General features: G+C 38.0%; 1 protein-coding gene across 7 annotated transcripts; it reads left to right on the forward strand.

Annotated features, from left to right (window-relative positions):
• Positions 1-6516: 6516 nt before the first annotated feature.
• On the forward strand, positions 6517-100022 carry SLC4A7 (solute carrier family 4 member 7). Of its 7 annotated transcripts, none has more exons than XM_084222913.1 (27): positions 6517-6716; positions 42262-42343; positions 53391-53534; positions 55714-55849; positions 56888-57048; positions 59262-59450; positions 62183-62545; positions 67895-68010; positions 68759-68818; positions 69416-69573; positions 71511-71598; positions 73133-73279; positions 74641-74744; positions 76251-76425; positions 78906-79039; positions 79606-79851; positions 82162-82267; positions 84106-84267; positions 85207-85320; positions 85767-85928; positions 86172-86423; positions 88621-88689; positions 89129-89302; positions 89659-89790; positions 90558-90649; positions 92376-92483; positions 95615-100022. In XM_084222913.1, the coding sequence occupies exons 1-27, from the start codon at positions 6669-6671 to the stop codon at positions 95694-95696; spliced, it is 3804 nt and encodes a 1267-aa protein (XP_084079039.1). In that variant the 5' UTR covers positions 6517-6668; the 3' UTR covers positions 95697-100022. The 7 variants fall into 7 exon arrangements, with proteins under 7 accessions (XP_084079039.1, XP_084079043.1, XP_084079044.1 ...); XM_084222917.1 differs by lacking the exon at positions 92376-92483 and adding an exon at positions 90874-90925 and having other exon boundaries at positions 95615-95720; XM_084222918.1 differs by lacking the exon at positions 95615-100022 and adding an exon at positions 90874-90925 and having other exon boundaries at positions 92376-92460.
• The last annotated feature ends 5468 nt before the right edge of the window (positions 100023-105490 follow it).

The raw sequence follows: 105490 nt of genomic DNA on the forward strand, positions 1-105490 counted from the left end.
AGGTTAAACTCATGACTTTAGGCTAAGTAGGGCTATAATAAAGGGTGCTGATTGTTTTGGTGATGTGAAGACCTGCTTGGGTGAGGTTAAAATATTACACTGAGAGCCTGTGTAGAAAACAAGGAACAAGTGCAGCTGTGAAATGTGTGAGACCACATGATTGGAAAGAACTTCTTGGAATCTTTTCTTGGAAGAGTCTTCTACTGCAGGCATTTACATGCTGAAGTCCTTAATTACTACTTCAAGGTCTATCTTGACCTAAGTAGTTTATAGCTTTCTCAAGGTTGCCCTAAACCTCCTGAAAGGGTTCTCAAGATTTCATTCTTCTGATATCTAAAAACCTTTTTCAACCTAAATTGTGCCAGTGTTGTCTTTTATGTTAGACAATTATTCCTTTCTTTGTCCTGGGGAAAAAGTAAATATGATGGCTACCATAGGGCCAAACCATGTGAAGGTAAAATGTCAGGAAGGTGTCTCCTCCTACAAAGCTGGCCATGGTGATGCTAAATTCACACTGAAATGCAGTGAGCATTAAACAGATAGTCACGTCTGAGGATGGATTTCACTGCTTTTCTACACAAGGGTACATTTTATATAATGCACGCAAGCTGGATGGGGTAAGAAATATAAACTGGTGTTAAAAATCAGCTGCATATAATTGTGACTTGTATGGATATTTAACTGAAAATTTCTTTGAAGTCTGCTACTGCTACTGTTGATGGTCAAATTTGTTATTTGTGTTAGTGTTAGTTGGACAAGGTAGGTATCATGTATGATTAAGGGATGGATAAATAGCAATAGAGGGACACACAGTCAAGACGCTTGTTAGTGTAGAGTCCTTTCATACTATCTCACCATGCCTTCTAAAATGGCCAAGTTCTATACACTGAAATTAAATATTTTCCTTCTGTCAGAGGTCTGTACCAGAAAATTATGAAGCAGCAGATTTTTCTTTTCTTTTTTTTTTTTAAAGACAAGGTGAGATAAATTTCCCTAGACTAAAACTTGTTTTTGAACTATGTAACAGCTCAAACACACATCTGATTTAAAATGTGTATTCTTTCTCTTTGTGTGGAAGAAAAAAAGAAACAACAGGACAATTGATCTTTTAAAAGGAGAATTGAGGAGAGAAAATGAAGTGGAAGTGATTTTATTCATTAAGTAGCCTGTCTTGACTTGCTATATGCCTTTCAAATCTACTTTACTCATCTGAACCTGTACTTGTTGAAGCTAGTGACTGTAATGATGGTGACATCATCGTTTTGTTTATACTGAAACCTCTTTTGAGTACAATCACAAAAGAGATAGTTTTAGGAGATTGATTACTCCTCAACTTTGGAATTTGGTAATTTTGGTATACCTCAAACATGCTGCACTTGTCCTCAAGTCTACTTTTCTTAGCTTTAGATTATGAACTCATCAGGCCTTTGATTATTTCTTCATAAGCATTTAAAAACCACATAGTACACTAAATCTCCTGGAAAGAAACACGAATAACTTTGATCCTTGACCATGTGAATTTACAATAAATATTTAGTCACAATTTTGCATTTTATATTACACCCATAAACTGTGCAGAGATGAGCACTCAACATTTGTAAATCTTAATTAAGGATCTGCTAGAATGTGCAGGTTATTCTTAGTTTTGATTTGACCCTGTTGTTCATGTGCCTTATAAGATGGTTTTCATTTACACAATTGCTTCAGGTTTTTTTGGGGTTTATTATTTATTATTTTTTTACAAGATCACTCATACTGCCTTCATCACAGAAATTATGACAGCATTTAATCAACAGCTTCTAGGAGTTTTATTTTAATTGGGCAGACTTAGGATTTATTTATTATTTGCTCCACTGGAGTGATGCTATTGTTTCTCTTTTTTGCTTTTTACTAACATTGAAGTTTATACATCTGTTTTTTTCATAAGCACTGACTTTCATTATAGCTTTCACAAGCATGGGAAGGGGGATTTATTTTTTTTTTACAGATAGCTAGCCAAACAATGTCAAGTTTCAACTGATCTTCAGTATTCAGTTTTAGATACCTGAACTGGTAATTTTTTTATGTGCTAAGTATTGTATGACACATGTCGTCAAAACACAACATCATCTGGCTTTCTTTGCAAATGTCTGTTTGCTTTCAGTCTGAATCTGGCAAACAGGTACTCAGAGTATAAAGAACACACCATTTAGTTAAGCACATAGGAAAAGGTTTAATTTTTAAAGTGTGATATAGAAATTACATTGGCAGGGGTCCTGAGACCCTTCACTTTTCTCCTATACTCCTCCTAGCAGAGAATCTTCCTTCCCTAGACTGTTTTTTAAGAGCATTAGGTCAGAACACCTCTTTCTCCTTTTGCAGCTGTAGTTTGTGTGTTTGTTTCCTCGCCCCTTCTTTCCCTCACACCCCATTTAACATCTGATACTTACCTTTCTGATCCCTGAGAAATCAGGTTTACTTTCTCCCCAGGTTTACTCCACTTTTTTGCTTGGAGCCAGTTTTCTCAACCTACCCAGGTGTTTCTCTTGCCTGTCTCCTTCTGTACATGTGATTGTTTGCACTAGTATTTGTGTCTTTTTGCCCTTACTCCTTTTGTTTGACTTTTGTTCCTCCTATTTGAATGTTCTTTGTCCTAGGGGAGCTGTAGGAACTGGTTGTTTTCATACTGCTTCCCTCTCCCCCTCACACTGTTTCTTTAATATTGTTTGCTCCTGCCAGCATCAGATGCTCTGATGAGAAAGAGGGGGCAGTTCCCTTATCTTCATTTCCCCTCAGCTCCTTCTTTTATTTTTGAATTGACGGCTCCTCAGTATGAAACTCTGTCCTAGCCATGGAAATTATGTCTTGAAAGAAAAGGTTACAGGGACTATGGAATACTGACTCCTGGCATTTTCCTCCTTCCCCATTCTTATGGGTGCTGCTGCTGCTAAAATAACCCCCTGTTGTGATTACCTGTACCAGGTACTCAGTTTCATTAAAGTTGACAATGTTTTTGTTAGTAATATTGGGTCAGCCTGTAAGAACAGCCAGTATTAATAGATAAAAGCCTTGAGAAAGAATCTAGTTTGGTAGAAGTAAAGGCTGTTCCAGTTATCCCATCAAACATCATCTTTCCATCCTTTTTGTGAAGTCTGTGGTGACTTCCTGTCAGAGGTCCTACTTGCCAGAGCAGCTGATGACTGGAGTGGATCTGATGCTGGTGTCAGGCTGGGTGGAAGGTGCTTTTATCAGCCTCTGACTTCCTTTCTTTGAGTCCTTTAAGCGCCTGGCAGTTGGCAAGAAATTAAACAGCAGGAGAATAAAGTGCAAAGCTGACTCTTATGGCACTGCCCTAAGGAGACAGGAGACAGGCAATTTCCTAATCAGAGGTCTGGCTTATCCAGCAATTTCTGCCGCTTCCATCTATGTCCAAGAATGTGTTTGGGGAAGGAAAGGGAGGAAGAGGAGTGGAGGAAAAGCACCATCAGGCCACTCGTAGTGGACCAGGTACAGTATCTTACTAAAGATACTGATGGTCCACCTCTTCAGTGCCACACAAGCCCTACCCACCTCCTTTCATACGTCACCTGGTGTGTCAGGGACAGTTGCACTCATATTCATACACACAAAGCTGGTCTGCTTCTATTTTGATAATGACTTGTGGGAGGTTTGGTAAGTTTTGAGTGTTTTGACGGTCTGGTCAACTTGCTGTAAACAGTGGCATCAGTTTCTTTTCACTCAGGCTGCATGGCATGGGGAAGCTAGGTTGGCCTTTTCTGCTATAGTTATACATATGGTGACCAGATGGAATGCAATGAGCAAACAAGTTTTTCAGCTCAGCACATGACTGTGTGTTCACCTGGAGATGTTGTTCTCCGCAGAGTGCCGAAGGAAGTAAAGTGGATGAATGCTAGGCCCTACTGAACCTTGATTTGTCCATTGGGCATTCTCTGATGGCAGTGAAAAAAGTGCTAGAGCATCTTGTCAGAGGTCCCTTCTCAGAGATCAAGGGGAAAGGAACATCATTTTATGCCAAACCTAACTGACATTCATGTCAGTAGGCTCCTTTTTGAAGGATCAAACATTTTTATCACTCTAACACTTCATCTGCTGTTCCCTGAGAAATCTCACTAAATACTGAAGTTCACTGCATATTATGGGAAGTCCTGTTTTAGCTATTACTGTTCTCTGGACTGAATCCCCAGAGAATGGAGAAGTTCAGTGCTTGTAAAGATGGGTTGTGTTCATCCCAATATCAATGGAGGACCACTGCAATCTGCCCCCCAAGATATATTTAGCGCCAATTACATGGGACACAAAGTTGCAATCCTTCCCTTTTTATAGCCATGCTGTTTTGTACAAGACCATTTTCAATGGTTTAACTGGGCAGAAACTCTGCCAGTACTGTTCCTGGAAAAGGAAAGGACAGAATAGGTCACAGTTATACTGCAGGCGTATTAAGGCCCTTAACATCAAGGTTATTATCTTTCTGGTGGTTGTGCTCAGTGCTTTATTATCCATTAAAACTCTGGGTCATAATCTTTGATTGAAGAATGTGTTTAGACTGCTCCCTATTCAGTCAGTTCTGCACAGCTTGTCTTACTTCATCTCAGTACAACTAGGCAGGTGTAGTTTACACTAATGATGCATTTCTCAAAGTGCAGGTTTTAGTGACCTGGTCTAGGTGCATGCCAAATCTTTAATTTAAAACCTCTCGCCAGGTTGTATGGGTCAGGAGCTCTGGCTAGAATTGCAAGGATTGCAGCTGTGCCCAGTGCCATCCAACGGTGTGTGCACCTGCTATTCCCTCCAAGGCATTTGCTTCTGTTCAGAGAAATGGTGAACTAATTTTGTTTGCAGACTGATCTGGCTCTGCCAGCACCTTTCCTGAAAAGCATAGAGGGTTACTGGTCACCAATCAGCTCTTCCTCCCAGGCTCAGGCAAACATCAGGAGCCTTTCCCTCTCCTGTGGCCAGCTGATGTTTGAGGCTGTGCTAAGCCTCCTGCTGGTAGGCAGTGCCAGAGGCCTGCTTTGCCTCCACAGCCAGGTTTATATTTTTGTCCACAGGCTCTGCAGAGCCTCCTTTTATAGTGTTCTTAGTTCAGCACGGTATTTGTTGATGCACGCATTCCTTTCATTTGCTGCTTCCAGAACGGCTGATAAGACCAGAAGCTCCTCTGTCTCCATTTGAGAGGGTTTGTTTGAGACCCAGTCCAGCTGAGATCCCCTTGCCTTGGTCTGTCTTGACTGTGCTGTAACTGCCTCAGCTTGCCTGCCTTCACTCTTATGCTGCATCTCCTGTGATCCCTGCCTGATGCTGAAACCTCTGTGCCTCTCATCAAGTGACTCTAGAATTTTTGCTTCTTTCTGAAGTCAAGCTGCAACCAGCCCTGTTGCAGTGAAGTCACTGCTATTTTCTTCCTGACACTTCCCAGCCATTCAGAGTTCTGACACTGTCTGTAACAAATGCTAAGCCCAGAGCATCCCAAAAGTGATCCAGGGAACTGGCTATATTGCTCATGATGTGGAGCTTTGTGGCCTCTCTGCCCTCCTGGTACCTACCATGTGTTAATGTTAGAGCTTCAGTGACAGCTCAGCCCAGAAGCTGAGGGCAAATAAAGACTCTGCAGAGTGTCAGGGTGGAAAAAGGAGCCACAGTATACAGTCCCCCTAAAGTGTAGTGGGAGTAGGTGTAAGGAGGAGCCCCAGGGCACGGTGAGCCTGTAGTCAAGAACAGAAAGCTCGAAATGTTGGTTCACCTGCTGTGTGTGGATGTTCAGCCCCATCAGCACAAGGTGTTTCACAACTGAATGAGCCTAAGGAGGATGTAATTTTTACAGAGGCAAAGTTATCTCTACTAGACAAGTGGTAACAGCTGTTTCTAAAAACTTTCACTGGAGCAAAGCTTTACAGGGGCAGCCAGAAGTATAACCTTGATACTGCTCCCTCCCAGCCCCCCAGCCTTTTGAATAAAGGATTGTTGGACTATTTATGCAAGGGCAAATAACATTAGTTTTGGAAATGACTGAATTATTTTCATTACTTTTTTTCCAAAAGAAAAAAAAAAAATCAGCCCGAGGCAGACACCTGGCATGGAAAATTTTAGCTTGCGTGGTAAAAGGCTGGCAGAAGTTACCGGGAAGTGCGAAGGGTGTTAAAAAAAAAAGGAAAAAGAATAAGGAAAAAAAAAAAGGAAAAGAAAGAAAGGCAAGCATTAAGCAGGCTTAGTCACCGGCATTGCTGGGAGCTCGCTGCCCTCCTGGCTCCCGGTCCCGCCGGGATCTGATCCCTTGTGTCCGGCGGTGTTCCCAGCCCGGGCAGAGGCGGCGGCGGGAGCCGGGCCCGCCACGCGGCTCCGCGTGGGACCGAGCGCGCCGCCCCCGCGCCCCGCGCCGCTCCAGCCCCGGCGGCGGCGGGCGGCGGGGGCGGGGCCGCGGCCGCGCTGCGCTGCCTGCCATTGGCCCGGCCGGCGGCGCGGGGCGGGGGCAGCGGGCGCGCCGCCGAGGCGGTCCGGGCTCAGCCCCCGGTGCGGCGGAGCAGTCGCGGCCGCCCCGTCCTGAGGGCACCGGCGCCGCCCGCCTCCGCGAGGCAGCGCAGCCCCCGCGTCCGGTTCCAGCTCGCCGTTCGTCTGCCGCTCCGCGCCCTTTTCTCTCGCTCTGTCTCCCGGGCGATCTCGGCGGGGCCGCGATGGAAGAGGAGCGGGCGGGCGAGCAGATGAGACCGTTGCTCACCACGGTAACGGGGGGTGCGGTGCGGTGGGGGGCGCACAAAGGGGCCGGCACGGGGCATCGCTGCCCCGCGTCCTGCCCGGGGGTCGTGCCGTTGCCCTCCTGCCGGGCCACGGGGGACGCCGCGGGGCAGCCCCCCTGCCGTGGCTGCCCAGCCCTCAGCGGCGGGACCCTCGGCCGGGGGTCCTGGCCCCTCTCGTCCGGTGTCCCCGCGTGCCGGCCGCGTGCGCGCGGCCGTGTCTCCCCCCCGCCCCTTGCCATCCCCGGGGGGCGGCGGCGGGGCCGGAGCCTTTTGTTCGGCCGCGGGCTCCGTGTGCTCGGCGGCCGCGGCTGCCCCGTCCACCCCCCCGTTCCTTTGTGAGAGCCCCGCAGGGCTTGTGCCGGCGGCGGTGGGCGGCGCGGCCGCCCCTGGCCTCGCCTTTCTCCCTGCCCCGCTGGCTGACGAGTTCCTGGGCGAGGGAGAAGTGCGCACACATGGCAAGCGGCGAGCTTCCCCTTGTCCTCGTGTTGCACGCCGGCGGGGTCGGCTCGGGTGGTGGGCACGCTTCTCCGGCGGGTTTCTGGTCCTGGGGAGTGGAAGTGTTGGTGAGGGGGAGATGGGTAGAACTACGGAGCTTGGGTTCATTTCCTTCTCGGGCCGGGTGGCTCAGTGAAGCAGGCATGTGTTGCCTTCCTGTGCTGGTGAAAAATACATGTGGTTCCACGCTTGTAATTTCCCCTCCCTTCAGATGACTCAAGGTCTGGATTTTGTTAATGAGCCTCTGAGCTCTTACTCTGATGTTCTCCTTCAGGGCCTTTTCCAAAAAGGTGTCGCACAGGGATTTGTCTTCGGTGCCTGAAGAGGAGGGATGTGTAGTTTGTAACACAAAGAATGCTGTGATGGACGGAGAAATAACACTGAAAACACATGAGTTTTCATCATCTTTCCGTTACTCCTCAAGGAGGGACTTGAGTCACATTTGATAAAATTGGCAGTCTAATGAAGTGCTCGCTTCCTGTGACATCAGTATGTTCAGTGTGTTTTTCCTTTGTTGTAACAGGAGCCTTGATAACTTAGTGGTTCAAAGGGCCATGAATTTTGCAAATGTTACAATCTTTGTATGTTGGCTTCAGAAGTTAATGCTTGTGCTCACATTGAAAGGTTTTGCAGATGTGTTCTAGACCGTTTCTCTGTCTTGTCACTGCTGCAAAATAGGTATATTCCCAATTCATGTTAACTTCTCCACAGTACATTCTGTGTAAGAGCAGACTGCATAATAGGTTTAATTCATGATAAAGCTACCTTGCCCCTCTGTGTGAGGTATCTCTTCCTAGCTGGGAGGAGAATACTCCCTCTATATAGCAAAGAGATGCTAAACTGTGTGGAGGGAGTTGAAAAGCTTTGAGCTTTAAGTGTGGGGTTGCAGTAGAAGATGGTAATGGTTACCATCTCAGGTAATTCTACAGGTGAATCCAAATGAAAAGAGTATTGCTGATGTCATGAAAGTCAGTGTGCCCTGAGCACATTAGTCGTGTCTGGCAGCAGTCGTTTAGGTTCTGTTGTAAGAGAAATTAATTTTTTTGGGATGAACTCCTCCTGTATTATTGCGTGGTCATTTTTGATTGCAGCTGTTATGAACAGAGGTTCTCAGTGGAGTGGTCCAGATTGGTTTCCTTGCAACAGCAATACCTGGTCTTGGTGCCAAAGTGTATTTGGGAGGTAATTCCAGCTGAGTTGAAACGGATAGAAAAGTGAGAGGGCAGGTTAGAAAAGTGAGAGGGCAGAAGAGTTGGTAGGAACTGAAAAAAGGAATTTCTGGGGAAAACACATTAGTTAAATGGCTTACAGAAAGACAGGATGTGCCCATCTTTTGGCAATTGCATAGTATAACAGTATTGGATTTGTTATGGGTTTCATATGCAAGAGGTGTGATTTTATATACAAGAGAGCTACTTAATCCAAAAGATGAGTATTTTTGACAATAGAGCTTGATGTAATTTTTCTAATCCTGTGTTTCTTGACACTACAGGCTACCTTCCTGCTAGCACTGCTTGCTGAAACTGCTTACATGTGCATAACTTTTTCAGAAATAAACATGTCAATAAAATGGAAGGACTTTGTAAAAAAGTGTAGATCAAATCTGAGAGCTTCATTGCTGTGGCTTAAAAATACAGAAGTGTAATCAAACAGAGGAGTCTGTAAAGTTCCTTTTCTTGCTTCCTCCTGTGTTGTTTCTGTGTTCATAGAATATCAGATATGTAATGAGTTAAGATCTGGTGGCTCTCTTATGGCGGAGCACTTCTATCAGTCACATGCTGCCCCCTCCCCCTCCCATTTAGTTAATCAAAAAAACAAAAATGTCATTTAACCTTGCTTGTTTTATACTTTGGGTCCAGTCTTACAGAAGAGAATGAATATGTGTTTGGAACTTTTGGTGCTTTGAAGAACCTGATTGGTGGCAAGATGTACTTGAAAGTGGGAAGGGCGAGGTGAAACGAATGCCTGATAGTTATTACAACCAGAGAGCAACTGATGAACAGAGCATCTGGGATGACTAGAAAATACAATAGGAAAAAGATACATAACTGCATAAGTCCATGGTTCTTTCATACCTTACATACTCTTAGATGTTCTGCCCCCCGTCTTAGAAAAGATGCATTATTATTGGAAAATGTTCACTGAATAACAAGAGGATATGAATTTAGTTCAAAGATGATAAAGGATTCAACAGTCTAGAACTTGTCAGCCTAGTAGAGATGATGGAACAGTGATATGGTAAGGCTCTGTAAAACTCCTGTGGAGAAAGTAGGTGAGCATGGGAGAGGAGGCACACAGTGACATCAGACTTGGGTGCTCAGTTCAAAACAAACAAAAGAAACTCAGTGTAGGGATTCACAGGTGTATTTGCTATACAGTGTATACAGTGTGAACTTAAGGGGAGTTTGGACAAACGTTGGAAGACAAGATACATTGAGGTTAGTAAATGGATGAGCAACAGCCCCAGGAAATCTGATTTGAAAACAGCTGGAGGTTGTGTGTGTAAGGAGGAGGAGTTGTATGCTTGTCTTGTTTTTCCTCTTCCCTCAACAGCTACTTATGGTAATTCTTGTTGGGGTTTTCAAATAGGGGTGGGACGTGGTAGTTTGTTTTCTATACAGTGGTGAGTTTGACAGTTACAGTTACGGTATTAAAAATACTTGATACTGCATATGAGTGATCTTAGTTCTATCTTCTAGCTTTTGTCATTATGGTGTTCATTACTGTAATGTTTGGTGGGCTTCTTTGCAACAGCTGTAAGTAGCATTTAAAGGAATGTGTAGTGCAGTTCTGTCTGTAGATGTTTTGCAGGTAATATTTTCAAAATACTTTGTTTTCTTAAAGTAGATGGAAACTTTTTTTCTGTTAATGTTTGATACTACTGCATGTATATGAAAATATTCACAAGATTGTAGACCATGCAGTATAGTTAAGTAATGGGTTTGTTTGTGTCTTCCTTCAATGAAACACATCTGTTTTTATCATTAATTCTACTGTAGATGATAATAGAACTGAAAGTGGCTCTGTTGGAGAAGGGCATGTTTCCAGGGATCTCCTTCTGGCTTTCCTAATCAAACCAGAAAAATACTGTGGTCTGCCTTATCTCACTGAAGAGGGCATTAGTGTCACAGTGCTTTTTCTGAAGTGGCTATGTGGTTGGCTACAGCTTTTTAAAATTTTTTTAACAGATGTGCTTGCATGTTATCAGGTGCGTTGCAGTCACTGTCCTCTGCTGTCATCTTACTCAGCATGGGCCTTCTGTGATGTGAAGTCAAACGACAGGTCTCTGCATACAAATTTTTTTTCCTACTAACATAGGGAGCTCAGACTGGTGCTTTGTCTTTATGGCTGGACAAGGGTAACCGAGGGTATGTTTGTACTGCATAATTGAGGACTGGGCAGGAAACTCTCCTCCCCCACAAGTTTGTGGCATCTGGCTTAACAAATGCTCTGCACAAGTTCAAGCAATAGAGTTATAACTGTGTGGCAGTGTCCTAGCTAAATAGCCCTGATCAGAGAGAATTGTAGTGGCTTGCCAGCCTTGCAGACTTGAAGCCATGACTGTGGAGAGACAAGCTGCTTTTCTCTCTTGTGCTGTTTGGGTACGGTGTGTACCTCGTACCACAACAGCTGTGTTGTGGGCCTCTGTAAGCTTTTAAGTGTATGTCTGGCAGTCTGAGTTCTTGAAAAGTTACCATGGCTGTCAAAAACTTGTTGGTTACTTGAGAGCTTTCATTACACTTCATTGTAGTGGTTCTATTTTCTGTCCAGGATAAGCTGGGGAGGTACCAAATTGATTGTGTTTTGGTTTATATCCATGTCATTTATCTGCCTCTGCAGGTGACTTTTGACATGTCACCAAATTTGTTGTGGGCCTTTGAATATTGATGCCCCTTACACAAGGGTATCTGTTGCACAGGGCCTTTCGTGGCCCTGGAGCAGTAGTAATACTTGGTAAATAGAACTGCTCTATAACTAGTGTTAGATAAAAAACAGCATATAAGTGTACTTTGAGTATACTCAAACTTAGCTGTAGAAGGTCTGCAATGAATATTGTCATGTTTTTGGTATAGCACATTCTGGAATAGTAAAGTTTAGGGATACGTCAGATTTTTTTGCTAAAATGAAGATAGATGTCCAGCTAATGTTTTGAAGTAGTGCTATGAATAGTGAAATTCAACTGAGTGTTTTGTAAGTAAGGACACAGAGATGAGCACCAACTATCAGTTGTGTAGATCAGAAATTATCTGAATGGTAAAATGAGAATTTTGATTATTTTACAGATCATCTAGCAATATTCCTAAATATTTGCATTTCTAAATTTACATTTGCAAAATTACCAGTAGATGAAAGTATTACATTATTTTTAAAAAAGACCAACATGTGTTAAAGTGGTCCAAATCTCAAATCTACCTTGCTGGCATATCTCAACAGCTATTAGAAGGGATTATCTGTCTGAGAGTCTCGTGTTTGTGCATGGCACCCTCAGAGTTCCTTGTTTCACTGGGAATTAAATTCTCTAACTAGGGTGTCATAACTTATAAAATGCACATTTTAACCAGTAGATGGAGCCATTTTAGTTGTGTATCAGCCTGTCTATTTACCTAAGTTTGGAAAACTTTGTTTCATAAAGTGTTTTCATTCATTTTGTCTTTAGAGGATGGCTTACAATTTTTTATTCATTCCTTTACCTACAGAGAAGACTAAATGTTTTACTGTTCCAGTAACAGTGCCAGGACTGTACAGCAGGAAGGCTATTCCGTTTTCATAAATGTGGGGGAAAAAAGTGAATGCTTGTTCTTTGTAGGAATTACAGTTGTCTCTGTAAATCGTCCAGTGTCACATGAATATAACTTTATAGCCTTTGTACACCTTGTGTTGTGTGAAGTAGCTTTTTGGAATATTGATCCAAAGTGGTGTTAGATATCTGACAGTCTGGATGCTCTTGTGACTTCTGCCCACGAAAGGCTGCTAGCTCAAAATTTTTTGAGCTTTTTGAGCTTTTGTTTTTCCTTCTCCAGTCCCTTGAACTAAAATGAGTCAAACCCATGTAATGAAATTGTTGTTCTGTTTGGATATACTGGCGTCAGTTGTCTTGTTTCAGCAATGCTGGAGTGCTTCATAACCTTGAAATACCCCTGGCTTATTAGTTCTAGCAAGTCCCATTTTAGCAGAAGCATTCCCAGTGCTGTACTCATTGTATTATCTTATATCTTCCTTTAGAAGAAATAAGATCCACTTTTCTAAAAGTTTTTTCTGAGTTTGACTCTGCCCCTGCATTATATCCTTAGTAATGTACCACCTAGACCTTCCCTTTCCCCCTCTCTTCTGTCTTCTGCTTTGAACATGAGTTTAGATTAACACATTGCCAACTTGAAGAGTAGAGCCTTATTCAAGTCTTCATTTGAACTCTCACTACATGATACTTTGTGAAGTATAGGTGAGTCATCTTCTTTCCCAGAATCCTACTGTGAGAGATTTTGAGATTTTTTGTGGCCCAGGGTTTTTGTAGTTGTTGGTTGGTTGGATTTTTTAATATTAAAACTAATTGGAAGTTTAAATTTTCTACAGTTTTTACAGAATGAGTACTGATATTTTTCATATGATGTAGTTGTGTTCTAAGGCATCTAGACTTACGTTCTGGCAGTAGTGCTAAGATAGTATCCTGAAATATCAGAATATTTTTAAACTTGAAAACAGACTTGAAGGTTTTTTTAAACTTAAGTAGATGCTTCCAGATTGGGCACCTGTTGTCAGACTGTTGCCCCAGTTTAACAGAATGTCTGGAGTCTGCCTCCAAACAAATTGGAGCTTCCTGTGAATGAGGCATGTGGGTGGAAACTGTGGAGAGGAAGTGGGAATTACAGAGAAGCATCCCCTGCGTGTTGGAATTGTGCTGTTTGACCTACTCTGCCCTCTGCTACTGTTGCTTTTACAGTGCAGCTATAGTTCTGAGGATCTGATTGCTGAGATCTGCTTGCAGGTGGGGTGAACTGAGGACTTGCATGAAAACCTGGCTGTTTTTTTCAGTTACTGTTTTTACTATGAGGGCATGTATTTAGAGTGTGTATGTGGAAATACTGTCTTTAAAAACTCTGCTTTCCTAAAATGTAAAGTGAAGATTTCTTTTTTCCCTTACTCATTTTGTACTAGGTTGATTCCTTTTCATTTTCCATGACTAATGTCTACTAAGTATATGCTGGCTGTGTCTTGACTGGGATCTATTTTGGGATGAAGAAAAAGGCAGCTAAGTTATTGTGAATACCTAGGTTATGGCAGGGGTAGTGATGCCAGTAATTCCTTACTAGAAAAAGTTAAGAATTTGCTTCCACAAAAAATGCTGCTGCTGAACATCGTGAACACACCGATTGTTTCACTGGCATATTATAATCAGAAGACTAGAGAATCTTTAATCAGCCTGCTTTGCATGTATGTCTTGGTTACCAAAGAACAGAAAGAGGTTAAAGCAAATCTGTTCACAGAGCTGTTTTAATAGAATCTTGTTTGGTGTCCATTTCTCAACTGTGACTGCTTCTCAGTGGAAAGAGATTCAGGCTGCTGTTTCCTGGATCTCAAAAATCATGCTAAGTGGAAGCATGTGTGATTTCTTTCTTTTAGATAGGGTTATGAATAAGCTAATACAGCTAGTAAATCACATTTATTGCTAACTGATCAGATTTCCAATTTGCATTTAGAAGCCCTAATTCTTCAGATTTTCTCTTTTTTAAGTAAAGGGTGGCTAGAAGATGCTGGTGTGAATAACCAACAGCTGCTAGCCTGTTGTACGAAGATTTATTTTCTGTTTCTGCTGTATAACTTCACTGTTGGATGAAAAAATTAAAAGTGTGTTTTTTCCCTTTTGTAGTGCCTTTTGCCTCCATTATTATTTTCAACCACTGCAGAGCTCTGGTTTATCTTAACTCCACCCCTGCACAATTAGATAATGTCTGTATATTCCTCCCACTCCTGCTTCCACCTTTCATGTGTTCTGTTTTTGAGCTCAGCCACAGGTTCCCTTTTCTTTCACACTGGTCCACTGGTCCATTGTCAGGCCTGCTTGAAGTCCTGCGTGTTGTGATTTGAGGATGTTGTCCTTAAAGGTCAGCCAGTACTCACAGGCTTTGCCTTCACCCTCCAGTGTGGTCTCCTGGCAGATTCTTCGAGCAGATCAGTGGGCAAGGTGAAATCTGCTCTCTTGAAGTGCCATGTTGTAACTATGTATTGGGTTGTGCACTGTATTCTGTAGTATTTGTCTTTTCTCCCTCTCTCAGGACTTTATGATTTCATGATTGCTACAGCCAAGGTTGCTCTTGGCTTTCACATCACCATCTGCTTCTTACTTGTTTGTGAATAACAGGTCCAGCAGAGCATATTCACTAGCTAGGTCATCGATGACTTGCACCAAGAAGTAATTTTCAACAAATTCAAGAAAATTCCTGGAGTGCTTGTGTTTGCCTATACTCTACCAGCAGATACTAGTTGTTTTCGGCCCTGGAGTATCTGCAGTCATGAAGTTTCCCTAAGCTTTCAAATGAAGCCTTTTGCTACAGCCTCTTCTTAATCGGGAGGTCTGTAGCAGGCACCTAATACAAAGTTGCCCATGTTGGACTGTTCTGTGAGCCTTACCTATGAGGTCTTCAATGCCTTGTCACTTGGTCCAAGCAAAGCAGGAATCCCTTTGCATAGATTGAAATCCATGTTCCTTACCTTTCCAGACTGTTTTTCCTAAAGCATCTCTGACCTTCCATTGTAGTACCTCAACCATGTGAGCTGTCCCACCATCACTCTCTTAATTCCCAAGAGGTTATAGCTCTGCAGTGGTGCATGGACTGAATCCTGTTACTTCCCATACTGTGTAGAATCACTTGAGATGTGCTCACAGACAGGTCACTTCCACAAGGGAAGTGTGTGAGCCTCCAGACTTGTGTTCCCACATCTTCACTTCTCCAACCTTTCTCCAGCATGCCTAGTTTAAAGCCATACTCACAGACTTATTGTGCCTGGTGACAAATACACTCCTGCCACGCTTTGTCTGATGGATCCTTTTTCCTGGAAGATGTTTCTGTGGTCATAGCGCAAAAGTTCTGCTAACAGCCCTGCACTGACCCTCTGGAAGCATCTAATTGCCCTAAGCCTTTTGCTTCTCACTGGAGAGACTGAGAAACACTACATGGGCTTCCTTGCCCACAGTGCTCAGTAGTCACTCTTGATTTGCTCAGTAGTTGCATTTTGGAGGTGTCACTGGTGTCCATATGGATAAGCAGGAAAGTCCAGTAGTTTGAGGATTGGATGAGCCTGATTTATTCTTTGTTTGGCAAACAGCAGACCTCCCAGGACCTCCTGCTTATCTTATCTTCCCTGTTGTGCCATATGTTGATCTCCTGCAGCTCTTTTACCCGGCCTGCTCAGCAGCTCAAAGACTGCACACCTCCCATAGGGTGAGGGAGGCCACTGTGATTCACTGCAGTGAGCCAGGGAGGAGCAGCACAGGCTTCCTGCAGGATGGCATCTGGATGGTGACATCCTCCCTGTACAGTTCTTGGAATTGGGATGTACCTGTTCCTTGGGCTGGTGTTGGAGACTTCACCTTGTAACATTGCATAAACTTGGAAGGTATTTTGGCCTTTTGTAACTTTGGCTGTGAGCTGCTGTGCCATCTGTTGCCTGAACCTCAGGAGATCGATGTGCTGCACCCAGGTTTATATTGTGAAACTATTACACTGCCATCCACTTCTGTTCACAATATAGATTTAAAATACGTATCTTCATGTGAATGCTTTGGTCTACCTGCAGCTGGTTTTTGATGGGCATGTCATGTCAATATTACTTTAATAATTTCAGTGCTGTAAACTTATTTCTTCAAGGCAAATATTCAGTAACAGTAATCATTGAAGTTTTTTGTTGGCTGGTGCTGTTGCATTGGCTGATGTTGCATAACTTCTTGGCTTCTCAGCTTGGAGGGACCAAACACAACAGATTTTCATATTCATCTTTTGCCAGATCATGTGCCTGTAATAATAGGTATCTCTTTCCCTTACCTGGAAATATTTAGCAGCATTTAATAAATGCCTCATTATGTAGAGCAGAGACAGTTCTGCCATGCTGGAGATGCTTCAGTTTTTTGAAAACCTAAGGTTTTTTTCCTTTTTGTTTGTGATATCTGTAAACTTTGTTATAGGTGGAAACACTGTGGCTTCAGTCTATGTTCTAGGAATTTCTTAATCTCTGTCTCTTTTTTAGAGAGATTTTAACTGAATAATGCTACTGGTGCTTACAAGGGTGAGTACAAAACTAGAGGATCTTCTTTCCTAGTTGCTCACCAGAATGTTTAAAAGAAGGTATGCTGTAAGTTCTCTGACTAAATCGTGAAGTCAAAGGACTGATTGCAAACTCTTAAGTGATCTAAGCAACAAGGTAGGATTCTTTAGACTGTCAGATTTTTTGCTTCTTTGTTTCTATTAAAGAAAAAAAAAGCTATTGGAAAGATTGTATTTAACCTTACTGCTTGTTTTAGGCTACTGATTTTTGGAATTTTTTTTTCCTTTGGCTTGTACAGCACTATTGTGAAGATATACTCTTATGTAAGCACATACATTTCTTTAACATGTCAAACATATTTCCAAACAGACTTTGTGTACAAAAAAGGAAATGAGAAACTTCATACTGAATAGCCACAGTTGGTGTTCCTGTTAGTGGTAAATTCTTCTCTTTTTTTTGTCAAATGGCTACACCCTACCAGCCATGAATTTTAAAACTGTTTATATAAAAACAAACAGATAGCATCTGATGATTGTTATGACTCATTTAAGGAAGTGATAAAACCCAAGAGTAGCAGGGATCCTTTCCTTTTTCAGCTTTTTTTTTTTTTTTGTTAACTTTGCTGTGCTTGTGTGTGATTGAGAGATATCAAAAAGGAAATTAATTAAGCAGATACTTCTAATTAATATTTGAATTTGAATTGCAGATACATAATGTTTCTGCTTATAAATTAAGTTTACAAAACCAGCTTTAATTTTAGATTGCAATTACAAGCAATTTGATTAAAGCTATTGTAACTGATTTTTATGGAAATCCCTGAGTTTTTCAAACTGCTGATATATGTCAGAAAAAAACAACTTTTTTTTTTTTGCTTGTTGGCATTAGTGTTACCATCCATTACCTGCATTAACTGCTATTGCTACATGAAATGCTTCCAATTGCTTTATATGTTTTTAGAAACATAACCAGAGGGCTTTTTCAGCATATTGTGCAGTGTATTTTGCTAAATCAACTTTGACTGCTTTTACTGAAATATGTAAATTACATGGTTCTATGTGTTGTAAGAATAAACATTTTTGGGCCTTGTTTTATACACAGATGCTTTAGGTAGAGCTTTAGCTGGAAAAGATCAGTTTATTGAGAAGTTGAGAGTCTTTTTCCTGAAAGTCAATTGAATGAAGATTTATTTTTTAGCCAAGTAAAATTATAGATTTGAGACCTTAGAGGAGGACACACAAAGGTTAAAAAATCTTATCACCAGGATAGAGAAAAAAATAAATAAGGGTAGGATGCTAACTTTTTTAAATGAAACAGCTGTCCACCAAGTTATTTTGACATGATAGGAAACCTTATTTATCAAACAACGTTTTGTTTGATGTGATTAAATGTAGTGTAGTTAGTCCACTTATGGACACAAATAAATTCCACTTATGGACACAAATAAATTCCAATTCTTTCCAACTTTTGCATAGTGCAGATGGGCTTGGTAGGCAGCCTGTTGGCTTATATTTGAGGAAGAAGATGGCCATATTCTGCTGAGTGAAGCCAAATAATGTTAGTGTGAGGCTTTAATTCTTGATCATGAGTGAGTTGCCTTTGCTATAAAGATATAAATGAAGGGGAAAATAGAAATAGGGATCTGAAGAAATTTGATATGCTCAAGGTCAAAGAACGAACTTGTATTCTGTGCTTTGCATTGACAGAAGGTTTTGAAAAGCCAGGCAAACAAGAAAGTTCAGTGTGCTTTTCTCATCGGAGACAGGGACAACTTACTGTAAGCCATTTGGAATATGTGATTTTAGCTAGTCCTAATACAGAAATAACTTGAAATATGCTGCTTTGTTAAATAAGACAATTAATTTCTCCCTGTCACATTCGGTGATTTGGTATATGACTGGATATTTACTGTATTTGCATTTATGGTAGGCCAGGCTGATGATTATAAACTGGATGATTATACGTCCTGGAGGCAATGTAAAGGTGAGCATTTGCATGTGAAAACAGTAGTCCTCAAACCAGGTCTGCTTCCTAGTCCGCAGATATCAACTCTATAGCTGGGTTTCTCTGGGGGAGGGGTGGAAAAGTAGGTCTGGCTTTGAAAACCATGTTGGGGTTGATTTATTAACAAATAATTACCTTCAGCTTTCTGAAGAAGGGCATATTTTGTCTTTGGCTGTTCTTGGAAGAAATACGTAATGCTTGATGACCATTGCTTAGATAATAACTTTTCAAACAGCTAAAGCTGTAGTCTTGTTGCCCTGAGAGGTTGCTGCAAAATACTTTTGAGTTGAAATTGCCACTGCTGCATATTCTGAGTAATGTCACAAGTGTCCACTTCCAGGTGCTGGAGAAGGTTGTAGACAGATGACAAATTTGGTGGCACTGAGAGCACCAGGGACCCAGGAAAATGTGTATCTGTTTTCAGAAATGGTGTGTAGAGAATGGTGGCAGTATTTCCAAATAAACAGAGATTTAAGTTTGTTTTAGAGGCTGCAGAGGTGGCAAGAGCTGGGGATAGGCATGGGCAGTGGCAGTACAGGTGTCAGGTGCTGTGGAAGCTGTTGAGAGCCCAGGGGGGCTGTGGCTGAGGAACTGAGTCCTTTTAGCTCCCCAGCTGAGTATTTGTATACATGCTTGTTTCTGGAAATGAAGTACAAGTGTACAATGTGCTTGAATTTCTAGTGAAGAGTAAAGAAATACATCCCTCCAAGATGGCATGTTTGCTTCTGTCTTGTCGTTTGCATTACTGCTGCAGTCAAGCTCAGAGGATCAATTGCAAGTAAGACTGTAAACAGTTTTATGTATTATGGCCACTTTATGATATGGAGAACCTGTTTCTAGCTTCAGTTGTACTGTGGTATAAAACAGGCTCTTGGGTGAATGAAGATAAAAAAATATTTCCTTCCTGTCTTGAGGGCTGCTAAAAAAATCCAAGTACCATGAATGTATACAATATGCTGTACAATTTAATAAAAGCTGAACAATGGCTCTTTGGTGGTGAACAGATTGTTTGTGTGTGTATATATTTATCTCTGAGGTGTACTAAATTTAAATGGAAGAAGTTATGTATTGTTAGAGAAAAGAATGGACGTGACCTTAATTTGGAGAACTTGCCTCCTGTAGAGCTCTACATCAAAATACTTTAGTACAAATCTAGCATGTCACTAAGAAATCCTTAGTAAACATTTTTAAGTCCAATGTTATTCCTGAAGTCAAGTATCAGATGGAAAAGAGGAGAATAATCTGGGAACTGCTTTAAATGTCTTCTTGCTTACATAGGAATCACTAAGATAAGGTAATGGTCAAGAAAGTGGCTTATTGTGAGAGGTGAAACGGGGCAGAGCAGAGCTTGGTGGTGTCCTTCTGTAAGTTCTGTTGTTAAGGTAATTCTTGAGAGTTCCATTGAAAATTACTGTGTAACAGCAAGCAGGAGAGACGTGTTTTAGGTGTTTTGACAAGGCTGTAGTTCTCCCTTACCCCCTTTATTGTGGTTTATTATTTGGTATCCAGTGCTTTTCATTGTTAGAGTGAGGTTTGCTTGACTTCCATCCTTAACCTCACCTGTTTATGTTTGGTCAAAGGTTGGTCTCTATATCTTGGAGGCTTCTTCCAACTTAATTGATTCTGTATTGGCAGATGGCCTCAAAGGAGCTGGGTTTGTCACTGAGTCTCTTGTTCTGTGTGAGCAGTGAGTCTCTGATGTTGAAGGATTCCCACAGGATGTTTTCTGTAAAGAAATGTGCTTTGTGACTGAAAAATTGGTGTGCTTACTGTACATACCTGCAAAATTTACAGCGACTTACACTGCAGCATAGGGAGAAGTTTTCTTGGTGGCTGTAGGCCAGTGCTTCTCTGTTAAAGTGGGAAGGAGCATTTGCAACTCAGCAGCCTTTCTGTTTCATATACTGCTTCAGGTATAACTGAAAACTGACTTCCTTTTAAGTAGTAAAACATTGCCCTTCCTTGTGTTACCGGGCTACTGTCTCTCAACTTTGGCCTGAGTTGCTAAGCTCCAAGCGAAGTGTGTTCTAGGCAGAGACCCACAGCAGCTTTCCAGTATATTAATTCTAGGCAGATAGTAATGTAATAAAAGCTGAAATGTAAATGTGCCCTGTATGTGACAGCATTTCTTTTGTTGGTTCTCTCTGCCATGTGCTGTTCATATTACTGAAGAAATTGCTTCTAAGCCCCCTAAGCTCTGAGAAGGCAGCTTTGTAAGAAGTACCAGAAATTGAAGAACCTATAAACATAACCCTATTTTTCCATAGTGATCATGCTCTGGGACAAGTGTGAGCAGTGATCTCCTAATTTTACACCACCGGTGGGGACAAAAAGTTTCGAAACAAGTTACATGCTTTATATTCTATATGACAAAAAGGTCAATAATCCTATATCAATCCAAATCGTAGAAAATCCAAACCTGAAAACTGTTGGTTACAAGTGAAGCAACAAGACTCTGAGCCCATGTAAAAGAAGCAGAGCTTTTGTTGCAGTTGATGAGTGATGAGGAAGCTGATCTTTCTTAAGTGAACTCCACTAATTATGTAAGTTAATGTGTTTAAACTTACTTGTTGCAGGTAGTTTAACAGAAGTCTTATTAATGAGAACAGTGGTTTTTATCAAAGTTGTTCAGAGACTGAACAACAGTAATGAAATGTCATGTGCTGTAATGAAACAGCTGGAATTACCTGGCTTAAACTGGTTAGTTGGATGTGGTCCTGTTATGGTATTCTGAGACCCTCACCTGAGAGCAATCAAGTCTTCTTTTCATCCTAGAAAGTGCTATAGCATACACCTGCAGCACAACAGAGAAGCTGAGGATTGAGCAATTTGTCTTCCTTGGCAGCCGAGGGCTAAGTGAGGTTTCTGGTTTTAAATACTGACTTTTTTTGTGTGCATCTCTGTTATTGTAATAGAGAATGTGTCTAATTCAAGGCCTGCTCCCTTTGCAAAGAAGTGGTGCCTGATTGTCAAGATAGTGTAGTATGGGTGAATTATATTCATGCCTTCTTAGATCATGTATTAGTAATCACCTTTTGTAAGTGGCCCCTTCAGTGGCTTCCTAATTTACAAGAGTTAAAATTTTCCTCTGTGGTGTCATAAATTTCCTGTAAAAGCAACTTAAGCAGAGGATTTTTTGTGTTGTGACTTTATTGCTGTTTGTTCATAAAATCTTGGTGAAGAGGTTAGTGTTAGAAAGATTGTGTTTCAGTTGATACTTCAGAATTAATACAAAATATTCAGGATGTTCCACTTCAGTAGTGTAAGTTCTGATGTCTCTCCTTTAGAATAATTGAACTCATAGACTCTTTTAGGTTGGAAAGACCTTTAAGGTCTTCGAGTCCAACTGTAAGTGTTTGTGCTTTATTAAATGCATTAGCAGTTCTATTGGTAACATTAGTAGAAAAGAATTCAGTCAAGTTAGTTTGTAATACCTGGAAAATACGCGAATGGTTAACTGAAAGAATATGGGAGTTTTTGGAAAAGCTTAGTTATGGAATGTAATATTGCTTTAAAGTATCAATAAGTACATAGAGGTAAAAAAAAATTATTAAAAAAAAAAAAGAAAATGGGTAATTTTAGGAAATCCTTAGTGAACGCTCTTCTATCACCCTCTTACTCCATCCTCCTTATAAACTGTTAGCCTGTGAATGTGGCTAATGGCATCTCTCAAAACTGCATGCCTATCTTTGTCTCTTAATGCTTCCAAAAGGATTTGTAGAAGTGTGGGGTTAGCTTGCATATTCAAATTAACGCTCAGAGCAGAAGTGAAACCTGCTGACACAGTGGTTCCAAAAGTCTGACTTGTGGTGTAGTTCCCTGTTGTGCAATGTGCCCAGGGTGCTTCTGTTTAAGAGAGCAGGCATGTTTATGAATGTGTGTAAGTTGTTAATAACATTTTATCAGGTGTTACCACAAATCCAAAAGTTGCATCCATTTTGGAATGAGTCAAAAGTAGAAACAAGCTTCAAATATGTAGAGCAAAAAGGCTGCTTTATTTCCTAAACAGTAAGGGTAAAGAAGCATTGCAGCCTTTTCAACTGCTTTTTGTTTGACATAATTTTCTTGGTATTTGAGTATGCAGCTTCACAATTTTCTTCAATAAAAAAGACTGGAAGAACTGCAAGAATGGAGAGAATGAAGGATGGTCTCGGTACTACTGTACAATAGCTTCCTGTCTGAGGCTGTCAGAATGCCATGGTTTTTTCCCAGTGTATGACTACATTTCAAATGTTTAAGCATTATGACCTCAGTTGTCTGCAAAAGGTTTTCTTCCCTTGTATATCTAAATCATTTATTCATGAATGAAAATTCAGTCAATGGCAGGATCAGAGTGTGCAAGAGATTTTTGAAGCAGACTGCTTTCAGGTTCCCCCTAGTGTCCTGGTATGGATGTTGTAATTCTAAAGTGAACTACAGTTTTTCTTAAGTGGAAGATCTTCCTCTTGGCACAGTTGTTCTGTTCCAGTGAGAAAAGGGCATCTTACGCTTTCTTTGAGTTCCTGTCAATGCACAGGGCCCTCAGACAGCATAAAAAGTTTTTAATGGACAGTTGGCCTGATTATACGTATTTTAAAATAGCGATTTATTTGTCTCATTGTGCTTGAATAATTCTGCTTTATACACTTAAAAAAACCCACCAAAACCCCGCAAAACAATGCTTCTGCTAGTGTTGATTTTGATAACCAGTGATGAAAGTGTTGCAAATTGAAGAGTCAGGTCATTTTAGAAACCTCAGTTTTTAAATCTGTAAAATGTTGTTAAAATCTGATATGAAATTATTACTTCTATTTAAATAAATTGCATCTCAGACAAAAGTTCTGAAATTTATGTTAAGATAAAAAAAACCTATGATGTTTTGCTGCCCCAAATATTAAAGAGTATGCAAATGTCAATTAGCAGGTACCATTTTCTGCCAACGTTGAATGTCTTATTGTCATTCAGATGCAATCTCATTTGATGAAGGTTAGAGTGCAGTAGAAGCCAGTTTGATTCTGTATGTTTTTTACAGGGGAAATTTTTACTTGCTGTTGGTGATAGTTTTCCGACCTGGTTTACAGGCAGTTGATTTTCTTCTGTAGAGTCAGTTCTGTGAAGAAATGTGAGAATAAATGCAAATTATTTGGTGGATAGGTTGATTTCTTTGTGTGTGCCCAGACTTAAGTGAAGTAACACTGGAAAAAGGAACTTCATCATTAGAAAGATGGGCAGTTCCTACAGGACAAGTATGTTCAAATTTTTCTGATTTAAATATTTCTTTACATGTCGCTTTTGGGAGTAAGTGAGACAGTTCTAATAAAGCTGCTCTTAACTGTTGTTTCTCATGTATCTCATATTTATTTTTTCAAAGTCTCTTCTGTACTAGTTTGAGGTGGAACAGTCTTTTGGAATTGTGGAATGATGAAAGCTGTGCTTGGATGAAAGCTGTGTTTGATTGCCAAAAGCCACCATGTAAAGATGTTCTTCCTTCCCAGAAAAAACCCAGCTGAACATTTAAAGTTGTATAAATGCATATGTAATTAAGATATCTGATTGCAAAAATTTATTTGATATCATAACACATCCCCAGGGCTGTTAGCTGTGTTGTTCATATTTTATATGCCACAGTAAAAGGAAGTATTGGATTTTGTGTAGGTGGTTTCTCTACAAATTTGATAATATTGGAAAGAAATACTTGTTCTGGAGGCTTGGTTTCTAAATATTGAGAAACATAATGCACTTTTCTTTACTTTCTCTTTTTCCTCCTTATCTCGTATGTGTAGAAAATTAATTTGGTTGCCAGATACAATTGCCATTGACTAGAATAACTCTTGCATTCTTTTCAGCATTTGAAAATTCCCTGCTCGCTGTGAAATCCTGAATTTAAAATGTTAAGATAAAGTTCTTGTAGCCACTGGGTGTAGCATATTTGATTCATGTTGCTGGAAGGTCTTTTGCTTAGCTCTCCAGTCTGTATGATGTATTTTATGTATTTGACTTAATGTTCTGTTCACTGTCCATTTGGCTTGGCATTTTATTTTTATCTGTTAATGGTATCAATTATGTTTGTAAGGACGTCTTAAAGTTGTTTCAAGTTCAGGCGGGAGTTCAGAAGGAGACTATGTGTCTAGGGCAATGACTTTGATTTATTGATGCCAGTTTTAGAGTTCTAGGGCTGGTCAGAACTGCTATGGTTGCATCGCAAGAAGTATGGCTGGGGTAGGTTTACGCTGCATGTTCAAATTTGCCTCACAATAAAATCATGGCAGCAGAATTTTTATGGATAGACTTTATGCAAGGCTAGATAATTGTGTGTCTTCCAGAAGTCAGTGTGAAAGCCAGAAGCCTAAGTTCTTTGCTGTACATGCTCCAATTTTGCTTAAAATCATTGTCTCAAATAAATTGTCTTTCCTTGAACATGTATTTGTGCTAGTGGATGGTAGTGTACAGATTAAGGTGCATGAAAATGTGGTCTGTGGCTTTATTAGAAAGATGGGTAACTTCTGTTGTTAATTTTAAAATAATGAAAAATGCCTTTTCAGAGAGCACCCTTTTTAATAGTTCTTGGCCTGTTAGAACTCCCATGCAAACCATGCTAATGCTCTCTCAAGTAGAGAATTCTAATCTGATCTGCCTGCCAGGTGTTGGATGCTGTCAACTTTTCTTACTAAGTAGCCCCTCAAGTAATAAATTTACAATAGGAGTCCTACAGCTATTTTTTTTCTCTTTGCAAGAGAAATGGGTGTCATTCTTAAAAGTCCTGTGTTGTCTTTTACATGGTTATTCACAAAAGAAAAACTAATAAAATAATAAAAACTGTGTCAGTCGTAGTTCTAGAGACAAAAAATGGAATGGCTGCAAAAGAGTTAGGCTTTTTTTTTTTGCTAATTTTAGATCTCTAGCTCAGTTTCCCTTTGCATTTTGTCAGCTGAACTTTCCTGTAAAATAAGCACCATGTACAGTGGCATGTATGAGTCAGTTGTGCCAGAATCGACACCTTACTTTTAAACTGACTTCTCACAAAACCTGCTAGTAGGACATAGTGAAAGCATTACCCTTAATACATCAGAAAATCGACTGCTTGCTTTTTTAAAACAGAGCTTGTTTGTATAGCTTTACAAGATATTAGGCAAGACAAATAAGAAACAGAAGTGGATCTCGTTTTAAATGTCCCATCAGTGGCCCTTCTGAAGGACCTTGGACTGACTCCTAGAAATGTCAAGTTCTGAGAGTTTTTATCTCAGGCTTTACTATTTCTTTATTTCAGGCTTTTCAGACTTTTAAGATTGTTGTGCTTTAGAAATGCAAGAGGAAAATGGAAGAAATTTTGGCAAGAAAGTATGTCTCGTAAAATATGGCTTCATGGTAAGGGTGAGCTGCAACTAACTAGGTCCTGATTTCTGGAAGGGAAGAATGTCATTTCCACTACATCCTTTCCCATAAGCTGATTGAACTTCTGAAGCCATTGAAAAACTCAAACAAAACCTTAATAAACACTATAAGCTCAAAAAAGACTTGTCAGTTTTAGTTTCCCGAAGTGAATGTTAAGTGAGTTACATGTTCATTCTGCAGTCAGAATCATTGAATCAAAAAATGGTCTGGGTTGGAAGGTACAGTCTTTCTAGTTCCAGCACCCCTAGTGTGGAAAGAGACATTCTCAACTAGACCACCTTGCTCAGAGCTCCATCCAACTGGCCTTAAACACTTTCAGGGGTGGACAGCCACAGCTTCTCTGGCCAGCTTATTCCAGTGCCTTACCACCCAACAGCAAGAATTTTTTCCTGGTATCTAATGTGAGCGTACTCTCTTTCCGTTTCAAGTGCAAGAGACTTTCTTTCTTTCAGCCTTTCCTCCAGGGAAATGTGCCCCATCCCTCTAATTATCTTGGTGGGTCTCCTATGGACTCTCTCCAGCAAGTCCATGTCCTACCTGTGTTTGGAACCAGGTGGGGTCTTAGTAGAGTGGAGTCATGGAATCACCTCCCTATACATACTGACTGCTGTTGCCAGGAATCGAACCCTGGCCTCCTGTGCGGCAGGCGAGAATTCTACCACTGAACCACCAATGCTGGCAATTATTTTTTTTCCCTGCCTCATTTTACACATTGTCTTTATTAAAAAAGAATTAAACAAAAACTTGTATTCCACAAACACACAGGCACCACCAACTTCTTTGATTTTTCCCCTCTACTCTTCTTCTGAAAACTTTGCTTTTGCAACTGGGAGTTGCTTGTGCAGCTTCCCCTTGCCCAGCACTTTGCAGTAGCCTGAGTGCATAGTATCAGTGACTGCAGCCAGTCCAGCCTCATTTTTCATGGAATTGAACATTTTCTATTCTCTCATGGGTGTCCACAGTTTCCAAGCTGACAGTAGGACAGAATTTTTGGTTTCTTTTAAGTGACTGCATGTCATGCCTGCTTTTCTGAAGTAACCAGAGTGATGCTTGCCAAAGTTCATCCTGTGATGCTGAATACCACCAGCATTACCATGTCCTCAGGGATGTTTCCTCTGTGTGTGCATATGGCTGTGGCTGATGTGCCCTCTCAGCTTCTGGGTGTCTCTTAGTCAGGAAGGCATCTTATCACTGTGTGCAAGGGCAGGGAAAGAGCTTTATGCCTGTGAGAGTGAGAAAGGGCAAAGGGGGCAGAAGTGGGACAGCATCAGATCCAATGTAAGGCAAAGATGTTGCATTGTCTAAATATTATGAGAAGAGTAGAAGATGATGTGACTGGTACCTTGCCGTCTCTCCAAGCTGAGATGTGAAGCTACAGCAGTGGAAGTGGGTGGCTCCACTACAGTCTGAGTCAGACTTTGCTGGAGTTGCCCCATGGTCCTGCTCTACCTCCTCTGGGCTCAGCAGTCTCCCCTGCCTGTGCCTCATCGGTACTGAGTGGCATACGAATTGAAGTGGCAAAATACCGTCAGTGCAATTTTACTGCTGGCTCAGTTCCCTGATCTGATATGTTGCAGCTTTGCATTATGGCCAGCACTAGCACAAAACAGGAATTGCAGCTTTCTAGTACTGTCTGCCTTAATAAAATATATGTGGATTGCTTAAACTTTTTTTTTTTTTTGGTAGCTGTGAATTTGTTGCGGTAGAGGCATGCTAGTACACTGGGGGCTGGTTGATATTCAGCGTGATAATAATCTGACTGGCATTCATGCTACAAGGATTTCAAATACCTTAAAGTTCCTCAGCATAACTTTGGAGATGTGACTTGTGGACGTTTTGTTTTGTTGGGTTTTGTTTTGTGTTTGGGTTTTTTGGTTGTTTTCCTTTGGTTTTGAAAAATTATTTAATTAAAATAATCTGCAGATGACTGCACCTGAATCCTGTATGTTACAGCACTTAGCTAAAAATTTATGATGAAATGCTGCTGTAGTTCAGATTGTATGAGCAGACTGTATTTCCACCCTGCCTGCCTTCTTATTAAAAAGAAATGTTGTGGGCCAACAGAGTGCTGATTCCTCCTCCTGTATCAGTTACCTATAGATATTGGAAATATGGCATTACCCTCCCACTGTAACGTAATGAGTTTTGATTTGTAGGTAGTAATTTTTGTTCACTGTAAGAGTAAACATGTTATTAGTAAGTTATTATACAGACACTTGATTTGAGTGGGATGCAGTTATATGAATAGAGAATCTGAGACACAGGGAAAGCTGAAGGTGAAGAATTAAGCCTTGAATTCATGTGAATTTGTGAGATTCAGTCTTTAGCTTTTCTGTGGAACGGCATGTAGGTGAATAATCATTCAAAAATTGCACCATTCATGGGAAGAATTCTTTTATTTATTTGCTGCTGATGGTTGATGGTCTTGTCAAAGAGATGTTCTCTTCGGGTGTAGTTTGAGCAATTGTCCTAACTCAGTAATTGGATGGTTTGACTTTTTAAAATTTATTTGTTTTTTCTTCTGCTGTTTACCTTGTGAGGATGTGCTGTCAGGGAAAGCAGATCTTCTAGTGCAAACACTTTAAATAATGTCAATAAAAACAAGATAAAATTATCTGTCTCTTAATAAGCTGTTTCATATCTGGACTCATCAGCTGTTCACAATGATGCCATCTATTCTAGGGAATTAATCTAGAGGATAAGTGTTTAATATTTGGACATTGACCTGTTGGAGTGAATCCAGAGGAGGGCCACCAAGTTGATCAGAGGGATGGAACCATGTATGAGGAAAGGTTGAGAGACTTGTTCAGCCTGGGAAAAGGAAGGCTTTGGACTGATCTAACCATGGCCTTCCAGTACCAGAAAGGAGCCTACAGGAAAGATGGACAAGACTATTTAAGAGAGGATGTAGTGACAGGACAAGGGGGAATAAGATCAAGTGGAAAGAGAGTAGCTTTAAATTAGATGTGAGAGAGAACTGTTTACTGTGACAGTGGTGAGGCACTGTATTAGGGTTACCAGAGAAGTTGTGGATGCTCCATTCCTGGAAGTGTTCAAGGCCAGGTTGGAGCTCTGAGCAACTCTGAGGAAGATGTTCCTGCCCACGGAAAGGAGATTGGAACTTGATGGTCTTCAGAGTCCTCTTCCAGCCCAAATCACTCCATAATTTAGAATATTTGTATAAATAGTTGTGGAATAGTTAGACATATGGCCTTGCTTAGGCAGCCTTAATAGCCCTGGTTTATAATTCTTGTGAACTTGCACAGCAATCTAAGACTATTTTGGGACCAAGAAAAACTAGAATATCTCTCAAAAATGCTGCCAAAATGCCTGGAGATGAATTTAGCTAAAGACAGTATGTTACAGTTTTAAAGTGAGCAGCTTTGAATTCCTCTGTGTCTCCCTACCATCCCTTCTTCTCCTCCCCCCCCCAAAAAAAACCCCAAAACAACAGAAAACCAAAAACATCCCCGAAGTTTAAAACCCAACCTCCTGAAAACCCCAACAAATTGAATCACCCAACCCTCCCTAGCCTAGCTCAGTGGCATTTGCATGCTGACCACACGCTCATACATGCTGCTGTAAGATCTTGGTGGGGTTCTGTTGGAACGTGGTGAATTTCACCCATCTATACTAAGGGACGGTTTTGAGTCCTGGAACATGTCCTGGAAAACTTTACACACATCTTTTGTTTTTCTACATCATCAGTGTATTTAGATCAGAATGTGGTGTGATTAATCAAGTAGTACATAGTACACTAGAGAACATAGTAATCTTGCTGTTAATGAGGGTTCAGGTTATAAATTTCAGTAGGATCTCTAGAGACTAAGTATTCAGCTGTCCAAATGATGTGCAATTGTGTAATGTCGGGAGGGCTTAAACTAGTGATCTGCCTCATGTTTGCTCTTAGCATCCTCGTGGCTTCTGACACCTGTCCTGCAATGTGCTGGGAAACCCAAGACTCCACTACTGGGGCAATACACCAGGGAATATCTGTACAGGATACATCTATCTTTTTTCTTCCCTTCTTTTTTTTGAAAAACCTAGTTCCATGTGTACATGCCGATGCAAGCTGAAGCATGCTGTGCAGGTGTATGTCTTGGGAACTAGATGTTACATAGAAATTGTATTTTGAAAAATACTTGTAGGCAGTAAGACTTTTGGATTTTATGGCTAGTTCATTAAATGATGAGCCACTGCTGGCTAAGGTTTCTGTGTTCCCTTTGCTAAGGCAGTAATGTGTCTTTGGAGAAATACCCTATATTTAATTTCTCTGTAAAAAGAAACTCCTAGGAAGTTTTTTTAATATGACTTAGTAGGTTCCCCTTTGATAAGAAGCTGAACAAAACCCTCTGTAGAGGTGTTTGACACATGAACTTTAGACTGTGTTGTACAACTTGCCCCCTTCATCATCTTAATTCCCTAGCACCTTCCTGAATCCCTCCTGAATCCCCCCATGGCCTGGGCCACCCTCACCCTCTCAAAAATAAAGCCTCATTTAGAAGTATTGTCATGCTGTCTCATAATTATTTCTTGCCTTTTTTTTTATTTCCTAAAGAGAGATGCTTTGAGCTTGGTAGATGCTGTCCTTTCAGCTGCATGAAGGGTGGCACTGGGTTGGTTTTTTGGGGCTGCAATGTTAGAAAAGAGAGTCATAGTATCATAGACTGATTTGAGTTGGAATGAAATATAGGGAATCATCAACTCTCAACTCCCTGATCTAATTTGCTCATAAAAGGAAGGGTTGATTTTGGACTGTGGATGCAACTCTTAGCAGTCCACCTCCCTACCCCCCCCAAACCAGGATTTTAAAGTATCAATAGATACAGAGTTTACAGGGCTGCATGTGGGGGTATGTAGGTTTGCTTGCTCTGCAAGCAAGCAAGTATTCAGTTTTCTTGTGCTCATATCTGACTGTGTCAGATAGCAGCTGGGCTGGAGCTCGTGTGGTAAATCCTGCTGAGAGCTCAGTCCTGCTTACTGCAGCTACTTTAAATGTCCTGCCATTTCGGAATGGCAGATTAAGCACAGCTCTGCCTGCTAGACACTCTGCAGACCCTGCAGTAAAGCAGTTCACTGCCACTTCATAATGGACTGGGATCAGAATTGCATATCACTTGGGAAAATAAGAAAAGTTTTTCAAAGAAGTAAGAGCTCAGATGAATTTTTTTTTGTCTAGATAAGTGGTACATACTCTTTTGGACCCATCTTTCAAAAATGTACTTTTATAGACTGAGATAAGGTCAAATAATTTTTAGAATTTGAAGGGGTATAAAAATGAAAAAGAAGGAAAGATTGAAGGAAAAAGTGTATGTTTCATGATAGGTTTCTTTTATTAAAATGAATGTCCTCATACACTTCATAGAGATATTTTTGCAGCATCTAACATATGGTTAAAATATTGCTCCAGCACAAATAGTTCTGCTCTGAGTTCTCACAGTGTTGTCACTGAACATGTTGGAGGATGTGATAATTTTGAATATATTTGCCTACAGTTTGTTTTAGAATACTTCTGTAGTTAAACATGTTGAGACAATTGCAGTTTGAAGTTGATCTGCTGTTCTCCATTTTATGGGAAGCTTTTTCCTGGTATTTACTCTAAGGGAAGAGCAGACGTTTATCCACAAAGTGTTTTGGTACCGGACTTAAAAGACAAAAACTTCCATCTGTTTGAAAAAAAATGTGCTTGTCTTGCTTCTGAGTGGTTTTTTTTTGTTTGTTTTGTTCCAAGACTGAGTGACTGTTAACAAGGAATTGGCTGACTACAGACTGTAAAGAAAATTCAATAAGCTGCTTCAGAAAGGTTTTTTTTTTTTCATTAAGTATTCAAACCAAGCAAGTACTTTTTCCCAAACTTTAAAAAAAGTGATTCCCACCCCTCTCATTCTATCCCTAAGGGATAAACAGCCTCTTTTCCCTTCACACACCCACTCCCAACCTAAACAACATATTTCTTACTTGTAACAATTGAATTACTTCTAGTATGGATTTATGCTAAGGAACAGTTCATTGAAGTATGGGAGAGCCACTAGGACACAGTTCAGCATAGCTGTTTCAGTATTCATCTGAGCAGCTGAAGAGCTGTGTGAATCTATGCTCTGCATTAGAGAAAGAATAGGTGTGATTTAGGATGCCCAGTTTAGAAGAGATCACCAAGAGTTAGGGTATTTGATATTTATGTTTAACTCTGTACTTCCTGTATGAATCATTTTGTTTATAACCATTTACATATGGCAGCAGAGAGTCCTTCAATAGCTTGGAAGTTAAAAGATGCATATGTGTGTTAAAGTGAACTTCTATTTACAGAGTGGAAACAAACTACTTTTAAACTCTCTTGTCAGCACTGTCTGAGAATACTTTGATTAGCCTATGGTTGGAGAATTTTCTGGACTCGGGCAGTGAGAAGAACCGAATGTGGCCTTCTGATTTCTCTACAGCTAGGTGATAAATACCATCTTCATAGTTGCACAGTGTATTTGCACCAAGTTCATGGACAGTATGTTACTTGTTCTATTTTGTCCAAGTTGTTTGTTGGTTGGGGTGGCATCAGTCCAGCATCAAACAAGACGTAGGAGTAGAAGAAGGAAAAGGAACAAGCATGGCAGTGGCATGTCTTAAAGGTTAAGTTATAGATAACTCCTTAAAGAGCCAGTTTTCCTATGCATTTGGTGATGGGACAAGGAGATTCGGGTATGTTAGTGATGAAGAGGGAAAGAGTAAGATGAAGGTCTGAATTTGATCTGCTTGAGCAGAGGTTGCATTTTTCAAAGGTTGGCTTAAGGAAGGAAAAAACAGAGTTACTCACCTGAATAGTAATACTCACCAGTAATACCTGAAACCAAGACAGCTTACTCTGGGAGGACACATGAGATTAATTGCAGCTAACATCAATGCTTTTTTACCCTTTCAAGGTAGGAGAGGAGAGGGAAAAATTTTTTTTTTTTCTTTTTAGGAAGCCTTGGTTTATTTTGCTGAACAAGAATATATAGCTTATGTTAAAAAAGAAAACAACCAAACACCTGCATTGGAATGAGTATTCGGTGAAAAGTTGATAGTACAGCTATAAACACACTTAGCAGATGTTTGACTTCTGAGTTGTTCTGTTCTGGACCCGTGGTACAAATGCATTTTGCAGTGCTAGTGAAGTCTTGGATCAGAGCAAAAATATTACCTTGGAGCTGTTCTTAGCAGCTGTTGATGCAGAAAATGTGAAGTGTGGAACTCAGTTTCAGTTCCTTTTTTGGTATTCCCTGAGCTGGAATTGAAGGCATGCTGTCTTGCCCATTCTGCTGCTGTGTGACCCTGCAGTAGCCGTAATCAGTGGCCTGGGAGATGAGCGAGTGGAGCGGGAGCGATTGGCTGGGGAGCAATTTCCCGGAGTACATCTGTGTCAGGCACAGCCAGCTAAAGCAGTCATGTATGCGCAGGCTCTAATCTCTGGGGAGGTTCATTACAGGGTCTTGTACAAGGGCATTCTCTGCTTCTGCACATCAGCATGGAAGAAGCTCGTCAAGGGAAGAAAATGCAACCTGTATGTAAATAGCAGCTGTGTAACGTAATAATGGCTTGAATGTGATTTGATGCAAGTGATATTTAGCAGCTGTGGCTCAGAATTGTGTGCTACCTTAGACTCGCTAGTTGTGGAAGAAATTTTTGAAAGATCTGGTGATAGAAGTAGTAGTTTGAGTAGGGAAGATATTTGCTGTGTTGTTAGAATTGCTTAATCATAGTAACTAGCTTAATTCAGAAAGAAGATGTGCTCTTACAATTGTGATAGTATACTACCAGACTTTGAGATTGGCTGAGTGTTGTGGATTGGGTTATTTTTTCTTTTGCACTATTTTGAGCCAGCCTTTCTTAATTTGAGGGTTATCAACTGTGGCTTTGCTTGATTCTGTGTAAGTATAGCCAGGATGTTACTGGTTGAGAATCTTAAAATAGCCGGCTAATTGTTCCTTTTTGACAAAAAAAAAGGCAAGTGAACTTAATGAGCTCTGTAACTGAGGTGTTCACAGAGATAACGTTTTCTTCAGACCTCAGGGGCACAGATAAAAAACTCCATTTGTGGAGATTTATGCAATGAATTCTAATATTAGTGTTACAAGCTATTTTTTAGCCATTGTATGGTTTGTCATTATCACTGCCATGTAACTGCAATGCAGTGTGTAACAGGGATTACTACTTGAGGAGTTTCCTGGAAACTAAAGTCTATGGGATAGAATTTTCCTAAGGTGTAAAACTGTAAAGATCCCTGAATTTTCTATTCCCATGTGTGAGCATAAGAAAGAATTTGATTTAGATATATTAGAGTGCATCAGATTGTAGTGGCCTTTTGTTTGTCAAAGTCTCTAGTATGGTGCTTGATTTTTTATTTTCATTGTGGTGCTACTTTCAGCTCTGGGCACAGAACTCTATTAAGCATGTATGTGCCTAGAAGACTAGGCAAAGATTTGAGGTGACTAGTTGTAAACATTATAGTACTTCTGCTTTTTTTTACCTGTAATTTCAGGAATTCACTTAATTATGTTTAAGTGAATGGAGATAATGTTGGTTTTTTTTGAATGAAATTTAGTACTGTGAGGCAGTGATAAAATGCAACTTCGTGAAATAGCTACTATAATATTAGATATGCAATTTGATATCTTCTGTTGGATTGCTGACAGTATTTGCTAAGTTTATGCATGGTGGTGAATATTCTGGCTTGCAGAATACTCAGGCCGAATTCAAATAGACTTGTAAATCAAATACTCACTTGTACCTTGCTAGGAATCAAGCCATCTCTTTTTCTTGTGCTAATCCAGTTTTTTTGATGAATTGCTGTGGTGTGTCATGGTTGGTAGCCATTCACAATCATCACCAGTCTCTTGTTGGTATTATTTTTCCTCTTCTTTCTGACTTTTTCTTGCAATTTAATTTTCTCTTGTGATTAACAGAAACACTTGGTTTATTGTCCAAAGACATGTTTAGTTTTTCTGGGATGGGACATGGCTTCTCTTGCACATTGTGGTGCTCAGAGTGACCCTGGCTGGATTAAGGCCTGCTAGAACTGAGATAAAACTACTTATAAACATTAGGTTTCGATAGTGCAAGAAGCAAAATATTAGTGTGTTTAGAACTGCTTTTTTCCTGAAAGTGCTTGGGGTTTGTGGTGTTTAAGTAGAACACATACACATCTTTAGTGCCTTCCACATACAGTTTCGGAAAATTAAAAGTACAGTGAAACTTCTGGAGAGTCCAACTGAAGTCTCTTGATATCTTTTGGACATACTTGTCCAAACAAGGTTTGTAGAGCTGCTGTGTTTATTGTAAGTCTTCTAGAAGCAGATTGGTCAGATGTATTTAGTAAGGTAAGCTGAACAGTTAATTAGAGGATTAGTAGGCTAAAAAAAGTCTAAGTATCCCTAACCTCTTCGGTGATAGTTATGGTCTTACTGAAATAAATCTAAGTGTCACACCTTCCTGCGAGGCTCTGAGTGTAGCTTTGTTGAGGAGGGGCTGTGAGGATTGTTGAGTAAAATAGGAGTTGTACACACACAGGTAAAATCCACAGGAAAAGAGGGGGTGTGTAGTGACACCAAAGCCATTGAGCTGAACTAGAGTCATTCCTGTAGTGCTTGAGCAATACCCTCTGCTAAGATAGTAGGGGGGAAAAAAAATCTCTGGAAAGCAGCTGTTCCTGTGCAAAGGAGACCATAGAAAGTACAACTAAGGGGGAACCCATCAACAGTATGCTTCCTATTTTAAACCTGGCAAGTGAATTATTATTAATTGTGCTCTCATCTATATATATTTAGCAGGAAAGGCCAGCTAAAAATTGTACGATGACAAAATGAGACAGGGCTCATTTATATGTGGTGCATTTTTCCTTGGCTGTTAGGTTGAAGTGCTTGATTTAGAACTGGTAGTGTTTCATCACTCTGGCAACTTCTGATGATACAGTATTGCTGCCTAGAGACTGTGCCCAAAGAACTTACTTCAAATGAATCTATAGGATCACTTGTGCAGTTTGACTAAAGTTGAACAGTTTGATAGACTGCCTAATACTTCACTTACAGTTAGTTATTTAGAAATAACTTTGATTTTTTTGTATCCTGGTTGTCCTATAAGAAGGCAGCAACTACAAATGCCTGCCCTCCTGCCTCTGGTTTAAAAGCAGAATCAGTCTGAAAGGGAAGTAAAACAATATATTTAGAACTTACGAAGTGCTGCTGTTAGTTGTTCCTGCAGGTAAACCATGCCTACAAGCCCTTCCTATTTACTCACTTTTAACTAAGGCTGCTTGGTGCTGTGTGTGGGTAGCAGTGGGAGAAGACCTATGGGGTAGATCTGATGCAGATCTGATGCTTGCCTGGAGTACAGTGGTGGTCATTCCACTCTGCATACAGCATTCAGATATGACCTTGACAAATAGACTGTTTTTCTGGTTCCTTTTCTTTTCCCTTCCAGGGTTGCTCTCCTTGGTAGACTCAGTCTCCTAATTCTGTGGGTCTACAGCACTGGTCTTGCCTGTTTTTTACTCCCTCTAGTATTAGTTCTTATTGACTTGCAGCTCTGGAAGGTTGAATGCACAGAGAGGGGGTTGTATGTGCATTCTGTAAATTGGATATTTCCTGACTATATGGAGTATTTTGTTTGCCTAGAGCAGAAATACAGACTGCTGAAACAGACCACTTGGGAAATGTGGCTGTGACAATGAATAATGAATTACCCTGTGTGTTCTAAATTTTATATTATTTTATTAATATAAAATATATATCAATATATATCAATATTTTATAATGAAACAATATATTTCAATACCTATGTAACAAAACCAAGTGAGTTTGGTTATCTATTTTTGAAAAAGGTCGGTTTAAAAATATTTTACAGATGTACACACACATACCTGGGTACATTTGCAAAGTGAGGTTGTGTAGTTCCTCTTTGATTATGTCTGAGACATATGGTCAAAATGAAAGTTCTAATTCCTTTTTATAGCCAAACCTTAATTTTTGAAGCAGAGCAATATCAACAATCTTTTGTTGATTAATTTTTTTTGTTTGTTTTTGTCACTGGAGGTTTTTTTGATGGCTGTCATATCTGTCTCCTGAATGTAGATCCCACAAAGGAGGGCTGATAATAGAACAAGAGTCCTGCTTTGGCTATGTTTCCTAAGGTCAAGCCACTGTTGACACTGATTCAGTTTGCACAGGGCCTCTCCTGTTGTGTCCTGTTGCAGACAGCACGTTGATGGATGGTTTGATCCAGCTGAACTGCTCCTATGTACTTACTGGTGGTGAAAGGAGTGTGAAAGGCAAAATGCACTGTGCACAAGTGCTCATAGGCTGTTGATCTTGGGAAATCTACAGCAGTATGCTACAAAGGTTTGCCAGCTGGGTCTGTAAGCAGGGTGTGCTCCTGTTTTGAGAGGAATGATTTGTTGGTGCCACATTCCAGCCTAAGAGCAAAATCCTGTCTGCCAGATCTCTTGTGCTTACAAAAGTAGAGATGTATCCATGGGAAGGGGAAACTGCTTTCCCTTCAAGCCAGAGAGATTGGCGTACAGTTACAGCCACAAAGCAGTACGTAGGACCACTGGGATGGTATGGGCAGTTATATTAGAATACTATTAAAATAAGAAGTGTTAAACTGTTGGCCAGGACACATATATAAAGAAAAAATGTTGATAGGAGTACGCTCCTTCATCTCCATCCTGAGTTGGGGTTAGTTTTTGTTAGTTGCTTTTTGTATTGCATTTTTGTTTTTGTTTTTCCTTTTTATTTGCATCTATTTCAATAAATGCTGCAGTGAAACTTCTTTGTAGCATGAAAGTTGTAATGTAATTTTTTTTTGGGGGGGGGGAAAGGGTGATGGTGTTTGTGGAGGTTTGTTTGTTTGTGCTCTCTCTTAAACCCTAATTACTTACTTCCATGAGCACTAATGCAGTCCCTTCTGGTGCTGCAAGTCACTCTCTAATTCTGCTGGGGAAGAACTTTGGTCTGAGGAAATGTAAATGGAGCACATAAACATTGACTTAGCTAAGTAATGGTCTTAAATGTTGATCTCAAATTATTCTTAACATGGTTACTGTATTGCTCATAGATTTCAGAGGTTTACAGTTAGCTGCATCAGCTATTTATGATCACTGTCTATCACCAGAATGATTTGATTGAACTGTATTTCAAGTACCTTAAAAATGTGCTTCTAGCAAGTTGTCTTGGAAGTGGTTATTGAGTAATGCACTTTGGCAGCATGCCCATCTGAAATCTGTCATGTGTGTGACTGCACAAGGTTAAGTGAGTTGCATGGTGAGAAGTGCTTGCAGAGATGACAGTGGAAACTTGCCTTTGGATTTAGTACTCCCTGCGTCATATTCATGCTAGTCCTTGAGACTGGCTACCATATACTGCTGGAGGTTGTCAGTTCTTCCAAACTCACTGCTGTCCTTAAAAATTCATGAAATTTAGGATTGACTCTTTTTTTTTCAGTACTGGTTTTAAAAACATGTGACATTAATATGCTAGATACCAAAATTGTACTGCACAAATGACAATAAATGTTTGAAAGGTAAATAAGTAGTGTTAACAATTTCTGATGCTTGGTTTTCTGCAAGGGGGAATTACTCTTTTCTCACAGACTGAAAAAAGACATTTGAAAACCAGAGGTGGCAGGAGGAATCCCACTGGGAGTCTGCTGGAGCACTGAGTATTTGAAAGTCTTGTCTGATCTATAGCAGTTGAAAAGGGATTTCATTTTCATGCTGAGGAGAGTTAGAAGGCTGAGAAGACATATTCTAGTGTATGCAGGCACCTCTAGCTGAATATGAAGGTTTTATATGGAGGCTGTTTCTGCAGTATGTTTATGAGTATCCAGAAATCTGTTGTTAGGAAAAAGTACACTTAGTGTATCATAATACAGTGTAGTGTATCTTAATACAATGTGCTAGACTTTTTATTTTTTAATTTTTTTTCCCTTGAAGTAATCAGGATTTGTTCTGTTTTTATAAATTGCCTTCTTCTTTAAAAAAAAAAAAAAGCGCAAACCAAAGGTGAAAGCTTGATCTCTCCCTAGGGTACATTGGTTGCTGCTTATGTTGGTTTTTTTTCCCCTTCTCAATTGTTCTGTCTTTTGACTGAAAATGAAAGTTATATACTTTTTAAATTAGTCTTGAATTTTACTTTGGCTTGCCTACATCAGCTGTACTTGGGCATCTGTGGGATTGTCCTACATAAAGTTTCACATGCAGTGAATGGTAAACTGCCCAGGAATATTTGCTTTAAGCTCCAGTCATTTTCTGCCTGAAACAGGGAAGTTGACAAATTTTCCACAATCCTGCTGTTCTTTGTTTATGTAAAAAGTTCACAAAGTAGACAAGAGAACTGAAATGGCAGCTGTAAAATTTTCCCTCCCTTCAGTGCCTTCAACTGACATGATAGATCATTTATAATTACTGGGAATTTATGCCCTACAGACTTTATTTTTAACCAGGAAGAGGCTGTAGTTTGGAATTACTTTATAATGTATTTGAATATTTTTGATTTTTTACCTGACCTAAGGCAAAAATATCTCATACTGGGATTTGCTCTTGGCATCACAAAACAGATATGTTAAAATGATGCTTTGTGTTTTTCTGAACAAAGGCTGTAAATGATATGCTTCCTTCATGTATGATATTTGTGGTTGTTAATGGTTTATTCTTGGAAGAGTCTTTGCATATGTTGAGTACTTTGAGATAGTGATAGAACGGTTTGCAAGGGCACGCATGCTTTCCTGTAATCTAATCTTAAAAGACATGTTACTTTCACGTGATGTGGTTTTTGAAGACTGCTTCTGTATGTATGAGCTTGGCAGAGAATCTCTTTTACTGAAGCAAAGGGCGATAAAAATTAATAATGTGATATAGGGCACACAGGAAATCTCCTTTCAAAATGTTATTGGGAGATGAAAATTTCTTCTTATGTGTATGTTTTTCACAGTGTGTATGCAGTTTTCTGCTGGTATGCAGTATTGTTTGTATCATCTGGAGAAAAACTTTCTTCCTTTGTTGCTCAAAACCTGTGTTTGGCAAGATTTCAAGTGTCCTAAAAGGAGTGCTGGGGATGGGTGTGTTTAGGTACAGGAATTTTCAGGAGTTCTGTGGCTGTTGCCGTGAAGCCAATTGTGGAACAGATTTTGATAGCGGTTTTCCTATTACTACGGGGTTTTTTTCTACTCAGATATATAAAACCACCAAAGGAGTTCAGAGAATTTGTAATTCTTCCATCTGCTTCCATCTCTACTTGGAGTTTTATGGTAACGTGCATGCTGTGTGTATCTGTTTTCGTAAACAGGAGCGTACTACAATACACTGGATTTTGGTGTGTAGGAGACAGGAATATACTATTTCTCCCCATACTCCCCTCCCATCTTATTACCATAACACTTGAAAAATTTCTACCACTTTTTTATTGACAGATCCTTGGAACATTTTCATGCCCAACAGACATCACCTCAATTTTTTAAATTGTAGCTCTGTGGAGTGTACAAGGTTTTGAGTTTTCTAACCTGATTGCAAAACTCTACTGTCTCTACAAAGCAGCAGTAGTGACAAAGTCAGGTTACTGTGCAATGCCTTTCTTGAAAATCCTATTCAGAAAATCCTAGCTCAGAATTGACATGTATTTAGTTTTCAGAGGTTTATTTTCTGCCATGTGCTACTCTTTCCTCTTGTGTTTTTACTTATTTACATAGTGCCAGCTGCTTTTAGTTTTTTGTGGTCTAGCTGCATCTAACCTTTTTCTGAACCTCATCAGAATTTTTTCCCAGCATGTGGTGCTTGTCATCTTCATATTCTTTAATCTTCTTTCCTCAGTAGTTAAATACTTAAATTTGTTTTGTGTAAATGCACACAATATACTATAATAAAGATATTTTTTGTTAAGATCATGGAGTTCTGTGTTCAAAAACATTTTTTTTGTGAGTGGGAGTTGATACAGTGGTTTTAGCTTGTACCTGTTACACACAGGTATGTTGTTTTTCATCCTTGCCACTTTTCCTGTGAGGTGACAAACTTGTTCTATATATAAAGTAATTGCATAATTCTAAGACCAAAGTTTAATTGAATATCGACACTGTTAAGGTTCCCAGTTCCTGTAAGACTCCTGATTTAGGCTTCTGGTTTTCCCTCGTGAACCCATTATCACAGATCCTCTGTGGATTGATTTAAATGCATCAGATCAATGTAACTGCTGCTAGAAGCAGTGATCAAACAGATAAACTTGTGGTGGGTCTGGCTGTCATATGGCCTCAAGAGAAGTCACTTTAGTGAGCTGATCTAATGGAAAACGAATCGAGTTGTTCTAAAAAAGCTAAAAAAAACCCCAACCAAACAACAAAGAAACCACACGTTTCTTAAGCGCTTTTTATCTGATTTTATGATGGTTAGGTCTGATTTAAGGAAAAAAGTGTGTGCCCAAGGGAGTGGAAAGATCAGGGACAGTAATTTTTAGGAGTTAGCCTTGCCCTTACATTTGGATGTAAAACTGCCCTTAGGCATTTGTTCTTTTGGAGAACCAGCTCTGTCAGGAGGCTGTAATTTGTGAGATGTGAAAAGTGGACTTTATTTCTAAGGAATGGAAACACGTGGAGAAAGGCAACTCTAACGTTTTGATATCAAGTCTGAGATGGGCTTGAAATTTCTACTGTTCAGTTACTTTATTTTTGTCAAGACTGAGCAAAAGGCAGTTTAAAGGTCTGCTTTAGTGATGTGCTAACTGTGATAAGAGGACGTGTTCAGAGATAAGCCTATATCTATTTCAAATATTTCATGTTATGAGTGGTGTGGTTTCAGTAGTAATGGAACCCCAAAAGGTCTGCTGGAAACTGCTGCTTTTTAACTTTGTGGGTAAAAAAAAAAAAAAAGTGAATTAGGTTAACAAGCTGGCTGTTGAAACCTGAATGAAGCAGTTATTTTGATATTTCCAGAGCTGTTAGTCTAGGAAAGAACTTAGGTTGGATAACCTAACATTTTTGCTGCCCCTTTGTTCAAAATAGCTTCTTATTTGTGCTGGAAAATCTCACACAGGAATTGCCCCCTTAAGAGCTTGAGATCTCTCAGTATTAACTTCTGTATCTTTTTATAAATTTACCAGTTATTTCATTGAAGTAGATTGATTGCTGTTGAGTAAAAAGCTAAAAGAATACTGCACTTCTGAAATGTGTCCTGATTGTAATGAAATCCCAGAGCATTGCAGAAGGAAATTTTATGGTATTTAGCCTGTTTGTTATTTACCCTTTTTTCCTTCAATGCAGGAAGGAAAAAATATTTTCTTAAAAAATTGGATTGGTACGTTTTCAGTGATGACATACTGTCTCAGAACATATTTAGGAATTTAGGAAAAAAGTAGTTCTATTTAGTTGTAACTTAACTTGTGTCTTGTTTCTTCAGGGTCATGATGAAGAAGCTGTTGTGGATATGGGCAAAATCAGCTCTACTATCAATACAAATTTTGAGAAGGAAGAACTAGAGAGTAAGTTTGTGGTGCTTTTGTGTTTGCTTAACATGTATTTTTTGCCTAAGGATAAAAGATGAATTTTTCTTGCTAAGAGGAATCAAAATTTTATGGCTATCATGAAATTCTGGGAGTAAAACTGGTGAAAGGCAGAGGTGACCTGCTCTGTTTTGTCTCTGTGCATGCTGGTAAATATCCACTGTTCTAATCTGTCACCAAAAAAACCCTAAAAACGACCCAAAAATTACTGAAGCTTTCCAAGGAAAGCTTGCTTCTTAGACTTAGGTTTGAAAAAATTATTCCTGTTGGTAAGTAATTTTCCAGCATGAATGATGTCACGTTCTGCCGAATTAAAAGTCAGGAAACAGGGGTCATGAGGGAGATGTTTGTTTTCTTTTCTGAAAGTTAAGTGTCCTTGTGATTGTGGTCATGCACTTCAAATACTGAGAGTCTGAACACACATGTAACTGTCCTTCTGATTCCATAGTAAACTGTATGTTCCACAATCTGCTGTCAGTAAAGCATTATGGTAGTTTTCTTTATTTGACTCGGGGTCCCACGTTTAGCAATAAAAATAGCAATGATTTAGTTTCATGTAGCAGAATGTAAAATTAGATATTTCATCTAAGACATGACATTTTTTCTTACTCGAAAACAAATTAGTTTGGGATGAGGATTCCTGGATGCTCCTTAATGAACAAGGAAAAGATTAGGGAGATCCAGTGTTAAAGTCTTCATTATTTGCCTTTCACATGAAATACTCTGAAGCTTAATTTACATTTGCAGAATGCTAGAAGGCAGTAGATTCACTGAATTATACTGACTCTTACTGCTTCAGCACACTAGAAAACCATAATGGCAGCAGTTTCTGGCTAAGAAAAGTTAATTTAGGTTGCTGTGATGTTTTTCTCATACTGTGGTATAACAGGAGACAGTTTAAAGTGATTGAAGTTGTTTGCTGCTGTTGCAGTCATACTCTTGATCTGTTCCCTTCATTCTGTTACTGTTTTCTGTCTTGTGCGAACACTTCTGTTGGCCTGACCAAATCAGAATCCCAGCTAGGTCTCTTAAGCCTTTGGAAAATTTAACATTCTGACAAAGGAAGGTGGTCAAGCTGTTGGGCACCCCAGAGCTGAGCAGGAGCTGAACAGAGGAAGGAAGCTTGGATGTGGGGCTGAGAGATGCAGCTGTGGAGGCTGTGACAGTGCTGGTTTAGATGGAGTTCTGCTGTAGGAAACCACTGCCTTGGCTGTGTCTGCAGTTGAATCTTCAGTGGAGATTTAAGCTGTCTCCTCCTTAATTCTTTCTCTTGCTTTTCTCCGGTGATTACCCAGAAAAGTGTGTGCATGTTTTGCAGAGAGGCAGGGGTTAAGGGGAAGCAGACATCCAGCTGGAGTGGTGTTGGAAGCAGCAGCCTTAGCAGCTGTAATACCTCGACCACAAAGAATGACATGGGAACGTGCAGCCAGATCGCTTCCCCAGTCTCTTTCAGAGCACATTCTTGTAAAGCGCTTCAGCTCCTACAGCACTGCAGTTAACCAGGATACTGGGTGGGAAGGCAGGGGGCTTAGGCTGCTTGAGGCAATTTAAGCACTTGGATAACCGCTATGGAAAATACCCCTCATCTTCTCTTTCACTCCCTCACTCATTTTGGAGTGGCCCAGTGTTTGTATATCAATGGAAGAGGAGGCTGGCTATACAGAGGTTTAACAAATAACTAATAAGAAGTATCTGACAAGAAAAATGTTTTCCAGTAGTATTTTCACATATGTGAAGCTGTGTATAGGCACACATTTTCTCACATAAATAGAAATTATTCTTGGTGTTCACATATATTTTTTAGTATCTTGTATGTTTGTAAGAATTAAATTTTTATTGATAGAATGGAGCAAGAGATGGGCACCATATCATTTGACTTTTATCAAAGTGAAAACTGTTCCAAAATAAGAACAAAATGTTTTTTCTTTCCTTTATGAAAGAGAAAAAGGTATGTAAGATTGTTCAATTTAATTCACCTTCTCAGAGAGTCTTCAAACTCAGGATGTTCTAGAGGATAAATTTATGTGAACTTACAGCTCTGTTTAAGAGTTCATTATTTATAAGCTATTATGATGAAAGTAGGTATGTGGAATTTTTAGGTTTTGTTTTTAATTCTGATATCAAAATCCTACAAGGGGATAAATGGGATTGTTGGCTGCAAGCAGTAAAACAATTCCCACTAGCATTATTTTTCATTTCTGACACAAATATTTTCTTGTAGGCTTGGGAAGCCCTGTACTAAAGCACTGGGCATTGGAAGTGTTTTAAGACTTAAAACTATTTCAGTCTAGTCTTTCAATATATGTTTCTGATGACTTGAAGAGGAGTACTAGGAATTTTGAACCTTTACAGACGTATGCATTGATGTATTTTCAAGGAGAGTCAGCTAGCAGCGCACTGAGTTCAGCTCTGGTGTGAAGCACCACACTTCTTAGACTCCGCATGGACAGGTGATACTTAACCTCTTTAAAGCTTGTACAAACTAATATTGATAGGTTTGATACAGCAGAGGGCATAATTTTGCTCTTAAGACTAAAGGGAAGGTGTCTTGGTGGTGTTAGTTTCTTGGTGTTGTATGTTCTGGAAATTTTGTGGTGAAATGTTAATGGAAAGAGAAACAAATGCTGAAGGGGAAAACAGATCTTGGACTTGGAGCTTCTCAAGTTCTGCATTCTATTTATGGTGGCTGGCAGAGTGTGGTACCTGTCTGGAGTGACAGTGTTTAGGTTAGAAAGGTTAGGCACAGGCTGCTTGTTTCGTAACACTCTTCCCATAAAAGAGGAATGGTTAGAGATGGTAAACTGCAATTGTGGGCAGACTGTGTGTGTACTAAATAAAGGTACTGCACTTTGCTGAAGCTGTAAGGCCTTATTTTGAATTAACAAATGTCAGTTTACAGAAGAGCTAGAAAAGGGAATAACATCTTAAAATAACCTTTTTTAAGAGCACCTAATGTTCTTAACTTGATGCCAGGCTCTTTGAGCTGCAGTGAATAAGAGTAATAACAAAGTCACCCGGTAGTTGGGAGTAAGGCAAGAATATTAATGGCAGAGGTATTTCATGTAATCTTGTAAAATGTATTTTCTGTTAAATGATGTTTAAGGAAAGCGTTCTTAACTTGGTCTGTCTTGATACTACAAGGATGCATTTTAAAATGTGTAGCTACTTTTCAACCTTGATTTGAGGATACATTTACTAGATACAGTGTAAGGGAAAAGGGATACATTCTGTTACTCTTAGCAGGCATAGCAAAGATAAGCAGTTTACACATAACAGAGGTTTCATTCCAGAAACAATCTTGAGGTCAGGAATGTGTGTCTTGGTAGACTAGTTTTCTGTGGCATAAGTCCAAGCACCAGCTTTCAAGAGCTAAGATGGTTTAATAGCTACCTACTCTCACATTATCCTGTGGCAGGTGTAAGTAATGTTTACATTTTAAGTGACCCTATTATCTCTTATACCTTGATGAGCCTTAATTTTTATTTAAGAAAGGAACTGTGGTTTTCACTTAATCTTGGTTGACAAGGACATATTTTTTCTCCCCTTAGGTGAATATTATGTATCTAAGTAGAAGACTTGCTGTACAAGTGTTTCACAATTTAAAGCTTTTTAAAAGTGTTTGATATAAACTATGTCCTAATGATTTTTTTCCTAACTTCTTTTATTTAAAAGAAGAATATGTAATGTTTTTGTTCTGACTGCATCAGAAATTTTATAAAAAGACAGTTAGCTGGAAACTAGAATAGTTTTATAATCTGAAACACACATAAAATTATTATTTAAGTAATATGGTCGTAAAATTTAAGTTCTACCAAACAGCACGAACCAAAACTTAAAACTTGCAGTAAACTCCATAGTCCCAGATCTCTCAGATATAAAATTTTTGAGATGAGGCAGAAGAGACTACTTGATTTTGCAACCTATTACTTCTTGATGACTTTTCATGACCTTTATCTTTTTTCAATCCCTTAAAAATCAGTTGTTCCAAAAATGGACTAAACTTGTGCCTTGTTGGATATTAGAACTATTTCTGAATGGATGATTTCTCTATTTGCAGTTCACTGAAGGTTAGCATTTCATAGCAATTTAAGCTTTTAAATTTACCTTTTTTTTTTAATTTACAAAATAAATAAAGAAAGGAGAGGGTTGAGTTTTTCTCAGGAATGAGTAATGCTTTTGTGAAGCAAGATTCCTTCTGTAAATACCAGTAGATGCATTTGGCAAACCAATCCATTTAAGCACTTGTACAAAAGAGGGATGTAATCAAATTTGTTATGGCAGTGTATTTGTGACCCATTGATGAAGTCAGAAAATTTTCATTTCAGAAGTTTCTTATGAAATACTTTACAAGAACAGTGGAACAGTGTTAGAATGTGGAAGCCTTGTGTCTTTACCAGGGGGATGGGAACTGATGGTCTTTAAGATCCATTGCAGCCCAAACCATTCTTTGGTGTTATGTTGTGTTCAGTGGACGAAGGGCTAGTCTTGAATGTTAATGGGACTCTCACTTGAATTGCTTATTTCTAGGTTTTCTCTCTTCCAACAGAAACAACTTTTTGAAATTACCTTGTATGTGTGTTCTTTTTCCTGAGCTCTGCTGCAGAGACAGGCTGCAGCAAGGATCCTCAGCTCGGATAAAGCCTGGGGCCCAGCTCTGGTCTGGCTTGGCTGTGCAGTGCAGGGACGGTTTGTCCTCCCTCCCATCAGCACCAAGGGCTGGCTCCTTTCCCTGGCATGGGACGTGAGTGCTGGCAGTGAGCCACAGGTGGAAGTCTGTGCCAGAATCCCTGTGTGGCACTGCCACCCAGGACTAAGCTTTTCCTATTACTGTTTCTACCTGCATGTTTAATGTAGTTGCTGATAATGCCTTCCTGAATATCATTGATCTAACAGAAGTATTCAGTGCATTTTTCACTATGACTGCCCCTACAAACTCATTTGGTTTTAAGTTAGAAAAAAATCACATTTGTGTGTAATGAGTAATCTGACATTTACTGGTTTTGTCAGCATACCATGCCAATCTTTGTCATGTAATGAGAAAACACTCTTCCTGAATGCTTTACCCTATGCTGTGCTAACTATGGTTTGGGATTGTGCTTCTCAGTTTTATCAATTTAAGTATAAGGAGTGTATTCTAAGAGAGACCAAGTTCCTAGGGGCAGCAGGAGATTTCAGGGTACAGCCCAGGTTGTGCTCTGGATTCTAAAATGCGCTGTACTGTGGACAACCTTTGGGTTCCAGTCATGGCATGCAGTTATCCCGTGAAAGAAAGAATTTTCTTTACTTCTTTCGACAGGTTCGGTTAGAAAATTTTATCTCAAATGTTTAATTCTGAGAGCAAGAGATAGCTTTAATTAAACAGTTCCTTTAACAAGAAGAATCCTTGGTAATTAAAGGACTGCTTAGTAGTCAGTTGATGTGTGGAAGACCAAGGTTATATTAAATTATTTTATATTCACTTTTGATACATTAATTCTGTGGAAAATAATTTGACTCCTCCTTGGAAAGGTGCATGAGAAGTTTATAAAATAAGTGAAAAATGCTGTTTGGTCTGAAGTATTTAGTTTCTTTCTTATGCCAGGAACTTCACCATCAATACTAATGTCTACATTTAATTGCATCCTTCAGAAATAGGACATCATTTTTAATTACAAAATTAGCATAGCGGAAGTATTTTTTGTGAGTTAGTGACTTGAGTGATTTTTCATGATAAATGAACAAGGGGGTGGATGTGTGTGTAGAGGCATTGTTCTTGTTCCTTAAGTTTTACCAGAACCAACAATATTTGGAGAAGTCCTGTGGGCTCTGAAATTTTTAAGGGCAAGAAAAGACTTTTGTTCTCACTCTTCTTCCATCTACCTCCTTTTTCCCATTTTTGTTCATCTACCTTCAGAGCAGTCTTGTAAAAGAAAAGGTCACAAGAAGTTGTGCTCATAGATTGCATTGAGCTTATTTTTGTGCATACAAGTACTGTCTGTGATGTAAGGGAAATTAATACCAAGGAATGAGATGCTGTGTTCCAGATCTTTCCTACTAGGGTAATGCATTTGGAGATGTGAGTCAAGACATCAAACAGCTGGATTTCTTCCCTGTTTTATGATCTTAAGGAATGGATTAAGGCCTCTCTTGCAGATACTCCAGTTTTTCCATACTGGAATGCTCCATGCTAGAATGCGATAGATAATGACATTATTTGATTAGAAAAGGCCTCTATATAAAATAAATTATCCATCTTCAGATTATTATTTGAAGATTTTCAGAAAAAACAGTAATTCTTGTCGCAAAGTTTTAGTCTTCAGTTGGGAAGATGGGGTCAGAATGGTATGTTGTGACAGGGTGAGGGGGATCGCACATAAGATGCTATATTTGAAGTGATAGTTGGATATTAGGATTTTTTTTCAGGTAGTGTGTTGCTGTAGGTTGGTATAGGTGGCCTAGATAGGCTGTAGAGCGTATATCCTTAAAATTACTAAAAGGATGGCTGTCATCCTAACTAAACTGATCAAAACCGTGGCTTCAGCTTTGAAGTTGGCTGTACTTTGAGCAAGGTTGGATCAGGTAGCTCACCTGCAGATGGTCCTTACATTCATCATTAATATATGATTGCTCTTAGTTAAAATTTCTAAGTAACAGGGTTTGCGAATCAACATAGATACAAACTTGATTTCCTTTGCTTTTCCTTGTTAAGATGGAGAACAATGTCCTTATTTCTATGAAGCTTTAAAGGCATCTAGCCAAAGACAAGAGAAAGTTCTGTGTGACAAGAGAAGGCCTAGTGATATCAGGGCATTTTTGTTGATCTGTCTCAGACTTTAGAAATCTTCTTTTATGAAAATCTTCATTTTCACAGGAGCTCTGGGGAGAAGTCAGGAAACATAGAGCATTTCCTTTTCTGTAAATGTTATAGGACTTTACCCAAAGTGACTTTTGGAGTGAGACCAACCATGTGAGTGGAGATCAACCATGTGATGGAGACACGTTTCAAGATCGTAACACTTAAGTTTGTTTCATATTGATAAAGGCCTTAAGTAGTAAATACTCTCAGTGGATTTGAACAGCTAAGCTTGGATAAAGTCATGTTGGATTAAAATGAGCAATCATCTCTTGAGCTTTGTATTACTAAATTTAGTATTGGGCAGTCTACTAATTCTATTGATTATTGGTTTATAGTAATTCTGTAAGAAGCTTTGTTTGAAAGTGGTACTGTGCTACAGACATTTACGTGAATAAAGCTTTGAAGGTCACATGATGTACCTTTTGAACTTCTAAACACAATATTCAAGTAAAGGTTGTGTCCCTTGTAAAAATAACACCCCCATGCAAGAAACTTGAATCCCAACCTTTTTAGAGTTAAATTTCTTTCCATTGCTTTCAGTGATGATATATTAGTTTTATATTAATTGCCTTTCTTGGAGGTCTGTTTTTTTATTTCGTTTAGGTTTGGTTTTTTGGCCAAACCAAAATGTTCTGAAAAATGGGAAATCTGAAAAATAACTTGTTTCACCCAATTCACTGGGAATAAAGGAAAAAAATGGCCATGGTTTTGGTTCACTTCGCTTTTCCTTGTAAATTATATTTATAAGTAAATCTCTATCTGTCTCTGTGCAAACATTATTACTCCTATCTGAATAATGAAACTTAAAGAAACACAGACCTACTCAGTGCAGCTGTCTTATTTTTAGAAGGCTTCTCAAGGCTTTGCGTTGTTGAGATAGAATCAAAGTTAAGCTTGTCCAATTTTTATTATGTAGTTTTGTCCCACTTTTGGAGTTGAATATGTCTGTAACCTGGTTTTGGGTAATCAAGACAGTATACTCAACAGCAGTTGTTTCAGATTTTCTAGCCAGTAGTTGAAATGTCTTTATTTTTGACTGTGATAGCAGAATGAAGGTCCCTTTTCCTAAGGAACAGTCAGGTGCACTCATAAGCTTCTGTTTGCTGTAGGTTTTGTGGTTAGTCTATTTTATTGCCACCTTCACTGCTTGCTCTGAAAAATATTTCAGAGGCTTTTTGTCAACAGCAGGTTTTTTCATAAAGTTATTCTAATGGAATTACATTGGATTGTGATCCATTTTACTTTATAAATGCTGAAAATCATTTGCTCATTGACATTTCATATTAGTCCCAAACCACCATTGCAGATGTCTGAACACTTTGCATATACAGAAGTGCTTTGGGGAGGGTGTTCTTGCTTTGCATTTGCCTGCAAGACCATGTCTACGTGAGGAAATAGTCTCACAGTAGTCACTTCTTGGCAGTGTGGGCTGAAGGGCCAGGATCATTACCCATGGCTAAACTGTTCCCTGTCTCTGTGAAACACTTGTTTGTTCAGGTGGCAAGAAGGTGCTTCCTTTAAATCTTCTTTTTGGAGTGGAACAGCAATATCAAACGTTGTACATTGTGGACTGACCATCCAGGTTACTAACAGGGCAGTGCTTGCTTGGTGTGCTTGAGGCAGCTATGAGGCACCTGAACATGATTCTGTGGTTTCTGTGATAGTAAAAGCCATTTGCTGTGGACCCAGGTTTAAAAACACCTTCTGTTTGTTGCTTATTTCAGCTCAGTTTTCCATAGCTTTTACTAGTGTCTTTGCAGCATATCTGCTCTCCTCCAAAATTTTCTACTAGAAAAAAAAAAGTTCTGTCTCAGTGCAATTAGGTAAAAGGAGATAGACTCATCATTTCTACTTCTCCATGCAGCAACATAGTCTTTGACTATGGAAATGGTCACACTATTACAAATGGCAGTTTTTGCAATAGCAAGGTATATTGTTTAAGATGGAAATCCTTGGAAAATCTGTGAGGGATTTTTGTCTCTTATTTGTGGGAACTGTGAAAGACCAAAATGTGGAAGTCCTTATTTCTCAAGGAGTAAAATCCTGAACAGTTTCAGACTCCTTTAAGGTTGGGGGGTTTTTGTTCTTTTTTTGGGTGGGTTTTTTTTAAATTTAGTGCAGTGATCAAAACACATGCTTAAAAGAGTCTTATTTACAATATTAAAGCAAGCAATTATATAAAACGCTTGATTACTAGAAGCGTGCTAGAGTTTCTCTTAGGAAGAAACAGTTCCTGCAAAAAAATCCAGCACTTTGGCAACAAATTGGAGTTGGAGTGTATATATAAACTGTAGTTTGATACCTGCTAATTGAATATATAAAATAAAACAGAAACCCTAGCAGGCATAGTAACAGCACTTGCAGTGAGTGATGGCTCGCTCAGTTGCAGCTTTGAGTGGAATGTGGTGAGTAATGCAGTTATTTTTGAACCTCGTACTTTTGCTTTCCCTATGCATAAAATTATTGTATTATGATGGTGTCAGCAATATGACCATTGTTAATGGTCATATTGCATATGTCCCAATCATATTACATACATATACCAAGTGCAGTGATTTATAGATGTCACACTGGCATTAATTTCTCTGGGAATTGCATTGTGCATAGCAGTCATGCAGGGCAGAGGTCAGGCTGCCAGGCAGGGGCTGGGTATTGTTGGAAGAAACTCACAAAAAGGTCTCTCTCTATAAATAGGGCTGATGAGTACTTCCAGAAATTAATCTCTTTTCCACTCTTACATGGAAACAAATAGCTTTTAATATGCTTAATTTCAGATTTGGTCATAGTGCCAGTCAGTCAGCTCTAATTAAACTAGTGTTGGAAGTGCATCAAGAATTGGATCCTGTTATGTGAAAAGGAATCTTTGGCCAATTAATTAAATGTTGAACTTACTTGTGAATAATGGTTTTGCTTGTATTTTTAGTCAGGTAGCACTGTAAAAATACACAAAACTTCTATAAAGCAATATCTTTTTGGGCTTCGGAATTGGTTTTTTTTTTTTTTTGGGAAATAAGCTTGACATCTTGCCACTTTTTGTTTCTTTAAACCTCTATAATCACCAGGAATCTTAAACATCTTTATGTGTGCTAGGCACATACGTATACATGCATGTATGTGTAGTCACAATTTCTAGGGCTTGCATTCATAATGTAAATTTGCTGCATTTGCATCTGTCTAAGAGCTGGAAGACCACTTCCTTTTCCTTTGGTTAATGTCAGTTTTCTGTAATAACTCTTCAACACCATGAAACAGAGTATTTAGTGTTATAGTTAATTTGTCTCTTCCTGCAATTGTTTGTTTAAATAGCAATGAAAAGCCTATTGTATATGCTATCTGCATTACAGGAGACATGGTAGTAATATGTTCATAACAGTCACTTGACTGATATATTTTGCTAAGATGTTGATGCTAGTATTGTCTTGATGTCAAAGGTCAAAGGAAAAGCAAGATGTTGAAAGTACATGTCTTAAAGAGCAGTATTCATTAATTTGAGGATGTGCTCCTAAATTTATTAAAACATTCTAGAATAGGAAAAAAAACCCACCCCAACATCTCTGGAAGTTATTTGAAGTGTTGACATACATTTCAGAATAGAAGTTCCTTTTATGTTCCTGATACTAAGTTAATGGTGTAATTCAACATCAGTTTGACCTTGAGGTCTTATGTGCTGCTTGAGGAAATACTGGTAGCTCTTTCAAGGACAGAGAACTACTTGCAGACTCTGAATGAAGGGTAATTTCTTGATGAAGTTAATAAGTTGAACCAGGAGATTATTTTGCCATTCTTACAACTGTCCTGATATGAATCCCTGCAAAAAAAGAGGACGAAAATGTAATTTCTCTGCCTTGGCCTCATGTTTATAAAATAGCTTCTTTCAGCGTTACAGGTCAAGCTTGTACTTCTGTATTATTTATTTCACAACTGAATTCTTAAACTGAGTAATGACCTAATAAATAATATGAATAATGACCTAATGTATAATATGACCTAATTTATCAGAGAAATTAGTCTAGCACTAGTTCCTTGACACCCTGGAAGAACAGAAAGGAAATGGTGATGTTAGTTCACTAAAGGTAATTTTTGTCAAGTGCTTTTGGATTGCTATTTCTTAAACCCCTTGTCTTTAGATACTAAATTTGGGTAGTAGGTAATTTTTTGTTTACTTGTGTCCTTTTAAACTTTCTTGAAAAGGCCACAGAGCTGTGTATATCGGAGTTCACGTCCCACTTGGCAAGCCAGGCCGTCGAAGGCATAGGCATCGTGGGCACAGGCACCACAGAAGAAAAAGAGAAAAAGATAATGATAGAGAAGATGGCCGAGAATCTCCATCATATGGTAAGAAGTTTGTTGTGAGCGTTCTTCGTGTCTCCTGAAAATAAACTTGTAGTAGCTACTGTCTGCTTAAATATTGTTTGTTTTGTGCTATTTCTTTTATTCTCACTGTAATTAATATCTTTTTGTGTACAATCAGACAAAGATTTTGTGGTTGTGTTTTATCTAAGTCAGAAGCTGTTGGACTTGGTCCAGCTGTCTGCATGAATGTTCAGCAGCCTGCACTGAATAGGTCAGACTAGAGCTTTGTGATGCTCTCCTGTAGCATGAAAATCTGTGTTATTTAAATTAGACACCTTTTTTCAGATTGTGTAGTCATGTATGCTTCTACCTCTGATTTTTGAAACTAAGCATGTAGCTGTGAAAAGCAGCATTTGCTATGGTAACTTGATCAGTGATCTTATTTAAATATTTACTTCAGCCTTCGTGTTGTCTGTTAGTAAAGGAAATGCACTGCCTCGTAAGTTTTTGGTTTGGATCACAAACTGCTCCCCCCCCCCCCTATCCTCAAGAGACAACAATTTTGTCATACCATTCTCTGAAATTAAAATATTTGGCAGTATGCTTAGCAGTTTTTCAAGATCCTAAGTCCACTTTAACTCCTAAACTGCCATGAACGAGCAGATTATGGTGCAATGTTTGAATTTAAGCATGAACACCATGCTGTTCACTATTACCTTTCAATGACTGGCAGCATGTTCTACATGGGGAGAAATAAAGGAGTTTTCAAATGGAAATGCTCTGACAAATCTCCTTTTATCATTCTACAGTTCTTGGTTTCAACTATCTTCAAGGCCTCCCCTCCCAAATACAAGTTATTATAATGGACATCATGTTTGTAGAGTCTTGCTATACAATTTTTGAAGAAATAAGTGATATTAAGTTGACAGAAATTCACTTTCTCTCTTCTGTTTGCTTCTGTATACTACGTGCACAGGGCTTGGCCAGATTCTGGGGTGTGTTGGTTTTGGGATGGAAACAATCTGCTATAGACCTTAACTAATAAGAATGTTGTTTGAGTTCAAGAACACATTTCAGAATGATGCTACTAGATGGTGGTATATACCAGAACAAAAATGCTAAAGTAAATCTCAGTGTAGAATTAACTTTGTTAGTAATTCAGATCCTACGTTTAAAAGGCCATCTTCCCTCTACAGTAGAAGCCTACAGTTGTATATTCATATATAACAGCTGTAAGAGTGATGTTTCAGTGAACAAAGTTAAGATTTTTTAAATTTGAGAAAATTTAAATAAAAAAAGAAAATTGAGATTTACCTGGATTTTCTATTCTGGCCTTCCTTGAGATAACATTGCAATTAGTACGTTTTTTGAACCGTTGTAATATGAAAATTCACTTGAGGTGAAACAAAATCTTTGTATAAATACTAAAAATATCTTTAAAATCATGTGCTTAATGGGTGTTTTTAAAAAGTTTTGTTTATATTAATTGAAATCTAGTACTTATGTGATTAATAAGGATAGTTTAGTTTTCTAGCTAGTTATTGAGCCTGTTCCACTAGGCAGTATGCTATGAGAAGTTAAAATATTTTCTGGACACTTCAGCTACATAGTTTTCTACTTTCCTATGCTAATTTATACATACTGCTCCAACCATGCAATGAAAAATTTTATCCTACATAAATAGCAACAGACCACAGAAAAATCTGCTGCTCTAACAGTCAGTGCCTGGCTACTCACTGATGACCGTCTTGAACTATTGCTTGGGCAGCTGATCTGTAAGTAAGGCTGTTTGTTTCCATCAGCCTGTTTTGTTTTAACTTTTTCTTCTTCAGTGTCTTGTGTCATGATGGTATTAATTATTTTGTTCTCAAAATGAAAACAAGGTTTCTAGTGTTTTGGTATGTTAATTTCTAGTTTTTTTAAACCATTTTTGCTGGAGATGTTAATTTTCATATTGGCAATCTGTAGAAGAGCCAAAAACAATTGATTAATTTTCATAAAGATGGATTTCCAGATGTTTTCTTTTCAGAAACAGTGCAGAGTTTTTAGAGAGCTTTCTTTTAAAGACATGTATATGTTTCTTTTGTTCCTCTTCCCTCTTAAAGAGGATGTTATTCTGCTTATTTCTAGCTGAGGGCAGGAGAATATACTGTTATGTAATGTTTCCTATTTCATAGAAATATAAATTCTTCTAATTATTTACTTTCTCCTTTTCTTCAAGACACACCATCCCAACGAGTGCAGTTTATCTTGGGTACTGAAGATGATGATGAACACATTCCTCATGATCTCTTCACTGAAATGGATGAACTTTGCTTCAGGGATGGAGAAGAATATGAGTGGAGAGAAACTGCTAGGTATGTCTGGAGTAGATTGTTTCAAGGTATATCTTATAGTAATTTTATTTCAAAGAATTGCAAACCAGGTCTGGCTTAGAATCATCACTGTCTGTAGGAGTTTACTCAATTCATGCACAGCAACCCAAAACTTTACTTCTTCTTTTCAAACTCTGAAAGAATCAATATTGTTTTCAAGAGACCCTCAGTCTTTATGGTACTGTGTTCTCTTCCCTAAAACTGATCACACCAAACATTTTGAAAGGTAGGAGTGTGCAAAGTTATAAATATGGGTGTTCATCCACCTAGTGTGGTATTTGCAGTCTCAGAAATCTCTTTGGTATATTCTTACCAATATATATGGGTATAATTTTTTCTTCAAACATAAAGAAAATTGGGTATTATTTTTTTTCTTGGGTAGTGTTTGATTAATTTTTGGCAAATTGCATGCCTGAATGTTACAGGATGCCATGCTTGGTTTTGACCCTTTACTAGTTTAGTTGCTTCCTTCTACCTATGCATTGTGATGAATTCTTCTGCATTCAGTACTTCCAGCTACCTTGTTGCATGTTAACTTTTGTAGAAACTCAATTTGCATAATCCCTGTGAGTGGGAATCCAGATCAGTTTATAGTTTCACGTGTTAATATTGCCTGGTTCTTAAATGTCTGACTTAGCAGCCTTAGAAGACTTGAACATGCTTCAGAATATGTTTCTTGAATATGTTTCAGACAGCTTTCTAATCCTAAAATACTAATGAAATCAGGATGCAAATCAGGTAATAAGGCAGACAACCATATTCTTCATGAGAACATGTGAATAGACAGGTCTTGGTCAAGCCCAAAGAAACAAAATGGGTAAAAACTAAAACAGTTGACTGTGGTTATTAAGGCCTGATAAAAACGTGAATCAGTTGGGCTGCCTGAGAAAATGAAAGCTGATATGATTTAATGGGATTTTCTGTTCTATGTTCATGCCTAAGCCACATGGAAGAGTGGCATTGCTTGCCAAATTTTCTTCCCAGGAGAAATATAAATGTGTACATGTGAATGCATTTCAGGTGGCTGAAGTTTGAAGAGGATGTTGAAGACGGCGGTGATCGATGGAGCAAGCCTTATGTAGCAACTCTGTCTCTGCACAGTCTCTTTGAACTGCGGAGCTGTATTCTTAATGGGACGGTCATGTTGGACATGAGAGCAAACACACTTGATGAGATAGCAGGTTGCAGCAAAAATTTTTAAAAATACTTTATTCCTAAATTTTGGTCTATAACTTGAGGTGGTTTTGGTGATGTCTGTGTTCTTGAAAATACTGTGTTGAAGAAAAAGGTATTTGCATGCTTGCTGCACTTCTCTTGGTCTGGTTGAGAGGAGCTGGTCCTACAAACATCACTTACAAAAGTGGATGAGTAGGAGCTCCTTAGTATGTACTTTAAGATGAGGCCCAGAACTTGCTTTTTTGTTCTGATCCCTTAATGTGTTCTCTGTCTTTGTTTCTACAGATGAATTGTAAATATCTGCCAGAACATTTTAGGAGTTATTTGTGCACTTTAGTACCATTATTATTAATCATATTTTGGCTGCTGTTAACTTGATACCATTAGTGCAGTTGGTTGTTGCACATCTGGTAATTTTTTCACCTTTATAAGAGGTGAGCAGAAATAAATGCTGTACATGTTGTTTGACCTGCTGTGTTGAGTGTCCTCACTAATCACATGGTCATTTTGGATACGATACAGGCAGCTTTCAAGACCTGCATACATGCATACATACATACATACTTACACATATATATATATATATAAAAAATTATATTGATACATGCATACATACACACATATATATACATTATAAATGTCTGCTTGCTCCTAAATGAATTTAGAATTAGTTCTACATAATTTCCTGGTATCTCTTGCTACAGGTACCACACAGGAATTACATTAGACTTAGGGTTAATCAACATATGTGTGAAGGACTAGGTGTTTTGGCCTTAAAAACTTTGCCAGCACTTGAAATGTTTTCTTGTTTTGAAATCCTTGAAATTCGCTCAGAAAATTGGTATTCCCTTCCTATTTTTCTGACTTACTGAGCAAGAATGTTCAATACAGCTTTGTAAATGTAAAATTTGGATTTATAATTTTTTTTTTAGTAATCAAATTTAGTGATACTCTTAATGCATAAGGAAAGTAGTTGCTTAATTCCATGTGACCAGCACTCTGGGTAGCAGGCACTTGAGTTGCAGCTAGGATGCCGTAAGAGATTGTGTGAATTTGTTTCAAGTTAATTTTAGGTGCCATTGTGAAGCATGTGGCTTAGCAGTGCTTGATATACAAGTATGCTGTCTTGTTTCCAGAAGCCAGCAATACCCAGTAGGTAATATTGTTTGTTACTCATAACAGGACAGGGAGGGTGGCAGGTTTCCTTTTGAGAACTTGTAACAAGTGGCTGTGTGTTACCAGTGATCTCAGAAGGAAGCTGCACTGTACTGACAGACGCTTTACTGCATGTTGTTCTGTTAGAACAGAGCCCTACCCTGAGCCCTAACATTTTCCATTGTGAGAAGTTCTATGCAATTTCATTTTAACAATGTAGTTAAGTCTCAATACATTAGTTAAAACTGGGAAAATATATTTAAAAATGTGTCACATAGGTTTGTGATGCTTTGTGCAGGTTGAGGTCCTTTATGGGTTTGTTTTATATTTTTTATTTTTTTAAAAAGATGGACCTCTAAGAAACACAGTAGGTATTTTCCCTGATATGTAGCCTTTCTTTCCTGGTATGAGCATACTGGTGAGATGCCCTTTTGAAACTTGATGTTGTTTGACAGATGAGTAGTTGGTTTTAGATTATATACCTAGATTTTGTTTCATACTTCCTCTGCTAAAGCATGTGGATCACGTGAAGTTCAGTAAAGAGTCTCAGTAGAGCATCTTAAGATGACAGGAGTTGTGTAATTCATCTCATTCCATAGCAACTTTCACTTTTAGAGTGAATATACTTTTAAAGTAGGGAACACCAAGTTAAGACTGTCATAAGTCTACTTTCTGTTGTGTTTGTGTTTGTGTACTCACTCCTAGTGTAGGTTTGTTGAATACAATAAATACTTTTTTGAAAGTGAGTTTCCATTGAAAGTTGAAGTAAATGGCTCAAATTATAAGGTAGTTACTACCTTATATTTCTTGAAATGATGCTACTAATAAATACCCTCTCTTGGATCTACATGTTGTGCTTTTCTTATTCTCACATTTGCTTGTTTAGTGACCTCTGAAAATTTCCTGTGTATTCTTGAAGATGGTTTTGCTAAAGAGAAGACTTTTCTTTTAAACAGATTTTGATTTTCTTTTATTATTTGATGCAACTACGATACTTGAGTGAGGCGAAGGAGAGATGTGATAGCTACCTATATAATTCTCTTCTTTTGTTGTTATTGTGTAGATATGGTTTTGGACAACATGATTGCTTCTGGCCAGCTGGATGAATCCATAAGAGAGAATGTGAGAGAGGCTCTTCTAAAGAGGCACCATCATCAGAATGAGAAGAAATTCAGCAGTCGGATTCCTCTAGTTCGGTCTTTCGCAGATATAGGCAAGAAACATTCTGACCCTCACTTGCTTGAACGAAATGGTGAGATAAGTTGTAGCCTCCAGTTCATACTAACCTGGTAAATGATGCTCTCACTGGGAGATGAAGGAAACGTCCGCTGGTAATAACAGATAAGTGTTTCCTTCTTGATGAGCAAAGAACTAACAATAAGTGTGTGTGTGATGTGTAGCTGTGGATGATATTTTTAAATTTACTCAAATATTCTACTCCTGCCTGTATACCATAGCATGCATTATTATTTTGAAGCATAGTAGTAGACATACATTGATCCTAATGTTTCTTTGGTATATGCTTAAATAAAATGTGCAATGTTTGAGGAATTTCAGCATTGTGGCATAATTTATACATGTGTCAGATGGATCCTACTTGCTTTTACAGTCTTGGCACAAGAGATTTAGTGATCATGAGTTCAGTGATGCTGACAGTTACTGTGTTTTAACCCAGTGTTATGTTCATTTGACAAGAAGTTTGCTATGCTAGTGGTGAAGGTAGTACTGTTAGCTAGAACACTGTTTATTTTTATCTTGTAGAGAAGGTTCTAATGGGAACAAAAGTCCCAAACCAAAGAAAGGTATTAGCAATGTTCTTAGATATCTTTTTTGAACCAGTTCCTGAAAATTTATTCTAGACATCCAGTCCCAAATTCCAAATAGCAATAAGTACTACAGAGCAGCTTACTTGTATTCTTGTGTTTTTATGGGACCTCTATTTTCACCTCTGTTCTTTGCTTCCTTTTGCCTTGCATTAAGTAAGACACATGGATTTTTTTATTCTGAATAATTGAAAGTTTTTACTCTGATGAAAACTGAGTTCTGATTTCATGAATCAGTCCTTGAAGTGAACTTTCTTTTCTGTCTTGAAGGATGCCTCATTGTTTAGAGTATGTTTCACTTAGTTAAGTGCTTATTAGGGCTACATGTGCTGGAGTATTCTCCAGTGAATGCCCGAGCTTGCTGATAGTTTTTTTTGTTAGCCAGTGCCTATATGATATTTGCTTAAATATTTTTCTGATAGTTTCAGATTTATTTTTTCAAGAATGAAAATACAGCTAATTTATCTAAGAGCATAATGTCTCCTGTAACCCCTGACTTACGTGTTTTGTTCAGCAAACATGAAAATTTCACACACACAGACTTGGTTTTGCCCATTCTTGAACACCTGTATCCCCAGGTATAATCTTTCTTGACAGTTATCTTTCATGTATCACTTCCATTTTTTAGGGCACTTTATTCTTAGTACTCTTTTTACAAGAGATTATGGGATATATGCTGAAACAAGAAACCAGTATAATATGATGAGCTCCTTGTCAGCATGTACAGATTTACTTTTCTTTTTATTATGCTTTGGTAACCTTCTAATAAGCTGGCAAACCAAATATGCGTATGTGCATATTAGTTCCTAGGCTCCCCCTCTTAGGGGGTGTTGTGTGTATTAGGGCATGTTTGTGATTTATCAGGTATACTTATGGAATTTAGTTATTACTGTAGTGATTATTACAGGCAACCAAGTCTGCTCAGTTGGTCCTATTTTCTTTACTGCTCTGCAGTTTTGATGTTTTAATAGTTGAGTTTGGAGGCTTTTGTTCTTAAATCAGGTTTATATCTGAAGAATCCACTCTTTGGTTGTTTGGGGGGAGGGGAATGTATGTGACCTTTAACTGGGCATGCTTTCTGCACCTCCTTGTTAATTATTCTGGGGTTGTTCAACTTACAGGTCCCTGTAGTTCTTGGTATAAATGTGAGAGTAAATGTGTCTAGTTTGCTGTTTCCTTGTTTGATGGCATGGTACATGAAACCAGCATGTTTTGGATTTCAGGGATTGTAGGAGAAGTCATCAGTAATGTTTTCAAGGAGACTGGTCATCCCAGGAAAAGTATTTGTGGCAAATGGGAGAAATGGTATCACTAAACCTTTTAATGGAAGTACTAATATGAGCATAAACAGTCTCTCTTCCTGCTTAAGGAAGAACTGAAAAATCCGTTACAAACTCCAGTCTGAAGGAACCGTCACAAGACTGTGTTCTCTTCATAAGAAATTAGTGAGACGTGGAAGCTAGAGCAACAAAAGTAACAAGGGATTTTGGAGAAATATTTGGTTTTAGCCATATGGGGCTATTGATAAGTCACAGCAAGAGGATATGGAGAAGGGGCTGTGTATCTCATTTTTGTGCCCTCTTCAAAAATATACATTAGACTACAGCTGCCTGGGAAAATTCTCAGTAAAACATGACTTTTATTGGAAGACAGTTGCATTTAACACGTTTAGATACGTTTGGTCATGATCACTTTTAAAAAATTAATAAGTCTTTGTACATAACGGAGTTAACTGATAGAGAAGTCTTGTAATATTTTGGTTGCTAATGATTTTTTAGTTTATTTTTTTGAATGGATTAACAGCTGCTGTGCAATTTGGAATAAGGAATTCTAGAAAAATTAAAGAGTCAGTTTCAAGAGATAAATTTTTTTTTGTTAACAAATCTTACTCTGACTTAAGATAATATCTTCTCCCTCAGATCTTCAACATTTTGATTAGTACTCCTCAGTAATTTCTGACTTCCCTAATGTCTGGTATCAGATCTGCTCTTATCTCTTACCTTACTTGCATGAGTATGATACTTTGGCCCATAAAGCTTGCAATTTACTACGTAAATTGTTAATGCATATTTGTATCTGTGTGGGTTTGGATTGGTTTGTTTAATTTAATATAATCTATCCCTTTTGTAAGCCTCATGGTGTTCCATTTGTTTTATCTCAGGGGAAGGCCTTTCAGCCTCCCGCCACTCTTTGCGAACAGGTCTCTCTGCCTCCAATCTTTCCCTGAGAGGAGACAGCCGTTTGTCGGTTCTTCTCAGTTACCTTCTTCCTTCTTCAAGAGCTGGGACCCCGGCAGCCTCAAGGTGTACAACCCCTGTAACCACCCCTCAAAACACACCACCCTCCAGCCCTACCTGCAGCCCAACCACAAGTGCCCAGCCAAGCCCGCTTCAGGGCAAGGAATTGCTGGTGTCACCTGCCAGTGATGATATTCCTTCAGTAGTAATCCACCCACCTGAGGAGGACTTAGAAGTGCAGGAAAGCCAGGAAAAGAAGACAGAGGAAAATATTGGCAAAACACCAGGCAACTATTGAAATTTAAGCTGTCCATGTGTGATGCTCTCTGCATCTGGATCACTTGCACTGCAATGTTTTTGGCACAAAAAAATACGATAACCATTACCTCTGCCTGCATGTTTATTTTTTCTCAGTTGTGACTGTCTTCTTGTTTGGCATTTTTAACTTTTTAGCTTTTAACTAAAGCAAGCAAAAAGTTCTTTAATTAACATTCATTTGTGTAATTAAAAAGGAATATGGTTTTAAAATCTAATATATAAGCAAAATGTCAAAAATGGTGGCCTTTTCCTTTCACTCACCTACAGTCCATAGCAAGTTTTGCTTTGGTTTTGTCAGTGGTTGAGTTAAAGTCTTAAAACCAGTGTTGGATATCCTGAGATAGGTACAGCTGAAACTATGGTAAAGTATTAGAGACGAATATGAAAAGAATTAGGAAGGATGCAATTATCAGTGGCATTCATAGTTTAGTTGTGTCATGACTCTTTCAAGCAGTTTTATTTTTATTTTTGTGCTTTTTAAAACCATGACTGTTAAAACCAGCAGTAGTTAACTGATGAAATGGTCAGGTTCAGTTCACCTGCAGCTGTTTCCAGATAGTTCTCCATTAGTGCACTGCTCTAGCATCAGACACTCCATTAGTGGTTTTTTTTGTGTTTGATATGCAAAATTAGAGACAGTAATTAGGAGCTTGTAATTGTAGGCCAGAGCTCAGCAATTTATTATTTTGTTATCTGCAAAGCTATTCTTCTTTATATGTAAAAAGGTATGTAGGTGTATAGGTAAGTTGAAAGAAACTGTTAAACTTTGCATCCTTTCATGAAATGCTTTTAGTATAATTTTCACAACATTTGCATTCTGCAGACGTACTGTTATACTACTTTTACTTTTGCAAAATTACCACCTATTTAGAAACTTCACAATTCTACTTGGCAGATTGTATTTTTAAGGGGGGGAGGGGTCGTCTTTCCTTTTGGTTTTCAGGCTCTTCCTCCCCTTACTAGAAATTTGTCTTGCCAAAATCCAGCTTGTAGGTTTGACTGTGTTAGGCCTGTGTGTGCTGGGAGCAGGGGGGCTGATCTCCTTCAGTTCTTCCATCAGTTGAGGCTTTGCTTGGTTTCTTCCTCACTTGTTTAATTAGTAAGAGCACACTGTTACATTTAACAGTGGAAATATGCTGACAGAGAAGAAAGAGGCTGTGGTTATCTGCCTTTTCACATTATCAGCCAAGTCACTGAAAAGGAAAGAAACTACGTCATAGTTTCTTATCTTCAGTTGAAGTATAGAGGCCTCATCATTACTTAAATTCAGAAAAGCAAACACAAATCTCTTTTTCTGACTTCCTTATGGGAAATTAAGAGAATTCACGTGACGATAATTCTGTCACAGGTCATCTTCCAAATGTGCTTAGAAATCAGAAGTAAAAGAATAGCTGTAATTATTTTTCCAGTTCTCATTTCTCTGACAGGAATGACAGCATGCCAGACACAAGATCTTTAGAATCCAGGAGAAGGGAAACAAATGGAGCTCAAGTACATGATGCTATTACCATCATCACTAGTAAGGCTTTCTGCTAGAATCTCCAAGTCATGTTCACATCAGTTTTGTTCCTCATGTGGATGTTTCTCATAAAGAAAAAAATCTGAAAGGCATGATATCTCAGTTAATCCATAAGTCTTTCCAGAGAATGATAAACACCAACAACGAAGATAGTTTTGTTTTCTGGGGTTTTCCCTGCTTTTTTAGTTCAAGAAATCATTTGACCACAGAAAGACACGTTTTTTCCTTAGATTTGCTTTTGAAGACATTCTCAGACTATGACTTCAGGGCTGCAACTGGACCAATTTCTGTCTTGGGAGGCAAAAGTCATAGAAAACCCTGACAAGGAAGTCAACTTCCTGGTATTAATTAAGAAAAAAAACCAAACAAATCTTCCTGGTCCATTCCGCTATAGCTTATGATCTGTATCACCTCTCTAGTAATTCAGAATTCTGCAGTCTGAAAACATTTTACACATCTGTATGATTGAGTTTGGTTTGCCTCCTGTGAGTGTGAGGAGCTGTTTTAATTTTCTAATAGGTGGCTTTTTTCTATATACATTCCTCTGTCATTTGCCATGTATTATTCAGACTTTTTTTTTTAGTTTTCATAAATAGCTGGAAGGTTACTGAACTTAATATGAGTTACTGTAAAAGGAGGGAAAAGAGACACACCTTTGGTCTACCACTTAATTTTAATCAGCCAGTCATTAGTTCATAGTAAGTCAACTAGACACAGGCTTCTCTTATAATGTTTTTTTAATTTTGTCATCAGTTGAAGAGCAGTGTTTGTTTTCCCATCTTTGAACTGTTGAATAATGAATTCCATAGGAAGGGCTGGGAAATGAGCTGTGTCACAGCTAAAAATTACTGGTTAATTCACCAGCATCACTGAGGTTTCATAATGTCTGTGAACAACAGCAGAGTAGTCTGTTTTAATAGGTCTTTTGGTCCACTGATAAATGTACTTTAAAACTGAGCAAAATAACATTTACAGTGGCTTTCCTCTTAGAGTAATTGCTTCGTGAAAATATTGATTCAGAGAAGTTTGCATATTTGCCCTCTCGTATTAATTTGAACATTAGAGCTGCATTGGAATTTAGTTTTAAAAATTGATTTTAATTTCCTCAAGTACAAATATGGTTGACTTCATATTTAGAAGATTTGTATTATATATTTTTTGCCTTTATAAATACAGTTATTTTGAAATAGTCATGTTTAGATGTTGAACTCATATATTACTCATCTTTTTAATATGAAACAGATGTGAGACAACTGTATGTAATCTTCTTGCTTTCTTTTTTCTGTAGATAATGTTGATTAGATTTTTGTGATCGTAATAAGTGTAGTTGGCTAGAAAAAGCACATGATCTTTAGTGATGCTGTAGTTATAAATACCTTGAGTTTATGAGGTTTTATTCCAAATTACTCAAGACTCACTTCACTGTAGTCTTTCAAAGGAGACAAGTGGTCCATCTGCCTAACTTAACATCAGGAAGAGTGCTGTGTTTTTAAGGATCCCCCTCAGTAGCTTCATAACAATGAGTTTCTCTGTCTTAAGATCTGAAAAGTACTTCTAGGTAGTTGTCCTTGAGTTTGCATCTACTGAACCAGAGAAGAGGGGGAAGTAAGTTATTTTATTAATGTGAGTTTGGAATAGAAGTTTTTCACTATTAAAGAAGATTAATTCTTAAATTCAGAGTTTCTCTATAAATGGGAGATTGATGGATGTGTGTAATGAGGACAGTCTCATATGGAAATGCTTGCTAAGGTCTGGAAACTTGTGAGCAGTATTGTCTTGTGAGACCAGCAGTCTGTCCAACTGCAAGGCCAACAGAAAGGAAAACTATTCACACATGGTTTAGGATCAGACAAATATTCCTGTGTCAGTGCCAAAACTTGTGAGCCTTGACTGTGACTGGTGAAATTTTGAGGGTAAACCTTTTAGAAGAATCAGTATCACTTTAGCACTGAAAGAATAAATATTTCTGCTAATATGTAGAATCCTTATTCTCTGTCCTTATCCTTGATTATCTCTCAGTTTTTTGTTCTAGTCTCTGTTGTTCTTGCTCACAGTCCTTTTCCAGAAAGTGCAAAATGATGCATTATGGCTCATCTTTCATCAGTTAAAAACATCCTAAGTTACCTGTATTGCTTCAGAGAAGGGGAAAAATGAAGATGTTTAGATGTCTAAACTTTTGTATGGTGCTGCTCTTCTGCAATAACTGTTTAATATTTCTTTCTAGTTCTACAAACATCAACTCCTAAGCAGTTAAATGCTAAGATCAGCTCATTTCGTAGGTGGTGGTTGATGGTATGATTCTTGTGAATAACATATAAATCTTGAATCAGAAGAGTAGAACATGGTATTTGTTGTTGGTTTTTTTGTTTTTGTTTTTTTTTTTTTTTTTTTTTTGTTGTTGTTGTGTTGGCTCATTACTTATGCATGTTAGGATTTATGAAGGAAATGACAGCCTATTACCTTGATTTGGTTTTTGCTTCAGGAAAAACTACCCACACCACTTACATCCCTTATGAACTGTAAGAATGGAAATTAGCGGCAAAGGCTTTGACCTGCATGTTTTTGTTGATATCATGACCTTTTGGAAGATCTTTTTGAAAACAAATATGGGGATGAAATAAAGTTAATTCAGTCATCATTTGAAATGCTAAAAAAAATTCAAAGTGGAGAAATTATAAACATGGGGGTATGCAAGTAGTTATGTGGCAGTAATTTTGGTAGAGCAAAAGCCTGAAGATAGCCAGAGAAGGTTTTGTTTATATCTTCACTAGAGAGATGCTTGACCTAAATACAAACTTTCTCCATGTAATACAATATTTAGGCTTCAGTCTTAATCTAGATGTGGTTTTGAAGGCATGTGAAAGCATGTTCTGTCACCACAGCTGAAAGGTCTAGTGTAGACAAGCAAAAAAGGCCAAATACATTTCTAGTGCATGTTAAACTGAACAAGCAAAAGCTCTGTAATTCAAAAGGTGGGATTTGGGCTTGGTTATGCGTGCCTAGACCAGCTTTTAAAGGTTAATTGGGTAGAGAGAACCATGATGCAACATGGAATTCAGTGTGTATGAATGCTTGGGTTACTTGCCATTTGCACCCTTTACTGAACCTGCAATTTGGTGCTGATGGCAATGTAGCAGGATTCATAACACAGTTTTGTTTTGGTGCAAGTGTTAGAGGGAAGCTGTATGTTGAACTTGAATGACTTTATTGTGTGTTCTCTTCAGCTCAAGCGTATATTCCACGTAGTAACACATGGTTGGATGAATAGTGGGAGCTTAGGTCTTTGATTGAAAGCATGGTTTGCAAGCTATCCTTCATGTAGTACACTACTTAACTTTTACAGATTAGTTAACATAGTTGGCTACATTCCTTGTAGTTACAGCGTGAGGCTTGATGACACTTTTTACAACTGCAGTAACTGCTACACAGCAGACTAGAGGTGTTTGCGTTTGGTGTCCGAGGACTTCTTAGTATGGTGAATATGCTACATACTAACTGCTGAATCAGTTATGATTAAAATGCCAGCAGTTATCTTTTCTGCAATTAAAGTAGCTGATGTTTTCTGGTGACTGTTTTGCAAATGGCCATCATTTGGGGCAATACCTAATTTTTAAAATTGTGTCATTTTTTTGACAACACGGTGACTTGTTAATGTTGCATTTATGATACTAATGTAGGGCACTTACTGAATAACGTGCACTTTTGCATTAAGCAAGCTGCCACATTGAGTTTTGGTAGTGTTGCACACTCAGTTCATTTCCTGCACCATTTTCAACTTATCTCCTTTGTTTTAATTTAGGGCTGTTGGCATCTCCACAGTCAGCACCTGGAAGTTTGGAGACTGGGAAAAGTGGAGATGTTAAAGCTACTGGGACAGGAGGAAGCAGAGAAAACAGCACTGTTGATTTTAGTAAGGTAAGTAACATTAAATACCTTAGTGTTTAGCATCAATTAACTATGTAACAAAAACTGTGCTGGTTGTAACTTCCCCCTTAGTTACAACTAGGATGTGTACCAGTGTACCCATGAAATGGATACTGAGAGGTAACTTGTGTCACAATACCATCTAGGCTAAATGTTTCACATGTTTTAAAATTCTTCCCAGTGGAATACTTCTCAGCATTTTGGCAACATAAGAGTGCAGCTGCTGTGCTTTCTCATGCAGATGGAGATATTTACACATCTGCTATTAAGGCTCTTATGAAGGCAGTTTTGTACATTGTGTTGTACAAGCTAGAACTTTTCTTGGTTCCTTTTTTTTTTTGTGTGTGAAAAGGGCTTTTGAGAAGAATTTGCTTTATATGTATAATGAGTTTCCTCTACAAAAGTTGTAACATTAGTAACATGTAATACCACTTTCTGAAAGAAACCTTGTAAAAAATCTGCTGTAAAGCTCGTATATTTCTTCCATAATCTAAATTTGCTGGGCAAGTTCCATTGTGGCTGTTACTATAAAGTTCAGTCAGAAGTGTCATCTATACTGTGAAACACTGAAAGAGAATTGTTTTGCCAAGTTAAATAATTTTGCTTTAGGAAAGCTAACTTACACTGTAGTTCTGATCTAATCATGGCAGGTGCCATATATTCCTGCTCCTCTGTCACAGTTTATATATTTTTGCTTGGCCTGTCCTTGTGTACACCTGCCTTGTCTCCTGTTGGACAGGAGTCAGCCTCCTGGCACTGTAGTTGTGGCACACTTGGTGTGGGACTCAAGAGGCCATCTGTAAGTTCTCTAGCTAGCAGTGTCACTGGTGCTTGTGTGTGTGTGTGTGTATGTGAACACAGAGTTCATGTGCTGTACCATTTTCTAAGGCACTTCTGTAATTATGTACAGAAATAAATGTGAAGATTTTCAGCCATTATATTCTTTATGATTTGTATGAACATACAAATTATTTTTCAAAATTATGACATTTTTGAAATACATGGCTGTGAAATAACTTACTGCATTCTAGAAACCAGGTGTATTTACATGAACTCTCCTTACTTAATTGTGCATAGATTTTGTTAATTTATGTCCTATCACGGAATGTTTGTCATGATAATATTAGAAAGGTGATTATGCAGTTTGGAGTCTTCTAGAATATACTAGGTGTTAGTAATTCTAACTTATAGAAAATAGTTTATTATTATTTGGCTGGCTGGCTGGCATTTTCTAAATGTGTTTGTCTTTTCTGTATTGTGGGATATTTAATTTGCTTTTTAATTTTTCTTTGTAGCATAAATGTCTTGTAAATTTTCTGATAAACATAATTGTGTTATGGAATTTCTGCTAAGAAATGTAAGGGATTAAACACTTGTTTCATCTTTGTATGAATAGGTTGATATGAACTTCATGAGGAAAATTCCTTCAGGAGCAGAAGCATCAAATGTGTTAGTGGGAGAAGTAGATTTTTTAGAAAGACCTATTATTGCTTTTGTGAGGCTCTCCCCTGCTGTGCTTCTCTCGGGTCTCACAGAGGTTCCGGTTCCTACACGGTAAATAAATGCCTGGAAAGTCTGGCTTTACTTATGCAATAAGATAATAATATTTAAGATCTCAAATAGCTGTACATTTTTATATATACTGTATTAAGCTCAAAGAATGTAGAGTTTTGTTTAACATTATGTCAGTCATTTGCTGCAAAATTTGAAGGAATGAGATCTGCCAAAGAATTATCTGAAGGCATTATATATCTTTATATATATCTCTGTATACACACACACAAACATGTACATCTATATACATGTAAAGATGCTGTCTTAAGCAAGTGCAGGATTTGAAACTGAAAGCTGATTTGGAATAAAAGCACTGAGTCTTCCAAGTTTGTGTTGACATTTTGAAGATGGGCATGAAGATAGTTATAGTTCCCTTCGGTGTGACACAGCTTGTCAGTGGGGAAGAGCACACTAAGTCTGAAGGTCTGTCTGATCTGAACATCTCTTTTTATACAAATGCTCTGCATGTGAATGACTTAGGTGGTGAAAAACCAGTTTTTAATTGGATGCCCAAATCTACATGATTGACATCGGAGTAGTCAATCTTCAGCTAATACATAGAAGCAGTTTTCAGTCTGCAATATGCCATCCAACCTGGTGCAGTCACCCCTGCTCCCCCAAACTCAAGGATCTCACAATATACTGTGGGTATGTTTACATAGATGTTCAAAATATCAAAATACAGGTCTCATGATGAAGGTAAAAGATCATCTCATCAATCCTTATGGATGACACTTCATTTTCTGTGCACATTGATGTATATGTGATGTTTGGCCTACATTTGTATTTATGTTTTTGGGTGGATTTTTAATGTTTTGAAATGATCAAAGTGTTTGTTTATCTTCGTGATTTTTCAGCTTATGCACTCTATTGAAGGGCAAAAATACATATATGTGAGAATTTTTGGAGAGTAGTTGACAGGAATACTCATAATTCCAAAATTTCTGCGTACTGATTACTGTAGCTGAATCTGTTCTATCCTAAGTTTTTCAGAATGGCGTAGACTTGCAGATCTGGAATAGCATATTGGGATTCTTAAGATGCACTCTCGTTTTCACTTAGGGTAGTAAACTTGCAAAGGAGACAGAAGTGACCTTTTTGTATTATGAGTTGAAATAAAGCACTACCTTTTTCAGATGTGTTGTGCTTGGGAATGTCATTTTCATGAAATATAGGAAGAAGGTTGTGAAACAAATTACTGAGGTTCACTCTTTGGTTTGTATCCTTTTGAATTTATAAAATGTTATTCCTGTTCAAGGTTTTGGTGAGCTTTATGTTAGGCACTGTTACTGCACAAGGATCTGCTAATATATGTTGTGACCCAACCCCCAGATTGGATCAGCTTCCCAGAATGTCTCTTACTTTTATAGGTGTTCAAATACCCAAGTTCCCTTTCTTTCCACTGACACAAGACTAAGATGTGGCTATATGAGTATGCCCAAGTGTACTGCAGGAAGTACAGTAGGTGCATCCTCTGTGTGCCATGCCCAACAGGTGAGGGGGTTGAACTCCCATGAAAAGGTGATCATCAGGGACCCTAGGACAGGTCATATTGCTCCTAGGCTGCCACTTAAGAGGTCTTTGCTATGTCAGAAAGGCTTAGAATCCAGGGGAAATAGTCATTGAGCTCTAGTCTGTGGATTTCTACAATGTTTAAAGCATTAGAAGAAGTTGAAAAATTAGGCTTAATTAAGAAGATACCTGAGTAATTTTGGCTCAGGATTTGAGTTCCTTACAGTAATGACTTTAAGCTGAGTCTTTTCACAGTGTTGCAGCAGTCTTTTAAGATCTGAAGCGGTGAAAATGGTATTTTTACTCCACCACTAAATTTTCTTTAAACATTAATTTGAAAGACCCCCCTCTTGAATATATGCAGGTGAATCAGCTGTACTCATCTACAGAATCAGCTGTACTCATCTACATTACTTTCTTCACAGGTTTTTGTTTTTGTTGCTGGGACCAGCAGGAAAAGCTCCACAGTACCATGAAATTGGACGATCAATAGCAACACTTATGACAGATGACGTGAGTGATCTGTTTTAAATGCTTGTAGTTAAAGTCTAGAATGAGGTATTTACCAGCTGATTTCAGTAAATGATTTGGAGTAGTAGGTTAAAGAAAAATACCCTCAAACTAGTTAAATGAAGAACCATAAACTTAATTATTTTTTGCGTTAGTGAAGTAGATAATGGTAAATTAACTTCCCTTCTTGTCTTTCTTGAAGAAATTCTAAATGTATTTCTGAAAACAAAATTTGGCTTTAATGTATAGGTTTCATTTTTGTGTTAAATTGATGAACAGAACTATTAAATAGAACTGCATTTGATATGAGTCACTGTATGTCAGAAAGGACAGAAGCAGCTGCGCAAGTGCTCAGGACACAAAGTTTTAAAAATGCGTGCAATTGAGTCACCATAGATTTTTTTTTTCCTAATCTAAGCCAGGTCAAATAAATAAAATAAGAATTTTTAAAGCCTTTTGAAGTCATATGCTTAGAGCCCCACTGGTTTTAAGGACCACAGAAGGGAACCAGGACTTTGTATGAGTGTTGCCATCTTACTGAGCAAAATTAGGATGTTTTAATTTTGACTTCACACTGAGCGCCACCTACTGAATTCTGATAATTTTTAAGGTTATCTAGCAAAAATGCAAGTACTTTTTACTCTAGAACAATTTGAAGTTTGGTAATGTAAAGTAGAAATTTGTCATTTTGCAGTTGGTAACAAGTGTGTGAATACAGTTTTTGTTCAGTGTGAGAATTGAATATTAAAAGCTTTAGTTGCAGCTTCTGATCTTTGTTAGGTAGACTGATTTTTAGGACTACTCTAGATCACTGAAATAGAAAAAAAAATCAATTATTTGGTGGTCTAAAAAGACCTGAGTAGACTTTAGAGATCTATTTTAAGATTAGAAGATTTAATGGTATTTGGAGAGAAACAGTTCAGGTTTCAAATGCACAGAAAAATTTAGGATCATCTTCTACAAGCAGTTTTTTATAGCAAAATAGCATTTATTTTCTCTATGTGTATAAAATATATCTTGGAGTTCATGTTGTTGTAGTCTGTAAAATGGTACAGTTTTTTTTAGTAGGATTGCTTTTATGTGCTTTTTAAGCAGTCTTCTAAACTTAATTAAGGTAGATGTATAAAAATGCATTCTTATTCTTAATAAAAACTTGTGGTTTGGTTTGAAGCTTATTTGAAGTATTTTTTGTCATGGCATAGTGGTAGTGTGGCTGTAGGGCAGAATTGTTCAGACAATAGTACATGAACTTGATGTCCTGAAAATTGAAGATTAACTTTTCATTGAATTTTAAAAATTATCTCAATATTAGTTTTGAGTTTGAAGATAAAACTTCCATGTCTTATGGTTCATAGGAATGTGCATACCAGTAGTTTTTAGTTTAAAAGTATGTAAGTAAAGTAAAAGCCAAACTTTTGAGGACCTGCAAAATATTTTCCATGTCTTTTAATCAAGTGTAATCATTATATAATGATAATCAGTTCCTCTTTCAGAAAAAATAAAATAAAAATGAGCGTTGAATACTTTCTTCTTGTAGGTTTTCCATGATGTTGCCTATAAAGCAAAAGACCGAAATGATTTGTTGTCAGGAATTGATGAGTTTTTAGACCAAGTGACAGTCCTGCCTCCAGGAGAGTGGGATCCATCTATACGAATTGAGCCACCAAAAAGTGTTCCTTCCCAGGTAAAAGGGGAAAAAAGGTCCAGTCTGTCTTTAAGTGAGGGGCCCTAAAATGAACATAGGATTTGAGCTGCTGAATACCAGAGGGGCAATCCTCTACTTGACACATGCCAAGATCTCATTGGCCTTTCTGGCCACCTGGCCACACTGCTGGCTCCTATCCAGATGGCTGTAAAGCATCAGGAAAGTCACCACATCCATTTTGCAATAAAAAGTTGATTGTCAATTTAAGTTACAAAAAAAAAAAAAAAAAGAATTAAGAAGGGGGAAAACGCATTAATCAGTTTTCTGCTATGCTGTTAAGTTAATTTTATTTACAGTATTTCCTTTTGAAATACTGAAATGAGTTCATGTGAGAACTGGAAGAATTGGTGGGAAATTGTACTTGAGTTCATGTTACCAAATTCTATGAGTAGTCTAGCAATGAATGGTCAGCAAGAATATTTTAATTATTGTAAGAACTTCTGTTTGCATGCAGTATTCATTACAGTGTTCAATGTGTTTTATGTAGCATATACTGATAACAGAATGTTTATGAAACAGATAAAAATCAATCATATTGCTCAGTTGTGATGTTGCAGGCTTTCAATGAGAGCTAAGGAAAATGGGTCCTTGGAGAGATTTTCTTCCCCTCCTCCCTCTTTACAGCTTATAGGAATTTGGGCCTCGAGGATCAAAAGCAGGGGAGAGACCAGAGCTTTTTGTTCAGAAGGTTGATATTGGTGTTGAGTCCTGTGGTGGTTTGGCAGAGTGGATGGAATAGAATGGGGTAACAGCAGTGCAATTTATTCATGAATAGCCTGAGGTTACTATGTAACTTGTTTCCAAAATAAGCTGGGCTCAGGGTTTTTTGGAAGGCAGGCTCAGCTGAAAAATTTATGAGGAGCTCGTAAGCAGCTTGCTCAGCAGGGGAATTACTTCTCATTTATATTTCAACTAAATACTGTGTGTATCAGGAAAAGAGGTCAGTTTCTGATATATGTTTAACATTTCTGCTCCGTAAATGGTTGAAGAAAAAAAGTATCTAAAGATTCCTGTCTCATGGTTGAGCCTCTACTGTGTGTTGAAAATCTTTGCTTTGTTTCATTGTGTTTCAGGAATCTATTTCTTGTAGGTACAGGGAAGATGAATACTTTTGTGCAAGGTACTAATAAGGTCTTCTGGGTGGTATTGTGCAGTTGTAGTCATCTGTACTCAACAAAAGGTTGGTTTGGAAAATGGAGGACTGCTGATGAGAATATGAAAAAGGGTGTGGAAGGCCTAGAATTTGTGCACACTCTCTTTTAATTATACTTTTTAGTGTAAAAACAGTCTCAAAGTATTTTTTTTCTTTTTCCTTTTTTTCCCCCGCGTCTCTTCTGTAGGAGAAAAGGAAAGCACCTAAATATCCAAATGGATCTACTCCTTCAGGAGAGGGTCATAAAGAAGAAGGCCATCATGCTGGACCTGAACTTCAGAGAACTGGAAGGTGTGTTCACTTCCCTAAATGCTAGCTTCCATAAAGAAATAAAAGTGATAAATCTTCATCTTAATGATTGACATTTAAACATTAAAAAATCATGGTACAAGTGTCAGAGCGCATCCTTTGTCCTTTTCAAGTGTTGGATTCTTGCCTGTAAGTGCCAATCTGCTTAAAGTATTTTCAAGCCTCTGGCAATGTTTCTCAACACATTTGTGAAGGATTTCACATAAGATGCTGCCTAATTTAACTAACTGACTTTTAAAAGTTGGGTTTTAAATTATAATCTTCAGGAGCATGCAATTATCATAATTACAGCAGGAATATGCAATTTTCAGTGTTGGGCTAGGTACTAAAAAAATCCCATTAATGCGAATCTGTTTTATTAAACATGGATGAAATAAGAATATGAACAATAAGAAATGAAAAGTGGCAAAAAGTAGTTTGGTATTGGTTAGCTTTGGGTTTTGGTCAGGTTTCTTATAGAGATAAAATAAAACTGAAGGAATGTCTTTCAGTTATTGTTGTTCTCTGTTAATTCCAAAATATTTGCTAAAGAAGTCTACAACATTGGAAATACTTGGTTATGATTAACCTTGTCTAAAATGAGAGTAGAGATAAAATCAACTGAAAAATTTTGGAGTATATGTACAGTATTGTTATCCCCAGAATGATAAACTTCCAAATCAAATGCATCTTTTTCATACATTTGTGAGGAAGGCTTTACAACATTTGTGTTGATTTTTACCTTTGTGATTTTGTTATAATTACCTTTTATTGTTTTTGTAGACAGTATGTAGAGCTGAAAAATTCATTTCTGCTCACAAAATTATCTGTAGATAAGGCTTTTCTTTTTCTTAGGAGTGTTTAGGGGTTTTTTAATAATTAAAAATAAAATAAATTTTTCTAAATGCAAATTACTGTTTATTATTTTGGAGTCTTTAAGATTTTTTTTAAATCAATTTTTAAAATGCTTGATAATAACTTACTCAGTTGAACTAAGTAGAATATCTGTGTTCTCCAGATAGGAACACTGTTAAAAATGATAGACCTAAATTTATTTATTGATGTAATCATATGTATATAGTGAATTCAAATAAAAAGCTAAACTGTATGTTGGAGTAGTAATATTGAAATGTGATAAAGCAGTGATCTTGGTTGAAGTTTAGCATATTTTTCTGTTCCATTATTTTGAATATCATAAGACAGATTTGACTTTAAGCATCATTTAGGTGAAATTGTTTGCAAAGTTACTTTTTCAGTATCTAGCCCATATATTAAAAAAAACCACAGCTTTTAAAAATGTGGGTAACCTGCTTGATTATATTTGGAATACTGCTGAATTGGAGTAGATAAAATTCTCATTGACATTTTTAATTGTTATGCTTTAATCTGGATTATGAAATAGCTAATTTGTGCCAGCAATAGGCACTGGCAGTCATGTGTAGCCCATAGTTTTAAACTAGCTAGAATCCATTAGTGTACAGTTTGACGAGTTTCATCTCACCTATTTAGGCTTTTTGGTGGTTTGATACTTGACATCAAAAGGAAAGCACCTTTTTTCTTGAGTGACTTCAAGGATGCATTAAGCCTGCAGTGCCTGGCCTCGATTCTTTTCCTATACTGTGCCTGTATGTCTCCTGTAATCACTTTTGGAGGGCTCCTGGGAGAAGCTACACAAGGCAGAATAGTGAGTACAAAGAATGGTAGCGGCCAGGCTTTTAGACCTTCAGAGGCAAGTCACTGTGTGCATTTGTCTCATTTATTTATACTTGTATTTGAAGAATTTACCCACAGCACTTGATTAGCCTGCCCCAAAGCAGATCTTCCCCAAAAGGTAATTGCTATGGAAAATGTGGGGAGCCTATGTGAACAGGAGAAGATGCACAGGGGAGGTAAAAAATGTTTATCCTGCCTTATTGGATGAATGGCTTCATGAATTGAGAAAAGGCTTGCATTGCCTTCCTTTTGGCTGTTTAAGAGTAAAAAATAGCAGTAAAGGTGCACCATCCCACTGGGCCTACTTTAGGCAAAGTCAGAGGCTCAAGGTGGATAGCCAAGAATATGTACTGGCCTTGAGTAGTAGGCCTACGAGGATGATAATGCCTGCAGTGTGTGGCCAGCAGTCCATTTATGAAACTGACAGGATGTGTTTATGCTTGCACTAATACATATGTTGCTCACAATAAAATAAAGTGTTTGAGGTTTATCAGCAGAAAATACTCTTCATTGTAAATGATTCAAATGTAAACCATACAAATACAAAATTTTGGTAGTGTTATGTTGGGCGATAAGTAGATAATACCAGTAGCTTTTCACCAGCAGGTTTTGAGGCAGGGAAGAATTACTTAATGTCAGCAGTGTTAGTAACTTAGTCTCAATTGGCTGATGAGTAAACTAGTTTGAAGTGTATTTTCTGTTTTTAAATCTATCACACAGAAACAAGGCTCTGTCCTTTTGTGGGAGGGAAGGATGTATTCAGACGTGTCTTTTACAAATGCTAAGATGCTGTTGAAACCTATGTTACAAAATTCTCCTTGATACTTAATGAAATTTTTAAGGTTGTACTATATTAAAATTTAGTTAACTGTTTTCTTTCTTTCAATTTTTGCTGTTGACTCAGATATTTGTTTATTGATGTAGCACTTCAAGCTGATAGAAAATACAGAAATCAATTATGTCTTTTCTGTGTGCTGGTTTTCCAACTGTAAATGTAGGAATGATAACTAAAATGACAGTGTAACTTTTGAATATACAACATGTATAATAATGAAACTACCCTCCTTTCAAAGCTTGATTCTCAAACACCTTCTTTCTTTTAGCTATCTGGAATTGTTTGCGGGTTTGTTCCTGCCTTCAGCTACTTGGTGTGCATCATTGAATAAAACACTTAGTTACTGCACACACATGTTCAAGCACAGTAGCTGACATTGTAAGGTACACAGTTTGTCTTTGAAACCTTCCCTCGCATTCTCAGAGGCCATCACCTCCACAGTGCTCCTGTCCCTGCCACCCTGACTGAGAGCCCCAAGGTTAATGCATTGACTAACCAAAAACACTAATTTGAAGGTAATAGAATGAGAGACTGGAATTATATTTTTTTTCTTAATGTTATGAACAAAGGGCTCATTTTCATTTTTAATAGCCCAGTTCAGGAAATCATTTTGACCATTTTCAGATGCTTTCCTGAATTGGAGCTCAAGTTTGAAGAATTCTGTTTTCTTAGGTTTGCATAATTTCAAAATAGCAAATGCTTTAAAGTTCCACCAGGAACACTGTAATTCCATCCCAGAAATCTGTAATCCATGACTTCTCATAGTGGTAGGTGGTGTAATTAACTGTTTTCAAGCAAATGTAATATAATTTTAGTATTTAAAATTATAATTTTAGTATTTAAAATTCTGGCCTCTCTCTTTTGAGGTACATTGTAACTGGGTATTTTTGGCAGAAAATATTACAGGGAAACATTTAATTCAAGAACTGAAGTAGATACCTTAATTCCTTGAAAAGAAATGCATTACCAGGTGGGACATTGGTTTACTGCTCATCTATTTTTGGTGTCATGTATACATAAACCAATATTCTTCAGTGATTTCCCCTGCACCTTTGCCTGTCAGCTTTTTTTTTTAATTATTTTTTTTATTTTGTAATGCTTGGTTGACTGATGCAGGTTTGATACAGCACACTGTAGGTATGGTGCAATACAACTATCTGTTTTCTTTACAGAGACCATTAATTCTTTCTGTAAGCAACATGTTGAGTAACTACTTTCTTTTTTTGTTTGTTTGGGTTTTTTGTTTTAGTTTAGGTTAGTTTTTTTTGTTTGTTTGTTTTTTGGTTTTTTTTTTTTTTTTTTTTTTTGTAACTTTGTATAATTGTTGGTATGCTTTTCCTGCAGAGCTAGCAGGACTAGTAACTTATTTGTTCTCATGGTTTTGGATGGCTGTATGTTTCTCAGGGGTGAAGTTTTCAAAATCTTGTCCGTGGTATTGTTACTGCAAAACAGTGTTAAGTTATTCTTGTCTCAAACATGGATATTAATTGCAATGTGTTTACATCTTGTCTTGTTTCTAAGTTAGTGCATCTTAAAGCTGTATTTATGAAGATATGATGCTAAATGCTAACCTCAAAGGCAGCAAAGTTACAGCATTTTTTTTCCCTCCCAAACAGAGTGCAATAGAGTCTCTCTTTGGAGCCTCATTAACTGGGATTGCCTATTCTCTCTTTGCTGGGCAACCTCTTACTATCTTGGGAAGCACAGGACCAGTTCTAGTATTTGAAAAAATATTGTTTAAATTTTGCAGGTAAGTGATGTTTATATTGGCTTGATGCACTTTTTAACATTCTAGTCTGTTACAATGGCTGTGATTGAAAGCAGATGTGCAGTAAATGTGTATGTCCATGAAGGTAAATACAGTGGCAAGAGACTGAGAAATTGATATGATTTGGTAAAGCTGTGAGGCACTGGTAAACCTGAATGAGAAAATCAGTGATAAAAAGTGGCAAGGACAGAAATAAAAGTTATATTCTGACTGTGTGAAGTTGTTGGCTTTGCTTCTGCAGGGGTAAGCAGAGATCGATCTACCCTCTAGGAGAAACCATCTGGGTAGCTCTGGAGAGACCCATCCCCATGGTGCTTCCCAAGCTAGGTAGTTGCACTGTCAATCCTAGAAACATCTTGCAGTGTTGCTTTGCTTTGGTGGGAGATGAGACAAAAAAAAAAAAATTCTGCTTCCTTCAGAGCTAATACCAAGCATGAGAAAAGTGCTGAAAAGTGCTTATAACGCTTGGCCTCAGTGTCTTTTCAAATAGAACGTAATACAGGTGGGTTTTGACTCAGTTAATGCTTTTTGTTTCTTTCTTCACACAGGGATTATGGTCTTTCCTACCTCTCCCTGCGAGCTTGCATTGGTCTGTGGACTGCACTTCTGTGCATCGTGCTTGTAGCCACAGATGCCAGCAGCCTTGTGTGTTACATCACTCGATTTACTGAGGAAGCTTTTGCAGCGCTCATATGCATCATATTTATTTATGAGGCATTGGAAAAACTTGTCCATTTGGGAGAAGTGTATCCCTTCAATATGCACAATGATTTGAATAAACTGACTTCATATTCGTAAGTACCAAGTTACTATCTGTTAGTGAAATAAATAGGGACGTATAGAGAGACATTGTTTACTAAATGGCAGTGGGTGCCACTTCCAGGAAGGGTAGGAGGAATTCTAGGGATGGTATGGGCATGAGAAACATCAAACCAATTCTATTCAGGATGCTGTGAAATTGAATTTTCTGTGTTAGCTATGGGTGGTTGGAAGGGATAAGGGGTTGTGACAAAGCCTGCTTTAATACAGCTTTACTAAAGGTCAGAACAGGACTTCTGCCTTCTACTTCTAGGAAGTATAGTTTTCATGAAATAGGATTAGTTGGGTTACCAGCTCACGCCTGCCAGATGAAGATACTGCTCACTGTTTCTCAGAGAAAACTGCTCATTTCTCATAGTTTAAATGAAATCATTTAAGTGTTAGTGCTCCCCTCCTGTTGGAAATGTGCATCTTCCAACTTCAGTTGTACCTGTGTGGTCACTGTGTGGGTGAGGGACCCCTAACAAGTCATGTCTGTGCCCCTGGGGTGAGGGTCCCTGCTTGTTGCACTGGGGCAGTCATTCCCTAGCTGGAGAGCAGAATACTCACTGTCCTGCTGGGCAGCTGCTCTGCCTGGCCAGCAGGATAGTGATGCCCTTGCGCACAGGGTGACTTCTAGCAGTGTCAAAACTGGTTTGGACTACTGTGCTTCCCCTCCAAGATCTCTGCTCACTTTTACAATCATTCAGTGCTTCTTCAGTACTTTCTTCCAGTGGGAAAGGGCAAACACGATGTCAGCCTGCTTCTTACGTTCCGTTCACACTTGACATTTACACTCACTTTCCCGTCTTAGCCGCTGTTAAGATCAGGCCACATCACGAGGACTGGGCTGTGGGAGGACACTCACTTATTTTTCACTTCCTACTGGCTGCTCATCCTTCTGTTTTCAGTGGTTCTGGGTCCTCACTGGACTTCTGTGTGGGCATGTTCAATCCACTGAGCTGGCAGAAACTGTACTGTAGGTCTTTGGGCACTTGCCACCTGACTGTGTTTTGCCACAGGCAGGCCATGAGGGTGGAGATGGGAAGGTGGGGTTTTAATTTGGTTTAGCTCTGTGGTTTTTGGGACATGCCACAGTGTTGAGCTTGGGTTTGTCCTGCATTTTTTTCTCTTACAAAGCTGTAGGAGATCCAGCTGTTCACAATTGCTTTCTTCCTCCTTTCCCTTTCCTTTTCTCCCCACTCTAACCCCCAGTGAGGAAAAGAGTGCAGAACAAGCATGTTCAGTTAAGTGAGCCATAAGACAATCTCAAATACTCTTACATTTTCTCTGGGTGTGGGTTTTTTCCTTTCTCTTTCTGGATTTCTGCTTATCTACTTGGTGGCATACTTTATCTTCATTGCCTTTGTTGAGAAATTTGTCAAGTCTTCCTTCAGCATGGTTGTTTATGTTGCTGCCTTGACCAACAACCAATTATGATTTGTCTCATCATGCTTATTGTTTCAATTCCTTTCTCTTCTGATGATTCTGTGTTGGCAACTGCTTTGTAGGAGCTACTGCTTTCCACTCCTTTCCCATTTCCTTTTGCTGTTAGTTTAGAATTCATTTAACAAAAGAAAATATGTTTACTTAGTATTTTCTAAATTCTCCAAACATTGTGCTTTGCAAATCTAGGTTCTTTTTGCCCATGCGCATTTAATGTTTCTTCTTGCTTTACCTTCACACCACCAGGATGCAGATTTTCCCTTCCATGGTTCATTGGGGTTTTTTTCGTGTCTTTAGTGAATCTCATAGAAAAAGGAGACTTATTTCTTGCTTACTACCTCTTTCTCCTCTTCTACATAAATGTTTGTGTTAAGCTTACCAGTTGGTGTACTTGAATAGCTTTATTTGAAAACATCCAATTAAATCAATATCCAGTCCATTGTGTTTTGGCTTTTTTTTATCTGATGTGTGCTTCTGTCAACCTGTCTGACAGAAAGGATTCTGCAGTGCAAGTTTGCCAAATGCTGCACTAGGGAGGGGGATTTTTACTTCAACAATAATATTGTTAAGAATTAGGTATACAGCTGCTTTAAAGCTGACCACTGTAAGCATTTATATCTTCAGTTAGCTTACTATATACTCAAATATGGTGTCTTTCTTGAGGGTGACCTGATTCTTCATTTCCCCCACCCTCTCAATAGTCCTAGATCACGTAAGGAAAAGCCTTGTACTCTGCTTCTTCCACAGAAGTTTGGGATAAACTCTGGTTTAAACTCTTCAGGATTTTTGAATTTACTTCAAATTGTTGCATTTTGGCACATACAGCTTAAAAGCGTGTAAACTTTTCTTCTTCCCTTCAGATGTGTGTGTTCTGAGCCTGAGAAACCAAGCAATGAAACATTGCGTATGTGGAGGACTATGAATAAGTCTCATGAAGATATAGCATGGAACAATCTTACCGTTTCTGTGAGTATCTAGAAGCTATGTGTATGTATCTGTCTGTGTATATGTGCATATGAATAAAAAATAAACACCTGCACAGGACCAGTGTTTATTACATTTCTTCATCTGATTTCTTTTTTTAACTGAACCTGGACTGTTTTCCTTAAAACTCTATTTTTGAACTCTATTAATTTCTTCCATAAGGCTTTACACAGTCATTGTAGAGGACTAGATGAGTGAGTCCAGAGAAGGAAATGCTAATTAATATAAGTCTGCTTGAGGTAGCCACCTTAATGCTCTTAGGCACCAGAGTAATCTTCCTGCAGGTGAACATTGTGAGGTGAATAAGCAGGAGTTTGCTTTCTTCCACTCCCTGAAAGAAATATTTTTAATATGATGTGATGATGGAATTTGTATTTGAAGTGTGGCAGTAAACACATTTCATTAGTTTATTAGACATTGGTACAAAACTCCCAAAAGAATCTAAGGAATTACCTAAATATTGATTGGACGAAAATAATTATTTGAAATTGAAAACAACTAGTTAGAATAGGCTCCAAGATATTAACCTACGAAGTGGATATTTTATACCAATAGGTGAAGAGCAAGAAAGTTACCATGTGCAAGTGCTGTGGAAAGCTTTTAGAGAGAAACACTTCGGCTGATAAGTAGTTTCTCGGGCAGTGTGCAGTGGAATATATGCAGCTGTGTGCAGCCACTTTGCTTACACTGGCATCTGATTCCCACCTGCTCTTGAATGATTTGGATTTGCTGCTGGTTTTGTTATGTTTGTTAGGTTGGCCATCTGAGGCTATCAACAGCAGTGGATATCTGTGTATGGGCTCCCCTTGTGTCTGAGCATAGACATTCACACTAAAGCACCTCTTTTGCACAGCAGAAATTAACATTTAAAAACCTCAGTGCTTTACTTGACTTGTAGCAGGACTTTTTTTTTGTGTGCTACTTATTGCTTCTAGTTTACCATAATCACTTAGGATGACAATTTCTTTTGAACTTAGTTTTTATATTTCCTTTATAATTTTTACTTATTTTATGTGCATTTTCATCTATATGCCATTTCCTTTAAAACGTCTTTAGTCTTACCTGAGAGACAGACCTGACCCGGGATTTGGTGTCATCTTGTAATCAAGATAGCTTGTGAAAAGGGAGAACTTGTGCCATAAGATAAAAATTTTCAATGAATTAACTAATAAATTAGGTTAGTGCAGTGCTGCTTCCAGCTACTTAAATTACTGGCTTGTTGTTTCCTTGTACTCTATGTGTCTACTTGAACTTTTTGCTTTGCATTTCAGTAAGTCTTTTGGATAGCTGTCATCTGACTTTGTTTTCTTTTTTATTTAAATCCATTATTTATGATGCTTTCCTACTTTGCTAGAAACTTTTTCCTATCGTTTGGGTAATCTTATTTTGTAAGGCTATGTTTTTTCCCTTAACTGAACAAAACAAAGTCAAAGAGATGGGAGAAACTGAGGAGATCCTTTTTTACGTCTGTTGGCTTAAAGTTGATGTTAGATATTCTGCTTTTCCTGCATTGAAAAACAGAATAGAAGTAATGTGACTGTAAAGAAGTTGTTTCTTCTTGGGCATCTCCCAGCATTTTGGCATCCTGAAATAATCCGTGGTGGCTACTGTGACTTTTCTGGAGCAGACAGCACACATGTCTAGCTTTTCCAGGGTGAGGTAGTAATGAAGGAAAGAACCCCCTTTTTGGAATTGTGGACTTTCTCAAATTTTTGGAATTATGAACTTTCTCACATTTTCTTTTATATAGAAAAGTTGGAAGCTTAGTTGAATGTACTGAATTAATAAAACAGACTTATGAAGAGTTCTTCTCTTTGCAGGAATGTTTAGAATATCATGGTGTGTTTCGTGGATCAGCTTGTGGCCATCACGGACCATATATTCCAGATGTTCTTTTCTGGTCTGTCATACTATTTTTTGCAACATTTTTCCTCTCCTCTTTCCTTAAGAAATTCAAGACCAAACGCTATTTCCCAACTAAGGTAATTCTGATTAGAGACTAGACTATTGTTACCTTGTAATATACACTTTGGTATAATTTAATGGAGTGGAATTCTGTCTTGAGACATTTCTTTTAAGATAGGAAAGGAAATTAAAGCCCAAAATTCAGCTAATAATTACAAAGTTTAGGACGTTTGAGGAAAGAAATCATCTGCAGGAGATTTGGTGCTTATTCTGTATTTTTGTAAAATTACAATAAGATATTCTAAACTTTGATAGATCTAAGCAGTCCATCTTCCCACATTAATCAGTATTGCCAGGTATCATTAGTAGAGACAGTATTGCTGCTTTTTTCCTCACCTAGCCATACAAAACAATCAATTACTTTTTCCAAACTACTGATATCTCTTGGGTTTTGAGTGGTTCCTCAGGGGATTACTATTTCTAATAGATGCTAATGTGATGATTCTTTTTAGATTGATTTATGTAACTTCTGCTAGTCAAAATGCAGTGGTTAGATCTGCTATAAACCTCAGCTCATCCCTGTAGTGTCTTCCTAATGTTTAATAAAGTTATCTTTGATAATATGAATGTATTGCAAATTATCTGCCTCCTATTGATTAAAATATGAAAGCATGAATATTACTGTCCTAAGGTATCAGGGACTAGCTGTGATGGCTGAGCCTCCTAATGGGATTGAGGGGAGAAGGAAGATGAGGGAGTTGTTTAAAGTAATTTGCCTCTTGCAGTAGACCACTTTTAAATGAGTGAGCAGCTGTACGGAATACTTGTCTTCTGCAACTTTATACTATGCTGGCAGGCAGCTTAAATTTTAAAGTAACGAGAAAAAATAGATAATGTTCAGTGGTGTAGTATAATATAAATAAACCTCACTTTTTGTAGGGGAGAAAATCGTCTTTCTACACATGCAAATTATAATGGTGAAAAAGCAAGACTTAATACAAGTCTTTTCTTTATAGGTGCGTTCCACCATCAGCGACTTTGCAGTATTTCTGACCATAGTAATCATGGTTTTGATTGACTATCTTGTAGGAGTACCTTCTCCTAAGCTTCACGTTCCAGAGAAGTTTGAAGTAAGAAACAAAACCTTTTGAAAAGCATAACATTAAAAATGATTGGAGTTTTATGAACAGTAGAACAATCAAATCGTATAGAAACAGAAGTTTCTCTTTTTTGATTACAATGTGGTTGATCAAGTAGTTTCTCTTTACTGTTTTTGATGTATGTCTCATCTGACAGAAAAAATTATGTTTTATATTAGTACTGAAAGAGAAGCATTCTTTTGTGTAAATGTACAAAATAAAGGAATCAAATGGATTTGTTTTAATTTTTCCCATATAAATGCCATGTTCACCTGTAACACTAAATCAGTCTTTTGGTCAAAGCCACTGGAAAACAACGTAAACGTATACTTAAGAGACTGATCTGTTGTTCATTGAAACTGTTTGTAATTATAAAATCTGCATTCTATTTTAGTAATTTAATTCTTATTGTTGATGGGTTGGTGTTCTTTTTTCAGCCCACCCGAAAAGATCGAGGATGGTTCATAGATCCTCTTGGAGGCAATCCTTGGTGGACACTCTTGGTTTCTGCTGTTCCTGCTTTACTCTGTACCATTCTCATTTTCATGGATCAACAAATAACAGCCGTTATTATAAACAGGAAAGAGCATAAGCTGAAGGTAAAAGTACTTTTTATGGAAGTCCAATGTTCTGTAAGTTACTTAAAATCAGATTCATTCTGCAAATTTGTGAAATTACCATCAGCTGCTAAATATAAACTGACTAATCAAGAACAAATATAATTTTGTGGATACTCTCAAATTATCTGACTTTTGTAGTTGTAGGTTATTCACCTGCTGAGTTAGAAGTATGATCATATAAATAGAAAATTTTTCAAGTTATTTGTTTGCTTAATTTTACAGAAAGGCTGTGGTTATCATCTTGATCTGCTCATGGTTGGTATTATGTTGGGAGTATGTTCTATCATGGGCTTACCGTGGTTTGTTGCTGCAACTGTCCTGTCTATAAGTCATGTTAACAGCCTGAAAGTTGAATCTGAATGCTCAGCACCAGGAGAACAACCAAAGTTTTTGGGAATCCGGGAGCAGCGAGTTACAGGATTGATGATTTTTGTGCTGATGGGGACGTCAGTGTCCATGACCTCTGTGTTAAAGGTAAAAGAGAGTTTTCCCAAAATATTTTCTTTGTGCTTTTGATGTTGTGCTTTAGCATTTCATAATGTGAGAAAGTTCTTTTATGTTAAGTAAGATGTGCCTGGACTCATTCTCAAATTGCTTTTTTAGCAACAGATGTTAGTTGAATAGAAACAATATGGAAGGATGCAAGAAAATGAAATCTGAGAAAGCTAGGAATGTAGTGAGTAGTGAAGAGAGCAACCTTGTCCTGTGTTACTTGATTTTCTTGCCAGCTCTTTTTTAGTTTCTTGAGTTCATGCTACGTAAAAACTGCTGTTTTTATGTAAGTGCTTAAATGGAGAGAGAAAAGGAATGTGATAAAGAAGTAAAGTTGCTTGAGCAGAAGTAATACAGTGTAGCAGAAGGAGCAGAAACATTGCTTTAAAAGGGAGAAATTACATTTTTCATTTCTTGTTTTTCAGCTTACTAAACTTAATTTGATTTTTAGAGTGTCAAGATTATTTTATACATTATCACGCTATAATGGTGATTTTGCAGGTTGTGTTGTAGCATCAGATTACACTTTATCTTCTAATTTATATCCCTAGTGACCTTTCAGTGACTGTTGGAAGAAAAATAGTTAATTCAGTTGGATTTTGCTCAGATTTATTAAAATCTGTTCAACTTCTACTTTGCTGTTTCAAATCCAGTAGTTAAAAGAAGAACTATCTTTTTGTTGCCAGAAATGCAGATAACTGCATAACTGATGGTATTTCTGAAGAACTTTGTAAAAGGCTGTTTAAACAAAGACGGATCTCAAGTAATTTCATAAGAAATGCAGCTTCTCAAATTTAGATAATGGGAAAGAATAATCCTGTAAACATGCAGCTATAGTTTAATAAGTAGTTATGTAGTATAAATTTTAAATCGTTGACCATTTGTTTGTCTGTTAAAGAATGTAAAGGTCTGTAAAGAATAAGGCCATTGCAGTTATTAAAAAACGTATTCAGATTTGACAGTCTCTCATTGAAAAGTTACCAAGAGCTCAGCTGTATAATATGAATAATCAGAATCAAAAGCAGAAACACTGAAATAGATTTATTGTTGCTCAAAAGCAAAAACTAAATGTGCTGGTTGCTGAAGTAAAGTATTTGAAATCCCATATTCTTACTTTTTATTCTTAGAAATTAATACTTTTTGGTTTATGGGCCCAGGGTAATAGGAATAGAATTATTACTCTTTGCTTTTAAGAGATGTTTTTCTTTTTCAGTGTGAATGACTGTTATTGTTCAAAAGAAGTAAGGAGAGCAAAGCCTTGCATCTGTCAGTTGCTGTGCTTTTGTTCCATGTGTGGATTTAAACTGATTTAATGCAGTAGAAGACACTATATCAAATTACAGAACTTACAGTGAAGACACTAGCTACACACACACACGCAGTAATGAATCCCTAAGGCATAGTTTTATTTCACACTGTTTAAATAAAGGGGTTTGTTCAGTCTTGATAGCAGGAGTTTTTATTAAGATTTCATGTTGTATCTTGGCTGTCCTTTACTTGGAAGCTTAATGAATTCAGCAGCAAAGAAGGCTTCGCTGCAGAGGATTGATGCAAGTGCCACTGAAATCAGTGGACAATATTGTTATCTTAGTAAGCTTTAAATTATATAAAAATATAAAATCACACTGTATAAAATTATATAAGCTGTCTATTACATATTGCAATTTAAATTATTATAAATATTATCTTTAATAAGCTTTAAATTGGTCTTCTTACAGAAGCAAAACTTAGCTCTGAATAAGTAGCAGATTTTCATTGCTCAGTAGGTATGGGGAGGTTTTTGTATTGTGTCTGCTCCAGATATTCAAAAGTAAAACTTAATGTGGCAATTTCATGAAGTTGTAGAGAATACAGTTGTCTTGATACAGTTCCTATCAGATAGCAACATAAAGCAGTATACTTAGCATGAATAGAAATTTTTCTAGCAACCTAGAAAATTGAGTGAGTGACCAGTCAAGACAGAAGTACTTTTTTTATCCTGGTGATAGCCTCGTTAGTTCTACTTTTTTTTTTTTTGCTGCTCAATGATAAATATGTATTCTTTTAAATAAAGGCCCTCAGATTTCACTTAAGTAAAATATAAAGTAAAAAATAACTTGGTCTGGGCCTTTCACTGATATGGACTGCTCTCTTATGTCATGTTGATTCCACTTTTAACTGTGGTTTTTTCCCCCCCCAGTTTATTCCAATGCCAGTTTTGTATGGTGTCTTTCTTTACATGGGAGTATCTTCTTTAAAAGGCATTCAGGTAAAGTCTGATTTTAACAAGCAGTTTGCCTTTGTTTAACACTGAGTGAAAAGGAAACTGTAACACCCTGCATTATGTGAGCCACAATAAACTTGTTCCATATTTTCTGATTGGCATGTTGGATAATTTCCTGAGTGTCATGTTCACGTATTTGTCCTCAAAATATTATGTCTTCAATTGTCAGTTCTTTTTTATTTATTATTTTAGTAGTGTAGCTAAGAAACAAATTTTCTGAAATATTCTGGAATTCTTTATTATTAGTGAGGGGGGAACAATCTCTGCAAAACAGCCCACAGTTCCACCCCCTTGAATGTTCACTGTCTTTCATTAGTATTTCATTTGGGATTATCTTACATTTCTGTAGTCTCCTAAAAACATTTATTTTCTTCTAGAGAGGCAAAAAATAATTAACTGAAGAATAATTTTATTTTCGATGCAGTTTTTTGACCGTATAAAACTGTTTGGAATGCCTGCCAAACATCAACCTGACCTGATTTATCTACGTTATGTGCCACTCTGGAAGGTCCATATCTTTACAGTTGTTCAGCTCACTTGTCTAGTTCTGCTGTGGGTGATCAAAGCCTCTGCAGCTGCTGTTGTTTTCCCTATGATGGTAAGTTTCCTGGTTTGCCAGTTAATAATTTTTGTACAAGACGACATGTAGTATTCAGGGTCTCTTCAGAAGGTTTGCTGCCTTTAAGAAAGAAGGGAATGGGAAAGAAACAAAAAGCCCCCATAGTACAAGCTGTTCACTTTTGAAACACAAAGACTTCTCATTTCCTGAAATCAAGAAATTCAGTTGTGAATAGCTATTGAAAGTGGAAATGATTTATCTCTGGGATAAGATGAAATCTAGTACTAGAAAAAAGGGCTTCAGTTACAGATTCTGAGTGTTCTGAAAGAGTGTGTGCATTTTTGTTCATTTGAATAGTTTAATATATAAAGTCTTTTGTCTGTGGTTCCCTTTAGGTTCTAGCATTAGTGTTCATTCGTAAGCTCATGGATTTGTGTTTCACCAAAAAAGAGCTTAGCTGGCTTGATGATCTTATGCCAGAAAGTAAAAAGAAGACAGAAGATGATGAAAAGATAAAAGAGAAAGAAGTAAGTGTGAAAACAAACTGAGCATGCTGTAAATTTCTAGGAAATACTTAATGCAATTTAAAAGAGTTTTATGTGACCTGAGTATATGACCTTATATACCAGATACACATTTTAAAATTCTTCACTTCTGAAATTAAATTCTTTACTAGAGGTTGCTGGTGGTTAAGGAATTAAGTCTCTGTTTTTAGCAAAATTATTATGTTACAAACGATGATTTTTATTTGTGATCAAAATTTTCAAGCAAAGTGGAAAGAAGCAGTTGTTAGCACAAAAATGTTGGGTTTTTTTGGTCTTTCATCAGATTGCAAGGAAAAAAAATGGCGAGAAAGGAGAGGGAGAGGGAAGTGGGGGAGTAGGATTTCTTATATTCTGCTTAAATTAGTCACAAAAATGTTCATAATATCAGGGACATTTTGCTCATGTGTGTTTGTGGAGCTGTCATTAGTGCAACTACTAGTTACCAAAAATACAGTAATATAGCTTCTGGAACTTCTCCATAAAAGTCCTGCCTTGCTGTGCATCACCTAGATGAATTCCTTGCAAAGCTGGTAACACTCTCCTTCCCCAGTCTCCCATGTCCTCTGCCTTAATAAGACGCTTATAAGAGGAAAGGTCATAAGCTCTGTCTCCTGCATTCAACTGTGGTACCTGCACAGAAGTGCCTGTCATATAACTTGAGTGACTTGAGATAATAACTGAATAGCTTGAGATACTACTGATTACTGCTATGTGAGTAATTTTACAAACTTCTTACTTGGAATTTACAGGAAGCAGAGAGAATGTTTTCAGACCATGACAGTGTACACCTTGCATATGGAGAAGCAAATATAGATTTTCCTGTAAAAACCCTGAAATACAGGTATAAAATGTGTCTATTTAAAAGTTCTTTTATTGGAGCCCGAGATTTGCTTTATATTAAGTTGGTTGTGTATGAGTTGAAATAATTTTTTTCCCCAAGCTGGTAAATTAGCCATGATTAGGAAATATGAAGATATATCTCATGGTGCTACATTAGTATTTTTATATTGCATTGTTCTTTAAAACTGCATCTTAATTATAAATTTACATGACCATCTTGAACAGATCAGATGACTCAATTTCGACCAGCTGTACTAAAGGTGAAGAAGCATCCTTGGTCAGTTTCGATGGAATATTTGTGTGCTACTGTGCATGAAATACTGAGAATTAAGCAACTAATAGCATCAGTTGAGCCATGTGTTTGCCAGCCACTTGGGTTTTTCAGAAGAAATCTAAGTGTGTCATTATTTGGTTTACCTAAGTGAAGGCTAAAGTCGTAATTTCTGTGGTACAAAAAACCTACTTTACAGGCAACCATTTCTACTTCAAAATGTTTTTTTCTGAACATAAATGCACAAATAGATTTTCTTCCAGAAAAGGAAGTACTGGAATTTCAGTCATGGAAATTCTTTCAGCTTTGGTGTTAGGCATTTTGTCTCAGTTGGTGTTTCCCTTACTGGGGTTGTATTTAGCTGAGTTGTCAGGTGTTCTCAACTGTTCCAACACAAGTTTAAGATGTGACAGAATAATAGCTTACAGGTTTTCTATTCTTCTCTAATACTAAGGGTTCCTAGGTTAAAAATTTGCCTTCCTATGGATCTAGGGTAGTACCAGGTATGCCCTTATGAGAGATGGGAACAGACAGAAATTTGGATTAGGCAGATACTTCTGCTGAGTGCTAATCATATTTAAGCAACTCAAATGAAAATGCTAAAGCTTTAAAAAAAATATTTGAGCTGCTAACTGCTCTCACAGTAGAGCTGTGACTTGAACTGTGTGCATGTGTTTTGTATGCTGCTGCCTTATATGTCTTGTGGGGATCCCTGAGGAAGAATGGCTTTGAAAGTTTTTTCTGCCATTTGAAAAACTTGCAGATGACCTGGGTTAGATTCTGAAGCTTAAATATGGAGCAGAACAGAAAGCAGACGTACAGGGAGCACCTGAGTCTGCTGTATGTGTAACTGTGTGGAGGACAAAAGTGGAAATAGGCTTTAAAAACTTCACATCTGGGAGGTTAAGCTTATCTTCTGCAGCACTTGGGAGGGGGGTGGTCTGGCAAAAGAACCTCGCAAAATATCTAATAAGGCTTTTGAGAAAAAAACCCAAAACTTATCTGTCAAGATAATTGGAATTTCTACATTTTTAATAGTTTCAAATCTCACTTGAATTTTTGAGATTTCATTAACCTTTGCTCTTTTGCCCTTGATTATTTCCTAGAAGCCACTTAAAGTAACTGATTCATGAAAGCTTTAGGACAACAGTGTGATTCAATTCATTATTTCTGGGCATGCAAAATAATTTTCTGAACTTGGGTATGGGCTACCTCTCAAGTATTCTCAATATCTTACTAGTATGTGAAAAACTCTTTTGAGATGCTATGTAATTATGGTAGTGCTAGTGAGTTAAATTTTCAGTTTTTTGTTGAAGTATACTTTTAAGAGGTGAACTCAACTTGTGGCTGTGTAAATATTGAAAGAAGGCACAACTGATGTAAATGATGAGTGACAGTAAGTATAATAGTGTTGCAAGGAATTGAATACTAACCTGAAAGTATGTTTGTTCTTTAGCACTGATCCCTCAGTGGTAAACATATCAGACGAAATGGCCAAAACTGCACAGTGGAAGGCTCTTGCCATGAGTACTGAGAATGCCAAAGTAACCAGAGCTAACCTGAGGTAGCTATAATTACTCACACCTTTTCTAACTAATTGTCTTGTGTTTATCAGCTGTACTTGTATTTATTGAACTATATCTTTAAAAAAATGTGGTTTATGAATCTGAGTTACTGATTTCTTACTTTAGAAGAATTTGAATTTGAGCTTAATTTTTCCTCTTTACTCTGAAGTTTATCAGTTTCTATAAGGAATTATTTTATTACCATTTTATTAATGTATTATTTTAAATAGTAATTTAAAAATTACTATTTATTTACTTAATACAAGTGTTTATTACTGTGATGAGCTTAGGGTTTCTAAGTACTAGTAAGTACATGAGCATGGGAGTGGTTTGATGCTCAAGAATACAAATTCCACTGAGAATACAAGGTAAGTCCAGCACTTTCATTGTTGCTTTGTACTGCCCTAGGATCTCTTTTTGCGGGGGACTGTGTTGCTTGAATTGCTTTTCCTCAACTCATTTTAAATATCTAAAAATTGAACCTGTCTCCAATGCTATCTTTACTGAAATATACTTGAATGAAGTACATGGACAGATCATGAGCCCTCAGTGCTCTGAACTTTCCCTGTAAGCTGACACGCATCTTCTGTGCTGGCCAGTAGCCTTTCTTCTCTGTGAGCTCCTGATCAAAGAACAAAATCTGAGTGTGGTGAATCATTCTGCTATTCTATCCTAATTTATTCCCTGTCTAGATTAATCTGTCTAGGGAAGCAAGCCAAGACATGAGTATTTGTGCAGAATATCCCCATCTTCCTGAAAGGCTTGTGATTTATAAGAACTTGTATCTGTGGACTGCTCACCATCCATGCAGCTATTGCTTAGCAGTTTTTATGTAGGAAAGGGGAGAATGGGCATGTTTGCCTCAGAAAACTAAACCTAAGCAGTCCTCTTGTCTATTGTATGCATCTTTTACTGGTGGATCCTTTTCAGCCAATTCTGTCAGAGGAAGACACATTTGAGATACAAAATTGTCAGGTCTTGTATAAAATTACATCTCAGTGAAAGTATTCATGGTGAGGAGGGAGTGTTCATACTCTGTCCAAGGCTGGAGCATTTCTAGTCTGTTCATGGCTCAGGTACTGCTGGAAGCACTAGTAGTGACCTAGCACTTGTACACCATCTGTGTATTCACCACGTGCACTGCTCCAAATGTGGCATGGAAGTACACTGTTTTGGCCAGACAGCAGGTCAGCCAAGGGTAAAGGAGACAGAGAATGAGCTTTGAGGTCTATTGTAAGAGGAAAAGTTTAACAGACTTATTAGTGGAGGCACCGTTTCCATGAATGTCTATGCTGTATTGTTTAAACATTTTTAAAATGTTAAACACATATTTAATTAAAATATTTCAAAATCTTAAGTACCGCCTGAGTGAGACCATCAAGAAGACAAATTGAAGAGATAAGAGAGTTTGTGTGTCAGTAGATTTTTTTCTTCCCTGCTAAATTCTTAGAAGCAGCCCATTTCAGAATTTGTGGATGATTCTAGTGCATTATCTGATAGTCATTTGGCATATAAGGCTTGAAGAGATACAGGCCTGTATTTCTTTTTCCAGAAGAATGAAAATGCTTAGATTTGGTTTTCAGGCAGTTCTAATCCAGTACAATTTCATCTCTCACTTTCCTGTTTCCTCAGTAGGTTAAGTTAGTGTGGAATTATATGCAGTACTAGCGATCTAGGCTTCTGATCAGTTTGCAGTATTTTTTGTTGTGCTTAGCCTTGTATTTGTTATTCCATCTATTCATTATGTTTTGCTAGAAGACATTTCCCTTTGATTTTATAACATACCCTGCTTGAGCTTAATACAGTAAAAAAACCATCTTGGTAGGGAACTTGCTAAAACTACAAATAGAAGATAACCACTGGTGCCAGAAACCAGGTTTTTAACAGGCAATCTGATAGTGCATTAATCTTGAAAATGTTGAAAGGCAGACTTCTGAGCCTTAACTCAATTGACTGCTGTTTTGAGGTATTTGCTGTACTTTCTTTGCATCCTGTTGAGATTCAGAGGTGTCACTACTGGTCATTCAAAAGTAATTTCCAGTAAATTACTAATTTCAGTTCTCCTAAGGTTTTTCTGCATGACTGTCTTCATCTGGTGGTACAAACAGACATTTAGTGCTGTGGTAAAAATGGTTCTGTAGGCACTGCTATTTTCAGATTTATATTCAAATACTAATGCAGTTTGAAGGAGGCACATCTTTTATAATTCCAGATGACATGTTGTGTGGCTTGGCATGATTTATTAAAAACCGTATATTTTTAAGAAGATCAATTTCAATTTTTTTTTTCTTTTTCTGAATTGATCCAGATTGCTTTTTCTTTTTTTCCTCAGCCATCTATTTTAGTAGTTTACAGACTGTGGAGTCCCAGCACACTTGTATCTTCTAAGGAGACGCAGAATTTTCTTCTTGGCATGAATTTCTAATATATTTATTTCCTTAAAGAGCAACTCTACAGATGTGTCATCTCTTTTGAAACTCATCTTCCCTCTTAGACTGTTCCATTTAATCTTCTACTGACTTCCGACTACCTTGGGACATTCCTTATTGTCCTTCAGTCAGACACTGTTCAGTGTCTGTTTCCCTAAGAGTGTCAATTTTTCTGGTGCCATTTGTCTTTTGGGTCTTCTGCTTCACTTGAATGGAAGGTTCAGGTTACACAGGTTTCTTAGTGTCCTCTGCTGTTGTTGGAAGTGTGGTTTCCCCTTTTGAACAGACTGAAATGTCCTCTCATTCCTGTGAACAGATGGTTTCCCTGCCCAAGAATAAAGATGTATTAGTAATATTGCTTATGTATTTTTGAGTATTTTCACCTAGACAGTTTTGCAGGCTGGGTTGGGGATTTGTTTGTTTGTTTTTAAAGATGTTTTGCATGAGCAGTTTCAAATCAATAAAAGCAATGGAATTGGATATGGTATTTATGAAGGAGATATTGGTGTTCTCTCTCTTTTAACTTTGTACTGTTCCTGTGAATATTATTTAACAATTACTAAAATGTAATAGAACTGCCTTATCATAAAAGCATCCTTATGTAAATACTTTCAGTGTTCATTTTGAAGTATAAAACATTAGAAATTTACCCCTTCCTAAAGTGGGCCAGACTTTACATTTTCTTCTTTGTTTTCAAACAGCCCTGAAAAACCAGAAAGTGTGAAAATAGAAGTGGAAAAGTCACCTGTTTTGAGATACGTGGATGCTGAAACATCTTTATAGAATGGAACCAATGGGAATTGGGTGTATTTGTGTGTGTATATATATCACTGTAGGATATTATACCATGGAAGTGTGATTTCCAGTTTAAGGAGCAACATATATTTAATTTCTGCCATTTTTTGGGCACTGTAGATATGCTTGCATAATGCAAAGATTTTCCCAGCAAATAAGTGGTAATCACACTTCAGCTATTTATTTTATTGGAAATTTTATTTTCATTTTTAAATAGGAAGACTGTAATGAATGCTTATTATTTTCCATAATCAATACGTGCATAGAAGTTACATCAGCTTTTGCTGATGATTACTGGTCCACATTGCTTAAAATTTTGCAATACCTCTGTTTATAATGTGCGCCACAGAAGTTTTGTTTTCCACGCAGGCAATTAGTGCTTGTTTTTGCAGGGTATACTTTTTTTGTGGTTTCATAGAACAAATGTTAATGTGCTGTTGACAAGAACTACTGTGTTTTATGTCTCCACTCCATGCTAGTGTTTTCTGGATTCTGTCTCTCCTACTCTACAGGAGTGGCCTAGAGCCCTAAGTCAGGTGGTTAGTTAAGCCTTAAAATACCCTGGTGTGCTGCTTTCTTTGGTTTTTTTGAATTCTCTTGAGTTTTCATTATTGTCCAGTAGCAGTATGAGTGCAGTAGTGGCAGTTACAGTCCCAAGTCAGTATTTGCCATTCTGGACACTCCATGTTTACACAATATAAATTGGATTTACAGGCAGCAATTGGTCTATAGGAAATGATAAGTACTTACCACGTCAGTACTCTTGAATTCTTTTTTTCCTGTTTTTGCTTACATTTTTCCCCATAGATTTTCAGTGTCTAATTTACTCAGCTTTAAGATTTTGGAGTATTTCATATCTTCATCAAATATATTTCTTGGTTAATAAATTTTTTAATTTACTGTGTATTTGATTAAATTTGTTGTAGCTCAATTCTGGAATAGGTTTATGATCAGTATTATTTTATGGATTACTAATTGCTTGTGGTATTTGTATGTACAGTTCTGATCCTCTCCATTGTAAAGGGCATATATGGTAGCACACCAACTTATTTTTAAACACATTATTTATTTTAATTAGTATAAATTTCTATCATGTAAGATGAATTGAAAAAATAAATATTCATTTATTAAAGTAAATGGGATTTTTTGGGGACTCCACTGATAAAGATGCAGTCAGTGCATTTATTGTACTTACATTTTCAAGTTCTAGTGTTTAGCATTATAATGAAATAATGAGAATTTTATATATAAATGAAAATCTTGATGACTTACCTGCGCAGTTTCCATTCTTAATTTTTTTTTTTTTTTTGCCTTATGCCTTAGTTTTTTTTGCTTTAATTTCCAACATTATCTCTTTACATTCTGAATTGCCACTAGCCCTTTCTGGATGCATTACAATGGCTTTAATTAGAATCTGTGCTCATTTAACACTAGAAGATGCTGTTTGCTTAATGCTGCTTTTGGCAGAGTTGGGAGTTTTATCATGGACCAAGTGATAAAATTCTCAACAATTGCAAAAGGAGCTGATTCTGGAGGAGGGCAGACTTTATCTGAAAATACCACTTGAGGTGGAATTTTGGTGCTCTTCAGCCAAGTGTCACCTGTAGAGAAGGTAACTGTATAATACAAAAATAAGGCAATCAGTGGGAATAATACAAACATTTAAAAATAGTATTTACATTACATGGACTGTTACTGTTCCCTTTAAATGTAATGCAATTATTTAACATTTTTTTCCTTTCCTTTTTATTTAACTGAATTCTGAGAAGGCAGTTTAAAGAAAGGAAATCGTAGTGTACAGCAATACGAATAATGATATCCAAACAGTCATAACAGGCTCAGGTCAGGGGCAAAGCAAGAGAGGTCTGCATTACCAGTTTGAGCAGTACAGTGTAATGACCTGCGTTCTTAGATAGTAGTGTAGCTCGTGCCTTAGTTTGACTTCGTGCTCTTTCAGTAAGTAACCCATGGTCTCCCTCTGATCAAACTGAGATAACAACAAAACTACAGCAGATGGTTTCTCAAAACTGTGTACATTATTTTAAGAAAACCCAAACAATACCCATCTGCATGTCAGTAGTTGACAACTAAGTACCTCATGCTCTGAATCGAGGAGGGAAGAAATACTTTGGGGATTCTGTGTAGCATCATCCACAATACAGTACTTCTGTCCTCTCAGTAGTATTTTTCGCTTCCTGTTCACAGTCCTGCAACAGTTTCCAAAGACCCAAAAAATTACTAGAATCCTCTTGGATTTCTAACTCTTTAATGCTGGAAATCAGGGTTCCATGGTGCTGCACACTTTGTATTTGGCTTCTACTTCAGAAGTTTTGGTCATTATTACAGGAAGTGGATAGATTTTGAGTAACATTGAAAAGAAACAAAACCAAAGCCCCACAAGTCTAATCACAGTATTTATTTAATTGTGTAGATATTTTAATCAGTGCCAGAAATACCATGACTTGGCAAACCAGTTTACAGTGACCTTTAGTTCCAGTGTTCTTGGGTAATAGTTATACTTACACTTTCTTCCCATATGAACAGGACAAGATCTGGTATTAAGTGCATAAATCCCTGTTGCTAATGTATGGTTAAGTGATTCACTGGTCATTTTACACCTTCTCTGCTTGAAAGTCACATAGTATTAAAATAAGACAGCTAAGGATGTAGTTTATTGTACGTAGATGTATGTTTTGCCTTAATGGATGCAAAAGAGCAGTGATAATTGCTGTGCACTGATTTTTATTTTTTTTTCCATAGGGCTTAAGCCCTGTAAAAACTACGCCAATGGATTTCCATTCCAATAGCTAGAGGAAAACAAACAACCCTGCACTTTTTATAGATGCCTTGGTTTCCTGGAATGGAGCTTAGTGCTACTGTGTACCTGGCTGCAGAGCCACCTCAGGAAGTCCCTCTTTTTTTTTTCCTTCTTTTTCCTTTTTTCTTTTTTTTTCTAATTTATTTATAAGTATTAATGTTTACATGAAATGTAGGTCTTAATTTTGACCACTCCATTTAAATTATCATCTAAAATGTATCACTTAAAATGCAGTTTTGTGTTTAAATTATATTCTAGAAAACTCATTTTCATATGTATTAGTCACACATTTTTCATTCTGTTTACATATGCCCAAGTTAACAACAATTTCCTCCTAGATTAACTTTGCAGCTATAACATAATATTTCATATACTTGTTCCATGAAATGTTCCAAATTGCCACGTTTGTCATCATAAAACCTATCAGGATAGAACTTGGTGCCCTAATGGCTTTGGGATCTTTTTCAGCCAAGTATCTTGGCCATGTTTTCTTCATTTAATGCAAGTTCTCCTGCAAGCTATCATTTGCTTCACCTGCATCTCTGTCTTTATACGGTCACTTCCTAATCCGTGCCCTTTGCAAAGGCAGGTTCGACAGGCTGTAAAATATTTCTGTACCAAATGGGTGCCACGTCGCAGAGCCTGCGCTGCTCCAAAGGGTTTGTCTTGTACATAGGTTCTGTAAATCATAAAGCGAATGGTTCAGGACTCTCAGTTCACAAATGTAATCTGTCAGGTGAGCACCACAGCGAGCTTAGTTGTCTTTTTGCTTTCTTATGATTAGTAATGTTTTAATTACTCATCTAGGACAAAATTATCAAGTACAGTAAAACGTGGAAAATACTTTGTTTATACCAACAGTAATTTATTTTATGGCAAATTTTAAGACTATAGATGCACACGGCTTTGAGTCAGCGTAAGTGTAGTGCTATAAATAAAGCAAATTGCTCAGTAAGTTTGTCAATTTTATTTTATAATGTTTTTAGTGAAAACTTCTAGGACTTTGTAGTTGGCATTGAACTTTGCCTAAAGACACTTTCATATTGAATTTAGTATCTGTTGACATTTATTTGGAATAATGAATGAGTTTGAAAATCGATACTTTTCTAAATGATTTTATTGGAAAGACACGTAATTTCTTGTATTTTCCTTTCTATTGTTGCTGACGCTCCTGTGCACAGGTGTCTTCCAGGTTCAGCTTTTGCAGCTGAACTGCTGTTTTGATTTTAATATTCTTTATTTGAAATGTGATTACATACTGTATGGTTCGAATTTTTTATGACTGCTTTTCTAATTACAGTGACGTTTTCTTACTTTATAAACAAATCCAAAGCAAATGAAAGCATTATTCCAACTGTAGAATCAATATTCAGTTTATACAGAAAACACAACTCTCAGACTCGTTTTTAATGTGATTCAGCCTTTGTGTTGTTTTAATTACTGCTCGAATAAAATTATCTTTTGTAACGTTTCAGAAAGTTGGTAAAAGCAATAAACAACCTCCTGGACTCCATTGCGGCCGCTTCTGTTTTCATTGCCCGGGGGGCGCTGGGGGCGGGCCCGGCCGGCGCTTCCCCGTGCCCATGGCAACGGCGCCGGGCCGTGCAGCACGGCGGCTCGCGATTGGCCGGCGGGCCAAGAAGAGGGAAGCCGATTGGCCAATGAGTCCCGTGCCGGCCGCGCGAGCGTCGCCGTAGGCGGGCCGCGGGGCGGGGCGGAGCCGCTGAGGGAGCGCGGGGAGCGGGACGGCGGGGCGGGAACGCAGGTTTGGGGCCGGAGAGTCAGTCGAGGGCAGGGAAGGCGAGGCAATGTCCCCATCCTCCTCCCGTTCCGCTTAATGACGTGCTCCACAGCCCTGCTCCCTCGCCAGCTCTGGGTAGGCATTGAACAATCTCGTGGTTCCCAGAGGCTCTAAGGAGTGGCGGTACAATTCCCTATAAAGCTCTGCTTGTAGTGAGAGCGGAGGGGGTGAACTTCAAAGAGCGTCGTGTTACTCTCGAGTTGATACTGACCTGAGCTGCTCACTTGACCTCAGAAATTCCCTATTGTTGGGTTTGGTTTTTTTTTCCCCCCCATGTGAACTGCTATTTTAGAAGATGGATTTAGGCAAAATTTCCTCTGGAAATTAACCAAGAGACTGACATTTGGTAGACGCAGCAATCTGAGAATAGGCCTGGCTATTTATGGAGTGAGATGGTACAGAGGGAAAACAAAACAAAAAAAAGGCAAAAGACAAACAATCCCAAAACAGCAGTATCTTGAATCTTTTCATTTGTCTAGAAAATAAGGAAGAACCTTACCCTTGTTAGCCTTTAGAGAATCTCCAAAGATGTAATTAAAGAAAGATTGAGACATATATATGTGTGTGGAAGTTTTTGTGTGTAAGAAACACATAGATTTCCATATTGATTCAGTTAATAAAATGAAAGAAATATTCTTGAAACATTGTCTGTGTGGGTTCTTCAGTACAATTTCCTAGACACAGGCTGTCACTGATGGGCATCTATTGTGACTGCCATGCTCTTTGAGAACAAGAGGGGAAGCCAGCCAGAAGTCATTTTTTTCCCATCAGATTGGATAAGGAAAAGTATCTTTTGGGAATTTTTCATCACCTTTGATGCTTCCTTTGCTATCATTTTGACCATGTTTGAAATCCATTTCTTTTTTGACAATAATATATTTCTAATTGCTCTTTTAGGGAGTGAATTTTCACCTGACCTTCATCTGACCCAGCTTATGGTATTAGATAGGGCATTAGATACATTCCTATCCAGCAACAGCATCAAAAGTCTTATTAAAGCCACCATATCTACTGCTTCTTTATCCACCTTAAGCCTGTTATCCTGTGTATGATTAGACAGTGGAATTCAGCCACTGCAGTGATTAAGAAAGGAGTTCAAGGGAAAATCTAGAAAGAAGTTGGCTTACAAACTATCCATATCCGCTAGTTATTGTTAATAAAGATTATAAGGAATGTGAGACATCTTGTTGAAGAAACCATTACACTGTAGTCAGTGGGGGTAGATTCATCCTCCAACACTTCTTTGTGGTTTTGCTTGTTTTGGGGCTTGTTTTTACCTTCTGAAGCTTATGTGCTTATGTCATCTGGGACAGATACTAGACTGGGCCACAGATCAAGTCTGGGGTAATTCCTTTGTCTCCTGTTTCTCATCATGTGGATTCTTTCATTTCTGACGGGGTTCTTGGAGCATTTCTTGTCCTATCCTGCATTCCAGTGCTGTTAGAATGCATCTCTCTTCCTATTGAACTGAATCAGCATAACTAATTAAATCTCATTATCCCCAGTTCAAATGAATGCATTACTATTGCTCTGATTTCATTGTCTTAAATGGAATTAAATGGGACTGTGCTGTAAAGGCATTTTTATTTAAATGTGTCTCTGTTCTTTAAAAGAGTTGTCTGATTTCAGTTTTTATTTGGCACAACTAGTGAGTGTTGTTTGGTGTGTTTCTTACACATTCCTCATGGCTGGTGTCATAGCAGGGGGATAGTTATGAGGACAGTGAATAGCCTGCCTCCATGGAATCCATGGAAGTTTCTGCTGGCACAAATAAAGAAGAAATATGGGGTGGGAACTTATTTGGTGATGTCAAGAAAGTCAAATAACTGTGAGAATAGGTAAGGAAATATTAATGTCTGTTTTCTCTCAGGTTTCTGGCTGATAGAAGGAAAATGGAGTTTTTTCTTTTCGCCGGCCCTCACTCATGGTGCTAATATACCTACCTGATTTAATGACTGGCTACTGATGGGAGGGGCATTCTGCTCTTCTCCCTCAATTTACACCTGTGCATTTCTGCTCTTTTAGCAGGGGCACTCATCTGGCCACTGTGCCAGCGACCTAAATTGGTAGAAAGTAACAATATAGATGGAAGTGTATTGTTTTGTGTGTGTTTAGCTCTCTAAACTGGCTCAGGTTTGGGTCAGATCAGCTGAAGAAGTAGAGAAGAATTGCTGGCGGAAGGAAGGAATGGGGAAAGCCATTTTCACTGGCAGCTGGCTATTAATTAATTAGTCTAATCTCTGTAGTAAGGTGAAGGGCATAACATTCTAAGCTGCATGGATAAATCCTCCTTTCTGCATGTTGGCCCTGCCCTTGTACAGTAGAAGTGCTTTGGAGGCAAGGCAATCAGGGCTAAAGTAGGAGAGATTATTTGTAACCTGAATCAGGTTTCCCAATCCAGTGAGCTGTGCATCTGAGATAATGCTGGGCTGACAGACTAAAGAGGTCACTGCAAGGTCAGTTTGTGGCCAGAGCTGGCCTCTTTCCTGAAGGGCTTCCTGACCTGTGCTGACTTGTCAGCCTCTAGGAAACAGAGGGGTAACCTCAGGGTGAGTCCTCAGAGCTGGGTGAGTGCTGTATCCTTGAGTGACCAGTGTCTCTTCATTCTCAGCAGCAGTGAGGGAATTTGGCTTGATGTTTATCAGGTTCAATTTTGCACAGGGGCTTTTAGATCTGTAATGGCAACAAACCTTTAAAATATTTGTCACCTGTTATTCTGTTTCATCTTTACCGAGGTAGCATTGGAATTGGAATGGCAGCCCTGAAGTAAGGTTGGTTGACAGTTGTAAAATGTTCTGAATAATCACAAAGACCTAACAGTTCTGGATTAAATCATAGCCATACTGAAAATCCTGCTGTTTGTGGTTTGGAGAGTTAACCCAAGGATTTCAAAGAATGCTAAAAATTTTAAGGTTTAACTCTGTTTGTTTATGAACAAGTTATTTGTGTGTGGTTTAGTTGTTCTTTAATTGGTTGAAATCTATTCTTTGTGCACACATACTCACGGTCAAGTAGACAATTTGTGAGTTTCACAGTATTTCCTACTGTGCAAATGTGAGGTGCTTATTGCATTGTGTCATGCCTCAGTAATATTCCAAATGGACAGGGTACTGGGGAGATGATTTAAGAATGTCACTGAAATAATACATGGAAATTCTTACTCCTGAGGAGTCTTAATGTGCTTAGCAATGTACATGGCTTCTCTTAACTTTTAATGCTCTTGAAACAAAGGAAATAAATGCTTTGAGCAAATTTCATTCGGTTTAGTCTGAACTCAGTAGTTTTGTCTGCTGAGTGGTGGAACAAATCCTGTTTATATTCATTCCCTGGTAATAACTGGTGTCACATAAGTGTTCTGGGATGTTTTTTAATTACCTTCTTGAGCAGATGCATGGAATAGAGCAGAGAAGTTTCTTGTGGATCCAGATCAATGATTCCCTGTGGTAGGATAAAGGCTTGTTTAAAAGACTAGACATGGATGAACTGGGCTTACAGGCCACTTCCAAGAGGGATTTAATACAGTGCATGAGTTCATACTGTCAACAGTTGCATTTTGGGTAGTTCTGTGATGTGAGATTGTATAACTGGAAAAATGACTGTGATGTTCATTTGGGAAGGAGCAGCTTCAGGTAGCTACCAATGCTTGTGTTTCATGACCAGTTTTCTTCTTCTTCTTTGCCTTTGTGAGGAGGAGAAATAAAAATCAGTAGCAGAGGAATTCTACACTGCACAGCAAGAAAAGGAGGCCATGAGGTTTGATATAGAAAATCCTGTTAAGGATACACCAAAGGGAACATCCAAACAGTCCATGTTTAGTGAACAGTAAAATAGGTAGAAAGGATCAGACAGTGGGATTATATCCTTGGTTTTTAAATATAAGTGCTCTACCATTATGCTACAGCTATATGTAATTCTCCAGGGTAATTATACAGCCCCAGCCTGTGCCTGACCTTTTTTTTTTTCACTCAGAGAAGGATCTGTATCAATATAATTGCTTTTGTTGCAGCAGCGAGAGATTCCTCTTGAATATCTTCTTTCCATGTCTTTCTGTATTTTTCTAGGGCTTTAGAGGATGTTCAGTGAATAGGTGTTGTGTACTGTGAAAGTGACCAGGTCAAGGCTTTTGTGGGAAGTCAGACCTGCAGATTGAATGTTTTTATGCAGGGATTTAATGTGTGGTAATGGCCCTGATGAGGCTATGCCATACAGATCTGTTCATCTGTGGAAGGAAGCTCTGTGTCCCACTATAAGGAAAGCAGGCAGGTTTGGTATAAGACATTCAGAAGACCTGGATTCTAAACTGCTGAAATTTTCTGTTATTCTTTGACAGACTGTGTGGTCATAGATTCATAGAATGGTTTGGGTTGGAATAGGCCTTAAGGCCTTAAGATCATCTGCCATGGCAGAGGCGCCATCATTATATACCAGATTGATCACAGCCCCATCCAGCCTGACTTTGGACACTTCCAGGGATGTCCACAACTTCTCTGGGCAACTTGTTCCAGTACCTCATCACCCTCACAGTAAAGTGTTTCCTCCTGATATCTAATCTAAACCTGACTTCTTTTAGTGTAGTCATCATCCCCTTGTCCTAAAATCACATACCCATGTAAAAAATCCCTCTCCAACTCTTCTGTAGACCCCTTTAGGTAGTGAGCTGCTGCTGGATATCTCCCTTGGAACTTTCTTTTCTCCAGGCTGAACAACCCCTCCCTCTCAGCTTCTCTCAGCACAGGGGAGGTGCTTCAGCCCTCTGATCCTCTTTGTAGCCCTCTGGACTCACTCCAGCAGGTCCCTGTTGTTCTGATGGGAGCCCCAGAGTTGCATGCAGTAGTCCAGATGGGGTCTCAGGAGAGTCAAGGAGAGGGAGAGAATCACATCTCTCAACTCACTGTATGCATCTCATTCTTTTGTCAGATACCTCCTTTTTCTACCCTTCATTTGACTTGTTTATTTGGAAAATATAACTATTAAATTCTCTGTTGTCTGGACAACACCTTGTTGTTGACAACCTTGATGTTAGCCTGTAAGCATTGCTGTAACATAAGCAGTCAATTCACAGAGAGAAATAATGGCAAGAAGATGAAATAAAAGGAAAAGTCATAATTAAAAAATACATGAAAGAGCAAGGCATTGTCTGTGCATGTGTTGGAAAACCAAGGT

Source organism: Fringilla coelebs (genome assembly GCF_963513975.1).
Source record: "Fringilla coelebs genome assembly, chromosome: 1".
Taxonomy (NCBI): Eukaryota; Metazoa; Chordata; class Aves; order Passeriformes; family Fringillidae; genus Fringilla; species Fringilla coelebs.

Coding starts and splice junctions, on each gene's coding strand:
- SLC4A7 (XM_084222913.1), top strand. CDS start 6,669: ATGGAAGAGGAGCGGGCGGGCGAGCAGATGAGACCGTTGCTCACCACG. Junction 55,850..56,887: donor GAGTGGAGAGAAACTGCTAG/GTATGTCTGGAG, acceptor AATGCATTTCAG/GTGGCTGAAGTTTGAAGAGG. Junction 79,040..79,605: donor ATATTGTTTAAATTTTGCAG/GTAAGTGATGTT, acceptor TTCTTCACACAG/GGATTATGGTCTTTCCTACC.